Raw genomic sequence first — 110,941 nt, 5'->3', positions numbered from 1 at the left:
TTATAATTAAAAAACCAATTTCATAGTAAAAAAAATAAATAAACGGGTCTTGGGTCTCATCAAAACCATATAGCTTTTAAACAGGATTATAATATCTCATTTATTTGTAAAACAATTTATCATCAAACCATAAGTATATTATTAACTTTCATACAATAAAAAAAATATAAATTAAAAAAATAAATAAATATTAAAGCAAACAATATAAAACAAAACCCCGTAATACAGGGATAAAAACTAGTATATATATATATATATATATAAAACATAGTATGCAATAAATAAAATGTATTCTAAATAGATAAATATGTTGATTGCAACCAATCTCTCTAATAATATGGACCTTTGTGTTTATTTTATTTTTTCGTTCATTCAATTTCATCATCTATTTTATTCTATTGTTCGTTTTATTTGCTCATACATTTTATTATTTTATATCAAACAGATCTTTAATGTTTATTATACTCGAGCAGAGTATAGACATTCTTTAAAGATTAATGTGTAATAAACACAATTAAATTTGGTCCAACCAAAACTTCATCTACTTATTGGATTGCGAATTGAAGACCAATACTTGGTCCAACCAAAACATCATCTACATTATGACACTAGTTGAATACCATTAACTAAAATGGCTTGTACATGAGAGTGGTTGTACCGCAAATCACCTCAGCCTTATTCCAATCACACAACTTTAAACATCGATATCTTATTCATCTTATCTTCATATTGGGCATGATTTAGTTTGTTGCGAAGCTCTCGCATAGTAGAACATAAACCTGGATTTATTTATCTTAAAGATATTAAATACTTATTAATATGTATTATATAATTGTATTCAATACTTTAAAAAGGTTAGTGTTCATAGTGCGTGCCTACACGCATGCCAAATGCAACTACATATAAGACAAAAATTCTTAAATAAAAATAGGGTAAATAATTGCAGTGGCCTAGTTTTTTACGTGAATAATGTTCCGTCACAAAGTTTAAAGATTAAAAATGTCTAAAACATAAATCAAATGTATAATTTGCAATCACACTTAAAACTTATTTCAGATCTAGCAATTTATTTTATTTATCATGTATAAAAAATGTATTGAAAATAATGTTTGTGGTTATGGAGTATACACATATTGAATACATATTTTAGTAACATGCTAATGTGTATAGTATTTATTTATTAGCAAAAATCGACCAACCATGGTATTAAAATATATTTATGATAATATAGATGTCAAATAACTGGTTTTTAAACGTGTAATCCTCAATAAATCTATTATGCATGTAACACAAAAGCACCATAAGAGACAATATACCAAAAGTCAACATTTGACTCACAAATTGTTTTCGTGTTGTCCATATATGTATAAACAAAATGTAAACAACTTGTAAGTCAGAGGACTAGTAACCTAGAGGTATTATGGTACGTGAAAATGTGTTTTTTTTAGGTTGTTGAATGTTCTAGTCTCACTGCCAGAGTGAATTGTGTAAAATCAAGAGTATGTGTAAAGAGTACGTGAGTTAGCTGGTTTAGAAAAATCTTGATATAAACATCTATTATGAACTTTTATAAATGTGGTAAAGAGTATTTACATAGTTATAATAGTGACGGTGAATAATAAATATAGTTTTTATATATACTTTTGCACACCAAAGTTTTTATTTTATATATTTTGTTATTAAGTATTTTCTTAAATATTGAACTCTATAGAATAAGTTAAATACTTTATTCCAAAAAAAACACTTTTTCATTCTGATGAGTCGAAATTTTAAAGTTAAGTCTCTTAGCTATATTGATAATATTGGAGGATGATGTTTTCACTATTAGTTATGAGCATTGGCATGGTTGCTCTTAGTGCGGAAATGTTAGCATAACGTGTCCCTTCTACAAATCATTAAATCTAAAAACTCGCCAATATAGTCATCGATCTTCGTTTTTCATACTCTTTAAAACTCATAACCTATTTCAACAAGTCTCGTATCATACTTAAAATAAAGTGCTAAATGGTTAATAAAGTTAAACAATCAAAGTAGAGAAGACAAAAAGTACATAATATTTAGTGGTGTTTATAGTCCTTTGTGGCCCGTTTTAGCAAAAGTTATAGGTCAAACCATTAACTAGAGTTAATGGCCATTTTCGTCCTTGTGGTTTGCTACTTTCGCCACTTCAGTCCAAAATTTTTAATTTTGTCAATTTAGTCCCCATAATTTTAAATATTAGCCAATTACGTCCCATCCGTCTAACGGCATCCAGCTATGCCGTTAGTTTAAGGGTATTTTTGTCTTTCTCCTTTTAATAGTCATTTTAGTCCCTGTGGTTTGATATCTTTGCCAATTCAGTCCAAAGTTTGAAAATTTGTCAATTTAATGTTCAGTTTCTTTTATTTTTTATGTTTTTTGTTTATAACCCTGAAGAGCATAATTCAAGCCCAAAACCATCGAGCAACCTCAAATAATGGTATGCATTTAATCTGTTGACAACAGTAATCATACCCCTTATATTTAGTTTCTAGACATTTCCTAAAATCTTCTCCATGGTGGAATTCAATGGTAAAGTGGTCAAGGTAATTCCCTGAAACCGAATTATATAGAAAAAACTAAAAATTGTTTTGTTGATTAATGTATAATAGTTGATTACGACCCAGATTTTCGTTATGATATGTTAATCTCTAAACCCTAAATATTATGCATTCGTCAAAGAAACGATTTTTAGTTTTTTCCGTACAATTCGGTTTCACAGAATTGCTTTGACCACTTTACCATTGAATTCCACCATGGGGGAGAGTTTAGGAACGGTCTAGAAACTAAATACGAGAGGAGGGGGTATGATTACTGTTGTCGACAGAGTAAATGCAGACTTGTTTTGGGCTTGGATAATGCTCTCTAGGGTTATAGAAAAAAAACTGACTTAAATTGACAAAATTTCAAACTTTGGACTGAATTGGCAAAAGTATCAAACCACATGGACGAAAATGACCAATAACTCAAAATAAAAAGGAGAAAGACAAAAATACCCTTGAACTAACGGCATAGCTGGATGCCGTTAGACGGATAGGACGTAATTGGCTAATATTTAAAACTATGAGGACTAAATTGACAAAAATACAAATTTTGGACTGAAGTGGTGAAAGTAGCAAACCACAGGGACGAAAATGACCATTAACTCCATTAACTATTTAACCATAGTTTAGAGGAACGACAATCTAGTCAGGTAGGTTGGTTGAGTTGTCAAGTCAAACTAGTCAATCAGTACTACAATGATTAACAAAATTCATGATTCCATTAACATGAACATTTATTTGCATAATCAAACAAATAACAAAAGGAAAAAAATTGCAATTTATAAATTCTTCAAGCCTTCAGTTGTCCACACCAGAAAGTATATTGATCAATTACTCTTTGTATCCAAGATCCAAATGTTAACCATAGAAATGGTCATTTAAACCAAAAGTGCAACTCAATATCAATAACATGACAAGAATGCAGAGATTTTGTTAACACATGTAAAAATGATTGAATATGACTAATTGACTAGTATATATGGCTAGTTTCAAGTTTCATACCAAACCATTAAATAAGGTTCTCAAATCATAAAATATGAATCTAAACATATAAATTTCAAGCGACCAAACCGGTTAATTTGCTTCAATTTTAAGATGTTCGATTATATATACAATAGAATGGTATCAAACGTTAACTAGCATATAATGGAACTCTAGAAGAAGGTTACTAGATAAACTAGAATAGACAGATGTTGACCCGACAATATAAACGGATCAAAAATATTATTCTATGTTCATTTAAAGACACCTATTGTAATACCCGTAAATTTTAGTTTTACAAAATAATAATAATAATAATAATAATAATAATAATAATAATAATTTAAAATTGAAACCTAGATGATTTCAAACTCATGATTGAGCATATGTTTATTATTTTATATTCCAATCATCATCTAGATCAACTTGTTTCAAATTCAAACGTGCTGGAAAATTTGGATTAACTCCGAAGCCTCGTTACTTCACAAACGACCTCCGTTATAAATTGCAACAAACTCCATCGCACCCATCTATCATCTACTCTCATCACACCTATCTCCACCTCCCTCATTGTGATTCTACGCTGTTGTTGTTACAAGTGGCTGACGCCGACTCCATTGCCGACGAACCGTCACGAAACCACAACCACCAGTCCACCACCGTCTATCAGTTGTTACCGGAGGTAACCATCATCATCACGTGAGTTTGCCGCCCCCGCTTGTCACGCCACTACGGACGCTGCGTGTTGTCACTACTGCTACAGCCATCTACTGCCGCCGCACATCGAACGCTACCGCCACCGCAACCGCTAACTGCTGTTGACAAAGAAAACCATCACAACCGCTGCGACTTACCTCGCCTATCTAATTCATTCTGTTCGGCCGTCAAGGTAATCGTCCGTTTCCCTACAACCTGTTTATTCTGATAACTTGTTTTTCTTTTATACCGCTTATGCGATCGTTAACTTGTTCCGGCGATAAAACCCAATAAGAACACCTAACTTGAAATCATATTTCTTTAAATAACAATAAGATGAACAAGCAATAACGTTTTTGGTAAAATCAAGCATGTTTATTTGGATCGTGTGATTTCGTTTTAACCTTTTTGTTACCGGTTTCTTTTGTGATCATTCGTTAATGGATCCTTTCACCAGCCCTTGGCTTTCTTGCTATTTGTTGGTTGACTTAGGTGCTGCGAAACCGAGCAGTAGTAGTCGGGGAAGAATTGAAACATATTGAAGTTTATTTAATCTAAGTTCATCCTTGTTTTCATTACAGTACGTAATAATGCATGATTTATATGTCTATTTAATTAATTATTATAGATAAATAATTGATATAAATTAAATGGAGATGTTCAATACTTTGGTTAAAACAAATTTTATGATACTGTAATAAACTGATTGAGCCACCAGAATGTTGGATCAAGTACATGCTAGCATAATAATATTGCTTGGGATTGTCATGATTATTTTGCAAATAATTATCACGACCAAACCCCGCTAAGCTTATTCTAACTTTTATGTTTTGAGGTATTATGCGATAGCATGACCTTGTAACGCCAATTAAATAATGAATTAAGAATCTTAAACCTGTAGTTGCCGGAAAATCCGTAAGTTAACGAATCACCATTACGATAATTTAAATTTCCTATAATTAATCCTACAAGAAACTAAACCGTAGGTTCTCACACAATTTGCGGACGACGTTGACTTTACTTTTTCTTTCGCTTTTGGTTAAGGTACGGATTCTGTTTTTCTTCACCCGAAGTATTAATTATATTTCGTTAGTATGGTTTCTGTTTTTGTTTCCTCTTAGTATTATTTATATTCTGTTACTTGGTAGTACGGATTCTGTTTTTCTTCACCCGAAGTATTAATTATATTTCATTAGTATGGTTTCTGTTTTTGTTTCCTCTTAGTATTATTTATATTCTGTTACTTGGTAGTACGGATTCTGTTTCTTGTTACTTCATAGTACGGTTTCTGTTTTTGTTACTCTTAGTATTAATTATATTCTGTTACTTGGTAGTACGGTTTCTGGTTTCTTTCTCAAATAGTATTAATTATATTCCGTTACTTCGTAGTGCGGCTTTTGTTCTCGTTTACTAATAGTATTGAATCTATTCCGTTACTTTGTAGTACGGATTTTCGTTACGTGTCGGTTATATTTTGAGTTCAGTTATTTTATATAATATATTTTAGTTATATGTTTTTAGTTTTAGTACTCTGTTACCCGAGCATTTCTGACTTGTCGTTGGGGCGTCAACGACATGGCACTTATCGTGACAGTGCGTAATCAAAGTTCACGGCGTCTCTGAAAGTACTCATGTAGTACCTTGGCCACTTAGAGGCGTATAGATCGATCTTAGCTCCGACTCCTGACTCCTGACTCCTGACATGGCACTTATCGTGACAGTGCGTAATCAAAGTTTACGGCGTCTCTGAAAGTACTCATGTAGTACCTTGGCCACTTAGAGGCGTATAGATCGATCTTAGCTCCGACTCCTGACTCCTGACTCCTGACTTCTGTTTGAGATGGAACAATGTGTGCACGCCACCCACACCGTCTCCTTGGTGCATGGACTAGCTAGCTGTGTACCCCTCTGTTTAGGCTCTGGGTGCTTCCGTATTACACGACCTATTTATTTTAACATCATCGTCGTGTATTTTAGTAATTATATTTTGTTTCGCTATATTTCTGGTCCGTTTTGATATGTGTATACGCATTTGGGTTAAATTTGAGTATATTCAGATTACGTCCCGATCGTGTATCGGATTATGTTTCGCATTTAATTATAGTTCAGTTAAATTTTACACGTTATATGTTACACGTCACACATTATATGTTACAAGTTATATGTTTCTGGCTCTGGGTGTTTTTGTTATAGTCCTGATATATTTCCGCATGCGTTTGACCATGTTCTGGCCAAGTGTCGGATCATACATCCGAATTTTATTAAGTATATGTTTAGGTATAAAGGGTTGGTTTCGAGTTTGAATTGAAGTTCGTATATTTATTCTCTTACGTCTGTCCTTACCTATACTATTGTTCTTTCCGTTACTGGGCAATTTTTGGCTCAGCCGTGTTTTCTTGTTTTGTTTTTCTTATTTTGTTTTCAGGTAATCCGGGATTCTGGGAATTTAGTGATGAGAGATAAAAAAAAATGAAGTTCAAGCTTCTTAAAGTTAATTCATTTTGTTTAATAATATGACGTAGGTTGCATTAATTTTTGTTGTATTTGGATTGTGGCGTTGATTTGATATCTGTAATAGTAACACGTTAGCCCGTTCCGAGTTGGGGTGTTACACCTATCATATCAAGTAAGTGAATGAGAGAGATGCTCATACAAGACACCATCATCAAAGTTTTGAGAATAGCTATGTTGATCGTAACCATGGCGGTTTCTGTTGGCGCTTTGTCTTGCAAGTGCTTGTTTCCATTGTGACTTGAACCTCCATGTTAGCTGCTTCAAAATACCGCCACCTCGCCTCTGGCAGACAACAAACATGGCGTCGGGGTCACCACAATGGATCCTCCTCTTCCGCCTCCACATTGTTGAGTTCACCAACCGGTTATTGCTCACCTATGATCTTAAAGAATCATAATTCCAAGTGACAAGAGAATTTATGCTCATAGATTGGGACCACGCATAATTCGATATGTTGGGATGAGATGAATCTATATTGGTATTGAAATGTCGTTTTCCTATCTCTCTAGAGCCATGATCAACTCCTTGTGTGAATGTGTGGTCCATTTCAGAGTTACTTAAAAAAATTTACTTTTCAAAAAATTACATCAAGAATATGAGCTTGAGTTACGATTTTGTATATTGAATTGTGGTAAATTATAAAGAATTTATTTTTTTTAAGGTCAAATAATAGAGACAAGTACCATGAAAATATTAGGGGTGCAAACGAGTCGAACTCGACTAGGCTCGTTTAACTTACATAGAGCTCGAGCTCGGCTCGTTACGAGCTCTATTGTCAAAGCTCGAACTCGGCTCGTGAGTAGATTTTCAAGTTCGAGCTTGGCTCGTTTACAATTTATCAATTATTTTTATATATTTTTCTATCATAATTTTATGTATAAAATAATATATATTATTTAGTTATTTATATTTATTATTTCATAACATTATATATTAATTAGTAATTATTATATATATATTTTAAAAAGTTATATAAATGTCAGGCTCGTTAGCTCGCGAGCCGATCGAACTTTTTAACGAGCCGATAACGAGTAGCTCGCGAGCAACTCAGCTCGTGTGCACCCCTAAATGGATAGTGTAGGTTGAGTTGAAAATAGAGGTGTAAGTCCACTTAGGTCCAAACGTTTTTAGTGATGTAACATCATTAAAGTTGTTGGAACATTTTCAATGGTTGTATTTGAATCTTAAATTCCTTAAATTAGTGGCATGTTAATTACGTATTATGCATATTCAATATTTTTTAAAATTTTTATTATTAACTTAACATGGTTTAAAAAGAGTGAGAGCGCGAGAGCGAGCTTACATTTCCTTCCATACATGTTAACATGTCTGTTGTCAAGAAACAGATGAGTTATCAGTTTATTACAGGTCGAAAATAAAATAGTAGATTTATGAATTTTCATAAGAGGGTAAAGTTATGTGGTGCCGTCCAAATGTATTTGGTATGTAATCTCAATTTGACTCACTTAAACAGGTAAAGTAGTAAACTATACTTGACCGTTTAAAACTGAAGCAAACAAAATTATTTTAAGCAATGCTTATAAAGTTTAAATTCTGAATATTTAAACCGGTAACCCAAAAATATTATAAATTATAAACCACAAGCTAGCTTAAAGTTTTAATAAGCCGAGCTAGAACTTAACTTTTAGCTTGCTAAAATAAACAAGACAATTCGTCTAGATTTAGTTTGAGAGCAAAATCAAGCTTTTTTTAACACGACTAAAACCAGGTCTTTTAAAATCTAACCTCGGTTTTTGTTTGCCATCACAAAAGAAGACTTAAATTAAAAAACAATTTAGTACGCATAATTGGACTGGTAATTCGTGTCTTAACAGGTAAAAATCAACACGCGCAACACAAATATCAAACATGAATATGACTCATTCAAATACTTTATATGACAACTTTAAGTTTTGTTTATCAATAAGGGAAAATGATTAAGTTTAGCCTACTTATTTCAATTATAAAAGAAAATAAAAAAAATTATAATAGCACTAACCAACGGTTCAGTTCGTAAAAGTTTAACTACTGGTACTGAGAACAGCTGGTGATTAAACAAACTGTTTTGCCGGATGAAGAACCTGGTAAATGAATATAACTAAACTAAAAAGACCCAAATACCAAATTATAACATAGCAAATAACCACCAAAAGCGTAACAATTCATGTCTTCTAACATAAACATCAAACACCATTTGTTTAACAATCAGAAAAACAAAACCGACTAACAAAAGTATCATATAGTAAAGATAAAGCCTAAACAATGGCATTCGCAGCGCTTGCAATCCTAGGCCACAAATCAGCACACTCCTTCCCGATTGGTCCAGTAATGGCAGATCCTTTCATTTCTCCCTTTGGGTTGACAATAACACCAGCATTGTCTACGTAAAATCAAAGAACATCAGAACCAAAATTTGTAAATTTAATAAATGAACTCAGATTTAAATTGCAAGACACGCTCCAATACGTTTAGTCCTACACACACTGCAAACGTATCACCAAGTGATCTGTTTTTCCAACATAAGTGAATATTTACCATCATAAAAAGTTTAAACCAACCCAACTAAAACAAATGAATATATCAGCAAAAAGGTAAAAAAAATGCAACATACAGTTAAAAATGTCTCAAATAATACACATACAAGTAACAACTAACAACAAACATCCTTGTGTGAACATTAAACAAATTATAATGTCAAAAGACTTTAATCAAAGGAAACAATTAAAAAGTTTCAAACAAATTTGAACTACTAAAATATTTACACATGAGCAAATTTTAAACAAAAATGTAATCAAAACAAAATAATGTAGCGCAGTTATATATCATATATAAATGAAACTAACGTGAAGTAGAGTAGTTACTTGTATATATAACTACTCTACTCAATTCTCACTAGTACGTTAATTTAATTTGTAAGTTAACTTTCCCATATAAATCTAAGAGAAACATTTAACAATTCAGATTTCAGTATCATTTAAAATAATAATAATAATAATAATAATAGCTCCTAAACATACCAGTATACGAAAATATATATTACAAATGCAGTCCATGAAATTTTTATAAAAAAAAACAACAAAAACTTATAACAATAAAGACATAAAATGAACATATAAAACACCTACTTATATATCCAAATGAATAATAAAAACTTACCTTCAAAGTACATGAAAACACCGTCCTTTCTGCGCCACGGCTTGCGTTGTCTGACAATAACCGCCGGCATAACCTTCTTCCTGAGATCCGGCTTACCTTTCTTCACCGTAGCCATCACCATATCGCCAACACACGCCGACGGAAGCCGGTTAAGCCGTCCTTTGATTCCTTTCACTGAGATGATGTACAGGTTCTTCGCGCCGGTGTTATCCGCGCAGTTCACTGTTGCAGCCACCGGCAAACCCAGTGACATCCGGAACTTGTTCCCGGCGGACCCACCGCGACCTGAAATCAATAATTCAGAATTAATAATTGATGAAAACTGATTATGTTTTGGAGATTGAGGTTAGGGTTTGAAGTAAGTACCTCGCTTCGACATTGTTGATACTGCTGCCAAAGAAACTAGGGTTTCAGAGTTTGGGGTTTTATATGGTGGATTAGAGATGTTCAACGAAACCGGTTCCTGGAACCGAACCGGTGGACCTGAACCGGACCCGAACCGGTTCCTACCCGTTTTTTGTAGGAACCGGACCCTATCTGATTCAACCCGATGATCCGTGACCGGTTCTTGCATTTCTGAGTGGGGGCGGGTAGGAACCGGAACCGGTTCCTAACCGGTTCTAGCCGTTGGATCGAATATAGCCGTTGGAAATCGTTTTTTTGGCCGTTTTTTGACCGTTGGGGTCAAAAATAGCCGTTGGATCGAACAGGAACCGGGTTAGGAACCGGTTAGATAGGTTAGGGGTCCGAGGGTGGGAGAACCGGTTAGGTTCTCTAACCGGTTCGAGCCTGGAACCGGTTTAAAAGAGGGTTTTGAATATAGGTACCGGTTAGGAACCGGTTTCGGTTCCTAGTCCCAAACCGTTTTGAACATGCCTATGGTGGATGACAGTGAAATGGTCTTCTAGGGTTTTGTTACTTTTGGGCTTGGCCCAAGTAGAATTTTGTTTGGGCTTTTTTCTATTGAGATAATTAAGTCAAAATTTTGTATCACACTACCACACCAGGGCGCGCAACTGTGTCGGTATCAATTTATGACATCGAAACGAAAATATGAAGTCAACAATTAAACTTGTGGCAAATGAAAAAACCTGGGTTGTGACTGGGAACTGATATGAATTCGGTCGGTATCGAAGGTGATGGCATTGAAAAAAAACAGACGAACTAAAAAATAATAATAACCTACGCACTGCGGTTGGTAAAGCTTGGGAGTTTGACAAGCCTGAGCGTTTTCGGTCCCGGTGGTGAGATGGTGAGTTCACGCGAATTCAGTTGGTTTTCGTCAATGGTTACAGTACCGGAACTAAAACAATTAGTGAAATAAAATAGGATTTCAAGTTGTTACCGTGGACTGATTGTGTGAGCTTCCGAACTACGGACTAATCCTTATGGCCCATTCAAATTGTCATATGGAAAGAGAATTTGGATTTGGTATATGACGTAAGGCATGGTTCTTCAAAAAGTGGAGATGATTTATAATGAGGTTAGGAATATTCAGGATAATTCAATTCTTCAATAAGAACCGCTGGAGAGCAACTCCGAATGGTTGTAGCGACCAAGGTTTAGTCGTGCCTGAACAAAAAAATCATTCTTATCTACATCACCCCTATAGTTGTCAAACATAGGTGGTGAATCATAAATAAAGTTGCCAATAGAAGGAGACTCATCATCTTCGGTTAACTCGGCCATAGCGGGTGCTTTCCGTTCCGTTTCCTTCTATGTCAATGATGCCTCAAAATCTTGGACCTGTTACTTAAGTCGTCGGGTCTCTGTTGTGACTCAAAGTTTCAGACTCGTCACTGGAGTCGTTCAGTTTCAAGATATTGTGAGTCACGGTCCCGATCTCGTTGCCTCGTAGCGAGACTATGATCACCATTTGATTAACCGTAGCTCTGATCAAAATGTTGCATAATGGAAGTAGTTAAACGGCGCAATAAGCAATTGGTAATCGCATGTCTCAGCTGAAACTAAAAGGTTCAAGAACAAAGTTATTTTCAATTAAATTTAATCAAAAATTGAATTAATAATAAACTCTAGCTTGCATTATATAGTTGAGAATCATAATTCAAATTGGAAACTAAATACAACAGAAAATTTAAACTCAAATAAAAATAAAAGATATATTTCGTGTATTAAAATCTTCTAAGGGTAAAGTCTGTAAAAATACTATAAAACTTGCAACCTTAACAACTTTTGTATAGTTTGAAAGGACAATGAACGAGATGGAAAAAATGAATCATGATGCACATTTATGGGTACCAATTATCCAACCTACACGTCGGTCTAGATCTCACGGCTAGAGATAATTGTTTTTACAAGTTTTAGAGCTTTACATGTGAATAGATAATAGTTATATTAAGGGTCTAAAGTGTCACTGTATTTAGTATAAGAACTGTGTATGTCCAGACCCTAAGTTGTAAACTGTAATACGTATGTGCGTGTTGTTTCACGTAAACGTTGAGCCTGGTCATATTCATCGGGGGTATATAACCTATTGAATCCCAACATTTACGATAGCAACCGTAATAAAAATCTCTATGTTATACTCTTGTTCTTAGTTTGATCCTTAATTCTTGATTGAGTGATTATTAAAACCAATGATCCATAAAAATAAGACTTTATTTCAATTTCAGGTATCCAATGCTAATATATTACATAAATTTTATGCATCTCGTGTAATAAAAATGCATTTGATGTAAACAGGCAGGCACAAATAATATGTGTGAAGCTCTGAATTCCAAGCTCTTGAAAGGCAAAGACAATCCAATAATCACCTCATCACAGTAATGAGAGAATATCTCATGAGAATAATTTCTAATGTATTACAGATGATTGACAAAAGCGACAGCCCTTTAACACCGACAACCAAATTGCTTGAAGCCGTAAAAAAAGATGCTGCCAAATATCAAGTTGTCTGGAATGGAGAACAATATGAAGTTGGTTTTGATCATGGTACTAATCAACGTGTTATGGATGTAACACAAAAACCTGTAGTTGTAGAAGACAAGATTGCATCGCAAACATGTAGTGGCAACAATTTGGAATATGTCAAGTTACGGTAAAATGGTTATCGTAGGTGCTAGTGTGCTACCAGTTTACAAGTTAGAAACATGGGAAAATGTCTGCAATTTCAAGATTTAATGGAAAGCCTTTATGGGTGAGATCCGAAATACGTTATGCCATTAATCCACCAACTCGTCACAAACAAGTGGGTATTCCAAAAACAAGAAGGAAGAAATATGCAGCGGAGCTAAAAGACGTGGAAAGGGGTGGAAAATGATCAAATATGAATGTAATTGTTACTAGCATTTGTAACGATATATGGCATAACGGCGAGGAGCTGCATTGAAAAACCGGAAAATGCTGCGTGAATCACCATGTAGATCTTGTTTTGTCATTTACAGTTTAATGTTTAAATTCTTTATGTTTAAAACCAGATGTTACATGTTTTTGGATGTTTGTTTTTTTTTCGTATGATATTAATTCAAAGTAGCAATAAATTAATTTAGCAAATACAACCACACGAGCATTTTTATCCAAATACGAGCAAATGTGACTTTTTGTTTAGTTGCCATTATACAATATTAAGATTATTAAAATTCAATTTAGAAATGTAGCGTTCAATACCTTAATCGGCCATAATTACTTAATTAGTATTCTTATTAGGTCAGAAGTAATTATATCACGCTTATTATTACATGTAACTGATAAAAACGATATCTTAGCGGTAAATGATGAAAATTGAAAGAAAAAGAAAACATAAAGGATATCCTATCGGTAACAAAAATAGTAACAAACATATATAATGAATTATTTCTTTATTTTATATTTAGTGTATGTTTGGTTATTTAATTATTAGGGCATAAATAAATTGATTGGCAACACGCACTCTCCATCCAGCCGCTAGTCGTCATCTGTCGCCACTACTCCCTCCGTCGTACACCGCCGTCTTTCCGACAGAACTCTCCTCTTATCACCTCTCTCTCTCTGAGTAATCTTCTAACTCTTTGTTTTATGCTCAAATTTAGGGTTTTAGATCAAATTATAACTATTTATTACGTATATGTTGTTATTTCTCTTATAAGTGACTCATCGATTGTTTTATTATTCAATTGGTATCAATTACTCATTTTCTCGATTCCAGTAGCCGCATCTCTGTTTCCGTGTGTTATTGCAATATAATGTTTTAGGGTTTATAATGGAAGATTTGTTTTTTGTTTATGATGAACTGGTGCACATTGAATATGTATGGCAGCTCAATATGATGATTTCTCATAGTTTTTAATTATTTTAAAAGATATAACCTTTCTAGTTTGTATGCTTAATGGAGTAGTTTTTTTTTTTGATTAAACCACCGTCGTTAGCACAACAGCATGTTTAGTTGGCTACATGGCTTCAAATTGCGCGATGTATTTCGAGGCGTTTTGATCCAAAAAGCCTACGCGTGATATGATATGCGGACGTGAGGCGTTTGTTTAAAAAAACTAATTTTTTTTATAGATAGTATTTTAAAATTTTAAACACTAAAAAAAAGTAAGAGATTGAAATTAGTCAATTGACAAAAAAGCTAGAGTATCACCAAAGAAGTTTTATATAACCTAAATAAGCATTTTAACTCTAAGCGTACAGGTAACCTATGCATAAGGTACAGGTACTAAGCAAAAACTCACTTTAATTCGTAAATGCGTCTATCAGACCGTATCACGCGCATTGTGCGATTTAGAGCGCATCAGGGAATAGCCTCGCTACATTTGATGTGATCTCATGCGCTCGGGATGGTTACTGGGGTTTGCATTAAGAGCTGATAAAAATCATAAAATGTTGCAGAATAGAGCTTTATTGGCTGATGAATAGGGTCCGTGTCAGTGTTGCTTACACATTTGTTTAGTTACTTTGGTTATTTTCTTCATTACAGGTTTAAGACAATATTCTCGCTATGGGAGATAATGAAACAGTAGTTGCTCAAACATCTGTTCCCTATTCTGCCACTGAGTATGGTGATTTGGCTACTTCTACTGGTACCAATGCTATGGATGCAGACAATGCCATCTCGCATGATGCTGTTGGAAAATCAGAGGTTACAGATGTAAATTCTAGCCATGAAGATCTTGGTGGGAATGCTTCTTACCATTCTTCTGTCAACGGGAATGATGTCGCTGATGGAAAAACCATGCCAGCTGGTGGTGCAAGTGAGAATGGTGTTGGTTCATATGATCATAATTCAGCATCTGCGAACCAGCCGGAGGATGGTTCTGGTATATTTTTGTCACTTGTTTTTTTGCTGAATTTAACCTAATACTGATTTTGAGAAAAATTGTGCATCCTTTTTTAACTGCTCTATTTTCCATGGCAGTTGTAGCTGCATTATCTCCTGAAGAAGAGCGATTGTGGAGCATAGTAAATGCAAATTCATCTGAGTTTAATGCCTGGACTGCTTTAATTGAAGAAACTGAGAAAACAGCTGAGGTACCGTGTAGTATTAAAACAAACAAAATCAATTAGAAATAAATCCAGTATTATTTGTTCTAACACGTATTTTGTGCCTGCTGTTTCTTCAAGCCTAGCAGAATGCAAGTCTATAAGTATGTTATAACTATGGACCTAAGCTTTAATTTGGAGCAAGTTTAAAAATGATTTATTGACTGGTTGTTGATTGTCATTACATAATACGTATATTTCATTTTTGAACAGGATAATATTTTGAAGATTCGGAAAGTTTATGATACCTTTTTAGCTGAATTTCCATTGTGTTATGGTTATTGGAAGAAATATGCTGATCATGAAGCACGTTTGGGATTTTTGGACAAAGTTGTTGAGGTTTATGAACGTGCAGTGCATGGAGTAACATATTCTGTAGATATGTGGCTGCACTATTGTGTTTTTGCCATAAACACCTATGGGGATCCTGATACAGTAAGGAGGTAATATCTGATTGTAATATATACAGTTGTATTTACTAGTGACGTGCATGGGTCAATTTGGGTCGGATTTAGCCCAAAACCTTAACCTTAACCATAACCTAGATGTCCGGTTAATCTATAACTGTAACTTATTGGTTATGGCGATTTTGGTTAGGTTCGGTTTAGGCGGTATGGAAACCTTGTTCACCATAACCGACCCACTATTGTCGGTTTTCAGAAAATCATTAAACCTGCCCGCTGGTTTTTTGTATGGTTTGGTAATGTCGGGTTGGTTTCATCGGTTAATTTGGTTTTTTACACACCCTTGGTATTTACATCACAGAGAACACCAGCATAACTCAGAATTTTAAGTGTTACCAAACAGGCCTGTGTTTTTTTTGATGTTGCTGCATCCATGATGCCCTTACGAACATCTTAGATGTTATTTTATTTATTAATTTGGGAATTGTAACTCAGTTTTCATATGTCGTTTCAGGCTATTTGAACGTGGATTAGCTTATGTTGGAACTGATTATCTATCTTTCCCTTTATGGGATAAGTATATCGAATATGAGTTTCAGCAGCAGCAGTGGTCCAATCTAGCTATGATATACACACGGATATTAGAGCATCCAAATCAGCAGTTGGACCGCTATTTCAACAGGTAACAGCACTGTTATTGTTATTTTTTTAATCAATGATCATGAATGCCATGAAATGTCTTAAACTTGAAATAATCTTTTAGATATCTGCCTTCTCACTAAGTGGTTGTTTTGTTCACCAGATTAAAGTTTTTTTTAAGCAAGATAAATTTGTCATCATTTTGTTTATATATTCATTGCCTGCATATTTTAATACGATTTTGGTACAATTTACAGTTTCAGGGATTTGGTAGCAAGTCGTCCTTTATCAGAGTTGAGAACTCCCGAGGAAGTTGCAGTTGCAGAAAACACCAAAGGGGAGGTTAATAATGAAGATACCGAGGGGGAAATTAATCCAAATGCAGTGGATCAACCTTCTAAACCTGTAAATACAGGTTTTACTGAAGCTGAGGAATTGGAAGGTTACATTGCCATTAGAGAAGAGCTGTACAAGAAGGCTAAAGAATTCGAGTCCAAGATAATTGATTTTGAAACTGCTATCAGGAGGCCCTACTTTCATGTTCGACCGCTTAATGCTGCAGAGCTCGAAAATTGGCATCATTATCTTAATTTTATCGAAGGATGTGATGACTTCAATAAGGTAAAAATCAAGTTTTTGACCATCAAATGTTGACTTTTTATGTTTGGTTTGTCCCTTTAGTTGTCCCTGTTAATACATTGACTTACAGTTAAGTAATATCTGCTGCTCATATGATTAATCGGATAAACTGGTTGGATGAAGCGTGGGTGTCTCATTTGGTTGCTATAATAAGGCAAAGTACTTCAAACCCTAATTTTTGTGAGTGGAGATTCTGGGTTCATAGTTGATCATGTGTTGAATGGTAAAAACTATTTGTTAAAAGTTGCAATGTTATGTTATGCAGGTGTGTTCTTACTTAATCATCTATCTGTGAGGCAAGGTGGGTCCCTCTTCTTTTTTGAGGGGCCTCCCTGTTCCGCCACCTGAGTATCTCTTTTGTGTTTCTTCTTAGCTCTCTCAGTTTTATAATATTTTTTATTTTTTTACAATTAACTGTCATTATTTTTGGGTACATGATGCTACTTTTTTGAATCAGGTTGTCAAGTTGTATGAAAGATGTTTAATTGCGTGTGCTAACTATCCCGAGTACTGGATACGATACGTTTTGTGCATGGAAGCTAGTGGGAGCATGGATCTTGCTGAAAATGCCCTTGTTCGTGCCACACAAGTGTTTATAAAGGTACATAGTTATTAATATTATATCCACTGTGTCTGAAGAATTTTGCTCTTATACTGATTATTGACAGCTATGGTGTATATTTCTACTCGAGTGGTGTCATATCTATACACATATGCATATGTGTGTGTTTTTATATGTATGTGTCTGTGTCTGTGTGTATTGTATTTGCATATATGATACTATAGATATTGTCCCTGTGGTTTGGACATCTTTACTTTGACGTTTCTGCACTTTCAGTTTCTCACTCAAGTAAAATGACCAAAATGCCCACCTCTTTAATCACTTGTTTATACTTATGGTTTAAAAAATCAATTCAAATTCATTTATTCAAGTACACGAAGAACTCAAATTGGATTTCATAATTTTGGGTTTATTTATTTTAAACTTTTTAGCCCCTCATCTAAACAAAATGACCAAACCACCCTTATAAATTTCAAGGGCACAGACATTAGTGTATACAGTTGATATTATCTTAGGTCTAGTTTTCATTGTTGATATTATTTGGTTTTAACAACAGTACACGCTTGTCGTCTTGAATTAATAGAACTTCAAGAAAACGTAAATCTATAGAAGAGGGACTGAGTGTTTGAGTGTGATAATATATGTAACTTAAGTGTCTTAAATGCTGTTTTCCCAAATACCGGTTTTACAGTTTGACATTTAACAAACTTTTGGTACCTGATTGGTTCTGCAGAGGCAACCAGAGATTCACTTATTTGCTGCCCGGTTTAAAGAGCAAGGTGGAGATATTGCAGGTGCTCGTGCATCTTATCAGCTTGTGCATGCTGAAATTTCCCCTGGTCTTCTTGAAGCTATAATCAAGCATGCTAACATGGAACATCGCCTGGTAAACTTTACTTAATTGGTTAAACCTGTCATTGTAGTGTGCAACTTTAGTCTCATTTCGCAAGAACTAATTGGTTTCCTTTTTTAAATAATTTAGGGGAATCCGGAAGATGCTTGTTCTTTGTATGAACAGACGATTGCAATTGAGAAAGGGAAAGAACATTCTCAGGCCTTGCCATTTTTGTTTGCACAATATTCTCGATTTTTGTACTTGGTATGCCCTCTTTACATTATGCATCTTCTGTTATTACTTATTTACAACTTTTGTGTGTTGTTTGATGAATTATCTTGAATGTTGATTGTTAGGCCTGTAAACGAAACAAAAGTTCAGTGAACCATTTTGCAGGAAGTCTGTTTATGTTTATTTATTTAATCAACGGATGAACATGGACACATGTTCTGTAGTTCATTTACATTCGTGAAAGTTTGTTTATGCTCGTTCATATATGCTAATTTATGTTTGTTCAGTTATGTTTGTGTTCGTTTACATTCGTGAACTGTTCGTTTAGATTTTTAATGAATGATTTTGAACAAAAATGTTCGTTTGATTATTTATTTGTGTTCGTGTTCGGTTAAAGTTAATGAACGGACATGAACATGTTCTGGTTCGTGTTCATTTGGTACGTTTACAGGTCTGTTGGTCGTACATCGACTGAATTACTGGCTTATTATTCTGACTATTCTCATATAAATAAAAATCTTAAATAGCGTGTAGATGTGTGCCGGTCATTAATTATGACATAAAAAATCTTAAAATGTACATTGTGTGTGTATATATATGTATGTAATATATATGTTTTCTTTGTTATTATGATGTGTATACCAAATTGATATTAAATATTGCATTGCTGGCAGGTTTTGGGAAGGGTTGAAAAAGCAAGGGAGGTTCTAGATCAAGCCCTGGAGACTACTCAACCTTCAAAACCACTTTTAGAGGTCTATATTGTTGTCTGCATTCGTTCAAATTTGTTTCTTTTTTTTTCCTTGTAAGCTGTATAAATACTTGCATGTATATGTGTTCTCTTGGTTCAGGCCTTAATCCATATGGAATCAATTCAATCACGTCCAAAACAAATTGATCGTCTAGACTCGTTAGTTGAGAAGTTCATAGCTCCTGGTCCTGATGATTTAAATCCTGCAAGTTTCGTTGAGAGAGAGGAGTTGTCTAGCATTTTCTTAGAGGTAATATTATTTTGTGTTTTCTTGTAACATATATATATATATGTGTGTGTGTGTGTGTGTGGGCTGTGCTCTCATCTTCAACGGGCCAAATAAGAATCATAAGCTGAAAAGAGGATAGGGTCAGATTGGTTGAAGGTTGTCCATGGTTTTTTTATAACTACCAAACTCTTAAATTTTATGATACAAGATATAATATATTGTTTTGTAAACATAATTATCGCGGTAATTATTTTGTTTCTAAAAAGAGCATTTTTTGAATATTTTTATGGACTTTCGTTAAATATGTACGTAAGAATGTTTGCATACTTTGGTTTTGCTTGTTTAAATCTTTCAATTTATTTAGTATATGAATGAATATTTAATTTTCTAAAAAAATAATTTATTTTTGAGTATAATGTCTCTAGAATAAATAATTTGTTTTATGCATGATTAATTTTTTGAACTTTTTTAAAGAAACAAGGAAAAGCACCTTGGTCCTTTTGTTAGTTTTAGAAGTCATGTATTCAATAAAAAATAAATAAAATCCAAGGACCTTAGTGCAATTTCAGCAAAAGTTCATAGGGTACTTTTAACAACTGTGAAAATGGGCAAATATTATCGGTGACACAACCCAAGCCGACTTGTAATAAATCTGACCCGTTCAATCATGAATCCTTTTACGTGACATTGAAAATATATTCTACAGTTTCTGGATCTTTTTGGGGACACACAGACCATCAAGAAGGCTGACAATAGGCATGCCAAGCTCTTTTTACATCACAAAAATGCCTTGGAAACTAAGAAACGGAACATGGACAGTTATTTAGTTTCAGACAGAGCAAAGCTTGCTAAAACTGGTGGTGTTTCACCTGCTCCATCAGCTTATCCGGGCACACAGAACCAGTGGCCCGCAGGTTATGGTGTCCAGGCTCAAGCTTGGCCACAGGCTACACAAGCTCAAGGGCAACAATGGCCCGCAGCTTATAACCAACAGGTAATCATTATTAACTAATCATTAATTTTTATCTAAATTTGTTGGTGTAAATGAGCCAACCATGAACTTTCCTAAACTGTCTCGGCTTGTTAATATTTTTTCAAGCTCGAGCTTGACTCCTTTTACTACTTCATAAATATTTAGTTATCCCATTTATGTCCATATATTATTATTTATATAAAATTGTAATGTAGTTTTGTACAAGTAACAAAATAGATGTTATTTAGTAACATTTATCATAGTTTTGTAAATATTAATAGTTGTGGAATTTTATATTTTTGTATCTAAAATAAAAGTTACTATATTTTAATAAATAACTGGCTTGTTTGGGTTCACGAGTCCAGTCAAACTCAGCATCCGAAGCTCGCGCTCGAGCTCGAGCTCGTTTGTTAAGTGAGCTCCAATTGTGGTTTGAGCTATTTTAAGCTCGGCTTGATTTGAGTTTTTAGCGAGCCGATCTTGAGTGATAAATGACATGTCACATAAAATCTACTTTTACAAATGCATGTCTTGTTAACTTTCTGATATAATTTTCAGGCTGCTTATGGCACGTACAATGCTTATGGAAGTACATATGCTCAACCACAAGCCCCGACTTCTGTTCCACAAGCCGCCACCACCACGGCCGCCTATGCCGCCTATCCTGCAACCTACCCAGTCCAGGTAATCTTAGGTTTTGCACAACTATATCTTCCTGTAATGCATGTACCGTCAATACTAACAAACTTATGACGCCTGCAGGCTGCTCCACAAGTTTATGCACAACCGGATGCTGCAGCAGCGGCAGCTGTGGCACTGCCACCAACATTGGCACCAGCTCAGCAACCTGCTGCAGCTGTTGCTCCTCAGTCCTACTATGGCACCTATTATTAAGATATGAATCAATAAATTACCAAAAAGTCTGTTGCTGTTGTCCTTTTTGTCTGCGAAATAGGATTAATTGGCAGGCATAAAGAGAGCATGAGTAATTTGCCCGACAGGCGGCTATAGGTTAATGTAGGTCGTATGTTTTTGTTTGAATACATTGTTAAATTTCCGTGATTTGTTACTGGATTTCCTTTGCTTGAGTTGCATCTAAACAAATTCTTTTTTGTAGTGTGGGTTGTGGCGTGTAGGTTTTAGTTAAACAAACTTTGCTCAATGATAACATATTCTAGTTTTCTTTTCATTGATTTTTCTTTTGGTGTTAATAAGTTAGTTTTGCTGGTTTTAGATATATAGCGTTTCGATTTGGTATTTATATTCATAAACCATTTATCATTCTAAAAAGCCGCTTTAAATTGCTTAACAGAACCATTTTATGAGTGGTTTGGCTTTGGCTGATCTAATCAATCAATTAAGTTTTGTTTTGCTGTTTTATTAACTGTAATTAACGATTTTTTATTTTTATAACTTTATTAAGCAACCAACGTGAACTACTAAGGTGCTAGAACTGTAGTTAACTGTTTATCGTAGTATTTCTATCTCAAATAAAATTATGTTCAATAGAGTTAAAACAATCATTTAATTCCATATATAATTTTTTTAGTAGAGTTAAACTAACATGCAAATATAAACAGGTTGTTGATAAAATATAATATAACAAATTAATGAATACACCTAAGCTTAACCAATTTTAATATACACACATTTTATAAAGATTGTTTTGCAACAAATTTGATCATTTTGATTCATATCGTTATGTTTAAGGTGTTGTATCTCTATGAAAGAGTTGCTACTTTCAGTACTTTGTATACACCACCTTCCTGTCACATTATTCATTTCATGTGCATGTAAACGTATCCGGGGGTTTCTTTGTAAACTAATGTATAGTCGTATAAACAGATCTGAGGGATACACTGCAAACGACCTAACATACGAGATTCTTCCTAAACAATCGTATGGACATGAGGGATCCTTCGTAAACAGAATCATAGACTTGGGGATCCTTTGTATGCGGCGGTTCCTTATCTATGAGTGTACAACGCTAAAACTAAATCGAATAAAAAGAGTTGGTTAACAAAGTAGAAGTAGGGATGACAAACACCAAAACCCAAAACACTCAAAACGAGTACCCGTGTATGAGATTAGTTTTCAAAAGGACCTGGAACCGGAAAATTTCGAAACGAGTATTATATTAGCTAATGTGTAAACCAATTACCTGAAACATAGCTATGTGTTTACTAGAATCATCCTTGTAAACATTTTCTTTTTTACCTTTCTTCGCTTTTAGGTAATCTACTAATTCACTTTTTTCCAGTTATTTATATTTTAGATTTTCATTGTCGTAGAATTAAATAAATTAAAATAAGAAATGTATTTGGCGGTGTTCTTAAAGAAGGGGAAAATATATTTAAAAAACCTAACAAATAACTTTAAACAAACTAATAACATATACACCAATTATCTAACAGGTAAACGCCGTTTAAACACCCAACTAACATTGAATCAAGTAATACATGATACAATTGTACAACCGGTATAAAAGTGAAAATACATATACCAAAATCCATCAATAAGGTTGTTCACTATGGAGAGGCTTTAATATCATCCCCATGTAAGAAATGGGGTTTCGAAACTCTTCTTCATAACGTCCCGCTGTGGTTTAAAGCCCAATGAGCGCCCCAATATACATATACATATGTATGTATATGAGAGAGAGAGTGAAAAGGAGGAGAGTCCATTGAAATCACTCAAAGACGCTGATTGTTGTGAAACCGCCCCCCTTCGTCCCTCGGCGGTATGCAAGGGCTTAGGCGCCCCATGGAAGCCCCCATGAGCGCCCATAGCGGACCACCTAAGTAGGAGCGTATACCCATCTTAATATTCTTAAAATACTTATTTTAATTAATGTATTCATTAAAATAGAAAATTTAGTCCTAATGTAGAAATCCAGGGACACAACCGTAATTTCCCCAAAAAGTAAGTCCTAAAAAAAAATAATAATCAGCTCACCACCACCACCATTCCAGTCTCCACCATCCCGACCGTCCAGACCCATGACTCATCTCACAATCCAACGGCCACGATTCAATCCTAAACCACTACTTTTTCAACCCAGATCTCATCATCATCATCATCATCATCATCATCATCTTCTTCTTCTTCTTCTCTTAAACACTGCAACTCTCACCATCGCCTCCGTCCGTCTGTACACTACCACTTCACTCCGTTACCTCCCGTTAACCTTCCGTCACCTTCCGTTACTTATACTAACCGATTTCACCAGATCTTATATGTGTTCGCCGTAATAAAACCCTACCTACTGTTACTTACTTACTTAGGGTTTAATAATAATAACCAATTAATTAATGATGGCGAATTCATACTCTTCTTCTGCTTCGGTTACTGCGTCTCAGGTATTCATTATTATTATTAAGAGTATTGAATTGAATTGAGTTATACTGTCTGTGTGTTGTTATATGATGATGATGTATGTGTTTAGGTTGGCTCGTACTTTGTTCAGCAATACTACCAGGTGCTGCAGCAACAGCCTGAGTTTGTTCATCAGTTTTACGCCGATTCCAGCACCGTTGTTCGAGTTGATGGAGAATCTACCGAGACCGCCTCCGCTATATTCGTAAATACTAATTAGTTTCAGTTTGTTATATTTATTTGATTTGAAGTTTGAATATGGTTTTATATTCCACAATCTGTTATTAGTGTCGAAGCATGAAATGGATCTGACCTGATCCATGACGATGTTTCCACGGATTTTGAGATGAACGAACCACGTCTTGATCTTCTTCTTCGGCTGCTTGAGACCTGCAATGGTTTTTCGGGGGTGTGGAGGTGACTGCTAAGAAATCCTGAGGATCTCTTGTTTACAGACACAAAAAAGTGGTGGTGGCTCTTATTGAGCATGACCCCTAATAAGGAGGTGGAGACCTCCTTATATAGAGAGTCTCATGGCCACCATCATGGTACCCTAATGGGCCTAGCCCAGTTAGGGTTACCTCTACAAAACCCCCTCAGCCCAATAACATTGTATTAGTCTATATAATAAAATAAGCCAAACATAATAAATTTTTAGGGTTGTAAAACCGGGTTTAGTACCATACCCCTACAATTAGGTTTAAGTTCTAGTGCTTGTGAAAAACTTAAAATAGCTTTCCTATCACATGCTTTGATCACTTTATGCACAATCAAACATCCTCTTACTGTTAGTGTTGTTTTAATGTGAATCTCTGATATTTATAATTGTATTTTAAACAACGGTACATGCATGATTGTCTGCTTCCAACTTATTTTTTGAAGAATCTATTGAGACTGCCTCTGTAAATATTAGTTTTAGTTTGTTTTATTATTTGATTTGAAGGTTGATTGAACAGGTGTTTTGAATTTGTGTTGATTTAAATCTTTTGATATGATTCTTTTTGTATTTGTGTTTAAATTGCCTTTATAATCATCAATCAGTAATTTTGTTTAAGTTCAAGTGCTTGTGAAAGTTTAAATTTGCTTTCGTATCACATGCTTTTAATGATTTAATCACTTTATGCACTATCAAACATCTTCTTAGTGTTGTATGTATGATTGCAAAATGATGTGAAGCTAGTCTGTTTTTAATGCTAGTCTCTGATATTAATTATTGTATTTTCTCATGATGTGAAGTTAGTCTGTTTTTAATGTTAATCTCTGATATTAATAATTATGTTAGCCTAAGTCGTTTGTACATGCACGATTGTTTGTTATCTCTTATTTTTTTGCTTCATTTCTCTGGGTTATAGACTATAGTATGGTTGTTTGTGTTTGAGAGGGTATGCTATTTTTTAATTATGTTTATCTGAGGAGATGTTGGGTGTGTTTCAAAAACGCTTACTGTGATTTGAAATTTTGAATTCACAGTATCTACCTTTGCAGTGTTACGTAGACTGATGTTATGATCTTTTAGCTGAAATTATCAAAATTTGAGAAACTGGCTAAAGGCAGAAAACTGATTTTATGATAAATGCAAATTTACTAAACTGTCTTTTTGATCAAATGGTCACCTGATTTTGATTCTTTAATGTCACAATATACTGTAAGCTCACATTCGAACTTTACTTCATGATTTGGACATCTTATCTGATTATATGTTAGTGGATTTATCATGTTTCTTTGGTTTTTATTGCATGTGTGTTGCCTTTAAAGTTTTTTTGTTATGTTTTTTTTTTGGTTTTATAAAGCTGGTTGTTTGTGAACAACTGAGCATTGAAATATCATACTGTTTTCTTGCAGCAAATCCATACACTTATTCAATCACTACATTTTAGTGCTATTGAGATCAAGACCATAAACTCTCTTGAATCATGGAGCCAAGGCATCATTGTGGTGGTTTCTGGTTCCGTGAGATCTAAACTTTTCAACGGATGGAGGAAGTTTGTTCAGACATTTTTTCTTGCACCACAAGAAAAAGGTTACTTTGTGATGAATGACATCTTTCACTTTGTTAGTGATGAGGTTACACATCATCATCCACCACCTGTGGCGCCCGAGACCAAAGTTGATTCTCAGCCGATTAGTTCTACTCCTTCTGAGTTACTAGGTATTTAGTTTGTTATTATTTTATGTTTTGTGCATTTATATTTTATGTAGGATTATCGTAAATGTCCGGTTTTAATGTTCTACATCATAAAAGTTGACATTTGACAACTTCTTGACGGTTTTATTATGAGGTGAAAAATGGTAGTTCGTTTGTTTGTTTTCGTGTGAGTTAGAGAGAGAATTAGGTATATTGTTTTTGTTGTGCGTAAAGAATCAACAACAGCCTATTATCACCATTGAGAATCACTTTGTACAAGCTGGCAATTATTGTAGTTGATCATAGCAGCTGATCAGTTAAGTAGAAACAAACGATAGAATTACAAGTGCACTAGTCAGTCGGACTGATGATTAAAGGAATCAAGTTTCAGCAAAAAAACAACTGAAACGCCAATCATTGGTTGATTAGACACCAGCAAATCAGCAACGAACACAATTTTTGTTTATTTTGTTTGGTTGATTGTCTATAACAGTTTCTGATTGAACAAGTTGTTTAAGTAGCATTGGTGATGTTACTCAAACAGCATGTTTGATCAAATTCAGTAGTATACAATCGATTAAACCAAATAAACATATGTGTTCCGTACTTATATGCTAAATCGACTGTGATCGATCTTTTTGGCTGTTGATATTTGATTCTGTTAATCCTTGGATCTGCTGCTGGTTGCACTTGTGATTGAATGTTTTGCGGTTGCTTATCTGATTGGCTGATATGACTGACTAAAATAATCAATAACCTCCAAGTGGGAGATTGTTAGGCGAGAATGCTGATTTGCAGTTGTTACGGTGGTAGTTGGATTTGTTTTGCAGCATTTTTGTTATCTAAAATTAGTTTATACCTAGAAATTTTTATCTCAAATTAATTAATAGGGATTTTTTAATGCCAAACGTATCGCCTATTTAAAATTAGTTTGGTTTGATCCTTCCCTTTATAATTAGATGAAACTGCAATTAACGTTCTTATTTATTTGGATTTTGGGAAAATCTAGCTTTCTATCAATGCGTTTTTTTTTTGTTTTTTTAACACCTTTTGCGTTAAATATGCATTTTCATGTAACAAATTTTAATTCCAGCTGGTGAAGATGCATTAGAGGTTGAAGCAAGGGAAAACTTTAATATGATAAATATTGAAGGAAACAATGAAGAGGATTACTACAATTCCCAAGAACAACATCCGCAACAACAAGAAGATTATGAAAGCGAGCCCTATGATGAACAACCACCTCTTGAAGAACATCTTCAAAACACAGTTGATTATGCACAACAAGAACAACCTCTTCATTATCAGAACACTGTTGATGAATATGTTCAAGAACCTGTGCATCACAACACAGTAGAATATGCTCAAGAACCAGTTTCTGCTGTCGAAGAGCCTGTTGCAGAGCCAGTGAAGTTTACCTACGCTTCTATCGTACGTGTTTTTATGTGTCATATAATATATTTCTGTTGCTTTATGTGCTCTTTGTTTGTATAAATATTATTAATATTCTCTTGTTTAAACAGTTATCAAAAGGGAAGTCTTCACCTTCTGTTCCAGCTCAGCCACCGGTTAACAAGACGCCGGCACCTGTTTCAGAATGGAATCAGACTCCTGAACCCGCTGCTCAACTGCCACCTGTTTCTTACGTGTCTGAATCTACTACTCAGGCGCCACAGGAATCTTTCAGTTATGAAGAAGGTTGAATAAAATAACACTTTTATTTGTTTCTTTTCGCATGTTGTTTGTGAACATAAAAGTTGAAATCTTTAATTGAATTATATGTTAGGTGATTCAAAGTCTGTTTACGTGAGAAACTTGCCAACTACCGTTACTAGTCTTGAAATTTTCCAAGAGTTCAAGAATTTTGGTAAAATCAAGCAGGACGGTGTATTCTTGAAGAACCGTAAGGTTATTGTATTCCATTTTAGCTTTAATTTCTTTTCTTTTTTTCATTATTATTTCTGGGTGTATAACATATCTTTTGAAATTTGAATTACTTGCAGGATGTTGGTGTTTGCTTTGCTTTTGTTGAATTTGAGGACCTAGAGGGTGTTCAAAAGGCAATCGAGGTTTGTGATCAGTTTTCCTACTTATGAATGGCTGATTTGGTATATTTTTATCTTTATCAGGTCAATCCGTAAAACAGAGAAATATTACGTTGAAATGTAATGGGTCAAATGGGTTGAAACTCACCCAAAGTGTATTTTTAATGTATAAAATCTTCAATATTAAGTAAATTGAAAACATAGTTAAAAATAGTGTAATTAAAAACAGCTAGACGAACATATGCATGAAAAGGTGAACAATAAGAGCTTGTAAACGTTTGAACATATCGAAGTTGTAACTAGTCTCGGTTATTTAAGGACTTTTGGCTTGCATCTTTGGCTTGGGTCAAAGTTGGTCAATAGTTTCAGCTCGATTTATCTATAATTTTTCCGTTTTTTGTTTTTAGGCATCTCCGATTCAATTAGCAGGACGACAAGTTTACATTGAAGAGAGGAGAACAAACAGCAGTGGCGGCAGTCGTGGCGGAAGTATGTGCCTTATTCTGTTTTCTTTAACCACAATAATCATAATAAAAAAAATATAAGATAGATTGATAATAGGATAATCGAAGTTAAGGACAGGGCAAATTGGTAATTTTGTTACACTTTAGGGTTCTATATAAGGGTTGTTGACATATTATTGGTTATTTGAATAGGAGGAAGAGGCAGTGGTGTAAGAGGCCGTGGTGATGCATCAAGAGGGCGTTATGGTGGCGGCTCTTACGCAAGAGGCAATGGTTTTCGTTAGTTTTCGGCTCACGGCTTAAACGAGTTAAAGATCTTGGTGGGTTTGTTTCTTTTCAGTATAATGGTTTTGGTTTAAAACAAATGCTTGGGTTGTGCTTCTGTGTTGCATTATGGTGTTCTAGGGTTTTAGAGAATTATTGTACATCGGTATTTATCTCGTTGTTGATTGCGTTCAATATAAGAGATGCATGTTTTTGTTTCTCGCACCTTCATATCGGCTGTAACCTTTTTCGGACCACGCATTTCTACGTCGTCTTGCTGTGTTAGATTTACTTTATTAATTAATGGTGTTTATGGTTTAGTTTTGACTCAAAGCTGTTTCTGGTTTCTTACCAAAAAGTTGAGAATGAAACCAAACAATGTTTCTAGTATTTTTGGTTTTACGTTTTGAGCTTAATCGGTGTGTTCAATAGAAATGCATGAATTATGATTGAAGGAAACAAAGTAATGTTTTAGTAACTAAAACGTAGAAGATTGACGTTCTTTTTGAACGTTATATCAAAGTTACATAACCCAACTTACCTACGTGCTGGTTTGGTTTAGTGTCGGTTTTTGAGTATAAATAGTAAACCAGATTGCTTCAACAGTTTGAAAATTATTAAACCTGCTTAATTATTTTACAAAACTGAGTGAAATCAGTTTGCTAACAAGGTTGTGCACTGAACTATAGGCTTGTCTATTTGAAAATGGCGGATCTTAAAGTTTTGGGATATACAATACATAAAATTGGACCTCCGCCACAGTATCTATGCTACTCGTTACCTTATCTACGTTACATCCGTTTATTTTGTAAACTCATTGGATCTTATGCATGACAGTCTGCGTGTAGTTTTATTGATTCAATCTGGACTATTATAAATATAACTACTATTAATTTTTTTAACATGAAAACTTACATGTGAAACCGATCAAAACTAGGTTCTTTATTTTATGCTAAAAAAGAGCTAACGCCAATTTAAAACATGATTCTCTACTGCCAAACAATTATCTTGAATGTGACTCAACTAGGAATTTGATCCCACAGTTTGAGAACAAATTCTTTCTTTCATCCTTTATGGTGTTCATGATTCTTTTACTTTAAATTCTTTATGGGTTGCCAAAAGTTCAAACTTTAATCACACAAGTTGCAATCTGAAAAGCCGAAAGCACAACCATTGAAACCCTAAACATATAATCATGTTTAGCAGATTGCTTAAGCTCAAGTGAAAAAGGGACGAGGTGTTTTGGGTCGGGTCAGACTTGGATCCATACTAACCGCCTAATATGTGCCGAGTTCAGATTATGAAACAAACGGACAAGAAAAGCACCAACTTAAACGAGCATAACTTTTGATCTGTTTGAAGTTATAGGCCAAAAAAATACGGACATAAATAATTCAACGGACATAACCCGGATACATACAAGTTGCAACATAAATTTTTAACTCATGAATATTTGCTATTGTTACATTATTTTCAGTAAGAATCAACATACTCTACACATAATTAACAGACTCAATAACTTACAAAATGTGATTATCATCTACATATAATTTAACAGAAAATCATGCCTATAATGCATGAACGCATCTCGGGCCTATTCCAAACTGATCAACTTATAAGATATCATGCACAGGCGACGCGCTAAAAACGGACCTATTTTTATCAGTAGAAGTTGGATCTAATCCTTCACTATTGGCATCACTACCGCCTTTCCTTCGAGGTCTTGCTTCTTCGAGCATGCTTACAACATCTCTCATGGAGGGTCGATCTTTTGCAAGCTTCGCGGTACAAATAACAGCTATTCTAAGGACTAAAAGCATCTCTTCTTCTACATGTTTGCAATTTCCTACATTTTGATCTATAACGTTTGTTAATGGTTCGTTTTCTCTGATTTTACGACGAACCCATTCGACTATGTCTACCGAATCCCCAAATGTGGGGTCCACAGGCCGTTTTCCCGTGATGAGTTCCATTAAAACCACCCCGTAGCTGTATACATCACTCTTTTCGTCCACTTTTAGCGTGTACCCGTATTCTGTAATCAAGTCAAATATTTTTTTAGAAGGGTGAATTTATGACTCAATACGAAATTTGCGGATTTTTGTTTATTTTACTTACATTCGTATATTTTTTTATTACAAACTTGTAATTTTTCAGTATTAATAGGAAAAAAGTTAAAATAAAAACTTTCAGGTTAAACGTGCCGTGTTCACATGTTTCACTTGACTTTCTGGTCCGTGTTCCCTAATTAGTAACTATTAAGTATACGATGATTTATAAATAAATTCCAATAACTAAAAACTGATTATATGTACAACTATGCACACATAAAGTAAAACTTAAAAACTCACCGGGAGCGATGTAACCATAAGATCCAGCAACCATCGACACCGTCTCGTTCTTCCTCACCATCATCTTCGCCAACCCAAAATCCGCAATCCGTGCCTCCAGATTCCCATCAAGCAAAATATTATTCGGCTTCACATCACGATGGATCACAGGCGGATGACAGTCATGATGCAAATACGCCAACCCCTGAGCAACTCCCACCGCAATATTATACCTTAAAACCCAATCCACAAGCATCTGTCCACGCCCATGCAACGCCTCCCCAAGACTACCGTTTGTCATATACTCGTAAACAATCATCGCTTCCTTACCATTATACACAAACCCAAACAACCTAACAATATTCCGATGCCGAAGCTTCCCGAGCACGTTAACCTCCGCGACTAAATCCCCCGCGCTCGTTCCCAATTCGACGTCGGTTTTCGTGCCCCATAGCTTCTTAACCGCCACGACGTCATTCGACCGTTGAATAACCGCTTTGTAAACAATCCCTGTGGCCCCCATACCTATAACATTACACTCCTTCACACAGTTAATAATATCCCAACTGTTAAAACTAACTTTCTGAAACGCCGTTAACCTAAACGGCCATTCACGTTTACCCAATTCAAACCGTTCCTCAAAACAACAACTTCCGTTAGGGTTCCGTTTACCGTACAGATATTTTCCGGCGAGAGCAGCTATTATCACGGCCGTCGCCACCGCCATTCCGATCACCCATCCGGTGATGACGTGGCTGGCGTGCGAACTGTTTTGGCGGGAGATGTAACCATCTCCGGTGCACGGCGGCAACACGTTACCGCATAAACCCTCGTTTCCGGCGAGATCTCTAGGGTTTATAGTTCTCAGAATACCGTTCTCCGGCACCGGACCTTCAAGCTTATTATACGACACGTTTAACGACTCCAACGCCGGCGAGTTTCCGAAGTTTTCCGGCAAGCCGCCGGTTAATGAGTTGTTTGATAGATCTAGTACGGCTAGGGTTCCCATGGTTGATATCGGTACCGGAATTGTACCGGTGAGCTGGTTGTTACGTAGGTTCAAGTAAACTAGTTTCTGACATGAAGCAATACTCGCCGGAATTGCTCCGGTGAACTGGTTATTAGAAAGATCTAAAACAGTTAATGCAGGACAGTCTTGGAATAAGTTTGGGAGTTCACCGAATAGATTATTATTGGAAGCTAAAAGGTTTTGGAGGTTAGGGATTGAGAGAATGGATGACGGGAGTGTCGACCAGAGTTGGTTCCGGGAGAGATCGATGAACGAAAGGGAGGTGGACGACGAGAGGTCTTTCGGGATTTGACCGGTGAGGCTGTTGTTTGCGAGCTCGAGCCGTTGGAGGTTCGGGAGGTTGCCGAACCCGATCGGGATGGTACCCGAAAAGAAGTTGTTTTGGATACGGACACGGACTAATGAGGTGCATTTCGATAACCCGACTGGGATCGGGCCCGAGAGTTTGTTGTTGAAGAGGATTAGTTTTGTTAGGTTACCGCGGGTACAAATGGTTTCGGGGATTGGTCCGGTGAAGAAGTTGGAGGATAGATCGACCCATTCTAGAGGGGCGTCGAGGCCGAGATCGTCTGGGAGCGGGCCCGAAAGAGAATTGTTCCATAGCTCGAGAACACTCAATTGAGTCAGGCTGCTGATTCCTGTTGGGATCTGGCCTGACAGTCTGTTGGACATCAGATTGATGAGTTGTAAGCTCTTCAATTCTGATATCTCAGCTGGGATCTGTCCAGATAACATGTTATCAGAGAGATCCAGCTGAGTTAGGGAAATTAACTCCCCTATCTCCGGAGGAATCTTTCCGCTTAAGTTGTTCTTGTACAAGAACAATGCTTCCAACGACTTCAAATTCTTGATTTGCGGAGGAATCTCGCCCCCGAGATTCCCGTATGCCAGATCAAGATACTTTAAATTCGTCAAATTCCCGATCTCTGTTGGGATTCCACCGGTAAACTCGTTGTACCCGAGAATTATACTCTCCAAAGACGAAATCTCACCGATTTCTCTTGGTATCGGTCCGGTCAAACTATTCCCGGATACCCCGAGAAACTTTAACTTTTTCAAATTCTTGAACGACACCGGGATCGAACCCGTGAAGAAATTCCCTCTCAAATCCAACGTCTCTAACGCGGTGTCATTCCCGAGCTCAGCCGGGATATCACCGGAGAAGTTATTACCGGAGACGTTAAGAAAAGTCAACCCGACCGCCATTCCTAAACCTTCCAGAAACGAATCAACAAAGTTATTTTGACTCAAATCCACATTCTCGAGCAATGTAAGATTCGAAAGCGATTTAGGCAACGCTGAAGCGAACCCATTACAACATAAATTGATAGAAGTAAGACCCCGAAGACGTTGAATGTCATCGGTAATTCTCCCGCTTAGATTCCTTCTTGAAAGATCAAGACTCTCGATTCTTCCAATCGAATTACACGCAATTCCGGTCCAGTTACAATGTGCATTGTGTTGTGTAGTGATCTTCCAATCTTGAAGGTGATCTAGAGGATCAACAAGGTGTGATTTGATGGATAATAGAACAGAAGCTTCATCATTGACCTCAGTCAACTCTGCATAAACTGAAGAATAATGGATCAAGATTAAGAACAGGAAGAAGAGCAAACAATGGGGTTTGAAGGATATTATCATTGTTGCTCTTGTTTGTTGAATTGTGGTGTTAAGTTTTGATCATTTTGGATCTTGATTTGGAGTGTGAGTGGAAGTGAAGTGGTGATGGAATTATTTGTAAGTAGCAGTTAAGCAGGTAACATGGGGGGAGATTAAATTATTAATATTTGATTATTATTAAAAATAAAAAAAAACAAGAGAGGTTGAGATTTTGAACATGGGACAGAATGTGTTGTTTTCTACACTAATCCCCATTTCCATTTGTAACTTATATATAATTATATAAAGAAAGTATTTTTTTTAGGTGACATCCTTTTCTACTTCCATTCCTGGTTATTTGGTTTGACAAAAGTGATTCGAACTTGTAACGGGTTAGACACATTATAATAAAACCTGTGCATTAAAGCAAATTATAGCATGTTCTAGGAAGAAAGACACATGTCAATATAAAATACGAGAAAACAAGTCAAGCGTTGATAGATTTATATAGAAGATGTGTTTTTTCTGCAAAACATAGGAAGATCTTTCTTAACATGCTTGAGCTCTTTCAAGTTGTGCTTCGAAGCTATCACTCAATATTACAAGGACGTCAAGAATTTTCAGTAAACACAAGTGAAAAAACAGAAGATATTGAATCTTGGTGTGCATAAGCCATAAAGTAAAAAGAACAAACCAATGTCTGGAACTTTGTAATTACTTTTAATTGGAACATCAACTAGAAGTATGATTTTACAATACGATCATCATTAAAGTTAATGGTTAATCAGAGTTTCCATCATACAAAAGTGTTTATGAACTATCAAGTTGAGAAAAAAGAAACTTTTGAATTAACTAGATGTAACTTTCAAGATCCCATTTTAAATTGGGTTTGTAACAATGGTATTAATGGTTTAAAAATATATAATAGTTTTAATTATAATTTCAATATAATGTAATATTAAAAAACTTCAAAACACACATTTATATAATTAAATTTATTTTTATTACTAAAAGAATAGTATTAAATTATCTGCTTTATCATACACCGCAATGATGGAGTGTTGTGGGCATACTTGGAGTTGCTTATGAGTGAAGGTCAACCTTGAACACAATCATAAAATCTAGCTTAATTAAACCTTAATAACATAACTAATTTCTTTATGTTTATATCCCAAGTTATGACAATGATTCATGATTTAGTAAAACACACTCAATACCCAACCCCACATAGATTGCATTACATGATAGATAACAATAGATGGTTTAGTACATGCGTGCACCAATCTAAACATTCATTTCTTTTAATAAAAATCAAAGTTCAAAAAAGAAGAAGAAGATGATAACAATAATAATAATAAAAGATTTTAACGATCTTTTTGAACAACTAATGTTACACTTTATTGGGATTGAACCATTATCCTTCTATTCTACACCCTTAACCTTACCACATATTCTACAAAGATTAACGATTTATCTCTCATTCTCTCTAGTTTTTTAATTTGAAAGTCTGTCAAGTCTTTTTTCTCGTAACAATTTTTATAAGTATGGATAGACAACAGAATTATAGTCAATTAATTACATGAGTATAGTTATTTATTATAAATATATAATTTTATCTACATATGCATATATCAATTCAAATACATCAACTAAACATGATATATGCATCTTGTGGCCAGAACCGGGTTGGACAGTTGATAAAGTTGACCTAGCTCGAAGATTTTTTAGTGTCATCAACTATCTGATACTCGTTTTTTTACGTGTAAATATGTAATGTGTGAAAACTAACTACGATTTACACTAAAGAGTACTTTTTTGTGTTTATGTCTTATGATGTTAAAACTTTTTATTTTATTTCAATAATTAGGGTAAATTATACTATGTATATCATTAATTTTTATAATTTGTTTATATATATATATATATATATACACGTACATGGTGCATGGATTCTTAATTAGAGAAAAAAAAATGCAGACTGATAGGCATGTCATGAATTATTGATGGTTGCAAATACATGTAAATTTGCATAATCTCACATGCTAACATGTGATATATTTTAACAACAATAAGAGAGTGGGGTGTCACTTTGGGACATCAAAAGGTTATCCCATGTGATTCCAAAATCCCATCTTTCACCACCTCCATCATCTATAATTATTAATTAGAGAGATAAGATCCCATTAATTTAATCAAATATTTTATAATGTTAAATATATACAAACTATTTCTATTCACTAGCTAATATCCATATAGTTACACTATTTGTGAAAATAAAATGTATGCCGGTAAAGGAAATGGGATTTTTGTTAGTTCGTAATCTTCTAATATCTATCTCATTTATCGTGGCTATTTGTGTGTTATGAGTCAAAACCATTTTGACAACTGGGTATAAAATATCTAAGAAACTAAAAGTAAAATATTTATTGAAACTAAAAAAACAGTAGAAATATAATAATTAAACAAGTAGCAAATTAGTCGACAAGAATTTTTTTTAGAGTTGGTTTGTTCCTTCGATGTCCAGTTTTTTGGAAAAACTTTTTCCAATGTACATTATATGTTGCATTATCAAGGACAATTAGTATAGGTGGACTAAAATTGTTAATGTTGAATGACAATAGGAATACACATGATAAAACAACAAATGTTGTATATAAAGAGATTTTTTCAAATCTATAAATTTAATATTCTAGATTTTTTATTTATGTACTCTATATTTTATTTATTTTTTACCTTTAATTTTTTTCTTTATTTCAAATAACGGATCTTATTTATTCTTTCGTTAGACAAATTTTGTGTAATACACGGGTTAAAACACTAGTAATTGTATATACTTCTATGTAGAAGTTGTTATATTAAGCACATTGTTAATGGTGTTTATGAATTTATTATATCTTTTTTTTGTATATTTTTATATGTTTTATATTTGATTTATTAACATCATATGGTGTAGTATTAATTATACGTTGTATTATGATATTATATGATCTTAAACTTAAGGTATGAAAAATATAAATAATACAAGACACAAAGAGTCTTGCATTTGAAGAGATAGGTCCCAGCAGAGTCCAGTTGGGACCCGCAAGACTCACCTTGAAAAGAGACGTCTGCGCAGAAACCAACTGGATCCGCAGGACCCACCATGCTCAGAGACGTGACGTCCTTACGCGCAGTACGCAAGCTGTTCCCGCAGGAAATGCCTCCCAATGGTGAAGTACTCTGCCTGTTCCCGCAGCTGCGGATACAAGCCATCAGGGAAGGCCACCCGCGCAGCAAGGCTACACGCACAAGGCACTTAGCTCTCAAATACAGTTGTCACCTGAAGGAATGAGCAAGGCGGGAATACTCCCGCCCAAATGAGCCAGTCCGTATGCTTCTGGAAGATCTTTTGTACTATACCTACCAAGGTATGGGCAAAACAGACGATCTGACCAGAGCAGCCCATGAACCAATCACAGGGTGACAGCTCACCGACAACAGTACGAGGAGGAGCACCCTCTAGTACTGTTTCACTATTAGCCGCTGCCTACTCACCAACCCTTACTGTGGGACGTGCGCAGCCTACAGTTGGTGGAACAGTGCATAGCCGGCAGTAAAGGAACAGTATACAGCCGACCTTGTCACTGTCGGCCGCAGCCTATCCACCAACCAGCATGGCTCGTGCGTAACCCACTGTTGGTAGAACAGGAGTACTATTCAGCCGGCTGTACCTTCTAGGAAACCTACCTTCGGCTATAAATACTCCAACACCTTGGAATGGTAGGGACATCATCTGATATCTCGTTATCTTATCTAGCAATCTCTTAATATACACTTATATTCAGAGCAATCTAGTCTGATTCTCACGCTGGAGGGTGGTCACAAGGAGGAACCCCCCCCCCTTCTCAGTGACGAGCTTACGGTGTCTGTTTTGTAGGTCACCTGAAGAACAACCTTCTCTGCTGGACCTCATCCTCGTGGGAAACATTACTTAACCCCCAGATTATCCGTAACTTTGCTGACAAGAAGCTACAACAGTGGCTGAAAGAACTTCAAATCACCCACACCTTTACCTCAGTGGCAGACCCGCAAGGTAATGGTGAGGTGGAAAGAGCAAATAAGAGCATCGTCGAAGGCATAAAGAAAAGACTATTGGAACACAGATCCGGCTGGGTGGACGTGCGGGGCAAACAGAACGCTGAAGAAGGCCAGTACGGGAGAAACCCCGTTCAGTCTCACTTATGGCACTGAAGCCATGGTCCCGGTCGAAATTGGCTTACCCTCACCAAGGGTCTTGATTCAGCCAGAAGACAATGATGCGGAAAGACGGTTAGACCTTATGCTAACCGAGGAACGCAGAGACTTAGCCGCAGTGCGTGAAGAGAACTACAAGCGACAAATGCAAAAGTACTACAACACGCGGGTAAAACTCTGCAACTTCAATGTAGGAGACTACATACTGCGTAACAACGAGGCTTCGAACCAAGAACGCCCAGGAAAGCTGGCCCCGGTCTGGGAAGGGCCATACATTATCAAAGAAGTTCTGGGAAAGGACGCAAACCGGCTCGAAAGGCTCGATGGCACTCCCATCCCAAGAAGATGGAATGGAGCTCAATTACGCAAATGTTATATGTAGATCAATTCCAAACTTGTAAAGAAAAGGCCTAGAGCCACTTCTAATGGAAATGATTCTCCTTTCACAATGTGTTGATAGCCTTACCTTTATACTTATGAACTTCCCACACTGATGTGCCGGTATTCACCGCATAAATAGGGGAAGAAGTAAGTCGTTACGTGTGGAAGGCGGCAAAACCCGCATAAACACAACGGTAAAAATTTCAAGTTTTAAGGAAAACCTCCACGCAGGTCAGATGTAAGTAAAGTTTAGCCATCCTTGTAAGTGCAAGTGACGGTCTTACCCGCACAATCACGAACAAGGAGGCAAAACTTCAACCTATTATCTACCACGTCCAAAGGTTAACTTATTCTGAACACTTAGAAAATTTCAAAGGAAAAGATGAGGAAAACTTCCACGCAGGTCAGATATAAGTAAAGTTAAGCCATCCTACTAAGTGTAAGTGACGGTCATACCCGCACAATCATGAAAGAGGAAGCGAAACAAACTTATAATTTGCCACGTTAAAAAGTTAACTTATCTAAGTACTAAAGAAATTGCTAAGTTAGATCAAAACATGCGTAAAATAAACAAGGCAAAGAATTAACACAATCTTTATTCCATCAAAATTCAAATATTACAAAGATTGCTGGGTGCATACCCGCATACAAAAGAAGCTATACAAAAAAAAAACAAAAATCTACGCTAATGGTGGAAAGGGATCTTCAGGATCATGCTTCAGGACCACTTCCACTTGGACCCGCACCATCAGTAGAGCGTGGCGGTTCAAGGAAAGCTTTAAGGATAGCTAGCCCATCATCAGCAGCAGCGACTTCGTTTACCTTCTCCACCACCGGATGCGGGAAGGCGGCATACTGATTCACTGCTTGGTCATAAACAGCTTCAGTATCAACATCATACAAAGGGAAGTTGGAAGGCGGGATGCCTTTCTCAACAAACCCTAGACCAAGCAGGAAGCCGGCCTTTTCCCCATCCTCATGAGAAGCGTTGAGGTCTGTGCTCATAGCATCGTCATAAGACGTCTCCGTGAAGACCCGATGCACAACCTACAAAAAGAAAAAAAAATACAAGTATCAAAACCTTTTCTATTTACAAAGAAAAGCGTAAAGACATGAAAAGCTTACCTGAGACAACGCTTCTCGAATAAGCCATTCCTTGGCAACCAGAGCTTCTTGGAGGGCGGCTTGAGCTTGGTTACAGGCGCGTTCGGCTTCACTTTTATTGAGGTTGGCAAGCAACACTTCCTTTGCAGCAGCCTCTTCGACGCCCTTTAGCTTCCGCTCAGTGTGGTCAAGCACGCCCCTCTGGTCCAGGATCTCTTGGAGCTTCTTCGCGTCCTCCATCGCCAAGGCATCATGAGCCTGTTGGAGCGCCTCTAATTTAGCTTTAAGTTCCTCATTCTCGAGGCGTAGAGGCTCAGCAACAGCTTCAGCCTTGGTGGCCCTTTCAGTTGCGTTCCTAGCAGTTTCCTTAGCCAGCCGAAGCTGTTCGTTAACAGCTTAGGCAGCCTTGGAACGGGCCTCGAGACGGGCCTGAACCTCAACTTCAAGGGCCTTGAACGCTTTCTCCTTCTCCGAAGCCGCGGCGGAGAGCCTCCTATTCTCCTCCCGGACAGCCCGCGCCTGAGCTACTTCTTGAATGCGAGCTGCTTTTAACTTGTCGTTTTCACGACAAAGCAGCTCGACGCGCGGCTGCATCCGGGCCAGGAGAACCCGAAGCTCATTGGTTAGCCTACCCTCATGGTAGCTAGCCATGGCTTCCCCCAACGCACCACTGGGAGCTGCGTGACGAGCCCACTCCACGCACTCCACAGGTGTGCGAAGGGTTGTTCCTCGGCGGATGTTCCATCGTGGAACATACACTTCATTGGAATCCGACACTGCAAAAAACAAAAAGCAGTTTGGAAAAGATGATATAAAAAAAAAAAAATAGGCCAAAAGAACCCTACGCACCTGTAGGGTCAATAACAGGCCGATAGCCGCCAAACCCATCACCTGAACCCAAGGGAAATCCGTCCAAGAGGTCAGGTAGATGGGAAGGAGGCAGAGGTTGGCGAGAAGCCCCATGCATACCTGAAGGATCGGCCGTCGTTGCCGATGACGGAGGAGGCATGGTGAAGGCCGCCGCGGTCGCCGCTGCGGAGTCCGCAGCAAAAGTAACCGCCAGCTCAGTGAAAGATGCGGTAAATATGGCACTGACAGCCGGCGGTGATGTCATCACAGCTGGAACAGTTGGCTCAACGGAGTGAGCAACTGAACCAGCGGAAGCAGGCGAAGGCGCAGCCGCCTGGGTCGTCGCCTCAGGTAGGCTGACCAAGCCTACCGTCATGGGCGGGGAGGTACTCCTCCCCGCTCCACCCTGGAATGCGTCAACATCCACGCCTGCACAAAGAAGATAAGTATTAATGATGGAAAGCTATGAAGTTAAAAATAAAGTTTGTACTTACGGGTTTTCTTGAGCCTAAAAGTGCGGACAGGCGGGGATGAACCCGATGGAGCCGGCCTCTTCACGCCGCTCACCGTTGTCATCCTGGGCTCTCCGGAGGTGACAGTCGTCGCAACCTCCGGAGCGGTGGTCTTATCACCACCGGGGTTCCCCGCCACCTCCTCGCTCTCGGCCTCTGAGTTAGACCGAGGCACCGGATCGGCAGTGGAGGCCACCTTCTCCTTCCCCTTCCCGCCGGCAGCCTTCTTCTTCCGCACCAACGGAGGACCATCTGCGGATTCCTCATCAGAACATAAGATTAGAGGAATTCCAGCAGAGGTTTCAGCATTGAGGGGTCGAGGGTTGAATAACGCCTTACCTGGCCGCCTGGCGCTCAGGATCTCGTGGCCTAGCGGGTAGACCTCCACGAACCGATCCGCCGTTTGTTCTAGGATGGGCAACTCGTTCTCATCAAGAGCACGAGTACCCATCCGAGCGGGACTGTCAACCTCACGCGGATACAGGAGCGACTGCAAGTCGTTCCCCTCTGAAATAAAAGAAAAGCAGTTAGAAGACAAACCTATATAAACAAAGTAAACAGAGCATACCGTAAGAAACAGAGTTCAAACCGTATTCGAGGACGATCGGGATCTTTTGCGCATCCGCATCCTTCCACACCCGGCTCATCCCGAGCATCACCATCCCGGACTCCGCAAACCAGTAAACCGGAGATTGGACTCGGGAAATCTTTGAAAACCATTCCGCCTCCTGGTAGTTGGAGGCGTGAAGGCTGGGGAGAGCTTGCCCATTCTTAAATTTCATGGCAAGGGGGATGGCGCGAGCGGATATGAAAAAGAACTCCCGCTTCCACGAACGAAGACTGCGCTCGGTTGCGCAACTCTTCAAACCCTTTATACGGGTTATCAGAGTATACCACCCCTGGATGCACCTCCAAGAGTAGAAGGTCATCAGGCGGTCGACGAAGCGCTCAATGCCCAGAATCCGGCACACCCACTCGAAGTGGCGAATCTTCGCGATCGCCATCAGGTGCACCTCGGTCAAGTGTACACCGTGCCTCTCTAGGACACGGTACACAAACTTTGTCAATGGGAACCTAAGATTCCCATAGACAAAGAATGCAGCATATACCCCGATCTTGCCTCTGGGGGCATCATACACCGTCTGATGGGGTTCAGGAAACTCAGGCTCGAGAGACTCGAGCATGAACTTCCTGACGATGTACTGATATAGATCGACAGGCAGAGCACACTGGCACTCGCCAGCAGTACTCTTGTCATCGGCGTACACCCCAGCCTCCTGGGCTGTAGCCTCAAGATCGTGAGACGACATCTTGCAGATATGAAAGAAGAAAACGATTTCAAGAGAATGCTCGACTGAAAAGATGAGTATTCGCCGGAAATCGTTTTGAAGATGAAGAGAAAAGTGAAAGTGTGGATTACAAAGAACCCTCTCCCCCTTTATATACTAATCGCAATTAATGTGATGAATTTAATGCGGAAGAGAGAGAAATCGCAGGTGCAATGAAACTATGACACGTGGCAAAAAGCAAGCTGGCAACAGCTGTTGAAAGGACGCGTACCATTAATTTCGCGGCAACGCGCCCGAAAAATCGCGCCCACGCGCCTGAAAAAGCGTCTGGAATGACCAGGTACTGTCACGTCACCATAACTTCCTGCACGTCCTGACACAGTCAGAAGAAACCGTCGCACGACGTTTCAGCAGTTTGGACTGTTCTTATCCTTTCACCAACTCTTCGAATTTCAAAAAATTTCAAAAAGATTCAAAAGTAAGCGGGAAAATACCCCTTACCTTGGCAACCAAGTAACTGTAAGACGGGTGCGGGTACAGTGTTAAGGCAAAACCCTTCACATACTTAGCACCTGCAGGGAATTGAAGCCAAGAATACCTCGGCAACCAAGTAACTATAAGACGGGTGCGGGTACAGTGTTAAGGCAAAACCCTTCACATACTTAGCACCCGCAGGGAATTGACGCCAGGAACACCTTGGAAGTAAAGTAACCGTAAGACGAGTGCGGGTACAGTGTTAAGGCAAAACCCTTCACATACCTAGCGCTCCGCAGGGAATTGAAACCAAGAAGGATCTTCTGGGCAATGCTTGCGGAAACGGGAATAACATCCCCGCATAGCGGGAACGTCGAGAACTACATTGTTTGAAGCTCCAGGATGGAATTGGTGGTTTTAACGTAATTGATCACTATGTTCAAAACTACCAAAACCTCATGGAGAATCCACACGTGGGACTCAACGCTCCTGACTTGCGAGGAGGTTACAGACCTACCCGCATCATACCCAACGATCAAGCAGGAAAGTCGGGAATTTCTGCAAGTGACAAGGACTTCCGCGGGAAGAATCCCCATGGAAAACCTTAAAACTAAACCCTTTTCAAAACCCTTTGCTTAAGTCCAAAAGTTCACCTCACTTTATTAAACATTCATGAGAAGAACATTGGACTGGGGGGACTTGAAGAGGTAGGTCCCAGCAGAGCCCAGTTGGGACCCGCAAGACTCACCTTGAAAAGAGACGTCTGCGCAGAAACCAACTGGATCCGCAGGACCCACCATGCTCAGAGACGTGACGTCCTTACGCGCAGTACGCAAGCTGTTCCTGCAGGAAATGCCTCCCAATGGTGAAGTACTCTGCCTGTTCCCGCAGCTGCGGATACAAGCCATCAGGGAAGGCCACCCGCGCAGCAAGGCTACACGCACAAGGCACTTAGCTCTCAAATACAGTTGTCACCTGAAGGAATGAGCAAGGCGGGAATACTCCCGCCCAAATGAGCCAGTCCGTATGCTTCTGGAAGATCTTTTGTACTATACCTACCAAGGTATGGGCAAAACAGACGATCTGACCAGAGCAGCCCATGAACCAATCACAGGGTGACAGCTCACCGACAACAGTACGAGGAGGAGCACCCTCTAGTACTGTTTCACTATTAGCCGCTGCCTACTCACCAACCCTTACTGTGGGACGTGCGCAGCCTACAGTTGGTGGAACAGTGCATAGCCGGCAGTAAAGGAACAGTATACAGCCGACCTTGTCACTGTCGGCCGCAGCCTATCCACCAACCAGCATGGCTCGTGCGTAACCCACTGTTGGTAGAACAGGAATACTATTCAGCCGGCTGTACCTTCTAGGAAACCTACCTTCGGCTATAAATACTCCAACACCTTGGAATGGTAGGGACATCATCTGATATCTCGTTATCTTATCTAGCAATCTCTTAATATACACTTATATTCAGAGCAATCTAGTCTGATTCTCACGCTGGAGGGTGGTCACAAGGAGGAACCCCCCCCCCCCTTCTCAGTGACGAGCTTACGGTGTCTGTTTTGCAGGTCACCTGAAGAACAACCTTCTCTGCTGGACCTCATCCTCGTGGGAAACATTACTTAACCCCCAGATTATCCGTAATCTGCTAGGGTCACTTAGTGTTTCTTCAGCATTATATCCAAACTCGGTGTGTTTATTAACGGTATTTGGGGATTGCCTAAGAGAAGAAGATGCGGTCACATGGGTATCACAAGACAACAATTTATTTTGTATCCATTGTCAAGATTTGTATAATTGTAGAGAGATAGAGGGGGGTCATATAATAATAAATATATAAATGCATGTAATTATGTATGTATTTATATGGAGGGAGAAAGAGCCTATATATGCGTAGGCATATGCTTTCATTTCGATATTAGAAAATATTTTATAAACATTCTTGTTCTTTAATCTTAATATATTGTTTGTAAGGTATGATTTTTGGCTCTCTTGTTTGATCAAAATCTCGGCTTCGGTATTTGATCTTTTCTTCTCATGGTTTCAATCATGTCCTTTACCAGTGGCGAAGCTTGGACGTGAACGCCGGGGGGGGGGGGGGGGGGGGCGAACTCAAAATGTATAAAAAATTTCATAAACGAGGAGGGGCCGGGCTTAAATTTTTGGTTGAAAACATGCAAATTTACACTACGCATAAAATATTTCGGACAAAAAACGGCTAAATTTACACTAACGCGCGAAAAAACCCGGCCCCATACTTCGCCCCTGTCCTTTACAACTTTTTGTCATATCAGTCGACATCACAATACGTTTTTATACGTTTTTTCTGTTAATTTTTGGTCAAAAGATCAAAATACCCCTATTAAAAAAATAAATTAATATAAATTAAAAAATGTATGAGATAAAGAAAATCAAAAAAATTATAAATTTAGAATCTCTCTCTCACACACACACCTGATGTTCATGTAGGATTGAGTCTAAGACGATGGCTTAGGATGTGGAGTGTCATATCACTCATCCTAAAGATAGTGTTGTCCATCCCGCTGCAAGATTTTCTTCTTTGTTCCAACCTCAACTCGGGAGAGCTTGATCAATGTATTCTTAGCTCGATTAATATAGTTTAGCTATTTAATTATGCTTTTTCTTCCATTTATATATACTAGTTAGATTGGATGCTTTTGATTATCTGAATAGACGTAGATCATCTTCATTCCTATTAGAATTTCCAACTCCATACATTAAAAAATCACCTTTTTTAAATTTAGTTATTCTTTCACGTCCCATTCTTCATCTCCATTTTTATATACTCATTTTTATTACATTTTAAATTTCTTACATTTTCAAGTATAAATCAAAATGTTCGACGTACAAACAAAAATGCTTGAGATGTGGTCTTTAAATTTGGGAGATTTGAATAGTGAATCTCCACTTTAGCAATTCACTAAGGAAAATCATTATATTTTAGAGGTGAAGATTCGGAAGAAAGAGATAAATATGAGAAAACTTTAAAATTTAGAGATAGAGAATGATCATATAAAAACTCCAACGCAAGTCGTATTACAAAATGGAGCTAACAATGATACAAAGGGGTCTTTATTTAAGGTGAATTGGGAATTTATATAATTATTATATTGACTTAATATTAAACTTAGTACCTTAATGTGCCATTTATTTAATTATGACATCAGTTACTTTTGCAATGAATCTAAGCCCACAAAGAAAAGAAATGAAGGGAGGAAAGTGAATAAGTGATACGAGTATACGACACAGGCTGATAAGCTGATTTGATTACTCCCTTGTTAAATCCCATGAGCGCAACGTGTGTGGGCCAAAGCACGTAAGGAAAGCCCATGAATGGTCATCTGCTTGACAAAGTTTTCATATTTCATTAACATGTTTGGCCAATGTTTAGCCAGCCAAATGCCTGAATGATTAATAGACCCAGCCAGTAAGTGTGAGTACACCGATGTGATGGTGGTGACTGGTGAATCCAGGAGGTAGTGTTTGAGTGATAGACTAAGGTTTATAAATGCATGCAGGCGTGGCTTCGAGAACTGAAAAAATATTTTGGGCCGAAGGCGAAAATTGTTTTGGGTCTTAAGTAAACAAGTATTTTGTTGGGTTTAAACAATTTAGTTTTTAAATGGTTATGAATTGGGTTATGTAAAAAACTTTTGTATTAAAATAAGTTTGTCTCAAATGAGATTTGAATCCACGACCTTTAGATTGTGAGTCATACCATTTTGCCACTGGACCAAGCTAGTTGTTATGTTATCGACTTTAAACATTAAATATACATATCGTTTTCCATAATAATACATATAATTTAAAATATAAAAAATATTTTCGGGCCGGGGGCCGTTGACCATCCAGCCCCACCCTAGGGCCGGTCCTGAATACATGTAAAGGGACAAAGGAGTAACATGTTCATTTAACATTATTTTGAAAATTAATGGCTAAGATCAAGGTTTGTTGATCGATACAGATGTGACATTCTGATGAACCAAACACACTTAATGTTAACTGCTTAATGAAATCATTTAGAGGCTATCAAACAACCCCAAATCTAAGTAGTTGGTCAGCTCACTTTTCCCATGTTCACATGATGATGAGATCATGCCTTGTTTTCTGTTTCGCGTCGTTCCTTCAGGTGAATCAGTAAAATGGAATATAGAAGTGTTATTGGTAATTTTACTAGTATATGACTTGGGTATAATATTTTGATTGGATTCGTTAAGTATACTTATAATCATCTCATTATCATTAACTAAATTTGTCTAATACCCTACATATAAATTTAAATTCACTTTTTTAAGTTTATAAAACACAAAAAACTTATCATCTAAAAGGGTTCTCATATTAAAAAATTATTTTAATCTAAAACCATGGTTATAAAAATCACGCATAGACACTGGTTACTCAGCAATAATCCCCGCCCAAGTCAAGGACTTGACTCAGCTTCAGACACTCTGCAACTAAGGCCGAGTTTTATAACTCCCTAGTCGACAGAGTTAACGGTGTCTAGCGACTTAAAAAAGTCAATGCATTAGGTACAATGAACAAAGCACGTTCACAGCGTACCTAATAATATAAATCCTGGAAAGAGTAATTCCCTTATCCCTCCAACTGAATGGCTGTCATTTGCACACACACTGCTGCAGTACACACCATATATGATATAAGTCTATAACCATCAACCATCTGTGTGTGTGTCACCAGTATCTGTCTGTAACAATGGCGACTCTGCAGACCATGGCCTTCTCTTCACCACTCTCTCATTCTTCTCAAAAACCTCGTCTTCTTCCAGGTATGTATGTATGTATAATTAATTAATACCTTCAATTCAATTTCATACTTTATAATAATAATGCTTCAATTAGGAGGATAATACGGTGCTAGTTTGCTTGATTTTGATTACGAGAAAGATTATTAGTATTTTAGTGTTGTTGATTGATTGGTGGTGTTTATCTAGAGCTCAATGTGATACTGGACTGTGTTTGTTGCGTTTTAGGGATTTATAGATCTAATTGTCATACTCACCGTTGTGAACGGTTCGGCTGGAAGTTCGCTTATGAACTAGGAATTCCGTTTGATTAACTAAAACATCAACAGAGGTCGGGTTTATGAAAGTTTGATAATCTGTGCTTGTTTATGTTTCTTCACTAAAGGTTTTTTTTTAATACTTGTTAATTAAATACTGAAATTAAGACAGCTGCGCTATGTTAATAAAGAAACGATTGAAAATTCGAGAAAATTATTGGTTGACGGAATTTGAACCGTAATTGGTGGAATCCGGGTCTGAGTCTGACAGCTAGGCCAAATGATCTGGCTTGACGAGACCTTTTTGTTCACTAGTATGGGCCACGTAACTCCTAGCCCAAGTTATGCTCGTTTGAATTACCTGTCTTTCCTGCCTTGTTTCCCCTTGCCTAGCTGGTCTTTGTAAGAGTTTGCTAACTCAAGGATCAGCTCCTCATCAATACTGGACAATGTTAGTTAACGAAAAGTCCTGGAGGGTGAATTGATCTTTTTGTATGATAATGGCTTGAAGAATTTGTGTTTGACTGCATGTTGTTTATTAGTTATTATTTTATCTCTAGTTGAATACAATGATAATTATTAACGTTTTATCATTATTCTTATTCACCAATACAGATGTTTTTTTTTTTAATTCTTTTGAATTCTTTCAACATCTTTGATTGTTTGTGTGAACAGGGATGACATCAGGAACTGTTTGGCACAGTTCACGTTCTTCATTCAGTGGACAGGCATTAACCACACCGGTTTCAAGGCAGAATCTGAGAATTAAAACCTCTCGCACATTTACACTTACAATACAAATGGTCAAACCATCAATTCAGTTCATACCTGGTAAAGATGAACAGACAATACCAGATGTGAAGCTGACAAAATCAAGAGATGGAACCAATGGTATGGCCATTTTCAAGTTTGACCAACCATCTGTCTTTGACTCATCTGGTGAAGTTGGAGACATTACTGGATTTTACATGATTGATGATGAAGGCACACTTCAGTCAGTTGATGTTAGTGCCAAATTTGTGAATGGTAGACCTGCAGGGATTGAAGCTAAGTATGTGATGCGGACCCCACGTGACTGGGACCGGTTTATGCGGTTCATGGAGCGTTATGCTAATGTCAACGGCTTGCAATTCGTTAAAAGCTAAACTGCAATGTATATACTTTCTCTCTTCATTTTCATTAACTCTTGCTGCCATTGTGTTTTTGTATACTTTTAATTAGGTCATTGAAATGTGACATATTTGAGGTATCATTTAGTGGCATAGATTCACCTAATGTGAGTACTATATTCAAATGATATGAAATAATACATTCTTTATGTTGAATCTTATGAGTCTTTATTAAATGATAAAGAATCCAATACTTTAAAACTTTATAATGCAAATAACCTTAAGCTTACACTCCTACTAATGAATCTTGCTAGTTGACTTTGTGACTAGAATAGGACTTTGAGTCTTGATTTTGTTATCCTTTAAGTTAATCCATGTCAATTTCCCTTCACTAAACCTCCCTCTTTTAGACCCTGTTGACCTTTTCAAAATGAACCAAACTCGGTAAGTCAAACTCTGGTTTGATCGTGAAAACGACAGCCTCCTTGGTTTGACCCGCACTTTGACTCCTTTAGGTGCAACCACCTTAACCGTGTAAGTAGACTTAGATTCTCCCACATTCGTCACGCGCCTTTTGACCATCTTACTAGTCATCCCGGATTTGAAAATCACAGATATTGAAGGGTAATTCAGACTAAAACCCTTGTTCTTTTTCATAATGTCTTGACAGCTCACATTCCTGTGAGTGATGGTAAAAATCTCTGATTTTGTGTACCGAATGCTACACAAATGCATGATATATTCATTTGGTGTAATATCATATATCAATCCCGGTTCTATAGCTCTTTCTGGGTTCACATGTCCCGCTCCCATAGCAAGAATCCCAGCCGGTTTATTCCCGTCCATGATAGGCTTCCCATAATGATCTGACACATCAGCAGTGGTCATCAGGGCGGACTTGATGGCAGCAGGACTCCATTTTGGATGTGCTGCCCGTATTAAAGCCGCAAGCCCGCCAACATGAGGACATGACATTGACGTCCCCGACATAATTGTGAAGTTGGCTCTTCTAGAATCTTCTGGAAGGCCTGAGGGACCCAAGTTTTGTGGCCAAGCTGCTATAATATTAACACCTGGAGCAATGACATCCGGTTTAGGTATCACTGGGTCCATAAAACTCGGTCCTCGTGATGAAAACTGAGCCACTGATGGTGCTCTAGCTCTCCCAATCACGGTCCCACCGAATATAATTCGGCCTGTGGGTCGTCTTGTTGAGTTGATATAACTCTTTAACTGCACCGATTCAGAAAACCCGATCAATGTGGCTGGTAAAACATGTGCATCGATCGAGTCTTCTTCCAAGTTTATTTCTGTGTTTGCTAGAATCATTGCAGCACCGCCAGCTTCTTTGACTACTTGACCTTTCTCTGCCCGCCCGTTAACACCCCGATCACAAACCACCATTTTTCCTTCTACTTTCTTTCTCGGGAGAGAGCCCTTAAAGCAGTAATTACTCCCTCGGTCTCCACTCGCTAAGTAAACAATTTCTAACTGTTTTTCATGTGAGGTCCCGGGGTACACAGATTCTCCATAAAGAATCTTCCCGTTCCCGATACGAACCACAGCCGGGAACCGCCGGTCAAGTGTGCTAGCACCAATGGTTGCAACCCATGGAGCCACATTGGCAACCGAGTTTGCTATCGGCCCGTTATTACCCGCAGCACATATAACCGATATCTTATGCTCCATGGCCCGAAAACTACCAATTGCAATGCTATCATCATAAAGCGGGATGGGAAACCCGCCAAGCGATAACGAAAGAACATCAACCCCGTCTCTAATTGCCTCGTCCATTCCCGCCAAAATATCCGAGCTATAACAACCACTATACCAACACACTTTATATATAGCAATATGGGCTCCGGGTGCCATACCCCGCGCGGTCCCAGCTCCATTTCCAAGCACACTCGCCATCGGGACCGCTGTCCCTGCTGCGGTTGACGCAGTATGGGTCCCGTGCCCGTGTGAATCCCGAGGCGACAAATACTCCGCCACGTCATCTTCAGACGGTGTCGATGAGGCGACACTATGACCCTTACTAAAATATCGTGCACCGATGAGCTTTCGGTTACAGTTATTATCATTAAAGTTTTCCCCATGCTGGCAAACCCCTCTCCATTTTTTGGGAACCGGCGGCATGCCTCGGTCATCAAAGCTCGGGCTCTCGGGCCACACACCCGTGTCAAGAACTCCAATGATGGACCCTCGGCCGAACCCCGACTTGACCCACGCACCACTTTCATCAGTCGGGCTTAACCCCAAGAACTTGTAAGAGTAAGTGGTGTGAAGTTTGTGGACACGGTCCGGTCTTATGGCTATAACATGTTGTAGCTTATGCATCGATTCTAGCTCGGACTCAGTGAGCCGAGCCGCAAAGCCTTCCATGGCCGAGTGGTAAGAATACAAAAGACGAGAAGACGGGTCCTCCTCATCGGTTACGGTCTTTTCAAGAACCAAAAGGTGCCAGTGTAGTTTAGAGGCGAAAACCGAGGCTGGCATTGCATCAGGGTGGAGTTGGACAATGTAGGTATTAAGCAGGTGTCGATTAGCATAGGCCAGAGTCGAAAACGAGTATAGTAAAACAGTGTAAAACATGAGGGAGGCTTTGAATGCCATTGTAGTGTAGTGCTAGTGAGCTTAGTGATGAAGAAAGTGAAGCATTTGAAGGGTATTTATGTGCATGGTTTTGAAAGTGAAAGAGAGTTGAAATCCTCGAGTGAAAGAATGATAAAACTCGTGAATAATAAGAGCTCTTCATCACGAGGATCTTTAGGTGAACAGAGAGAGGATGATATGATTTTGTGGGGGCTCTTGTCTTCAGGGAGCTTGGCTTTCACGGGATGTGTTTTTGTGGGTGTTATTATTTACTCCATGGCTAAATTTGCAGGTTATTTTGGTCTTTTGGACTTGTTTTTTAACATTTATTGTACCATATATCACACGACTACATTTAATTCTCAACAGGCTCCAAAAACAGAAACATTTTTTCCCACAATAAATGAATGATTCAGTTGAAAACTTGAAATCAGTCAATGGTTTTGGATTTATAGTTTGATGAATTTGAATACGACTCGTATATTATACGTGCTAAAGATGTGTTATCCTTAACCTATAGAGGCTTAAAATCATGTAACCTGAACACAACCGGTTGACAAGTCAAAATAGGTTATGTATGTTTTAAATTTTCTTTTTGTAATTTTAAATGGATTGACGAGTTGAAATATTTGGTTTTAAGTTTAAACTCAACTTAGACATGAATGTTCTAAAATGAGTTGGGAATGCCAACCAAAAGACGACACGACATGTTTATTAGACCATGAGGTATGGGGTGTGAAAACTAGGCATGGGATTATGTGGAGTGGCTCCACGTCATGGAACACTGTGTCCCAGATATGTGGACCGCGGGCGTGGAGGGTGGCTGTGGAGAATTCCACACGTGTGAAAGCATCTTAACAGCTATATTGCTGTTTTAAACATCTAGTTTAATAAGTAATAATACTTTTTTATACATATAATTCTTTCATGCCAATTCTTTTACCGTCGTCACTGATATTTCTCGAATTTTATCTTCAATACCGTCACCAGTACTCGCTCATCTACTTTCAAGATCCCAATCATTTTTATCCTTAAATATCTTATTGTTATTAATTTCCTCTCGATGATCGGTAAAAACCACACATTTCGTTCCATAAAGGTAATGTCTCCAGATTTTGAGAGCGAAAACGACGGCACCAAGTTCGAGATCGTGGGTCGTATAGTTATTCTCGTTAACCTTTAGTTGTCTTGATGCGTATGCGATGACTTGACCTCGTTGCATGAGGACACAACCAAGTCCTTGATGGGATGCATCACAAAATACAACAAAATCGTCATTTCCATCGGGAAGGGTTAGAATAGGAGCATTGCAAAGCATGTCCTTGAGAGTACAAAAGGCTTCCTCTTGCTTCGAACCCCAATCGAAGGGTTGTCCCTTATGGGTGAGAGAAGTAAGAGGCAAAGAGATCTTGAAAAAATTCCGAATGAAACGCCGATAATACCGGCCAAACCGACGAAGGATCGAATTTCCGTGGGAGTCGTTGGAGTTTTCCAATCCTTAACGGCCTCAATTTTAGCGGGATCAACATGAATACCTTTGCCGTTTACGATATGTCCCAAAAATTGAACTTCCTCGAGCCAAAATTCACATTTGGAGAACTTGGCATAGAGTTGTTCGTTTCTAAGGAGCTCAAGAATGGAACGCAAATGATGTTCATGTTCGGCTTTGGATTTAGAAAAGATGAGAATGTCATTAATAAAGACAATAACGAATTTATCAAGGAATTGTTTACAAACGCGGTTCATGAGGTCCATAAATACAGCGGGTGCATTTGTTAACCCGAAGGGCATAACCAAAAATTCGAAACGTCCATATCGAGTACGGAAAGCGGTTTTAGGAATGTCTTCTTCGCGAACATGCAATTGATGATAACCCGATCGAAGATCAATTTTGGAGAAACAAGTTGCGCCTTGAAGTTGGTCGAATAAGTCGTCGATACGTGGCAATGGGTAACGATTTTTAATAGTAAGCTTGTTAAGTTCACGATAATCAATGCACATACGAAACGAACCATCCTTCTTTTTCACGAAGAGAACGGGAGCGCCCCAAGGAGAAGAGCTTGAACGAATGAAGCCTTTATCGGAAAGTTCTTCGAGTTGGTTTGATAGTTCTTGCATTTCCGACGGGGCTAGACGATAAGGAGCCTTGGCCACGGGTATCGCGCCGGGCACAAGATCGATTTGGAATTCAATTGGACGAACGGGAGGAAGACCGGTAACATCATCGGGAAAGACATCAAAGAAATCACGAACAATAGGAATATCTTGGATATTTCTTTCCTTTTTGTATTTTGTCACCGAGAGAGCTAAAAACGGAACGTACTTTTGCGATTGAGCACACGACATGAGATTTAGCCTTCGAGACGTTGTGTTTCCAAAGACCTTAAGAACCTTGCCGTTGACAAGCGGAATGCGAATGAATTTATCGAAACAAATGACTTCGGCACGGTGTAAAGATAACCAATCCATGCCTACTATGACATCGAAACTACCCATTTGCATCGGGATGAGATCGATGGAGAATTTATGCTTAGAAAGAATAAGAGAACAATCGCGGACGACGGATTCGGTGGTAATAGAATTGCCCTTGGCGGCTTCAACAGAGAACGGTCGGGAAAGCTTAGTTCGAGGCATCGCAAGTTTCGACTCAAATTTCAAAGAAATAAAACTTCTATCGGCACCGGTATCAAATAAAATAGAAGACAAATGATAGTTCACCAAATACATACCGTTCAGAACATCGTTTGCCACTTGAGCTTGATTTGCATTCATCATAAAAGCTCGCCCTTGATTACCATGGTTGACTTGAGGTGCTTGTTGTGGAGGTGGAGGTGGTGCTTGGATTGCTTGGATGGGTTGGATGAGTGGTGCATTGAGTTGGGGAATTTGGGGTTGGTAAGTTTGAACTTGGTAAGCTTGTGTTTGGTAGTATGGTATGGTTACGGTTTGAGCTTGGTTGGCAAAAGCTAAACGTGGGCAATTTTGGCGGAAATGGTTGGGATCACCACAATTAAAGCAAGCTCGGGGTTGTTGGGGTTGGTTTGGTGGGTATGGTGCATAGCGGTTTTGGGCATTTTGGGGAAAGTTTCTCGGTTGGGTTGGTGGGTTAGGTTGGTTGGGTTGGTTTCGTTGGGTGGATCGGCATGTGTTGGGGAAGTGACCAAATCGGTTACAAATTGTACAATGGCGACACGACGAGTTTGTTGGGTGATGAAGTTGGCAAGTGTTACATAGTGGGGAGTTACCAATATAAGGTTTTTGGTTTTGGGGAAGAGTTTGGGCTTGTTGTGGTGGTTGAGGTTGGGTGACGGCAAAGTTTCGGTAATTAGTCTTGGGTTTCTTTTTGTTGATGTTGTTGTTGTTGTGACGGGATGAGTTGGAGTAGTTTATGGCTTGTGGTGCGGGTTCCACCTTGGCTTGCGGTGGGGCTCGGGCTTGTCTTTCTCACTTGATTTCTTGAGGGTTAGGGTACCCGCCTTCACGTGATTTTCCGATAGCCAACCGGCTAACGTGATGGCTTCCTCAAGGTTCGCGGGTTTGCTAATCATGATTGAATCCCGGATTTTCATCGGTAAACCCCCAATATATCTGTCAATTTCACGTTCGGTTGGGGTGACCAAGTGAGGTACAAGAACGCTTAGCTCGTGGAAACGGAGCGAGTAAGCGGCGTTATCACCACCTTCTTGTTTTAGGTCCCAAAATTCTACCTCAAGCTTTTGGATCTCGTGTTTAGGACAAAATTTCTTCTTCATCAGCGCCTTGAGCTCGGCCCATGGAAGAGCCATGGCCACATCCGTACCTTGGAGGTACATGACACTACCCCACCATGTTAGGGCGGTTCCCCTAAACATGCTTGAAGCGAAGTTTGTCTTTTTCGCTTCAGGGCATTCGCTGTGTAAAAACACATTCTCCACATATTCGAACCATTGCAACAAAGTAGTCGCACAGTTGGTTCCATAGAATTCGGACGGTTGACACTAGTAAATTGTTTAAGCAGGTAGGATGCGGGTTTGGGTTCAATAGGTGCAACAACGGGTGCGGGTAGTGTGGCTTGGATTTGGGTTATAAGTTTGGGAATCACAGCAGCCATTTGTTTGGCGACAAGAGCGGCCATGCGTCGGGTGGAGTTCTTGCGTGGTTGGCGTCTTAGCGGAGGCATGCTAAAAGTTATAAAGAAAATGGGATAAATTTTGGGTAAAAGAAACGAATAAGAAGGTGTAATAAAAATAAAATAGGATGAAGTTTGATTTATTGATTGTGAATCCTAGAGTTAGTAACGAGAAGATGTTAGTGTTACATAAAATATAAAACTTTGTTTATAAATAACAAAACCGAAAACAATAGTAAATGGTTTTTGAGAATTTAAAGCTTAAAAATTTGAGATTTTGAGATTTATAGAGTTGGAAAAATCGTGCATGAAACACCATGACTTGACATTCCAACACTAAAAAGTTTTATAAAACAACATATTGGAGTCTAAACATGTGTACGAACCACCGAAACTTTTTCATGTTTTCGACTCAAATAACGATAATAACACAATAAATCGAGCTACAACGTCATGTCAAAACACTAGTCCACGAAATCACCGTAGTTCTATTGTTTTAACACCGAAAATTAGGATGGCGACCGGAACGCTCGCATTCGACTACTTAAAGTATTGACATTTATAACACGATTTATGGCCTAGAAAACGAGCATTATAACTCAACCATCCCAGGTAAGTAAATCACCTTCGATTCTTGGAATCTTTTTGTCAAATGGTCATTTTATAATGTCTCGTTTCCTATGATGGCTACAAACCCGAAATAAACGCAACCTTTAAGGGATTTGAAACAACGGGATCCAAGTTAATCTTGTAATCCATTAAACACAATGAAAATCTACTTTTTACGTTTTAAGGTAAGGATACCTTGGAAAATACTATGAAAGTGTGTGTATGTGAACATTTAGGATATTGGTGAATTTTAAACAAGTTTATAAATAAATAACATGCGATATGAACAATCAATTATAGAGTAAACACGTATAAGCACACGTATAGAACGCTAAGCATAACAATTCTAGGTCGTTACGTCTAACCACCTATCTTAACTGTCATGGTTCTGATACCAATCTGTCACACCCCGACCAAAGGCGACGGAACATGCCGGGGTGCAACGATTGCCCATAAGCGCATGACACTATTTAAAGCAACAATATTTAACAAACTCATTTCATTTCACAACATCGAAAATGTCACATAACCAAATATTCATAAGTCAAATACAACAAAATATCACAAAATATAGGAAGTCAAATATTGTTCATTTTTTTATCTAATATCCTAACGGTATTTGTGACGTTTTCTTCACCTGACTCCATAATCAACCTAGATGCAAACCTGTAACATTTCATAAAATAAAGTTTATCAACACAAAGGTTGGTGAGCAATTCATAAGTTTGAACAATAGATATATAGTATGAAAAGCTACAAAACTAGTATACAAAACCGTAAATAATAACTATAAACTTGGATAAATAGTTATCGCTAACAAGTTAGCGACACCCAACTATAAGTGGTTGCCAAATAGTTTAGGATTTTATAGTTATCGTTAATTGCATTACGTTAACGACACCTTGCCATGAGGGGTTTCCAAATGGTCTAGGATTTATAGTTCCACCATCCAAAAGCGGTAAACACATAGGCAAATAAGCATAGAACACCAAATCGAGCAATTATTCAAGTAAAGTATACAACAATGTTTGTGGTTTAAGACACAAGTATAAAACATTTAGTTTAGAAAAGATGAAATGTCACCCCCAAAATAAAAGATAGAAAATGGGGTATGAAGTTACTCACGTTCAAGTAATAAACTTGAAAGATTTATTATATGGAGATTTGCTGGAACGACGAGTTTAACGTACGAAGCCTAAATAAAAGAAAGTCTTGGATTTAGAAAGGTTGTCTTGAAGATCTTTAAATAAAATAATTGTTGCAAAAAGTAATCAATTAAAGTTCAAAGTTTAAAATGTAACTATTTAAGAATTTATAATAATAACCTTTTTAAAAATGTAAGTTTGCTCAAAACCGGGTTAAAGTATTTAACCTTAATATTTACTTAATCAATGTTAAGTAGTAAGGTGGGGAAAATGCTAAAATGCAAGTTTCATTAGGCTAAAGATACTAAAACGGGTCTTTAACGAGTGTTCGAGTTGTTGGTTCGAGTCTTGAGAATGGTCAAACCCAAAGTCAACTTTCCAAAATATTAATTGTTATGAGATAACTCACAAAAACTTTATAAGGCTTAACCAAGTATGTAGATCTATTGTTTAGAACTAACAACGTACGTTAAGCGAGTGTTCGGTTTTGTCGGTCCAAACTTTGTTATAAGATCAAGTTGGATCCAACATTTCCAAGTACTTAAGAAAATAATATTAATCAGTTTGTAAACTATTTTTAAAGAAATATACAAGTCATGATAGCTAAAAAAACACACTTTTGTGTCTTAAGCGAGTAAAAATCGGATCGGTTCGGTTTCCATCTCACAACAAGTTCATAGACGGATTCCACATACTAAAAAGTCAACAACAAGCCTTTTTAACAAAAGTTAGGTTTGGTTCGGTTTCCATCTCACAATGAGTTCATTGATGGTCTCCACATACCCAGGACTTGTAAATGTGACTAACAAACTAAAATGAGCAGAAGTTAGGCATAAATAATATGTATAAATAAGTTATGTGTGTGTATATATATATCAAGAACTCGAAGTCCTCCATGAAGCCTTGCCTTATGATGTTCGAAACTTAACCAACCGGAGTCGGTGAAGTAACTAACAAAGGTAACAAGGGGTGTGTATTATATATATGTTGTACCACCATATTCAAGAGTTAGTAATGTTAGATGAACAACTTAGAATTAAAGATAAAACTCAGTTTGACTTTTAGAAGTCAAACCTTCAAGAACACAATGAAAATAACCTTAAGATCTTTGAATTTGAGAGAGAAATTTGGAGTTGTAGCAGAGATTAATGGATGGAAAGGGTGGTGTATATATAGGGTAAGTTGAAATGGTCAAGCATAAAGGGTCTTGCATGAAAATGGGGTGTTTTGGTCACATGTATGCATAAAAATAACCAAAAAAACGTGCAGCTGCAGACCTGCATTCGCGCCCCGCGACCACCCCGCCGCGCCCCGCCAAGGGGTTATTTCCTGATTTTTCAAAAATGACAGTTTTGGTCCCCGTAGTTCGTTTTAAGTGATTTTTAAGCGTTTTAAATACCAAATTGAATGTTTTCAAAACCCAACAAGTGTAAAACAATATCGTAACATAAAAGTCATCATTTTGATTATTTCCAACGTGTCGGTTTACAAAACGGGTCGGTTTACATAATAAAAGTTTACAAAACGAATACTATTCGGACCCGAAATTGACGAATGTCACAGATGCCATGTAAACAGGTTCGTCTTTGGTTCCTATATTCTCCAAATTCGGGTTTAGGGTCTGTCACCGGGTCTGGACTGAGAGTAATCAAATTCTCCAAGATTGGACCGAATGTGATTGATCCACCAGGCCCAATCAATGACCATAGAAATAAAACAAAGGCCCACTAATTTTCACATTATTAAATTTAAATTTAACTTTCATTACAACTTCAAGAACCGTTTATAAACAACGTTTATATATATAGATGTATTCAACTTCATATTAAATTGTTTTTTTTTTCTTATTAATTAAATATAGATGAATTCGTGATGATGTTGGGTGTGAGATTTATGAAATTAAAACCTGGAAATTATGTGTGCAAATTAGTAGAAAGGTAGTAATGGGATGAAAAACTATGATCGTTTGCATTTCTAGAGCACGAAGGTATTAGAAGGTTAACGAAAACCATTTGTCCAAAATCTAAACTACGAGATAGGTTTTTGGTTTTGAGGGACTAGGGTGAAATTTTTTATGGGAACAGAGAACCTATGAAAAAAGGCAAACTGAGAGTTTGTCTTACCACCGACACATGGACATCAAATGACAATTTTTTATCGATGAAAACTAGATCTTACACAAAAGGTTCATTGATTTTAAGTCAATCTATGGCCATCGTTTATAGTGCCTCGTATAGGCATATACGGCCGTATAGACATTTTTTGATATATTATCTGACTTGCATCATACATTTTTAGCAATTTTAAACATTCTTCTTTTCGATCATTTCATGTGTTGTATAGCATCACTGAAAATTTGTCTATACGGCTCTTATAGGTTTATACGGTCGTGTAGGCTGCAAAAAGATGTTTTTATTGTCCCCTTGTCAGTCATTCGTACCCTATATGGCTGTATAGGCCTATACAAGCCATATAGACATGTGGGGGTGGTGTATTAGGATCACATCCCAACTATTATTGTCGATGATACTTTGTATACTGATACCACCATATTCTTTTTAAAAACTGGGTTAGACAACCTTTTGTATGACAGAAGGAAAAAAAATATGGCATCCGCATTTACTTTAAAAAAATTCCTACAATCCCTTGAAGCCATACCATAAACCTACTTGGTATCTTAAAATTCGGACAAACTGTTTCTATAAGCCTTCTAAAACCCCCGTGCTCTACTAAAGCAAACGAGAGCTCATATAGTATTGTCACCTTAGCTGCAGTTTGTCTACTTTTTTGCGCACAACTTTTCCGAGTTTTATTTTCACCACTAGCACCCCTAACATTATCACTTTTCTTAACAAATAGCTAGGTTGTTTTGATCTTGTAACTGATTAGGGTGTTTTCCACATTTGTATGTCAACCCAACGATGATGTGCTTTTTATAATCGGGTCAGCAACCAACTTTTCGAGCAGTACTTGTATCTTGTCATCTCTTTAGCCATTTTACTACTTGTAATAACCTTAGGATGACACACTGGTAAGCGCAATGTTGATAATGTTTTGTTATATGTTTTCGTCCCCCATCCGACTTATCAAAATCATTTCAAACATTAGAAGTTTAAAACCTCTTGTTTTGGTCATGTTAGAACTTGTCATCTTTTTACCCGCGTCATTCAAAATCATTCCAAACATCAGGTTCTTAGGAGCGACGCATTGGTGAGCACAAACAAGGTTTTGAAATATAATTTGTGAATTGCATTGAAATAAAGTAGCCTGGTCCATGTAAACTTTTTGAAAGAATTGCAATATGTGAAAATAACTTGAGTTCTAATTAATAAAATTTGGAACTAGCATAGTAGCATGTATATAATCTATAATATATATAAATGAAGATATAAAAATCCTACGTGTCGTGATGTGATCGCTCCCTCTTTTTTTGAAGTCACCAGATTTGCTTGATTTTTAAATGAATGCTTCTCATTCATTTGACCTGAATTCATGGGTATGAGTCTAATCAAACCCATATATATTTTTTAAACGAGTTATAACATCTTATTAAATTAAAAACTAATCCCACCAAATATTTGATATAAAAATCCTATAAAGTAGGATATACTAAAAATTAATATATTATTTATTTAAAAAAGATATATATTATTTATAATATATTATTTATTTACTCAAGCCACTATATTGTTTTATTTGTAAATGAAGATTTCAAGTGCATTTGACCCGAATTCACGATATGGGTCTCACCATACCTATATAACCTTAAACGAGTTATAACATCTCATTGTTTTAAAAATAAATCTAACCAAGTATTTGATATGCAAATCTTATAAAGTTGGGATATACTAAATATTAATATCCAATTTTTTAAGAAAAATATATTATTTATAATAAGAACAATTTTATAGTAAAATAAAATAAGCGGGTTATGGGTCTCACCAAACCCATAGCTTTTAAGCGAATTATGACATGTCATTTATTTGTGAAACTATTTCATCATCAAACCCTAAGTATATTATTAACTTTTTTATAATACATAAAATTAAGATGCAAAAAAATATGAATATTAGACACAAAAAAGAAACACAACCCCCGTAATACGGGGATAAAAACTAGTATATCTATATAAAAAACAGCTTTTGCATCCATAAAAAACAAGTGCTAGACACGTTTACCGCCTGGAAATTATTAAAAACAACCAGCAAATTTAACATCCGTGGACTTAAAAACTTAATAAAAAATAGATAACTAAAAGCTACCGGAGGATCAAACTCATGGGTGCTCGGGATTGCTTATTATTTATCTGATTATTGCTTTTCGGTATACGCAATTCCAAGTAAACAACTTCAAATTGTGCATTCGAAACAACTTATTTCATTTACAAATAATCAGACACGCTTCGGATAACTAATTCCGAACACACTCAAAACACCTTCTTGATGCATCGATATAACACACAAATAGGGATAACATGGTCATTCTTGCTTGAGTTACTTGAATTCATGTTTGCAACTCTGGTTGTTATATACGTATATATATAAATAACTCATTAACAAGTAAAGTTTATATAATTAAATTCTTAAATAGACAAGTGTCAAAAGTCACTGTTTTCTATTCAAAAAATAGGTTTTCTATCTAACAAAAAGTAGTGCTGAACACATTTACAGCCCGGAGATGATTAAAAAACAACCTCAAATTTCCAGAACTTTCTTCCCTACTGGCACCACAACATAGTCAAAAAAACCTCAATCTCCACAAACCGGCAAATCTAAACTGTGTACATTTGCAATGTTTGAAAATCAAAAAGCAAAATTTAGGTCAAAAAGCATATTTTATTTAGAAGAAAAAAAATTATGTGCATGGAAGCATAATTTGACAGGTCAAATGTTTGAATACAATAGCTACTCGGAAACGTGCTTAACTTGGATTTTTGGTCTTTTTGTATGTGTTTTCATGTGTCCGCTTCCTACGATTAAAGATAGGTAACAAACGTGTCGGGAATCAGAGCAGTACAAAGCAGGATGAAACCAGTAACCCATGATCATAAGCGGAACAGAATGAATATATAAATATCACCACAATGTTTAAGTTAAGCTGATAGAACTCAAAAGAGAAGTAAAAAATGTAAACTTTTTCATTTGGCATATTTGTTTTTAAGTGCTATAAAAAGATAAACAGAAAGTTCATGTAAAAAGTATGTAACTATATAAATATCAATACAAAGAATCAACAATCTGACAAAACAAAGAAAAACTATATATTAGTGGAAAATTTATGATTTCTCTGTTTCCTGCTTCGATAACCGAATAAGCAGGCCACAAGTAAACCTCTAATATGAAGTATCAACTGACATTTAATTTAAGCAAACACAACTAACCCTCATTACATCTTCAACCTGCTGAATGAATCAATTCATGACTCATGAGTGATCCCTTTGCTCGTTTTTCCAAGAATTCTTTGCTGCTTCTGCTGAAGACCCGTCTGACTCGCTGTTTCCTTCATTCGGTTTTGGTTTTGAGAAAAACGGGTCCCATTCATGAACACCAACATATTCCTCTTCATCTAACAAAGCATACTTCCAACTTAATTCCTCAATAAAATCATCATTAGTGCGCCCTTCAATCATATCTTTTCTCAATCTTGTAACTTTGTCGATAATCGCTTGAACGGATACATCAAAAGCATCTTTATGAGAATCCAACTTTGACCGAGGATCAGCGTATATTAACCTTGGAATAAAATTAATAACTTCTTCCCTCATTTGTTTAACCTGATCTGGTGGGATTTGACTTAATCTTTCTTCTATACTAATATTTCTCTTGCGCAGATCATCTTCAGGGATGAAAACCGAATACTTGGTGTAGTTTTTAGGAAGATGCCAGGTGTACTGTGTGTACGCAGAACCAGGATGAAAGAAAACCGGGATACAACCGGCTAACATCGAGTCAAAAGCTGATCTTCTTGTGTAAGAATCACCTTGTGGTTGTAAACAAAAGACCGAGCTTTGAAACATTTGCATTATACTACTAGGAGAATGACACTTGCTTTCACCAAGATCACACTCTAAGAGCTTTCCCACATTTGAACTCTTGCATTGATCGATAATCTGACCTCTAATCGATTTGGGATTATCAGGACGAGGCGCACCAGCAAAACAAAACAACCATTTTCTTTCTAAGTTCATCATCCGATCCTGCCAAGCAAACACTTCAGAATCTTTTGAAGGATGAAAATAAGTTGGATATGGAATTGCAAAATCATTCGCATTCCATGGACTCGATTCCACAACAAGCATCGACATGTTTTTAGCAGCTGGTAAAAACAAAAGCTTGTTCCCCCAATCCGTCTCTTCTTCACTTAACCTCCTGAAATCCCACGTGATCCGACCCGCAACAAGAAAATGATCTTTACCCCCCATTATCCCCCACTCAGGCCTCTTTAGCAACCAGTCCACAAGATCAAGCGACGCAGCATCTCTCATGGATATATTATACCCCCAAAGATACCTCGCAATATCAAAGCCAGCATAAAAAGGCACAAATATAGCCGCCGCAAGCGACGAATCCTTGGTCAAACACTCATACTGTTTCATCCGATTACTAAATATAACATCCACCGCAAACTGATTCGTCGCATACCACCCATTATCCGAAAACACACCTTCTGTATTCTCCAACGGAGGCCCAAGCCCTGCATTCATAGTGAACTTACACATATTAGTCCACTTGCTTAGACTCCTGCACTGCTTAAGCATATCCTCGTTAAACCTCGAAGGAAGATCATGAACATACACATATCTCCCACCACACGGATCACTCTTATTCTCCACCGTCCTCAACGCCTTCATAAATCCAAACTCTTTGTGTTCTTTTCGATTATCATCATCAGATTTCTGTTCACTTACAGATTCCGGTTGCGGATCCGTAACCAAACTATCAGACTTCTGCTCAACCACAGATTCCGACTGCGAACCCGTAACCAAATTATCAGACTTCTGTTCAGTTACAGATTCGGATTTCGAACGCGTAACCAAACTATCATATTTCTGGGGTTGGGGTATATCAAAATCCCTAATTTCTGGTTTAATATCATTCGGTACGGTGTCGATAACACTAACCCTAGGATCAGATGAGATTGAGGTGACTTGCAAGGTTCTACCACCAATAACAACGAAGTGAAAGTACAATAATACCCCCCAAAAGAATGCACAGAGTAAGCCTAAGACACAGATTCTAGAGTGGTGTGATTTGTTAATCGTCTTTTCCATGTGATCGGATGATGGAGTCACCGGTGAACGGCGTCTCATCAGATCAACAGATCACAAACATAATAATAAGAGTTAACGGAATTGAATCTATGTGAAGCTAAATTGGTGAAATTAGGGCACGGAATTGACGGAATGCAGGTGGATCTCACAAGTCAAAATTAATCAGATCGAGTCAACGAGAGATTATGAGATGATGAAGTGAATGATGATACTTACAGGAGGATTTGATGGAGGCGATGAATGTGAATATGATGATTGATTGATTGATTGATTGATTGATGACGAATTGGGGTTTATGGCATATATATAATATGTAATCTGTTGGTGTCAGTAACAGGAAGTGCGTAGGTTAGCTTGTAGGAAACTGGGGCGTAGGTTAGGTTGGAAGGTGTAAGATAGCGTGGTACATCGTGTAGGGGTGTTACATGTCGGTTTACCGAGGAGAGTGTCGGTGGTGACCATATACAAGTTAAAACGCTAAGGCCATGTGGAGGTATGATGACATCATAAAAGGAATTGATGAAAACTAATAAAAAAAAGTTAATATAAATTATCATTAAAACATCACCAAAATGTTGCGAGATTAGCTTGGAAGCTCTTGAATGTTGTGATCACAAAACAAAATATATATTTAGAATCGATGTTATGGGCGTCATTTGGGTCATTACTGGACTTCGATGCCCCTGCACATCGCAGAGGGGCGTCGAAGGGGGAAGGGGTCTTGGAACGCCGGGCACTAATGAGTAAATGGTGGGCCCTATCTCTCTACATCTCTTACACACACATATGTGTGTGTGTGTATATATATATCATGAGGCTTTAAACCACAACGGTGCATTATACGTTGGGGTTTCGATGCCCCTAGTGTTGAACTGGCACTGTGGAGGGGCTTCGATGCCCCCCAACCATAGAGGATAATCTTATTGAAAAACCTCACCCTAAGTCGACTTTACATAATAGTTATTTTTTTTACTACGAAACTCCAGTCATTTAGACTTATGCGCAATGGTCCTTGATCATTTTCAGTGCTCACATAGTCCTTTTAACTTTATAAGTCAAGATAACCCATTGTTATGAATTATTTGTTGCACGGTAAAAGTTCCATGATGTTTGTTGCAAGTTATATGAGATGGAATTTGTAAAAGTGATTTATATCTTAGTAAACAATTAATTATTAAAAATGTTTATTCATTAATTAAAAGTTGATTTGATTTCTAACTGAAAATAAAAACACATAATTAATTTCAAGGAATTTAGAGGTCGAAATAAATTTAAGTTTGACAAGCATTATCCGACATTACTCAATCATTTGCTAGTTAATTCAAAATATGCCATTTCAAGTCATTTATGATAATTGCACATGTTGATTTTTCTATATATATACGGGTTAGGAAAAAAACAAATATTAAAATTAATTAAAATAATAAAAAATAAGCTTGCACTACCTAATTAATTGATATACTAAAGGTTTGATTCAACGATGTTTTTAACAGTTTTTTTTAATTTATTTTTATCATGAATGAGAACCGTTACTATTTGAAAAGACGAAGTCTTATCCAATATTTTGATACTACTAGATTAAAGACAATTTGATTTAATTATATTACTTGAACCCTTCGCATTTATAAGTTTTATTCGTTTTTATATAGCCAAATTTTGATTAGATTGACAAGCCAAATATGGTTAAATTAGCTCATCTCAATGCCAATCACCGAATCAATTGAACTTTTTTCAATAATTAAATTGTTTTAACTGAATTCAATCAAATTATAAATCTGAAAACAAATATTTTTAATTTTAGATTTGATTTTGAGTCATAATAAAATAAAAAAAGGCTCGTGCTCAATATTGTTAATGGCATTTCTTTTACCATTATATGGCTACTACAACCAACTAAATGCACACCATTTCATTCCTCGAATGAGTTTGCTGAATCATTATGGGGCGGTGTTGAAGAATTACCCCATAAACCAGAATTAGTTGGCCGATGACGCTCCTTACAACCTTAGGGGACTCGGGTCACAACTCGGGTACCGCTTGCGAGTATCTAAATGACCATGATAAAATCGTTGCTACCCACTCGGATAGGCTTCAGGTGGTTAAGGGTAGTGGTGCCAGTAATTAGGGTCGTTGAGGGTTAATTTGACATGACTAGATCTTATTGGTTGAATCCTAATTAGATTATCTAATATATAAAATTAGAAGTTTGGTGCCGCTAGGTTACCATTGGGCTATTTGGCGGCACCTTACCTGTCGATAGCATTTTTTTTCCATTTCGCTATCATAATGAACATAACGGAAGTCGACCAAACGGAAATTTTGTGTTTTTTGTTTGTCTTAATTCCGATATCGTAATGAACGTGATGAAAACCAACCAAATTCGCATAGACTTACCGCCTCAACGCTTGGGTTTACCAACGTCTAAGTTTATCGACCGACACCACCCCATTGGTCCACTCAATTTTTATATTTTCCCTGTTTTTAGCTCCAGTACTATAACGAACGTAACCGAAACCGATTGAGTTCGCGTCCAGTTACCGCCTCAATGCCTAGGACTGACAACGTTTGGATTTTAATACCCCCGGGGTTTATTGACTAAAGAAACGTGGTTTTAAATAATTTGTTTTTTTATATGTAATTTAATAAATAGTATATTTTTTGGGTTTAACGCTAAGGTTTTATCATTGGTGTCCATACCATAGCGAGCGTAAACGTTACTGACCGAATTTGTGTTGACAACACCCGGTTTGAATGTTAAGGCTTTACCAACTGTCTTGGCGCAACACGCCGAGTACAACACTAGTTAAAGTACAACTATTACTTGTTGATGTCGAAGTTGATGCACTTGCATGTGCCTCATTACGATGTAGACCCGAGCATTATGAGTGCCTTCAACTACAAACACCATTTAATTGACTATTCATTTATTTATTTATTCAGACGACAAATGAATTAGATTATTGTACTTTAATCTAACTAGGTTTTGACTATTTACACATGTAATGTTTCTTAGATGAGTTGAAAGTAGTCCAAGCTTATTCAGTTAGTCTTGAAAGGCAAATACATAAATGACATGTATATCGGTGAAGGTGCCGTCGGTTATATGTCAGTGATACTTCGTCCAAAAACACGACATGGGTAGTGTATCTACTAGACACCTACATCAGCTTCAACAACAGATTAGGAGTAATCATTATCATTTATTTGATCAATACTCGAAAAACCCGAAATTTGAATCACATTGAATTCGAATTCAAACCTAGGCTATAGGAATCAATTCCATTTCGAATTCTGGTTTCGAATTGAATTCGAATTTGAGAATTTCAAACCACCTTCCTCAATACCAAATTCGAATAATATATTTTTTTAATAAATTTTGAGTTTGATTTTCCTTTAAAACTTTCTATAGTTTTCTTGTAGTATTTTTGATAATTCAGTTTATTTGAGTAAACCTAAATTTGAACTGTAATCAAATAAGCTTATTTGAATTGGTTTTTCTTATTTTATTTGAACTCGAATATTTAAAAACTTAAATTCAAATAGCATGAATAAATTAAAACCCGACCCGATGAACACCCCTACGACATATTACTGACGAAGACTAGTGGTAGTTACTAAGCAAGTTCGAATTGACGTAACATGAAACCTATTAGTCTAAAAGCGCCATGGAGAGCAACAAAAGTCCATAGACCGTATAATTGGCACAAACGAGTAAAATCTCCTTATGCTTTAGGACCCAAGTAATAACAAAGAATATGTTAGCAGGAATAGAAACTACGGCAATTAAGAAATTGCATTCACATTATCACTAACTGAATGTTTACGGAAGAATCAGTAACGAACTTCTACTGACATCTTACAGTCAATAATATATCATCGAGGATGCTCATTTTCTAGTAGTATTAGTAGCCGATTATACTTTCGGGATCTAAAGTTTTGGGTATGTTTGTGTGATTGAAACTACAAGGTTGAAAAAAAAGAATGTAGTAATTTTACCTTGTTTGGTTGGTGAAATTGGGACTAGTTATTATTACCAAAACTAATGTTTGGCCCTATGCTTTTTTTCTTCTTTCTTAATTATGTGATTTAAAATGAGTGTAGGAAATAAAAAGATTAAAAAAAATAGAAAAAAAAATGCATAATATTAAGGCTATGCGTAGTGGAGGAGCTACAAATTGGGGCATTTTGCACCATGTGGCGTTCAGTCAGCAAGGGGTGGGAATTTGTTTCTTGGTGTAATGATGTAGGGATTACAAATAGTAATATATATATATATATATATAAGAGTTCAAATACAAAACAAGTGTTTTGTGAGAAGTGTGAGAAGAGCTTTAAAGTAAAACAAACCACCAAAATATGACACTATACAATGTAAATATGAAACAATACAATTATTTAGAAACTACCAATCTCAACCACTAGATCATAGATCCAAGGGTCTAGATCTATTCTTATTCTTCTCACATAAATATTGTTTTTTACATTAACCCTACCGTATATATATATATATCACACACACACATATATTGAAAAAAATAATAATATACACACACAAACCACATAGACATGTTGGGTGACAATAAGACTACTCCCATTGACATTCTCATAATGAGATTGGTGGGCCCAAAGTTAAAAAAATAAAAATAAATAGAAAACAAAGCAATCTAGATTGGCAATCAAAACTAGCCCCCAATAACTTAATTATTCTATTAACTTTTAATATTCGAACTAAAAAAATAATTAAATACACGATATTTTTTTAAAAAAAATCTATGAACATTTCAACATAAATTTTATTAAAAACAGACTTCGTTAAAAAAATATTTTTTTTAACTTGGGATGAGTTGTGAATGTGTGTAAAAGATTGGGATGTGTTTAAATTATGTAGATTGAGGAGAGATAAATTAATTTTATAATGTGAAATTTAGATTGTGAGATTGTGAATGAGTATGGCCTAACCCCCCGCCCCCGCCCCTTTTCGCCCACATATCGCCGGGGGGGGGGGGGTATTCCCCCTCCTCTCGCCCCAGTACGCACTGCCTAATAGCTATCAAGTTCTTATTTGATTGGTGGGGTGGGGTCTAGAAATTATTTATCAATGAATTAATGTTGTCCCATATGCTCTCTTCGTCTGTCTTTGGTTTGTGAGACCAATGTTTAAAAGAATGAAAATGACATGCATAACTTGTTTTTTGTTGGTAGAATTTTGTCTAGACATCTTATCAAACACTAGTCTTTTTTAACAAAATAAAAACATCAGGTTTGCTGCACATTAATGTTTCGAATTTCTAATTCTATCTTAAAGCAACCACTAATAGCTAATAGCAACTTACTACTAATAGTAAATTCCCAATAACGATGGTTTTCATGCAATTTTCCATGAGTTGTACAAAACTCAAAGCAATTTCCAACAAACGTTAAGAATTTGATGCAATAGATCAATTCCTGAATTATAACATTCATTTGTGAGGCCAATATGTCTTGAATATCCTTTTAGATACTATCGTTTTTCGGTTATGCACTTGTTACCTTATTTGATTCTGAAGAAGGGAACATGTTAGAATCAGGGAAAGTCGATAACTTGGTAAGTGTAAATTAACTTAATTTCTTGAATTTAAGTGGGTTCTACATGACGTAATTTAACCGATTTTGAAGTAGAGTTAAAATCACTAATTATTGGTGAGGTTGTGAATTAACATCAACTACTTGGTAAGAGTAAATTAACATAGTCACTTACGAACATCAGTAGAGTACGTTGTTTTGGATAAAAATACACATGACTCTTGTACTGTTGTCTAGAACCGGTGTCAAAAGGTACGTCGTGAGGTGCTCCTCGTTTCCACATGAAATGTGATTAATCATAAATAAATAACTAGTTGGATTACCCGCCGCGTTACGACGTAGTTGGGCTGCCAAACGTGTGTTGGGGCGCAAACATCTAAAGTTTAGTCCTTATTATTGTTACTAACATATGCTGCATATTTGAGTTACATGATTGGTGCTAGATAATTTCCAAAAGATTTTACTTCTACATACTAATAAGTAATATCCAAGTTGACTTTCAATGTCTATTTAGGTTTTGCTTGGATTTTCATACGTTGCCACTACATGCACTACATGCTTTTAGCAGATGCAATGAGTACCAAAAAAATATGGCCTTGTGTTGCCAAAAGTGTTGCCTTTGTCATTCTAGAAGCTGCCTATGCACCCATGTTCTTCAATGTATTTGTGGTGCGTGCATATAATGTATATATGTGTGGGCCCTTGGGTGGGCAAAAGTGAAGTTGCACTAATTTTGACATTATTTTACTAATTTTGTGAAAATAGCGTTAAAAGCGGTGGAAGGTTAATCAGGCATCATGTGGTGGCGTTGATAGCCGAAAGACAAGGTACATGCACCAATCGGCTGGGGTCCTGATAGAGGTGCACAAACCGGTTTTTTTAAAAAAACCGGTTCAGTTATTAACCGGACCGGTTTTTTTTGGCCCGGAAAAAAACCGGTTCGGTTAATAACCGGACCGGTTAATAACCGGTTTTTTGCTGTCAAAACCCTAACCGGTCTAACCGGTTAGGACCGGTTTAGAAACCGGTTAGGACCGGTTTAGAAACCGGTTAGAACCGGTTAATAAACCGGTTTTTTTATTAACCGGTTTTTTAATAACCGGTTTTTTTTATTAACCGGTTTTTTTTTTTTTTTTTTTTAAATTTCGCGGTTTCAAATACGAATATTTGTTTTTTATATTTTGTACTTAATGAAGACCATTATTTTTTCACAGTATAAACAAACCGGTAACTACAAGGCAAACCGGTAACTACAAGGCAAAACGGACTGACCGAAGCCATTCTTTGCTTTCGTTGTTAGGGTTCTTTGCTTGGAAGATGAGTATGAGTGTGTGTTGGTGAATGTGTTTTCAACAAACCAAAGATTAAAAACACATAACTTTCATTTATAGTTTTTACATTAAAAATACAAACATTAAATCGTTATCGCATATTCGTAACTCAAAAATACAAACATTAAATCATTAACACTGAAGAAATCTCTGCCAAGAACTGTTGTTCATGATTTAACTCAAAAATACAAACATTAAATCGTGAACTAGCAGATGCTCCTGTTGTTCCCAATCGCAGTTTGTTCATGATTTGCCTCCATGTTTGCTGTTTCTTTAACTAAATTAGAAAAATCCAAATCAACAAGTAAATAAGAGCACATATTAGGAAAAAGAATGCTTAGACACGATTACATGAACAACTTGCTGTTTCTTACTCATGATTTGCCTCCATGTTTGCTGTTTCTTTAACTAATTTTCTTCGCTACCCGATCCCGAGCTATTTCTTAGGTAATCGTCGTACGCGGCTTCTTCATCGGTCATTGGTTGAGTGTGTCCTTCATTGACCTGTGCTTCATACAAGCCCGCTTCATACTCCATTTCCCCCTCGAGTGAGCGTTGATGTTGTGCCCTATCTAAAGAGTCCAAGTAATCCTTGTAGCAAATCGACATCTCTATAGCTGGTGCAGTGAGTCGAGTCCTCCTAATCGATATAACCCTGCCAGAAACAGAAAAAGCAGACTCCGAAGCTACCGTGGAAGCTTGGACCGTTAGTAAATCTTTGGCCATGGCGGCGAGGATCGGAAACTCATCCTATACCCAACCTAATCGAGTGTGATCTAACCAATACCCAACCTAAACTATATATAGATGTTTGTGGGGGTAAAATGGTAAAAAAAAAACGGTCAAAAAAAAAAAACGGCCATATAGCCGTTTAACAACGTTCAAAAACCGGTTTTTAACCGGTTAACCGGTTATGGAGAAACCGGTTAACCGGTTTTTCCACAACGGTCAAAAACCGGTTTTTTTATAAACCGGTTAACCGGTTTTTCCATAACCGGTTAACAAAAAAAAACCGGTTTTTCCATTAACCGGTTCGTTAACCGGTTTTGGATCTAAAACTTGTAACCGAAAGACGAACCGCCGGTTTGTAAACCGGTCAAACCGGTTTTTAAAAAACCGGTTTTCGTAAAAACCGGTTTCCGGTTTAAACCGGTAAACCGGTTGGGGAACCGGTTTTTTTTGGCCATCTCTAGGTCCTGATGGTTGAGTGTTACGTGCCTTTAGTCCAAGGCTTGATGCAAAACCACTATCGAGCCGGGGGTCTCACTGGAAGCAGCCTCTCTATTTCTATGGAGTAGAGGTAAGGCTGTCTACATCTTACCCTCCTCAGACCCTACCATAGCTTTGATATTGATGGGATATACTGAGTACGATGACATACTCATGGCTGCACACAATAAACAAAGTTGACACACTGAGAGTTAAGCACCATCATAGCCTAACATCATTAGATTGGTTGGGGTGAAGCAAGGAACAAATATCAATAGCAGATCAACAATACGCATGCTTTGCAAACCAACATAATGGAGGGTTTAAGAGGTGTGAAAGTGGTCTAAGTAAACCAACATAACACAATAAACACTATTAAACACCAACAGAGTTAAACCTTAGGTGGTTTACCTCAACATATTTTCCAACATTCCAATAGTACTCCTCGTAGTTAACCATAAACCGAAGTTTGACCCTAATCCATCATTTTAACATATTTCAAAACTGCCCTTTTCATCAAATTATAAATTCGACTATACTACCCTTGGTACTAATCTTTAAAACTGATACAATATGATAACTGATTTGCAATAAACATTATAAACTAATTTTGACTATCATAACTATTCCTGCATTTTGACCTTAACCTTGTCAATTTCCACATTTTTGACATCTAACCAAAGTTGCTCATATTATATATTGTTGCAACTTCAACTTTAAATATTTCTTATATTATCACTACCAAGTAAAGGTTTGAAGTAGAAAACTATAGCTCAACCAAAATTGTATAAGCTATTAGCTATTGTACCTTTATGTCGAGTGTGAGAGGCTGTGCTAATAGATAAAGCATATTGAACCCTAGACCAAACAAAACCTTACAATAAAGAAAACACACACAATTTCAATGTTTTGGTTTGTGAAAAAAAAACACATAGGGGATGAATTATTTAGTGTGCATCTTAAAATAGAGTACAAACCTTAATCTCCATGATGCCTAATTGAGACGCAAAAATGACAAACGGAGGCTCGGATATGTAGCAACGTAACTTCTTTTAGCCCATTTGCAGTTGCATAGCAATTGCCATCTGAATTGCGAAGCCAAGATGCTGATTGGATCCACAAAGTCGAATTTGCTCAGGATACATCCAATCATCACTGCCTCATAACTGGAAACCATCTCCCCTGACCAGAATATCATTCGACCAACAACCGCCGCCGCCGCTTAGGGTCCGCAAAATGTACCCGGCAACTGGCGGCGTCAATTACACGGATTGGGCTACCTCACAACCACACCACCGCCAGAGATCCGCAATTAAAATCCATTTTTTTTCTAAACCATGAACATCTGATTAGAAAAAAACCCTAATCAACAAAATCTGAGTTGGAAAATGAAGCTTACCCCTGATGGAAGCAAATAATGAATTTGAAGATTAACAGTGCTCAACCGGCGACAATAATTGCCACCGCTAATCAACCACACCACCGCCACCACCCGGCAACAGCAGGCAATGACTACGATTGTCGGTGGACGTAAAATGACGTACACGCTTGAAGAGAAAACAAATTTGAGGAAGAAGACAACTGGGATTATCGGGTTAAACGATGGGCCAAAAGAAGACACGTACCTACTGACTGCAAAGGACACGTAAGTGGGTTTGGGCGTCCGGTGAGCAAGTGTATGTAGGTCCAATCACAGCATGGTACATAATAAGCTTCTTACTACACAACCATCTTCTTCACAACACACATGTAAAGCATGATGTACAACCTGCTAAAGCCCAACTTCACTTTAAATTGTATACTTATATAATAAATTATAGATTAATAGTCACTATGACTATAGTCAATTTATTTTAAAAATCTTTGAATTTTGATGTCTTGTATTGTTAAATGTCTCAAATAACAAATTAATAATAATGTTATGATATATAAATCTTAAACAACACAATACCGAGTTAGACAGTTAGGCTTGATCATTTCCTCATGTAACAACTCGTTATAATCTTAGATGTTGTTTGACAATCCCTGTTTCGGTAAATAACTGACTTAGTAAGAGATCTGAATGGTTAAAGGACTCTTAGCCAAGTTAGTGTTGAGTATGTTGACCTTGGTGGTGGGTTGAGGATGTATTGCATAGGTGACAAACTAAGGATTATGAACACATGTGAAGGGGCAAAAAGGTAAAAAATTTCATCCAAATATCAGTTTGAAGCTTAATGGTTAAGAAAATACTCATATTTATTGAAAAGTCTTGTTTGTTGGAGTAGCTTGAAGCTTTTAGGTTATGAGAAAAAGCTTAAAGCTAAAAGCTCCAACTAGTAGCGTTTAGAAAAAACTACAATCTTTTAGCATTTCAAAATTTACAATTTTGGTACTTGAAATTTCATCATTTTTTGTTAATCTATATAATAATTTCATATTTAACTCTTATTCAAAACAAACTACTCCCATGATTTTTTAAAAGGCCATAACTTTTTTACACGTTAATATTTCTTTAAACAAATTGAATTATAAAAACACGCATTTTATTCTCTTTAATTTGAGTATCATATTGTTATACTTCTTTAACTTTAATAAATTAGTATATTATGTGATTACTTGTTAGAATCAGCAATAGTCGAGTCAGGCAAGCCCATGTCATATGTGAGACCAAATTAGGGTCGGAACGAGTCGATGCAAAAATGGCTAATTTAGTTTGGTTCGTGTCGGTACAGTTTTGAGTCGAAAATGGTCAAGTCAGAATAGGTTTTGGATTAGAATGGTGCATCGCACGAGCACCCAACTAGTTTTATTAAAAGCTCCAGCTACTCTGTCAAACACCTAAATATTTATAAAAAAACTACAGCTACCTGCTACAGCTTCCACCCACAAGCTAGCAGCTTTCAGCTACAGCTATCAGCTAGTTTTGCCAAACATACCAGTAGCCTTTCAATAAAATCATTTAAGTCTATCAAACAGCCCCTTAGGCTATGTGTAGTGGAGGGGCTACAATTTGTGGCGAATTGTGACACGTGGTGCCCAATCAGCATGGAGTGGAAATTTGTTTTTGGGGTGTAATGGTGTATGGGCTACAAGTTGGGCCCACAGTGTCTTTTTTATTATTTTCTTTTTATAATTAAACTAATTAAATAAAAACCAATTTATTTTAATAAATAAATAAAAATGCATTAAAATTAAAAACAAATACCAAAAAAATACATAACTAAAAAAATACATAACTAAAAATATAAAAAAAACATAACTAAAAAACACTAATATTCATAATATTCGCGCATTTTTTCAATTCGTTGTCGTTGCAATAATGCGGCCTCTTCGTATAACTCGGCCGCTTTGAGAGATTCGTATTCTTTACTCATTTCCCGCAATTTCAACATAGCGGCAATCTTTTCGTGTTGTTTGTTGGTTTCTCTTATGGCATCGTTGAATTCCTCGACAGACTTTTCGTGTTTTTTGATCATTTTTGTTATGATAGCGGTGAGTTCCACGGGTTTCGGTTCGGGTTGTTTGTAGGATTCATTTTGCTAGATTTTTTGAAGAAGGTGTATGTTTATATAGATGTGAAATGAAGAAGAAGGATATGAAATGGATATGAAATGGATATGAAATGGAGAACAATGGTATATGTTTATATAGATATATAATATATTGTTTTAATTAATTTTTTTTACCATTGTCAGACGGTCAAATTTAATAAATTATTATTATTTTCTAACAAGTTAGGCGATAAAAACAATCCGCCCCGCCCCAAATCGGCAGGGGGCAGCGTTCTAGCCCTTTGTCGCCCAATCTCGCGCCCACTACGTTTGGCGTTAGAATGTATTGTTTAATCGAGTTATTAAAAATTTAATAATATCAAAACTTTTAGTGGAGGCGCTGAAAGCCAAAAACGAATACTAATTTTAAAATAGCTTAAATAAATTAGAATCTTCAAATAGATAATAACATTTTTGTTTTCCATATATGTACAAATGGAATTAGTTGTGCAGTTCCAAATGCAGTGGGGCTTGTGACATGCCGGCACCAGGTATTAAATATACACAATGCATGCTAATAGATCTTACCACAATTAATATTGATTATTACTAGTTTGATTATTTTTAAAAGTTCTATTTTATTTTAGAATGGCTACCACACATCTTCTAAGCTACTAATAAATTCGCTTCAATGTTCATCCTGAAACCCTTTTGAATCCATTAATCCAATCAATATGATATTGCCACCTCATCTCAACCTATGTTAACTCAAATGAATCCATATAATCAATTGAGCCCCCATGCTTCCCATAAAAGTTTCCCCCCATTTTCCCCTCTTCTTGAATGGTTTCGTGAACCCCCAAACCCCCATCCCATGAACCCTTGGAGCATTTGCGGCACCGATCCTGTGAACCCCCGAACCCCCATCCCATGAACCCATGAACCCTGGGTGCCTAAGACTCGAACTCTCAACCATACGATAATGAAAAACCAATTTTACAATAGGCTAAAAGCCTTTGGTAAATTTTAACTACCTAGAAGCTTAAAAATGGATAGCCTTACTTATAAAAATTAAGCCCGGCAACTTGAGTAACAGCCCAAGCAGGCTTCGAATCAAAACAAACTGATTTAAAACAAAATAAAAAAACGATCGACTTTATTCAGATTAAACAGGTTCTATATCAAAATGAGCTCAGAATTAATGAATCATCTTAAGAAAAAAGACAGCAAAATAGGTTAAGCTATATTTTGTATGGAGGTTAGTGACTATAGGCTGTGAAAGGCCAGTGCAAGTGGCGTTGATTGGTGAAGGCAGTGGTGTTAATGGCGGAGTCAGCGACAACGGGTAGGTGGTCACGACAACTGCGGAAGTTTGTGCTGACTGCTGAACCATTTAAGCCCATTTCAAGTTAATAACTGAGTGTCATGTTATTTTAAGTTGACACAAATAAACAATCAAAAACAATTGTCCAAACCAACTCATTTCTAAACAAATGAATATCGATGCCGCCACTAATAAAAAGGATCTTTATGTTAACAGCAATCCCAGACACCCCACTAATATAGCAAAAGCAATTGACCAGTTTTATTATCTGGATTATATTTAACAATTCCAAATACACGAAGCAAAGTTAGTCCTCAAACAACATGCTTCTCTCTAAATTTTAAACGAAAACAGATTCAGATTCATTATACAAAACCATCCAACGCTTTCAAGAAAAAAGACTTGAAATCTTTTTATTCCTCATCTGTCTTGGGGAAAACTAATGCACCTGGAAACCTGATTTTTTTACAATGCCAAATGATTACTACTACTATAAAAGTAAACGAGGGTCCGAATACCGTTATTTACAGATGGGAGAACATACCTCAGGTACCAGTTGGATCAAGCACCAAGTTTTACAAATTTAAATATCCAGTTACAAAAAAACTTAATAAGGAGGCTCTGTAGGAACTCTTTCACTGACAGTAGACCCGTAGTTGGGCCCACCCTTGCGGTACTGGATAAGGTACTCAATAGGGTATCCCTTCACCTTATGTGGCACAATCCCGAGATCATTGAATGTTAAAGCTACAAGCACAACCATGGTAAATTAAAATCAGTGGAATGTTCTACTGAAGGTAATGAAATTAGTTGTCAACTGTAAAAGCCATTGAACTTTTCAAAAATAATGGGTGTGTTGATAACTTTGACCATGTTGACGTTTTTGCAATACGGTGCTGATGTGGAGTTCGGTAACGAGTTAAAAAAGTAAGGCTTGAAACACTAACCATCTTCTGAGACGAGTTTATCTGAGGAAAAAGCATTGATCATATCCAGATTGAAGATACTTGGTGAGGGTAATGGGAAAGGAACTTTGTTAAGGAGTACGTCCCGAGGTGTTGAGATTGCCTGTGATAAATTCACATCAGAATGAAATCAATCAACAACCTGGGTTATATTTTTATCACAAACAGGTCAAACGGCAAAAACTAAAAAGCATGGCAAAACAGAATGATGGTCATAAGTCATCCAAAGTGTATTAAAATGTGTATAACCTCATACATTGTTTGCTTGTTTCCAAAACATTAGATGACTACTTTACTATTATATCTAAGGGATAATTTCATATACCCCCTCAAAACTTGTTATATAATATCATATTACCCAACAAAAATATCACAATATCAAAATTATTCCATTTTTATTTTATGACACTTATACCCTACCCTTAAAACCTGCAAAAGGATAGGAGAGTTAAGAGTGTAAGAAAAAAGAGAAGGGAATAATCATCATACTATAAACTGTATATAATGAAACGGGAAAATGTTAAATATTAAGTATTTTGAATGGGTATATTTGACTTTTTTTTTTGGTTGGGTAAATATTATATTATGCAAGATCCCATGGACCCATGGAAACCTAATAAATTGACCCTGTAGCTAAAACTTGATTTAAGTCCTTTGTTTTGGGCAAGAAACATATATGACATGGAGACATAATTTGGTTACCTTATACTTGCATTATAGAGATTTATCGTAACGGTCCACTTAATAGAGTAGCTTTTAAAAGGCATTTTAATAACAAAAATAAGGTTGTTGATTCATAATTACCTACACAGAGATTTTAACATAATGGTGAAACTATTACTCAAATACCTTAGCAACAGGGTAAGGAAGATTAACATAATGAGGCCATTCTCGAATCACTTCATACATAATTTCAGCCTGCAAAACATAGATATAAGAAATTTTGACACAAAATTTTTAATTTGAATAGAAAACAAAAAAGAAAACTATGCAAAAAATCATGGAGACAATAGAGTTTAGAGTCACCAATTCACGAATCGTATAAACATCAGGCCCGCCAAGTTCATATAGTTTTCCCATGCTACTACCATCATCTTGCAAAGCCGTAACAATTGCAGAAGCAACATCAGCAACATACACAGGTTGAATCCTGTAAACAACAAATATTAAAAATAAGTCATCATAAGATTCGATTACATTAATATTTAGAAGTTTATATGAATGAAATGAAATAAAGTCATACTTGGTAGAACCGCCCCCGATTACTGGAAGAAAGTTGTACTTTTTAGCAAATTGAGCCCATGGGTTTAAGATTCGATCTTCTGTACCGACCATCACTGCAGGCCTCAGTATTGTGGCCTGAAAACAGACAAATCATTAAAGCTTAACTATTTAATATATTTACACAAATAAGATATGTTATTTACCTCAGGCAATTCACGAAAGATGGATTCTTCTGCAGCAGCCTTAGCTTGGAGCATTCTAGAAGGAGATGATTTAGATGCACCTAAGCAAGAGAGTTGTATAAATCTCATGATTCCACCATGTTCTTTAGAAATCTGCATACGAAATACATACTATATTAGACGACAAATAAACAAAAGGTTGTCGCAGAAAAAAATATAAACAAAAGGTTGTCGCAGAAAAGAAAATAAACAAAAACAATATAACACAAGAACAACGCAACACTAATACTTGCCTTGGCAAGTTTTTCAGCCATATGATGGTTGACTTCCTCAAAACTATAGTTTCTGGTTTCATGTTCCCTTCCTGTAAAAAACAGTTGCAATGTCAAAAGCAATTTCAACAATATCTACATAAGAAAATTGAACAAGAATATATTAAACATTTACCTATGAGATTAATCACAACATTTGCCTTGGCCATGACAGCCTTGATTGAGTTTTCATCTCTTGGGTTGTATTTCATGGGAACAATCTGTGTGAGTTAAAAGGGAGTGCGAAATTGTGAATGTCTAGCACCAAACATAAACAATCATTAAAGAATAATAATAAAAGTTCTATGTTACCTGCCCTAAATCTCCCATCAGTTTGAGATGGCGTGGTGAATCTTCAGAACCTCTGAACGGTACCAACACTTGTGAACCTGTTTTAGCTGCAGATATACAAAGAATTAATGTCAGTAGGTATCACAAAACAGAACATAACTTCAGCTTAAAGTTAACTTTTAGATAGTTCAGCAATATGCTATGCTAGAGCATGATCAGCAAAACTATTTTTTTAAAATATGAACTTTATATAGAAGTAAAAATGAGAACAAATGTTGCTATAACTTTTTAACACAGTACACTGATGTTAAGTGTTCTACTAACCAAGTTGTTGCACCAAGTAACGCCCAAGAAAACCAGTAGCTCCAAATACTGTAGCAACTATGCCACTGCAAATCAAGTAAATACCAAACTGAATAATTGATTCATGTGATGAAGAGCATTACACAGTCATTAGCCAACTCCACCATTTATAAGTCTCTAACTACGAAACTAAAAGAGTAATCAAATGAAATGAAAACAAATTCTACATAGACGTAGACTATGATGAAGATACAAATCTAAACCAAACAATATGCATTATAAGTTCTAGATCATGATGATGGCGTATAGTTTTTGCAACTCATCATGACATTATGTTTCACATTGATTGATTTTATTCACCTCTATGTATCACTTTAAAGTACAACTTACTCTGATTTCTTTCACATTCTAAAATCTCTTGATTCACAATTATTCAAATAATATAAAAAAAGAAGCATAATTTCAGCGCTAAGCCAAAAGATAAAATGAACTCGTGAGCAAAAACTGGCATTCCTAATAACTTCACAATTAAGCTAGGGAAGGAATCGGTACGGCACTAATACCGAAAACATGAAAAAACTAATACCGGTATGGGACGAGTATTCATCCCTAAATTAAGCAGCTTCTAGACCTAATGAAGGTATATTAACCAGATTTGTTTACAAATCTCTAAGTTCAACTAACATCTCAAAAGCTAACACGATATAAACAAAAATAAGGAATAAAATCAGAAATATAAATAATACCTAACGGATGATCTTCCACCAGTACCCTTGCGGACCAGATGTCCAATACCTTTAGTGGTGAGAGTAGAGGCGTAACGCCGATCATAATAATTGCCGTAATCTGCATTGCATCAGTTGAATTGAATGAAATGTAAACAAATAGGTGAAATGAAACCCTAGAAATGAAATTACAGCGATCGGAAACAGGATAGAGCGATTTGAGAGAGTAAATCGAAGAACTGTCACGAGCTAATCTTCTCGAAACGGTCTGCATCGTCAAGGAGAAGAGAGTTTTGCGATACGACGATGAGAAGATAACCCAGACTGAGGTCGTGTCTAACCTGCGCCTGTGTGTATTATAAAGCTTACCTTATGTTTTCTTAAGTTTAACCTACACTTATTAGAACATTTTGTCACCTGAAGTTTGACCTTCGAGTTAAAACTTATAACTTCTCAAAATAAACTCAAGGCAGCTCGTTTTCAACCTCCGACTCAGCTCGTTTATTATTTAAGGATTTTTTTTATTACATTCTATATGTTTGGACAAAACACTAAACGAGCTTAAGCTAGGCTCGAGCTTCTGTAGTATCTTATAAGAGACTCAAAGCTTGTCTCAAGCTTGGCTGTGTAGTGTGAAATCACTACCTAGAAATAGGGGTGCTCAAAGTCGGATATTTGGACTTTTGGATATCCGAACTTTGGATGACGGATTTCACTATCCGAATGAAATTTCGGATATCCGAAATATCTGTAAAAAATAACAACTATTAAAAAGGTAAAGAACTTCTTTTAAAAATATTTCGGATATCAGAAATATTCTATAAACTATCCGAAATATCCAAAAATTATCCGAAATTCATATATAATATTTAGTATTTAGTAGTTAAAAATATTTCGGATACTTCGGATATCCGAACTATCCGAAAAATTTTAAAATCACTATCTGAATCCAAATTATCCGAAAATTCGGATATCCGAAATTTCAGATATATCGGATTCGGTTTTTTTTAACACCCCTGCCTAGAAGTCCAAAAGATATAAAGCTAGAATTTATCCTCGTGTAGTAACTTTTCTTCGTACGATTAAATTTATCCTCACATATTCAACATTATATTGACTTATCGAGGTTGATGCACACATAGACACTATTCGTGTTACTTATTAATGTTTGTGAAACTTGATATTCAAAAACCTGGTGAATTATATAAAATAGAGTCTTGCGTAACTCAGGGTTGTGGTAGTGGTTGGGAATGATATAAAACAATCTGAACATGTCTACAAAACATTACACAATCTAATAAAGTTTAGGCATAATAATGAAATATTACAATTATTGTTGATCTTTTTGAGAATTATTTTGTATAGGGGGGCATTTTTTAGTACTCTTATTGGGCATTGGAAATCTCAAAGACGGCCTTGTGTAATAGCTTTTGGTTAGGTCTAATCCAATACAATCAAAGGCCCGATACTAAGCCTTCGAGGCGAGATGCGCATGTAAAGATTGTGAATGACATACATGGCATGAAACTTGAAAACACTATGATGCGCCAAATGGGAATTTCAAAGATAACCACAAATTTTCAACCGGAAGTCTGGAAGTTTACTTAAAAAATCAACTGAAAGATAGTTGTCGAATATATCATAATAAAGAAATAAACAATGATCTTGATGCAAGTTTTAAAGTTCTCGTTTCCTACTCCCAAGTACGGCGAGAAACATGTTATACTGTAAAAATGTTGAGGTTTGTAATTTTAAGACGTGAACAATCAAATTTTACCTATTGCGTATTGAGAGAACAAATAGACAGTGACGCATCTTTGATTTGGGTTTTACACAAATGGATTAGTGTAATTACAAATTTAGTATATATATCACATATTTGTCAATGACTCTATAGAGTGGATAATCTAATATTTAATTTATATAAAATTATTAAATCTCATACATTTAAGTACTTTTAAGTATCATTTATTGATTATTTACCTCTAGAACCAAACACCAAAATTATTAATATATGAAGTGGATATAGCCCAGAACAGAACAAATCATGCATTGCCACCAATCCTACCCTTTGACTATTTAAAGTCAACTAAAACCAGCATAACATAAAAGTATAAAATTATATAAAACTGCATCTCCCTCTAATATAGCATTCAAAAAAATCAATTGTTAGCAACAAAACCTGCTCATTGTATTTACATACAAACAACACGAAACAACCCAAAAATCGAGTATCATTATTGCTTCAATCAAATTCCAGGCTGAAGAAAACCTCTTAAAAGTCAAGTCAACAAAACCATTAGAAAATTGTTGGATAATCACTGCAAAAGCTATTCAAACTAAGTCTAATATTTCCTCATGATGGACCATTTTAAAAAATTATGACCAAAATCATCTTAAAAAGCATAACTTGTTGCACTTAATAGAATAAAGGTTGTTTCCCATTGCTTCTTTTCACTAATAATTACCAAAAAATAACACTATCTTTCTGGTTTTATAACCAGATTATTTATGTTACAAAGCATGTCAACATTTAACAACATTTGAATCTCACAATTCACAATGGTTTTGTTCTCTAGCGTGTACCTTTTTTGGCACGTTTTCGTGTTACAAACCTCTTTGGCACCGGTTTTGACTTTGGTCAACATAAAGCTCGGGAAACAGAAGCAGGGTTGAGTTTGATTTGATTCATGCAGTAGGGTCCCACTTCCTTGGTTCTTGGTTAAAAGGTGTATCCGGGCCCGCCATTTGTATCAAAAATCCGGGATGCCACTTGATCTAGACGAGTATTCCATTACTAATTTATAAAACATTGATGTCCTGTCTTCTAATAGCCGAGTTGGAGAATCAAATTCTGCAACTTGCCCTGTAAAACACGCGTAAAACATTGTTATTATAAATTCGATAAAAGTTTTCTTGATCAACAAGCAACCTGATGCAGAATATTTTGGATAGGAACAGTTAAATTTATGAAAGAGTTAATTGGTCAAATGGTTAGTAGTCAATAAAGTCAAAAGTATTTACATATCCTAAATTGTTCCTTAAAAAAGTTATTAATTTTTATAAAATAGTGCCAAGTCAACCCAACATGACCCGGCCCGTTTTTTTTTATCTCAGATTCTCAAAAGGGTATTTTTTTTAATAATATTTGGCAGGCTAATTTCTTATAAAAACAAATTAAATATTTTGGACCGAAAGTACTAAGTCAGCCCAACCCGACCCATTTCAACCTAAAAAAACTACCTGTTTTCGGCCCAAACCATCTCTAGATCAACCCGACTGTTTCACATGTTTTGAAAATATTTTGTCTTTTTATGGGGGCATATAATTTTGGTTGACCAAAAAAAGTCAACACCTACCGTCACTAAGAACAAGAACAAGATCACTATCGATGACAGTAGGGATACGGTGAGCAATAGTACAAACAGTACAGTCCTTAAATTCTTGACGAATAATCTTTTGGATTAGATTATCAGTAGCTGAGTCAACTGAAGCGGTTGCTTCATCAAGCACCAAGATTCGGGCCTGTTTCAGCAACGCCCTGCCAAGTGAAACAAGCTGCCGTTGGCCCACACTCCAATTGTCGCCATTTTCTAAAACTGCAAGAATCGCATAACAAAACATAAATTCAGAATGATTATCTTTTTATTTTTAGTGTGCTCAAAAATGATATTCATGAGTTTGCAATTTTGACCTGTTTACAAACGGGTCGATTTCATTTCTAACTAGTCAACCATGTCAAATAGGTCCAAACAAATAAGTCAAACAGAGTGTAAGTCAAAGTGTACTTTTAATGCATATAAATTTTTAAATTACTTTACTAAAAAAACTTCACCATTATTGATATAATATAATTTATAATCATATTTTATACACCAACACTGCCTAAACCATAAACTGTCACCTGGAAGAAATTGGCTTAAATGTAATTTTGAAACATAAAAACCTCCTAAATTAAAAAACTTAGTGCTATTAAAATAGTGCAACTTTTGTAATAATTTACACACTATATTTTTATAAAATTGAAATTTTGGACAAAAAATGTTTCAGGTGTAACACAAGTTGTGACCCATTTAGCACAAAACTACCATTTTTACCTGTTTTCCAACCCATGTGGCCCATAAACTTTGTCGCCTCTACATTAAACTATCGTAAGCTTTTAAATTCAAGTTCAAACCATCATGTAAAAACATACCTGGTGCATCAAGCCTTTGCTCCTTCTCACGAACTGTATCTCCAAGTTGAGATTTATCAAGTGCCTATTCATTACAAAATGCATTCATTTTCATGCATAAAATTCGAACGAAAGAATAAAACACTAAATCTAAATATGTAACTGAGGGATGATGCTTTTATGATTCATCGACTCAAATCCAAATATTTCAACAAATACACAGTTTATATTTGTTCAAAATATTTGGCTAGAAGTACTAATTCTTAACTTTATAAGCTCAAGATTTTATAAAGCCCTTGAAAATTACAAATTTTATTTTTCAAGTTTCCAAGTTAAAATTACTTATTTACCCATTATAGTCAATCTTGTATAATTTTTATGAAGGTATGCTAATTGTTTCACAAATAGTCAATCTTGTATAACAAATTAACAGCAATTCAAAAGTTGCCTATAATGTTTCACATAAATTATTTTAAAAATCCAAGATTTTGAAAATAACTAACCTCCCAAATTTCTTGATCTGTGTGCTCTTCAAGGGGATCAAGGTTGCCCCGAATGGTCCCTTCAAATAAAGTAGGATCTTGTGGTATAATGCTGAGTCGAGAACGTAAATCATGTAGGCCAATTGTTGAAATATCAATGTTATCTATAACAATTCTGCCACTTTCAGGTTCAATGAGTCTAAACAATGCTTGTATTAACGTTGATTTACCACTTCCCGTACGTCCAACAATCCCTATTTTCTTCCCTCCCGGGAATTCACAAGTCACGCCACGAAGTACCACCGGCAAATTTTCCTTATAGCGAACCTATTAAATATATGTAAAAAATCAATCTTATAAACATATAAATCTCAATAAATATTATTTAAGGACTAAATGACTAATTATAAAAATTGGCATGCAATAACAAGATGTTATGCATGTCAACAAATTTATGTTTTTTCCAAAGATTATATTAAAAATACCTTCAAATCTACAATTTCAATTTTTCCTTCCTCGGGCCACGAGGGTGGGGGGCGACTATCTTCAATGATGGGTGGAGCTTCACTCGGGATATGGCAATACTGATGAATCCTCTCTATAGAAATAATCTTGTTTTCAAGCTTACAAAAGCTAAGTATCCACCGTGATAAACGAGCATTTAACTGCAAACCATAAGTTACCGCCAGGCCCGCCATACCTATAGTAAATAAATCAAAATTGGTTAACTTTTATGTTCATATCAATTAACAAGGGCCAATAATAACATAAGTGAAAATTAGTGAAAATACTTACTAGGATCTATAGCTTTACGCGGGAAACTCACTAATAAAACGAGACAAAACGCAAATACAAAAGTTGATAATAACTCCATGCGTAAACAAAGCCATTCGATAGCTGCGATGCTGCAGAAAAACGGGCGGGCAAAACAATCAAGAAGATAAAGATTCCGCCTCATAAACCTTTTTTCCTGCCCGAAACCTCGGATGGTGGCTGCCCCCGCAATCGATTCCCCAAAAAGATTAATAATTGGAGACTTTTGGATGCTAACGATACGCACTAATTCCCTTGATGAAGCCATGTAGTATTTCTAATAAAGAAAGCGTAATTTAAATGTTATTAGTTCATTAGTTTATGCAAATGTAAACTGACCCGATAACCTCCTAATCAACTTTAAACAAGATCAGAAGTTATTAAAGACCCATAACCAAGAATGTATGGGTCAAACGTGTCGGATCTGGTTGAGCTGAAACAGTTCAGCTCTGTTTACTCAAATTTCTATTTCTTACAAGAATGGGTTGATTTGGGTAAAAACAAATTGTATATGGGTTCATTTGGGCCATCTCAAATAAGCCAAAAGGTCAATTTGGGTCAACTAAGCTTAGTCAACGGGTCAAAACGGGTAACTATCATAAACTTGTTAGCTTAAAAATGTCCAAATGATGCTTTTATATAACGACCCGTTTTGACCCAAGCTCATTTTGCTAAGAAATCATATTGATCGAACCCGTTTTGACTCGTGACCCAAACCTGCCTGACCCGCCCAGTTTGCCAGACCTAGGCTATATTTAAGCTAGTTTTTTTCTAAACTCAGTTTAACACGTTAAGAGATAAAAGCATACCCCAAAGCCCCGAATCAAAATTATTCCTCTAGACAAAAATATTAAAATATAAAATTATTCACCTGCATCCACAAGCACGTGATCGCCATCGGGACGATAAGAAGCAAGATTTCCCACGTCACCTGAGTCATCACCCCAACTATACCAAGAAGCTGAATTGTTGTTGCCGCAAATCCACCAAGTCGAAAAGGAATATCAAGATCAACAACACTTTGATCAACCGACACCTGAAAACCCATAAAGATCCCATAAAGATCAACAATATGAAAAAGAAAATAACCCTTTTGAAAAAAAAGAACCTAAATATAAGAAAATTTTCAAACTTTAAACACACCCGATTCAGTATTCGTCCTGCTGGAGTCGAATCAAAGAACGACATTGGTGCCCTAAAAACATTATGAAGCATTTTCACAAACAGTTTCTGTGCAGCTGCTAAACCAAATGTAGCCACTAAAACCGCCCTAACGAATATAAACCACGAGCTCCCGAACGCAAGTGCCATATAAACCGCAATCAGCACCAAATTACTAACCCGAGCCGTATCCCCTTCAGTTTGCGGGTTGGCCCACGCCATCCACCAATTACTAGCAATTTGAAGAACTTGAAATAATGTTTGTGCAACAATAATAAGAGGTACTAATAACCCCTTATATGCTGCACCCATATAAGACAAGTAAATCTTCATGCTAATTTTACCGCGCTCTCGTTCTTCTTCTTGAACCAGTTGTTTTTTTCGTGAGCGTTTTGATTTCTTTTTTTCTTTTATTAGGGCTTTTTGGCCTGTGATCGATTCTTTTTCATTTGGAGATTGTGTGGTTGTGTTCATACTGGTTCCGGTTGTGTCACAGTTTTTTATCAAGTCTTGGTCATTATCAGTCTCGTCATCAGAGTGGTTATATATATCCATTGCTTCAATTGCTTCGTGGTGAGCTGAAACTAATGTGTTGAAATCGGTTCCTGCTTGTAAAAGTTCGTCATATTTACCAGCTTGAATGATTTGACCTTCTTTAAGAACCTAACATATAAAAATGACAATGCTAAAAACAGAGAATGTAAAACATATACTAATAAGATTAAAAAAAATGGACTTATTTAATAACTTAACACTAGATTGATAATAAAATAAAGATTGCCAAACCATATCTCATGATCCCAATTTATTGAGCTATATAACTCAGGATATGATATTGGTTTTGTATTATCATAATAGTATTGCTTTAAGTTCTTGTTAGTTGTCTTTACATGATTTTGTCGCGATGTATTCAGGCTTATTTCATTAGGTTTTCTAACTTATGTTAAGTAGCATTTAATGCATATTATAAATCTCCTAATTTGTTATTATACTAAATATGTCATTGTTAGGATAAGAAAAGTATATCATAACAAGACAATGATAATAGAAATTTAGCCTCATTGAATGCCCCTTAATATAGGGCACAAGCTAGAATACCCAACTTAATGTTATTGTTAGCCTTATTGTAACTAACTATAGGTAAATAATTATGCCAATATTTTGCAACAACTAAATAGACTACTCATTTTCACATTTTATTTTAGAAAGACCGTTTACGTGAAACACGTCACGTTGGGTTGACCAGAACACCTTTTCTCCAAAGAAATTATTTTTATATAAATAATCAGCATGCCGAATATGATTACAGATTTACAGATATTATATTATCTCAATAGTAATCAACCTTAGTTTTAATAAGTCAATTTAAGGGGTTTTATAATATAAAAAGAACACTTTGGGCGACTTTGACTCATCCCCTGTTTTTTATTATACTTATTTGACGCATTAGAGGTCAAATATAATCCAAATTGACCTGGTCATAAGCAAAAACTTTCTGCATATTAGCATTTGTGTTTAAATATTATTATTATTATTCATTAACCATGCATTAAATAATTGCTTTCCTTATTTTCCACATTTCTTAACTTGCAACTTGCAAGATCCACATTCATCTTTACCATATGTGTTTAAAAAACAAACGAATAAAGAACTTTTTTTTTACCAGAATCAAGTCAGCAGCTGGCAGAAATTCGATCTGGTGAGTTACAAAAACTACCGTTTTAGTTGCTAATGCTGTCAATATATACTCCTGAAAAACAACAACCGTATATTATGTCAAAACAAATCTTTGAATTCAAAACATTCACTAAACCACAAACAATTAAATCCGGACCTTAAAGAGTTCTGATCCGGTGTGCGCATCCACAGCACTAAACGGATCATCAAGCAGATAAATATCAGCATCCTGATAAAGAGCCCGTGCTAACTGCACCCTTTGTTTTTGGCCACCACTCAAGTTTATACCTCGATCACCGATAATCGTTTGATCTCCATGTGAAAAAAGCTCTAAATCTTTTTTTAACGAACATGCGTGAAGTGTTCTTTTGTATTTAGCTTTGTCCATTGGATTGCCAAATAATATATTTTCTTCAATATTTCCTGATTGTATCCATGCTGACTGAGATACATAAGCTGCAGACCCGCAAATCCGAACCTAAACCACAATTAAAACATAAAAAAAATTATCTTTTTAAGAAATTATTAAGAAATGACCAAAAAGGGCATTACACATATGAAGTTAGAACTTACTTCGCCGGATACTTTAGGGATTTCACCCAGAATACAAGAAAGAAAGCTCGATTTCCCAGACCCCACACTACCACAAACTGCTACACGCATCCCTCTCTCGACTTTCAACTGAATATTAGACAATGTCGGCCTCGGAGCACACGGGTCCCACTGAAATTCACCATCTTTAAGCTCGATCGCCACGTCAGACATCCCACGTGGCAACACAATCGTGGCATCTTCTTGCAACTCTTCCTCTTGTAAAAAACCCGTGATTCTATCAAGAGAAACTTTCGTTTGAGCCATCATTGACACCAAATCGGGAAAGTTCCTTAATGGTTCTTGAAGAATCCTAAAAGTGGCTAATGCCGAAAGTACCCCTCCTGCTGTCAGCTGACCGCCAATCAAGATTGAGGTCCCAAAAGTAACCGCAGCCACAAAGATAGGTGAGCTCCAAAAGAAGAAAGTGATAAATGCTTGTGAATATAACGCTTTTTTGAGCCATTTAAACTCAACACCTCTCATTTCTTCCAATCTTACTTTATACCTATCTTCCCATGCTTGTGATTTCAAGATCCTCATATTTCTTAAACACTCAGACGTCTTTCTCATTCTATCATCTTTAGCAGCCATTAACCTATCCTGATATTCTTCTTGAACTCTTGCTAGCGGGATCGTTATCACTATCGATAAAATAGTGGCGAATAACGTTGCAATACACGCAAGGCCAACACTTTTGTAAAGAATGGCTAAAGCAAGAACGATTTGCATTGGTAACATCCATATGTCATGGAGATACCACGCGTAATCACCCACCCTTTGCACATCAACCGCCATGTAATTTACAATTTCGCCACTCGTGTGGCTTTGCCTTGCGGAGCTCGAGAGTCTTAAACCTTTTCGGTACACCATGGCAGTGAGAGCCGATCTCACGTGCATTCCCAATATGTCAACCCCTAAATACCATTGTCGGGTCGTTAAAGTTTCTATCAGTTTTGCTACAAAAAACACGCCTGCAAGAATGTAGCCTTCGAGAGGGTAATGCTCGATCCCGCCCAAATAATCAACAAAGTCGGTGATCATATACGGGCCGACATACGATACGAGCGTGTATGATCCTGCAAAAATCGCGTTTTTTGCAGCTTCTTTCCAAAACGATCTAGCAAGAGCCCAAGCTAACGAGGGTTGATTTTCAGCTTTCAACCGTTCCCACTTCGAATTCAATATTTTGTAATTAAACTTGGAACGGTCTTCGGGTGCAAGAAGCGGGATATCTCGAAGCTCGAGCGGTCTTTTCGCACCGGTCGAAAGAATCAAGTTTAGCCACGACAATGTCGCTAAACTAAACAAGCCCGCGTCACTATACGGTGTTACTTTCAAACACCCTGCATCCTCTTCTTCAACCAACAACGGGTCTTGAAGATCCGACCCTCTAATCACATAAATCCCACTCACGCCCTTCAACCCAAGAAAACCAAGAAACCCTAAAGTAGGTGTTGCTGCAAGATCAACTAGAAAGCTGGAAGCTTTCAACAGTCTAAACCCTTCAACTGCAAATTTCTTCCCAATAACATAAAGGGTACACAAATTGATCAAAAAAGATGCAACCCACCATACCCTAATCAACAATGGAAACCTTTCAAGGGTTTTAGCCTTACAATCAAGAACCGAAAAACTCAACACAAACCATGCAATAAACTGTGACACAGGCAACAACAAAGGCTCTAAACTCACACCCTGTTGAGACTTTCTAATCAAAGACACACCAATGTAACATAAAACCACCGTTTGCAACAAAAGAACATAAAAGCAACAAAAGACTGCTGCTTTATACACTTTACCAATCTCAATATTCAAAAACTCAGATCCTATAGAAACCCTAGTCCCAGTTTCCTCGGCATCTTCTTTTCGAACCCGGGTTCGGTTGACATACACAACAATCTTGTTCCATAACACAATCAAGATTAACAAAACCACACAAAAGAAATTAAACCCAGTTGCAGCAAGCTCCAAAACCCTAGGATCCATGGAAAGATTCAACAGTAGGATGAAAGATGAAAGATTGAAGAAGATGAAAGGTGTTTAATAGTGGGATGAATCTGTATAGTGGCAAGAGCATTTCACCATGTGTCAATGGGTGTAACAGATGGGTGCTTGTTGAAAGAAAAAGATGAAATTGAACAGAGCAAATGAAGACAAACAGCACCTTCAATCTTCAAATACAACACGGATGAGTACAGGAGAGAGAGAGAGAGTGAAGGTGTGTTATATGTATAAAAAAGATTAAAAAATAGAATCTTGATCAACACCCACTACATAAGAAGCCAAAATACCGACTTTCTGTGGGTTTTCGTTATGTTTTCTCTTTCTCAAGTGGGAAACACCACAACTTTTACTACTTTCCCTTCGCCGGCGCCGGAATAATAATAATAAGGTGATCGGAATTATATCACGGCGGTGGCGGCGGAAGGAAGTAGTTAAATTTCAGGATATTATTTGCAGAGTGGGTATTAATTAATATGAAATTCTATTAATTGAATTGAATTGAATTTACTGCTAGTGCTAGTACAAGAAGTCCAATAGGAGTGGGTTGGTTGGTTGGTTATAAAGTGAGAATCGAATCATGATCGGCCAAATATCAGGGTATGTATGTGTCGTTATCAAATGGACGGTGTTAAAGATGGCTGCTGGTCTAGCTGTATCTCCACTAGCCAGGACCTCACTGACCACGTTTGTACCGTACCGTACCGTACCTCACTTAAATGTTATGATAAAAGCAAGTGATTGGATTGGAATATTGGATGAGGTAACGGAGAAACAAGTTTTATCGAACAAACAATACGAACAGAAGAAAAAACGGATGTCATGGCATTTTCGTAACTACTCTGAATAGAGTAACCACGCTGTAACAAATATACAAGTAGAGAAAACTACGCTACACGTAACGTGTAGCTTAGTTATTATTACTATTCTACTTGTATTTTGTTTTATCGTGGTTGCTCTATTCAAAGAAATTACGAAAACACCATGACGTCCATATTTTTCTTCTGTTTGTATTGTTTGCACGATAAAACTTGTTTGTATTTGATACCGTTGCTTATATTCTAAAATATGTGGCTAATATGAAAAATGATTCATTGAGCAAACTTATATCTTAAAAAATATCGGATTGATCACTGCTTGTTTTGTGTATCTACTGGTTTTATTGCTTTAAAAATTGGTTAACAAAATTTGAGCATGCGGTTATAATAAATATAATATATATAAATTAATGAATGATATTACAGAAGGGAAAAAGCATTACAAAATATTATTCTGTTTTTATTTAATGGTTAAAATAAACACAATATGATTGTTATAAATATATTATAGGATTTCTGTTATTACTTGTGTAAATATATAGATCTTGACTTTACCTATTTGTATGAAAATTTGATTAACTTTAACTTAATTTTAATACTAGTAGATTAGTAATGATAATTAATTAATGGATTATATCCCGAACAGTCACTTTATTTATTCACTTGTCATTAAAAAAATGGGTTAAATATATAAAATAACAATATGTTGATGTAACACATAACATTGGATGGAGCTCTATAAAGGAGGAGAATAATTTGAAGGGAGTCATGAAAATGAACTAATACAAAGTTTTTAGTCATTTTTATCAACTTTTTAAAAGTATGTGATTAAGGTGAAGGGTAAAGTGATCAGAATCTTTAAAACAAAAAAAGTACACATCTAAAACTCACATGTCAAAATATATTATGCTTAAACAAGATTACGGAAAGAAGAAAAAAGTCACTTTTTTATAGGACAACAAAATATATATGGTTGTCAACTAACATAATGTTAAATTAAACCCCACGGGGTTGTGGCGTCGTAAGCATTGAAAAAAAGTTAACGACCTTCATATACGTTGATAAATTCGAGGATGCCGTAACAGCAAATCTAGATTTTATAGAGACATCGTGTTTAAAAGATGCAAGAGAAACAAAAAGAAACTATAAGAAATATAAACTGTAAAGCAACTTTTGATAGAGTGTATGCTTGTGCTTCGATAACTTATACGTTACGACGCACAACACCTTTTGAATAAATTTTACAGCTAAAAGGGGAGGGGTTTAAATTATTATTAGAGATTTAAATTCATTGGTAACAACTTTTAACAAACCATGCTTAAAGTTTCTCGTGTAGAAAATGAGCAGTAAATTGACAAGAGTGTCGACAATGATAATTATTGTAATGTTATTATTATTATTATACTGATTTAGTTTACTAAAAAACATAATATAAATTTGGCTCATTTTAATATGAATGGATTAATACTAATATTTAACGGGTTAAATTATAATATAACGTTGTGATAAGGTAAAACTAAAACCAGATAATACGGTGTAACTTACAAATAATGCGAAGTTAATTAAAAAGAGAAATCCTTAAGATTAACAATCTATAGTTATCTCTCTCTCTCTCTTTTTACTTTTTACATAAATAGTCGTTTTCATCAAACCATAAGTGATTGAAATCAAAATAGTCACATCTAAAAACATACGTAGAATTTACAATTAAATATTTTAATTATAGTTAAACAAGATGATCACGTCGTTTTCGTTTTAGTATTGACGCGTCATCTCATTGGTTGTTAGGTCACGTAACTATATTTGTTTATAAAAAACTAAAACCACGTTTTTTCCTATACATAACTGACCCATATATTCTATATAACCAAAGGTAAAATATATTTTGTTTTTAAAAGAGTTAATTAAGGGATAGACTAAACGTACATCTTCCTCTACTTGTCATACATAATCCGCTGAACTTTCATTTTCTGTAAGAATTTTATATGACATATTACTCCCCTGTAATATTTTATTGCATTTTATGTTTTTTTCTTTAAAATATTAAATTAAAAACTATATTATTTTTTCATGAATTTTATTTCATTTAAGAATTTTATTTGATATATTATACCTCTGTAACATTTTTTTGGCATTTTATGGTCTCGTTTTAAAATATTAAATTTATAAATTATAATGTTTTATTATTTTTTTTTTTTTCTCTTTTTGTGTTTATTGTCTTTGATCATAATAATAATATTTGTTATTATCAGTGTCGATGCATTATTATATTTATAAAACAATACATATATATATACACACACACTTAGGGGTGAACAAATTCGGTACTAGTACCAAAATTGATACCGTCGGTACTTAAGTTTTAAGTTTCAGAATCGATACGGTACCGGTATTCCTCGAATTTTTACCTTCAATACCGGTACTAAGAATTTGCGATTTTCGCGTCCAGTATTTTCAGTACCGGTATGATACCGAGCTCATCCCTATATGTGTGTGTGTGTGTGTGTGTGTGTGTGTTGATACTATTAACATTAGAAAATAAGGATAAATATTTACAATCTTAATACTAATAAAAATAAATTAATAATAATAGTGTAATTATTTTTAAGTTGATATATGTAGTGAAGACTATTAAATGAAAAACAATGTTATAGATAAATGTTGTAGGGGCTTATATGTACATAAATAAGGTTTAGAGCTAATGGACAATTGTTTTATTAAGTTCAAGAGAGGTGTACATTTAGTAAAAATGATGTAGAGATGGTACATTTAACAACACCCTTAATTAATTATTGAGTAATTAAATAAAGAAAAATGGTGAAAACTTAAAACACCTATTTTCAAGATTGTCCATCACACAATACGTGTGCTAACAGTCGGCAACGGCTTTTGGTCGGTAGGCGTTGAGGTATTTAATGTAGGTCAAACGAACACATGTACATTTATACTTGTGTACGATAATTACTTTTAAAAGACTGTTTTTAGCCCAACAAATATAATAACACGTTCAACATACTTTCGACAAGCTGCTCGTATCTTCATCATATCTACCTAAACATATCTTTTTTTTAACCAACTGAAGAGGTAGGTCCCAGCAGAGCCCAGTTGGACCCGCAAGACTCACCTTAAACAGGGACGTCTGCGCAGAGACCAACTGGATCCGCAGGACCAACCATGCTCAGAGAAGTGACGTCCTTACGCGCAGTATGCAAGCTGGTCCCGCAGGAAATGCCTCCCATGGTGAAGGACTCCGCCTGTTCCCGCAGCCTCGGATACAAGCCATGAGGGAAGGCCACCCGCGCAGCATGGCTACACGCACTAGGCACTTAACTCTCCCCAGTGTCACCTGAAGGAATGAGCAAAGGCGGGAGGGGGAAAACTCCCGCCTAAATGAGCCAGTCCGTATGATGGAGGATCTTTTGTGTGATACCTGACGAGGTACAGACAAAAGATCTGACCAAGAATGCGACAGCTCGCTGACAGCAGCATGGCAGACAGCACGCCACAGCACTGTGACCAATAGCCGCCGCCTACCCACCAACTCCTGCCATACCACGTGCCTAGCCTGTTGTTGGCAGAAGAGGAAGAGTGCACGACACGCCTGCTCTGTGTCAGCCGCTACCTATCCACCACTCACAGGCAGGGCACGTGCATAGGTTACAGTTGGTAGCGTGTTGGGCCGGCTAAACCCCTTGGAAACCTACCTTCGGCTATAAATACCCCAAATGGTATGACCATCTCATCTTATCATATTATCATATATACCTGATATCTGCTCTAGCAATCTCTTAATATACTTTTATATTTAAAGAGCAATCTAGTCTGATTCTCACGCCGGAGGGTGGTCACAAGGAGGAACCCCCCCCTTCTCAGTGACGAGCTCACGGTGTCTGTTTTGCAGGTTATCAGAAGAACCATCTTCCAAGGGTTTAACCCCTCGTGGGAAACAGCTATCCAACCCCCAGGTTACCAGTAATCGGTCGTGGGTTCGAGTGGTGTTTCTTCATTGGCGCCATCCGTGCATAAAGCTAGAACTACATCTTTCTCCAGTTTTTCAAAACTTCCAAGATGGTTAAAGAGACTCCGGTAACCACAACCCCAGCTACTGGAGGGAATACCGGCAACACAGTTTTTACAAACACTACCCCGGTTACCCAAGCCGGGGCAAGTGAAGTAAATTTTACGAACACTACCCCAGTTACCCAAGCTGGGGCAAGTGCAGTAAATAATCGCCCACTGGGATTCACCGATACCCAGTTTAAAAAACGAAGACTCCCCCGCCAAACTCTCGAGGAAGTTAAGGCATGGGCGGAGGCACGACAAAAGGAATTCCAAGCTGAGTTGGACGAACGCTTGCGTTCCGTCCAACAGGCCGACGAATTCGAAGAATACTTGGACAATGACTCGGAGGAATCCGACTCCGACGCGAACCCTCGCCATAGGGCAAAAGGGAAGCGTAAGGAAACGGATTCCCAACCGAGAAGGCATTTTGGACAAGCCTTCAAACCAAAAAGCACATGTGGAAGTCCACGAGACTTCTCCAAAACGTACAGACCGAACGTTGCAAATGCGGGAACGTCCAAATTTGCAAGGGACATTGCGGAAGCAATTGCCCCAAAAAGTGCCAAACAAATGCCCAACATAGGCACTTATGATGGTATGTCCGACCCAGACGACCATTTGAACAGGTTCATAGCAGGGGCAACCGTCAGCAACTGGACGGAACCCACGTGGTGTTACATGTTTCAAATGACGCTGGTGGGGGCTGCTAGGGTTTGGTTTGATCGTTTACCGGTTAACCACATTTACGACTGGGCAGACTTCCAGCAGAAGTTTAGCCAACACTTCAGCCAGCAGCGAAAGTATACCGAGGAGCAATGGACAATCCTCAAATGCATACGGGAAGAAGATGAATCTCTACCAAACTTCATCACTCGCTTCAACTCAAAGAAGTTAAGTTTGGGCAATATCAGCGAGGATCTTGTTCGCGCAGCCTTCATCCAGGGCGCGCAGGACCCAGAGCTTATCCGCACCCTAACGGGTAAAGATGGAATGCCATCCACATGGGATGGCATCATGACAGCAGCTAAACGCTATGCGGAAACGGAGAAGCAACTGGGTAGAGACCTTCCGCAGAGCACAAACCTGTACACCCAGAGGACGAGAGAGGACAACATCCTCACCGCCCGATTGAACAAAAAACGGAAGCAAGGCATTTGGCAGTCAAGGGTAAACTTTGACACCTCATCCGGCTTACAGCATCGATTGGGTGAAAGGGATAATGTAAAGCTGCACCGGAACTCCAGATGGACGCCACTTACCAAAAGCGTCACTGACATATTTGCTACTGAAGAGCTCCCATGGCCAAAGCCTCCAGTAATCCGACATCGTCACGATGCTGATCGGAGCAAGTACTGTGACTATCACAGAACAAAAGGCCACAACACTGAAGAATGCATAGACGTAAAAGACATGGTCGAAACATTCGTCAGAGATGGGACGCTCGCACACCTCGTGGCGAAATAAAAGCTAAGCAGGCAGGTGCGTGTGGAACCATGGCTGGGGTAAACATGAATAAAAAATCAGCTTCAATATGGAGACTACATGCTGCATAAAGAACGAGATCCCGAAACAGGTGCGTGTCGGCTCGATGGCACTCCTGTCCCAACATGGAAGGGAGTTCAATTACACAGTTTGCATGTAATCAATTCCAATTTGTACAGAAAAGGCCAAGAGCCACTTCTAATGGAAATGATTCTCTTTCAAACGTCGAAGCTGATGATTTACATTTATACTTTTGTACACACTAATATGCCGGTTTTCACCGCATAATTACAAAAAACGTCATTGCATGGGAAGGCGGTCCTACCCGCACGAACCCAAAAAGCATGATAAACCTTCACGCAGGTCAGTTGAAGGGGAAAAGTTACCATATGAAAGTGCTGGCCTATCCGCATGAATCATTCGAGGGAACTGCACCAACCTATCAACAACCGCGCGTGGGACAGTTCAAAATTCTTAAGAGGAAAAGGTAAACCTATACGCAGGTCAGATATGGGTAAAGTTATGCCATCCTACTAAGTGCAAGTGACGGGTCTACCCGCACAATCACGAAAGAGGAAGCAAAACTTCACACCTATTATCAGCCACGTTCAAAGGTTAACTTATCCTCAACAGGCAAACCTTCACGCAGGTCAGTTGAAGGAGTTCAATTATTCCATTAAATGAAAGTGCCGGTCTATCCGCACGAATCATGAAAGGAAGATGAACACTAACCTATCAACAACCGCGCGTCGAACGGTTAAAACTATCCAACACTGGTGACGGCATTCACATTACGTGAAGTCGTTGCATGGGAAGGCGGTCTTACCCGCACGAACCCAATAACGTGGCAAACCTTCAAGCAGGTCAGTTGAAGGAGTTCAATTATTCCATTAAATGAAAGTGCCGGTCTATCCGCACGAATCATGAAAGGAAGATGAACACTAACCTATCGACAGCCGCGCGTCGAACGGTTCAAAACAAAATTCTTAAAAAGGTAAGAAAAACCTACACGCAGGTCAGGTATGGGTAAAAGTTTTGCCATCCTACCAAGTGCAAGTGACGGTTCTACCCGCGCTATCACGAAAGAGGAAGCAAAACTTCACACCTATTATCAACCACGTTCAAAGGTTAACTTATCCTCAAAAAGTAAGAAAAACCTACACGTAGGTTAGATAAAAGTTAAAGTTTAGCCATCCTACCAAGTGCAAGTGACGGTTCTACCCGCACAATCACGAAGGAGGAAGCGAAACTTTAACCCACTATCAACCACGTTCGAAGGTTCTTATTCTAAACACTTGGAAAATTGCTATTTTAAACTAAGTATGCAAGTCATAAGTTTATAAAGCAAAGAATCCAATGAAAGGAATAACAATCGTATATTTCAATGATATATTACAACAGTGGCCGGGTAACTACCCGCCTAAAAGAAATCTATACAAAGCTAAGTCTATCCTAGCAGTGGGAAGGGATCTTCAGGATCAGGCTTCAGGGCCACCTCCGCTTGGACCAGCACCGTCAGAGCGCGGCTGCCCAAGGAAAGCCTTAAGGATGTTTAGCCCATCATCAGCAGCAGCAGCTTCGTTCACCTTCTCCACCACTGGATGCGGGAAGGCAGCGTACTGGTTCACAGCTTGGTCATAAGCAGCTTCAGTATTAACATTGAATAAAGGGAAGTTGGAGGGCGGAAAGCCTCTCTCAGCAAACCCTAGACCAAGCAGGAAGCCAGTCTTCTCCCCATCCTCATGAGAAGCGTTGAGGGCTGTGCTCATCGCATCGTCATAAGAGGTCTCCGAAAGGACCCGACGCACAACCTACAAGAGAATACAAGTTAGAACATTTTCTAATTACGAGCAGAAAGCGTAAAGAAAAAGTTAAAGATACCTGAGGCAACGCTTCTCGAAGCAGCCATTGGAGGGTAGCTTGACTTTCTTTGTAAGCACGTTCGGCTCCGCTCTTATCAAGGTTGGCAAGTTGAACTTCCTTGGCGGCAGCCTCTTCGACGCTTTTGAGTTTCCTTTCAGTGCGGTCAAGCACCCCCCTCTGGTCAAGGATCTCCTGCAGCTTCTTGGCATCTTCCATTGCCAAGGCGTCTTGAGCATGCTGAAGAGCCTTTAATTTGCATTTAAGCTGCTCATTCTCTTCGCGAAGCGGCTCAGCAACAGCTTCAGCCTTGGCAGCCCTCTCAGTTGAGTTTCGCGCAGTCTCCTTGGCCAGCCGAAGCTGTTCATTCACAGCTTGGGCAGCCTTGGAGCGGGCCTCGAGTCGCGCCTGGACTTCAACCTCGAGGGCCTTGAATGCCTTCTCCTTCTCGGCTGCGGCAGCGGCCAACTGCCGGTTCTCCTCCCGAAGAGCCCGCGCTTCAGATACATCTTTGGCGCGAGCTGCTTTTAACTTGTCGTTTTCACGACAAAGCAGCTCGACGCGGGGCTGCGTCCGGGCCTGGAGAACCCGAAGCTCATTGGTTAGCCTACCCTCCTGGTAGCTAGCCATGGCTTCCCCCAACGCACCATGGGGAGCAGCGTGGCGAGCCCAGTCCACGCACTCCACAGGGGTACGAAGGGTTGTTCCTCGGCGTATGTTCCATCTTGGAACATACACTTCATTGGAATCCGACACTGCAAAAGAAGCAAAGGCAGTTAGGAAAAGATGACAAAAATATACAAAGGAAAAAGAACCCTACGTACCTGTAGGGTCAATAACAGGCCGATAGCCGCCAAACCCATCACCTAAACCTAAAGGAAATCCATCCAACAGGTCAGGCAGACGGGAAGGTGGCATAGATCGGCGGGAAGCCCGGCGCGTACCTGATGGTCCGGCCGTCGGTGCCGGTGGCGCAGGTATAGTGGCAGCCGCTGTGGTAGCCATTGTTGGCGTCGCCTCCTCAGCAACAGTAACCGCCGGCTCCGTGAAAGATGCTGTAAAAATTGCACTCACGGCCGGCGGAGACACCTTCTCAGCTGGAACAGCCTTAGGAAGGCTGGAACCAACGGAAGCAGGCGCAGACGCCTGGGTCGACGCCTCGGGAAGGCTGACCGAGCCTTCCCTCATTGGCGGAGGAATACTTGCTCCAACTCCACCCTGGAATGCGTCAACATCCACACCTGCACAAGCAAAAGTGTTAGAAAAATTTATTTGAAACAACAAATCTAGACAAGAATTATGGGGGCACTTACGGGGTTTCTTGAGCTTGAACGTACGGACGAGCGGGGGCGAACCCGATGGAGCCGGCCTCTTGACACCGGTAACCGTCGTCGTCGCTACAGCCTCCGGAGCGGTGGTCTCCTCACCACCGGGCTCCCCCGCCACCTCTGCACTATCTGACTCCGAGTCAGATAGGACTACCGGGTCGGCCGTAGAGGCCACCTTCTCCTTGCCATTCCCGACGGCAGCCTTTTTCTTCCGCACCAGTGGAGGACCTTCTGCGGATTCCTCAGAAGAAGAAATGTCAACTCCAGCAGCAGGCACAGCATTGAGAGGTTCAGGGTAGAAGATAGGCTTACCTGGCCGTCGGTGGCTCAGGATCTCTTGGCCTGGCGGGTAAACCTCCACGAACCGACCCGCGGTCTGCTCTAAGATGGGCAACTCGTTCTCGTCCAGAGCACGAGTACCCATCCGCGCGGGACCATCTTCCTCCCGCGGGTTCAGGAGCGACTGAAGATCGTTCCCCTCTGAAATCAACAAGAAAGTTAGAAAAAATCGAAGTCAGCAAAATGAAACAAGACGTACCATAAGGGACAGAGTTCGAACCATATTCAAGGACGATCGGAAACTTATCCGCATTCGCCGCCTTCCACACCCGGCTCATCCCCAGCATCACCATCGCCGACTCCGGAAAACGGAAAACCGGGGAATGGACCCGGGATATCTTCGAGAACCATTCCGCCTCCTCGTAGTTGAGGGCGGGAAGGTTCGGAAGCGCCTGGCCATTCTTGAACTTCATGGCGATGGGGATGGCGCGAGCGGATATGAAGAAGAACTCTCTTCTCCACGAGCGAAGACTCCGCTCGGTGGTACAAATCTTTAAACCCTTGATACGGGTTGTAAGAGTGTACCACCCCTGGATGCACCTCCAAGTGTAGAAGGTCATCAGACGGTCAACGAGGGGCTCAAGGCCCAGTATCCGGCACACCCACTCAAAGTGCCGGACCTTGGCAATGGCCATGGGGTGCACCTCTGTCAGGTGCACACCGTGCCTCTCCAGAACACGGTACACAAACTTTGTCAACGGAAACCTAAGGTTTCCGTAGACAAAGAATGCAGCATAAACCCCGATCTTGCCACTAGGGGCATCGTACACAGTATGGTGGGGTTCAGGAAACTCAGGCTCGAGAGACTCGAGCATGAACTTCCTGACGATATACTGGTACAGATCGACAGGAAGAGAGCACTGGCATTCGCCAGCAGTCTTCTGGTCATCAGCATCATGAGAAGGCATAGTGGAAGAAAGATGAAAAGAGATTTCAGGGTAATGCTTTACTGAACAGAAAAATTCACCGGAAATTACTTGAGAAGAAGAGATGAAAGTGAAAAGTGTGAATTGCAAATAACCCTCTCCCCCTTTATATACTAATCGCAATTAATGCGGTGAATTTAATGCGAAGGAGAGAGAAATCGAAGGTGCAATGAAACTATGACACGTGGCAAAAAGCAGACTGGCAACAGCTGTTGACAGGACGTGTGCCAGTAATTTCGCGGCCACGCGCCCGAAAAATCGCGCCCACGCGCCTGAAAAAGCGTCTGGAATGACCATATAATGTCACGTCACCATAACTTCCTGCACGTCCTGACAGTCAGAAGAAACCGTCGCGCGACGTTTCAGAGGTTTGGACTGTTCCTATCTTTCCACCAACCTTTCGAATTTCAAAATTCAAAATTTAAAAAGAAGCGGGAAAGTACCCCCTTACCTTGGCAAACAAGTAACCATAAGACGGATGCGGGTACAGTGTTAAGGCAAAACCCTTCACATACCTAGCACCCGCAGGGAATTGAAGCCAAGAAAACCTTGGCGAACAACCATAAGACGGATGCGGGTACAGTGTAAAGGCAAAACCCTTCACATACCTAGCACCCGCAGGGAATTGAAGCCAAGAAAACCTTGGCGAACAAGTAACCATAAGACGAATGCGGGTACAGTGTTAAGGCAAAACCCTTCACATACCTAGCACCCACAGGGAATTGAAGCCAAGTACCTCGGCAACCAAGTAACTATAAGACAGGTGCGGGTACAGTGTAAAGGCAAAACCCTTCACATACCTAGCACCCGCAAGGAATTGACGCCAGGAATACCTTGGAAGTAAAGTAACCGTAAGACGAGCGCAGGTACAGTGTTAAGGCAAAACCCTTCACAAACCTAGCGCTCCGCTGGGAATTGAAACCAAGAAGGATCTTCTGGGCAATGCTTGCGGAAAAGGAAATAACATCCCCGCATAGCGGGAACGTCGAGAACTACGTTGTTTGAAGCTCCAGGACGGAATTGGTGGTTTTAACATAATTGATCACTATGTTCAAAACTACCAAAACCTCATGGAGAATCCACACAACTGGGACTCAATGCTCCCGACTTACGAGGAGGTTACAGACCTACCCGCATCATACCCAAAGACCAAGCAGGAAACTCGGGCATTTCTGCAAGTGACAAGGACTTCCCATGGAAAACCTTACAAAACCCTTTTCAAAACCCTTTTAAGTCCAAAAGTTCACCTCACTTTATTAAACACGCATGAGAAGAAGATTGGACTGGGGGGACTTGAAGAGGTAGGTCCCAGCAGAGCCCAGTTGGACCCGCAAGACTCACCTTAAACAGGGACGTCTGCGCAGAGACCAACTGGATCCGCAGGACCAACCATGCTCAGAGAAGTGACGTCCTTACGCGCAGTATGCAAGCTGGTCCCGCAGGAAATGCCTCCCATGGTGAAGGACTCCGCCTGTTCCCGCAGCCTCGGATACAAGCCATGAGGGAAGGCCACCCGCGCAGCATGGCTACACGCACTAGGCACTTAACTCTCCCCAGTGTCACCTGAAGGAATGAGCAAAGGCGGGAGGGGGAAAACTCCCGCCTAAATGAGCCAGTCCGTATGATGGAGGATCTTTTGTGTGATACCTGACGAGGTACAGACAAAAGATCTGACCAAGAATGCGACAGCTCGCTGACAGCAGCATGGCAGACAGCACGCCACAGCACTGTGACCAATAGCCGCCGCCTACCCACCAACTCCTGCCATACCACGTGCCTAGCCTGTTGTTGGCAGAAGAGGAAGAGTGCACGACACGCCTGCTCTGTGTCAGCCGCTACCTATCCACCACTCACAGGCAGGGCACGTGCATAGGTTACAGTTGGTAGCGTGTTGGGCCGGCTAAACCCCTTGGAAACCTACCTTCGGCTATAAATACCCCAAATGGTATGACCATCTCATCTTATCATATTATCATATATACCTGATATCTGCTCTAGCAATCTCTTAATATACTTTTATATTTAAAGAGCAATCTAGTCTGATTCTCACGCCGGAGGGTGGTCACAAGGAGGAACCCCCCCCCTTCTCAGTGACGAGCTCACGGTGTCTGTTTTGCAGGTTATCAGAAGAACCATCTTCCAAGGGTTTAACCCCTCGTGGGAAACAGCTATCCAACCCCCAGGTTACCAGTAGTCTGCCCGGGGTTCGGTTAGTGTTTCTTCACCAACTTTTATTCCATCCCGATGTCTCAATAAAACTATAACTCACCGCCATTTGGTTAAAAATACACATTTACCATTACACCAAGCTAATGGTTGTAAACATATCCTTCTAACGATTTGTAATACGCCAAGAAAAAAAAACATAAACACACCAACAAGAGCAATAAACACAACAAACTACATAATCCTAGAACAATCAAACAAACACCAATTAGACCACTCTAGAACTTGCATTTTTGCTCAGTATTTGATCCACAAGAAGGTAGTAACTTTAATATATTCCAGTATCTTATCCACACCGATCACGTCAGCTCTAAATATTTTGGTATTTTGAGCTTTCCAAATCCACCAACAAGTGGATAAAATAACAAGTAGACCGTGTTCCTTAGGTTTCCATATATTGCACCAGCATACGGGCAGTGGTGAAGCTTGGATTTAGTTACGGGGGTGACCGAAGTTTCGGACCTAAAAATTTTCTGGGTCGATTATTCGGTTCGTGTCGGTTATTCGATTTGGGTCGGATCAAACAAAATGTAATCTATATATCTAGTTTTTCTTAATTTAATCAAACGATTGTTCTTACAATAAAAAAAACAAGATAATTTTTTAACCAACAAAAGACCAAAAATATTCATAATAATGTGAGAGGAAATGTGAGTAGTGTTGAGCAAATTTGGTATTGGTATCGAACCGGTACCGATTTGGTAACGTTGATACCGAATCGATACCGAAGTTTTGAGTTTCAATACCGGTACGGTACCGGTATTTCCAGAATTTTACTTTCAATATTGGTCCCGAACCGATATCGAACCGTATATTTCAGTATCATTACAAAAAAATTGTGATTTTCGGGATCGGGATTTTTGGTACCGGTACGGTACCAATCTCATCCCTAACGGTGGAGACCTAAAAGAAAAATTGCAAAGACCTAAAATTTTATAAAAACAAAAACTTTACTAAACGATTGGGTATTATATTCAAAAAAGAAAATCAGTGGTGGCCTTTAGCCTATTGAAAGTGCTTGATACCTATAAATTTTTTTTGGAAAAATCACAAAATTTACCATATTAACCGAAAAAATGGCAGTGACCAGGGTCACCCGGGTCCCTAAGAAGTTGCGCCCCTGCATATGGGACTGAGAGCATTTAATTGAACGAACTACACTCAGCCAATTTGTGCCGTTCCACTCGTGAACACCTAATCAAACTCGTCTAACCACAATACAATCGAAGAATAGACGACCAAAGTCCTCGTCCAATCTCCCACGCGATTTACACAAGGAATCAGGCAAAGGTCACTCCCCTCTTAGACTCCAACGTCAGAATTTTGTTCATAACCGCATACCAAACAAAAGCGTTAACGAGAAAAGTGTCTTAAAAGGTTTCAACAAAAGGAAAAAAAGAAACAAACAAATAATAGTCTAACCATAACCATGTCACCTACATAACCGTCATCTGATCCATTTATAAACATACGATTCTCAAATATTGTTTTAATTCGTATTTATCTATTCGTTTTTAATTGTCGTTGAGAATCTAATGATGCACCTATACATGATCCCCAGGTGTGTGATACGTGTTGTTTATTGAGTGGAAATGAATGAGACATGCATAAAGATAAAAGATAAGCATAGAATTATTTTCTTGCTTAGATGTGAACACTTACGAGAAGATGCATGGTATATTTAAAAGCATAAAGAGATGAACATGCTATTTCTATTCATTTCAATTTGTAAGACGTAAGTAAATATATCAAGGATAAAACAAATATCGTCACGTAAATATAGCACTTCTTGTGGATGCTAACTAATCACTTTAGTTTTTTTTATTCCTAACTTCACTTTAGCGCATAACCTTTAAATTAATAAAGATCACCAATTGTCAAATCTTGTCAATGTAGTAGAGATCACCAATATATGTTTCCCCATTTTGGTAGAGACGAGGGGCAAGGCTAAGTAGAGAAGGCGGTTCAAACGTACACGCTATTTTTTTGCATTTTACATAGAGCGTGTTGTAGAGATTTTTTTTGTTCAACCCAATCTTTTATATTGACATAAATTAATGCATAAAAATAAGTTGCCTATTATAAACCAAAAAGGAAACCTGGCTAGCTGTCATGTCGTTTCATCAGTCTCACGCGTGTTCGATTATTACTACTCGGTGTTTTATCTTTACAAGACTCTTCGTTTCTTATTTCAAGCAGAAACTCTAAAACAAAACAAACAGTTAAAGCCACAGGCATATTTTAAAGTCATAACTCACAACAATAACATATTAGCATGCATAGCTCAATAGTCTAATGCATAATTACACAAAGTAACCCATTAAACATTTATGAACATAACCAAACCTGAAAATTGACTAACTAAAGAGTAGTTGGGTGTCAATTTGGATATGGCATGTAGTGGGAGTCGAAACTTGTTTGACTTTGTTTTATTTACCGTTTAGTTTTGTTTATTGTTACACTAATTTCTTTTATTTATTATTTTCATAATTATCACCGATAATGAAAAAAGTTTAAATACAAGGACCCTTTTTTAATTCACCTTTGTTCTTATTTATTGCTATAATATAACTTTGTTTGAATACCCAAAACCTTTTTTTAACGATCAACGAATAAAGCCTGACTACCTAGATAACCTAATGGCAAAAAACGACTCCATAGTTCATACGTTGTGATCATATACAGTGTTGGTTTGCTCAATCCCACCATCTCCCGTTCCGAAGAAAACCCGCCGCCTGCAAGCTCACTTCGACAGTTGAGATTGGATTCGAACTTGAGAGTTGAGACCTTATAAACTTTTAAAACGTGTCTATAATAAATATTTATTTATTCCAATTTTAAGTAGCTGTCCAAAAGGAATTTTTCAACTGCGGTCACTATTTTCTCCATTACTCATTTCCTGATATTCTATGCTCTCTTTTTTTAACTTACTAACTTTTCTTTACAGATGTTCTATTCATATAAAAGAAAGATACTAAAAGTTACTTAGTAAAGTAGTAGTGTATATTAAGATTTACACGTTTAAGTTTTAGTAACGCTTAAGGAACATATTCAGGATTACTAAGGCCGTACGTTTTGTCTTGTAACATCGTAGTGACCAAACCAAAGTGGACCACTAGTTTTTATATTGTTGTTAAAAAATAATTGTATAGTGTTTGTTTGATACATCATACATGTCCTTAGACATTTAAAGCGGCTGTTTTTTTCTTCATTGGTCCATTCATTATCAACCTTTTCACCTTTTGCGTTCTCTTATTGACCTGTATGACACCATATATCTATTTTTCCTAGCTATTCTATTATTGACATGTGGGGGTAAATCAACAAGGCCAGTCATGTTTTCTTACCTATAGTATTCACGTTCCACGTTCTCTATTCATCTCTAAGGCTATGCGTAATGAAAGGGCTACAAATTGGGGCGTTTTGCGTCGTGTGGCGCCCAATTAGCAAGGGGTGAGAATTTGTTTTTGGGGTGTAATGATGTAGGGGCTACAAATAGTAATATAATATATATATATATATATATATATATATATATAATATACATATATATGTATATATAACACACACACATATCCATACATGTCGGCCCCACCACCCCCTTCTTCCAGGCGACGAGGAGAAGAACTCGCCCCCGCCTCTTTTCGCCCAAAAATCGCCCCGGGGCGGTGTTCGCGCCCAAAATCGCCCAAATTGTAGCCCCATTACATATGGCCTGAATAGGGCGGTGAAAAATTTGTACGTCAAAACTCAAAACTGAAAAAAAAATTGGGCCTTCAGTAAAAAAAATATTAAGCCAACATTTATATGTTTAAATGGGCTTACTTGTTATAATTTGGATTGTGCAAATAATTTTTTTTATATATAAATGGACTTAAATAAGTTGAATAATAAACATTAAAAGTAAATATATTTCTTAAAAAATATATATAAAAAAATTCGGGCGTGCCGGGATGATTGGGTCGGTGGCCGTCGACCACCCAACCCTCCTTCAAAGCCGGCCTTGTATCTAATATATGACTTATGTGAGTGAGTAGAAAAGAAAACAATAAAATACGTGAGTATTCACATACATACGTACGTACGTGCACTAAAATTTCTTTTGTAGATTTTGTTTATTATTCCATGCCCTCGCATTTCACGTTGCACTTCCTTATCAGACCAACTTCTTTTTAATTAATTTATGTTTCTACCCCAAATTTTTAATAGAGTTATCGTGTGCTTCATGAACTATAATAATTCTTAACGACTTATGTTTCGGCCTCCTTTTTTATTTAACTAATTTACGTGTTTTTATTTCCGAGCTTTAATAGAATTATCATTCAGCATTCGAACTTTAATATATATTGTTCTTTAAGTGATTTACTTTTCTACCTTTAAACTTTAATAGAGTTATCAGCTTAGTAATCCTTTTTATTCTCTTTCTACACATATTTTTGTTTTATTTTTTATATACGTTTAAGACCATATTTGGAATTGAGTTTGAAAAATGCTAATTGGCTTATTGGTTTTTTTAAAAAGTCATTTTGAAAAGCTAGGATTTGGGTTTTCAAAAAACTGTTTTTTAACCATTTAAAAAAACTATAATAAAAAATATTTTCGTGATTGCCGTACATTTCTTAACTTATTTTGGCCTTTTGAAAACACCAATAAGCCAATAAGTCTTTTTCAAATTTAATCTCAAACATGCTCTAATTCTCCTTTTTATTTAACTTATTGTTATTGAAGCTAGTTTTCAACTCTATACATGTTCAGTATCTGTGTGACTTGCTTATTTTATCGCCGTTTAGGTTAAAGCCTATATAATCGATATTAATTCATCGATATACAAATAATACAAGATAACAAATGTGTCCACACCAACACCCTCCTACAACCGTGCAACAAAACACGGGCTTCAATACTAATTTATATACATACAAACACAATATAATGATTCTGCATGTAAGTTTTGGTAAAGAATAATATAACATGTGACCAAATAATGTTCCATGTGAGGTTTCTTTTTGGCCAAACACATTGATTAAATTACCAAATCTCTAAATAATTTTATAATTTTTCTACATACAATTATTTTTTGGGATTAAGGTTTGATTGTCGTTTTCACTTCGGTTGTTAGAACTTGCATCATGTATTTTTAAACGCTCCATGCAATCCGTGGAACCAGTGGGGACAAATAATCAATTTCACCAAAATTTGTTGGATTTTTGTTTATAAAATTATATTAAAAAAAGTGATGAACTTATTTTTATAGAGAGAACACTAACTAAACCCCTTGAAAACTCTCAAGGATGTTTGATGTTTTGAAGCCTAATTCATCTAGCGGTGCTTCATCCGCGCTTAAATCCAGATATATGGCATTATGACACATAAACGGGGTTCGAACCCGCAATGTCAAATAGAAGAACCTCTTAGGTAAACTTAAGGTAAAACTTCTGACCCCCACATTAAAATGGTGATGGCATCCACTGAACTTCTTACTTGTAGTCTTAC

The 110,941-nt window shown here is 37.4% G+C and overlaps 8 protein-coding genes and 1 pseudogene across 8 annotated transcripts; 3 read left to right on the top strand and 6 right to left on the bottom strand.

The window, feature by feature from the left end:
• Window positions 1-8,870: 8,870 nt before the first annotated feature.
• LOC143616379 (large ribosomal subunit protein uL14) lies at window positions 8,871-10,343 on the bottom strand. Its single transcript, XM_077089220.1, has 3 exons — window positions 10,275-10,343; window positions 9,909-10,193; window positions 8,871-9,132 (listed from the first exon to the last, which is right to left on the bottom strand). The coding sequence occupies exons 1-3, from the start codon at window positions 10,285-10,287 to the stop codon at window positions 9,008-9,010; spliced, it is 423 nt and encodes a 140-aa protein (XP_076945335.1). The 5' UTR covers window positions 10,288-10,343; the 3' UTR covers window positions 8,871-9,007.
• Window positions 10,344-14,811: 4,468 nt separating this feature from the next.
• On the top strand, window positions 14,812-21,838 carry LOC143616387 (pre-mRNA-processing factor 39-1-like). Its single transcript, XM_077089227.1, has 13 exons — window positions 14,812-15,163; window positions 15,262-15,374; window positions 15,600-15,829; window positions 16,305-16,472; window positions 16,687-17,050; window positions 17,526-17,669; window positions 18,364-18,516; window positions 18,613-18,729; window positions 19,371-19,451; window positions 19,548-19,697; window positions 20,383-20,670; window positions 21,208-21,333; window positions 21,412-21,838. The coding sequence occupies exons 1-13, from the start codon at window positions 14,845-14,847 to the stop codon at window positions 21,541-21,543; spliced, it is 2,385 nt and encodes a 794-aa protein (XP_076945342.1). The 5' UTR covers window positions 14,812-14,844; the 3' UTR covers window positions 21,544-21,838.
• A 1,937-nt stretch (window positions 21,839-23,775) lies between these two features.
• LOC143616380 (nuclear transport factor 2-like) lies at window positions 23,776-29,122 on the top strand. Its single transcript, XM_077089221.1, has 9 exons — window positions 23,776-24,008; window positions 24,095-24,229; window positions 25,867-26,173; window positions 27,243-27,580; window positions 27,673-27,847; window positions 27,936-28,057; window positions 28,153-28,218; window positions 28,602-28,683; window positions 28,851-29,122. The coding sequence occupies exons 1-9, from the start codon at window positions 23,961-23,963 to the stop codon at window positions 28,940-28,942; spliced, it is 1,365 nt and encodes a 454-aa protein (XP_076945336.1). The 5' UTR covers window positions 23,776-23,960; the 3' UTR covers window positions 28,943-29,122.
• Window positions 29,123-30,419: 1,297 nt separating this feature from the next.
• Window positions 30,420-34,530, bottom strand: LOC143616383 (uncharacterized). The gene is made up of 2 exons (XM_077089224.1): window positions 31,274-34,530; window positions 30,420-30,957 (listed from the first exon to the last, which is right to left on the bottom strand). The coding sequence occupies exons 1-2, from the start codon at window positions 33,921-33,923 to the stop codon at window positions 30,536-30,538; spliced, it is 3,072 nt and encodes a 1,023-aa protein (XP_076945339.1). The 5' UTR covers window positions 33,924-34,530; the 3' UTR covers window positions 30,420-30,535.
• A 12,890-nt stretch (window positions 34,531-47,420) lies between these two features.
• Window positions 47,421-49,094, top strand: LOC143616386 (photosystem II reaction center PSB28 protein, chloroplastic-like). The gene is made up of 2 exons (XM_077089226.1): window positions 47,421-47,536; window positions 48,445-49,094. The coding sequence occupies exons 1-2, from the start codon at window positions 47,464-47,466 to the stop codon at window positions 48,912-48,914; spliced, it is 543 nt and encodes a 180-aa protein (XP_076945341.1). The 5' UTR covers window positions 47,421-47,463; the 3' UTR covers window positions 48,915-49,094.
• On the bottom strand, window positions 49,086-51,502 carry LOC143616385 (subtilisin-like protease SBT1.2). Its single transcript, XM_077089225.1, has one exon. The coding sequence runs from the start codon at window positions 51,492-51,494 to the stop codon at window positions 49,176-49,178; it is 2,319 nt and encodes a 772-aa protein (XP_076945340.1). The 5' UTR covers window positions 51,495-51,502; the 3' UTR covers window positions 49,086-49,175.
• Window positions 51,503-62,204: 10,702 nt separating this feature from the next.
• LOC143616378 (xyloglucan galactosyltransferase MUR3 pseudogene) lies at window positions 62,205-64,832 on the bottom strand (annotated as a pseudogene).
• A 12,911-nt stretch (window positions 64,833-77,743) lies between these two features.
• Window positions 77,744-81,799, bottom strand: LOC143616382 (NADH dehydrogenase [ubiquinone] 1 alpha subcomplex subunit 9, mitochondrial-like). Its single transcript, XM_077089223.1, has 13 exons — window positions 81,698-81,799; window positions 81,527-81,626; window positions 80,802-80,866; window positions 80,499-80,584; window positions 80,323-80,407; window positions 80,169-80,239; window positions 79,897-80,028; window positions 79,713-79,828; window positions 79,496-79,619; window positions 79,319-79,387; window positions 78,452-78,572; window positions 78,049-78,251; window positions 77,744-77,960 (listed from the first exon to the last, which is right to left on the bottom strand). The coding sequence occupies exons 1-12, from the start codon at window positions 81,777-81,779 to the stop codon at window positions 78,112-78,114; spliced, it is 1,191 nt and encodes a 396-aa protein (XP_076945338.1). The 5' UTR covers window positions 81,780-81,799; the 3' UTR covers window positions 77,744-77,960; window positions 78,049-78,111.
• Window positions 81,800-83,842: 2,043 nt separating this feature from the next.
• Window positions 83,843-92,725, bottom strand: LOC143616381 (ABC transporter C family member 5-like). Its single transcript, XM_077089222.1, has 11 exons — window positions 90,386-92,725; window positions 89,970-90,290; window positions 89,799-89,885; window positions 88,118-88,798; window positions 87,846-88,010; window positions 86,957-87,251; window positions 86,647-86,861; window positions 86,183-86,488; window positions 85,701-85,764; window positions 84,865-85,104; window positions 83,843-84,371 (listed from the first exon to the last, which is right to left on the bottom strand). The coding sequence occupies exons 1-11, from the start codon at window positions 92,390-92,392 to the stop codon at window positions 84,259-84,261; spliced, it is 4,494 nt and encodes a 1,497-aa protein (XP_076945337.1). The 5' UTR covers window positions 92,393-92,725; the 3' UTR covers window positions 83,843-84,258.
• Window positions 92,726-110,941: the final 18,216 nt, after the last annotated feature.

Source organism: Bidens hawaiensis, unplaced genomic scaffold (genome assembly GCF_021521415.1).
Source record: "Bidens hawaiensis isolate Kalapana, Puna unplaced genomic scaffold, B.hawaiensis_p1.1 tig00046919_1, whole genome shotgun sequence".
Lineage (NCBI taxonomy): Eukaryota > Viridiplantae > Streptophyta > Magnoliopsida > Asterales > Asteraceae > Bidens > Bidens hawaiensis.
This window is presented reverse-complemented; position numbering and strand designations above follow the sequence as displayed.

Coding starts and splice junctions, on each gene's coding strand:
- LOC143616387 (XM_077089227.1), top strand. CDS start 14,845: ATGGGAGATAATGAAACAGTAGTTGCTCAAACATCTGTTCCCTATTCT. Junction 16,473..16,686: donor TTGGACCGCTATTTCAACAG/GTAACAGCACTG, acceptor TACAATTTACAG/TTTCAGGGATTTGGTAGCAA. Junction 20,671..21,207: donor CCGCAGCTTATAACCAACAG/GTAATCATTATT, acceptor TATAATTTTCAG/GCTGCTTATGGCACGTACAA.
- LOC143616379 (XM_077089220.1), bottom strand. Junction 9,133..9,908: donor TGTTTTCATGTACTTTGAAG/GTAAGTTTTTAT, acceptor GATTTTACGTAG/ACAATGCTGGTGTTATTGTC.
- LOC143616385 (XM_077089225.1), bottom strand. CDS start 51,494: ATGGCATTCAAAGCCTCCCTCATGTTTTACACTGTTTTACTATACTCG.
- LOC143616380 (XM_077089221.1), top strand. CDS start 23,961: ATGATGGCGAATTCATACTCTTCTTCTGCTTCGGTTACTGCGTCTCAG. Junction 26,174..27,242: donor TACTCCTTCTGAGTTACTAG/GTATTTAGTTTG, acceptor TTTTAATTCCAG/CTGGTGAAGATGCATTAGAG. Junction 28,219..28,601: donor GTGTTCAAAAGGCAATCGAG/GTTTGTGATCAG, acceptor TTTTGTTTTTAG/GCATCTCCGATTCAATTAGC.
- LOC143616386 (XM_077089226.1), top strand. CDS start 47,464: ATGGCGACTCTGCAGACCATGGCCTTCTCTTCACCACTCTCTCATTCT. Junction 47,537..48,444: donor AAAACCTCGTCTTCTTCCAG/GTATGTATGTAT, acceptor TTGTGTGAACAG/GGATGACATCAGGAACTGTT.
- LOC143616381 (XM_077089222.1), bottom strand. CDS start 92,392: ATGGATCCTAGGGTTTTGGAGCTTGCTGCAACTGGGTTTAATTTCTTT. Junction 88,011..88,117: donor CAGGACGAATACTGAATCGG/GTGTGTTTAAAG, acceptor ATGGGTTTTCAG/GTGTCGGTTGATCAAAGTGT. Junction 85,765..86,182: donor CAGATCAAGAAATTTGGGAG/GTTAGTTATTTT, acceptor TGTAATGAATAG/GCACTTGATAAATCTCAACT.
- LOC143616383 (XM_077089224.1), bottom strand. CDS start 33,923: ATGATAATATCCTTCAAACCCCATTGTTTGCTCTTCTTCCTGTTCTTA. Junction 30,958..31,273: donor TTATGGTTACATCGCTCCCG/GTGAGTTTTTAA, acceptor ACTTGATTACAG/AATACGGGTACACGCTAAAA.
- LOC143616382 (XM_077089223.1), bottom strand. CDS start 81,779: ATGCAGACCGTTTCGAGAAGATTAGCTCGTGACAGTTCTTCGATTTAC. Junction 80,867..81,526: donor GGTGGAAGATCATCCGTTAG/GTATTATTTATA, acceptor CTTGATTTGCAG/TGGCATAGTTGCTACAGTAT. Junction 80,240..80,322: donor TGTTGTGATTAATCTCATAG/GTAAATGTTTAA, acceptor TGTTTTTTACAG/GAAGGGAACATGAAACCAGA.